Source organism: Diceros bicornis, chromosome 25 (assembly GCF_020826845.1).
Source record: "Diceros bicornis minor isolate mBicDic1 chromosome 25, mDicBic1.mat.cur, whole genome shotgun sequence".
NCBI classification, from domain to species: Eukaryota; Metazoa; Chordata; class Mammalia; order Perissodactyla; family Rhinocerotidae; genus Diceros; species Diceros bicornis.
The window spans coordinates 13078999-13206269 of NC_080764.1; the positions used below are offsets into that span (position 1 = coordinate 13078999).

Genomic DNA, 127271 nt, shown 5'->3' on the forward strand with positions numbered 1-127271 from the left:
GAGGGAGGATAGCAACAAAATCTTCCCGAGACACTCGGCCGCCCCCTAGCGGTGAGGACCGAACCACACGATTGGGTGAAGAAGGCAAGAGCCCCGGGTCATTGTGGGATACAGAGGGGCCGGAGAGCCCCGTGAAGCATTGTGGGACACAGAGGGGCTGGCAGCCGCTCCCTGCCTCCAGCTTGGATTGCACGGCCGCCACGTTTCAACAATCCTGAACGCCCTCTCGGGGCGTCGCCGGATGCCCCGTGACGTAACTGTAAACACTCTTCTTGCGTCTTGGCGCCTCAGAGGCTAACGAGGACACCTCTCACAGAGCAGTGACGAATTTCCGGGTGCGTCTTCGCTTTACGACTCGTGTGTCCCGCCGTCGAACCCGGAGGAAGCTGGAGCGCAGTTTACGACAGCGCCGGTCGTGTTTACGGCGCCGGCCTCTGCGCGCGCACTTTTTCTCTTTTCCTGGTACATCGAGCTGTAGCCGGTGGCGAAGTCCCCGGCCCGAACCATCCCTCGCCATCTGGGCCGCCCGAGGCTGTTGCAGGTGAGCGGCGGGTTCTGTAAAGTTCCGCGGACCTCCAGGGCCGGCTTGGGCTGGGCCCGGCCTTCGGGGGCCCCCGGAAGAGACCTGCTGTACGTCCCCTTTTGCCAGTGCCTTCCCTCCGCTGGGCGGGGCAGGAATCCACTTTCGGGGGCCCCAAGCCCGGCGCGCAGCGGGATGCAGGGCACGGCCCTGGGGGTGAGGGCCCTGGCCCTAGGCTCCGCTTCTTGGCCACGGGCTGGGGGAATCTGATAATCTCATTTAAGCCCGCTGGCTCTCAGGGGCTTTTTAAAGTGGCCAAAGCGTTTCTGAGTTTCCGAGTGAGGTACTGGGGGTGCCAGGCTGAGCGATATTCGACCCTGCTCTGAGGAGTTCACTGTCCGAGGCTTCCTTCCCTTTTCTGTGAGATAGAAGGCTAGAAGGGAGTCGATTGATCTCCGATCTGAAACGCCCTCCCCCTAGGGATCGATGGTGTACGATCTGCAGTGGCCTTGACGATCTACACAATACGGTGGCCTGCTAGACCCAGGGCTCCTTCTCACTGCCCTGTCGGTGCCGCCCCATCCCGCCCCTGTAGCCGGTACAGCTGTCACTCCGATTTAACTGAACGGCTCCGTTTGTCCTGCTGGTTCCATTTCTCTCACTCTGTTTCCCATGTGCTGAAGCCAGGGGACTTACTCCCACTCCCTGGAGAAGTGCATGTCAAGCCTTGGGCCTCTTTCCTTCTTGAGCTGTGACAGAACAACTGAATGTTCAAAACAGCGTGTTTCGAGACTTCGTTGCTGTGTTATTAGGTGTGGTCTAGAACCCCAGGTATTTCAGGCTGCTGTCCAGCCATAATACGATGGGAAGAATGCTGGATTGATGGCAGACAACCCTGGAGATTAAATTACGTTTAAACGATGGGCAGATCAGCTGCTTGATTTGGCTGAGCTGCAAATTTTTGTCTCTAAAGTGGAGGTATGGGGGAGTTAGCGCTGTTAACACATCTAGTGTGGTGCCTGACACATAGCAGGAACTCAGTAAATACTTATTTAACGTGAACCGTTTTGAGATCACCACCCCTTCTCTCAGTCCTCTTCCTATAGTGTAACTTAGGTTCAGAGTGGGAGGATGATGCTCCCAGATTTGCTCCCTGTTGCTGTCACCCAAGTGTCACCTCTGTGGGAAGCCTTAGTCTCCCCATCATGGGACAATGAGGAGAGTTTACTAAGTTCAGTATACCTGAGCTCTTTGATGGCTCTCCAGCCTCCAGAAACATTCGTGTAATGAATTTTCCTCTGGGACCTCCCCTTCTGAGCATTTTCAGAGAGTTACGGTGGATGATAAATGCATAGGTTTTGCTAGGAACTGTCAGGCAAACATCTGTCTGGAGCCCCTGGTTTTTACTTTCCGGAGAGAAACTGTAGCATCATGCAGAGTGTGGACTCTGGGGCCAGATGGCTGGGTTCAAATTTTTCATCAGCTAGCACTTCAGTTCGACTTTGGGCAATTTCTTATCTTGTCTGTGCCTCAATTTTCTTATCTGGAAAGTAGGGATAATACTGGCCCCTGCCTCAGGATTGTTGGGAGGCTTTAATGAATTTATGCGTGGTGAGCACTAGGAACAATGCTTGGTACTCGTGGTATTTATGAACATTGGATGCATGGCCACTTTTGTGACCTAAGGTTTCTGGTGACCTCCTCAGCCTTCTGGCAGACCTTTTGCTTGGCTCTGTGTCCACGTGTTCTGCATAAGGATTTGCATTGATACAGAAAATTGGAAGAATAAGAAAAGTAAGTTGAATTTCAAGATAATATTTACAGATTCTATTTTTCTTAGCACTCTTGTGTGTAAATGTGTTTTTGCAAGTCTGAATAGTAATTGTGTGGCGTTTTACAGTGAAAGCATTTACCTGTGTGTTAACTAATAAGAGTTTCACAATGATTCTGTGATATATATAAAACAAGGATCGTATTTATTTTACAGATGAGGAGACTGAGGCTTAGGGAAGTTGGGTATTGTATGCCTTGGTGAAGGTGTTTCTGAGAACCAGAACGTGGTGATTACACTTGAAAAAAAGTTACTGCGTTTCATCAAATCTGTGAGGGCCGGCCCCATGGCTTAGCGGTTAAGTGCGTGCACTCCGCTGCTGGCGACCCGGGTTCGAATCCCGGGCGCGCACCGACGCACTGCTTCTCCAGCCATGCTGAGGCTGCGTCCCACATACAGCAACTAGAAGGATGTGCAACTATGACATACAACTATCTACTGGGGCTTTGGGGGAAAAAATAAATAAAAAAAAAAATTATAAAATCTGTGAGAGACCACCGAATTTAAGAATCACGTTATTTTATCTAACACTAAGAAAGAAACTGCCAGTTAAGATATGACACCCCATCAAACATAAGGTGCAGCCTCGTCTCAAAGATGTTACAGTGAAAAAAGTGGGTGTCATAGAGTTTATGAAATCTGGTAAGGCAGTTTTGTTTGCAGTCTTCTTCTTTTTTTTTTTTTTTTTTGAGGAAGATCGGCCCTGAGCTAACATCTGCCAATCCTCCTCTTTTTGCTGAGGAAGACTGGCCCTGGGCTAACATCCGTGCCCATCTTCCTCCACTTCATATGGGACGCCACCACAGCACCACAGCATTGTTTGCCAAGCGGTGCATTGGTGCGTGCCCGGGATCCAAACCGGCGAACCCCGGGCCACCATAGCAGAGCACGCGCACTTAACCACTTGTGCCACCAGGCTGGCCCCAGCAGTCTTCTAAATTTTAAGTATTCACAATATTATCTGCAAGAAAATATTGTTAGCGGTAGCACAACAGTTGAAGGCTCCATTTTGCGTGTTGCTTTTTGAGTTTTATCACTTATGTCTTCGCTTACCTCAAACAGAAACCCTTTTGTGCTTTAAGACCTTTCTTCATACAGCTACTCGGATTATCTGTATCTTTAAGGTTTGAGAAGATGGCAAAGTTCATGACACCTGTGATCCAGGACAACCCCTCGGGCTGGGGTCCCTGTGCAGTCCCCGAGCAGTTCCGGGATATGCCCTACCAGCCGTTCAGCAAAGGAGACCGGCTAGGAAAGGTACTTGCCTGCCAGCAGGGGTCGGAATTTTTTAAGCTGTGGCTGCTGCTCTCCACAAGTTCGTTTCAGTTTTATTCTCTCAAAAGCATAACTCCTGTGTTCCTTATAGGGACACCAGCTGAGAAGGGTTGTCACCTCTGGGTACTTCCAGTAGCCGTAGGAGAGCTGGGCACGTACAAAGGGCTGTGAGCCAGTCCTGATACTTTCTCACACTGTCCTCACTTTTGGGGGTTTCTGGGTCAACAGAAACTTGCCTGGTTGACCTGTGTGCTCTGTCTCCCTTGTTCTTACTAGGTTGCAGACTGGACGGGTGCCACATACCAAGATAAGAGGTACACAAGTAAGTGTTCTCCAACTGACTGCCTGCCTGGGTCAGGGCCTAGCGAGGATTGTTACTTTTTCTAGTAACCTCCATCTGAAAGCGTTCTAGAATGGGAACGAGGTGCTGATAATCATAGTTTTTAGGGGCTTATTCTAGAGTGTGGATTTAGTATCCATATGTTTTTGGAAATAGCCCCAAACTCTCACTGTTCATTAAAGAGGTTGACCTGTTATAGTGGGATTTTTCCTCCACTTTTGGGGAGCCATAGACCCTTTTAAAAATCTGTTGAACACATTCCCATTTGGCATTCCATTGTGTGGAATTTGCTGGACCTGTGAAGCCAGTCAATGGACCCCAGGTTTACAACTCCTGATTTTAAGATCCTGATACAGTAAATGGGTTGTTGTTTTTTTCTCTGTGCCAGTTGAGATCGTTGGAAGTGGCTACCTGGAATACTAAGTTAAGATCATTTGAGGTTGAGGTCGGCAAGAAAGTACCCATTAGATATGTCTGTCTTGGGTACCAGATGATGTAAATGGTGGTACGCATGCCCCATATTTGCCTCACCTGCAAGAGTAAATCTTAACTTGTATTCCTACAGAATAAGGCAGAGAGTGAAATGGGCTTGTCTTGAGTTCCTCAGACTCTGTCTTGACTTAGAAAGTTTTTTAGGCCAGAGCTTTTCAGACTTGAATGTGCCTATGAGTCACCTGGAGATCTTGTTCGAATGCTGATTGATTCAGTGGTCTAAGGTGAGTGTGTCAGTGCACGTCTTGAGAAGCCCTAGCCACTGCTGAGGGTCCTGAGGCCACACTGTAAACAGCAAGGCTTTAGACTAGTGTGTGTTCGTAAAGTCTGTGGATAGTCGTTATTACACACGTCACCTTTGCCTCCAGATAAGTACTCCTCTCAGTTTGGTGGTGGAAGTCAATATGCTTATTTCCACGAGGAGGATGAAACGAGTTTCCAGCTGGTGGATACAGCGCGCACGCAGAAGACCGCCTACCAGCGGAATCGGATGCGGTTTGCACAGGTAGGCCAAGAGCCAGCAGTCTGACTATCTTGGGGCTATTACTGTTGACTGTCACATGCTAAAAATGCTACTCTCTGAGAACGAATGAGAAGAAAGCATGTTATCGTAGGTTTTCTAGTGAATCCCAAGTGTTCAGTGACAAGTTGTGCCAGAGTAAACTTGTACTAGGGCCAGGGTTGCATTTAAATAATTTAGGTTTCTGTTGACCAGGGGTTAGGACATCATACCCCGGCGCTGAGAAGGCATGTTTGTGCTGCTTAAGAAGGTGTCTGTTGCCTCACTTAATTGTGGTGTGCAGGCTTTATTAAGTAGATGGTCCAGTCGGGCCTCATCTTATTACATAAAGAGGCAAATTCTGCAACTCTGTAATAAGAGCTAGTAAACCTACTTCAATAAAAAAGAGGTTGTGTGACTATTCATCTAGGATAATTCCAAGTACTTACTCCACTGAAGCCCCCAGACTTGCTTCTGCAGTCAAATGTGCAACTTGGGGTTTTGCATCCTGCATTTACTCTCCTGTTAAAACACTGCCTGCTGTAAGTCAGATCTCCAAAACTTTAATGTGGATTTTTTTTCCTAATTCCCAGCGGAACCTCCGCAGAGACAAAGACCGACGGAACATGTTGCAATTCAACCTGCAGACCCTTCCTAAGAGCGCCAAGCAGAAGGAGAGGTGAGATTCCCATCTTGCCGGAACACGTTATTCTTCCAGAACTGACCATACTCTGAAATCACTAGGCCAGAGCAGGAGAATGGCCATCTTCCCCACGTCACAAAAAACAAACCTTCCTAAAGCTGGTTAAGCCACTCTTTCAACCCTGGCGGCACTCGCCAAGAAGGGCCAGTTTGCAGCAGGTAGCGTGAGCGGAAAATGGCCCATGGTGGACATGGGCACTGAAGGGCAACAAAGGCAGATAAGAGCTGTGGAGCTCCCCTAGGCTCAGCTCTGTTGCGGTACAACCCCAGGGGGCCCTGTGCACACTGGGTCCTGGGAGCCCCCTGGAGCCGTGTGGTACAGCAGCCCCACCCAGGCCCGGGCTGCCCGTGGACGGCCTCTGCGGATGGAGTAAGACAGCTGGTCAGTACTGGGGCACTGTGCCTCTTCTTGCATCTCCAGCGTGCACCCTTTTGGTCTGTTCTTTCTTACTAAACCCCCGTTTTTCACAGTTCAGAGAAGTCAGTGATGATGTTGAGGTTTAGCTGAAGAGAATGGCAGCTTCTGCCTTTTGAAAAAGCCACTGACTTAAAGGGCTACGGTGAAAGCATGGTTTTCCTATCTTTCTAGAGAACGTATACGACTACAGAAAAAATTCCAGAAACAGTTTGGAGTGAGGCAGAAATGGGACCAAAAATCACAGGTAGTGTATCCATACCAGAATTCTGTCTAGGCATTCAATTTTGTTTGTTTTATAACAGCTTTATTGAGATGTAATTCACATACTGTACAATTCACCCATTTAAAGTGTACAGTTCCGTGTATGTTTTTAGTATATTCACAGAATTCTACAACCATTACTACACTCAGTTTCAGAACATTTTCATCATTCAAAAAAGAAACCCTGAACCCTTTAGCAGTTAGCCCCTATTCTCCCTATTCCTGGGCTACTACTAATGTGTTTCCTCTCTCTGGATTTGCCTGTGCTGGACATTTCATCTAAGTGGAATCATACGATACATGATCTTATGTGGCTGGCGTCTATACTGAGCGTAGTGTTTTCAGGGCTCGTCCACGGTGTAGCATGTGTCAGTACTGCATTCCTATCTATTGCCACCTTCGTTGTATGGATACACCACCTTTTGTTTATCAGTTCACCAGCTGGCGGACATTTGAGTTGGTTCTCCTTTTTTGCTACTATGAACAGTGCTGCTGTGAACATTCCTGTACAAGTGTTTGTGGACATTGTGAGACTAGAGGACACGTGTAAGCAAGAGGGAAGTTATATTTGCTGGATGGGATGCTTCCTGTATCAAGAATAAATAGCTAATGCCCTGAGAAGGCTCAAGGAGCTGCTACAGCTCTTTTATAAAAGATATGAAACAGACGATGATCCCTGGGTGACATCGTTAGTGGGGAGTAAAATTCTCATTTGTTTTGAACTTTTGATCCCTTCTGTCCTCTTCTATATTGTCGACTCCTAAGAGGCAGAGGTTCTGTCTTATGAAACAGCCGGCACATAGTAAATGTTCCAGATGTATTTATGGAATAAAAGCCCTTCATACTGTTAACCTGCCTTTTGCTTATGTTTTGCACTGGCTGTAATTCTTTTCCCTCTGGTGGTTTTCTGCTACAGAAACCCCGAGACTCTTCAGTTGAAGTCCGCAGTGACTGGGAGGTGAAGGAGGAAATGGACTTTCCTCAGTTGATGAAGATGCGTTACCTGGAAGTGTCGGAGCCGCAGGACATGTAAGTGGCATCATTCGCTGTCTTCCACCACGCTCTCGTGTGGGGACCAGCTGGGGGTGAATATTTGCCCAAATATTTGCCAAATCCAAAAAGGATTTGAAGCTACTTACTCAAAAGATGTTGCATAAGATTAACAGGTGTGTTTTACAAAATCAAGGCCAAGGGGGGAATGGCAGAAACAAGTTTACTGATACTGAACCTCAGATCTCTTTCAACTTCCTAGCATTGCGAGCCAAAGAGAAATAAAATTAAACTATACAACTCTTTCTGGCAGAAAGAGGAAGGGAAGAGAGCAGAAATTTGCTGATATTAAACTCTGGAGTCGTTGCAGCTTCCTGAAATCCTGAGAAAAGAGAAAATTAAGTTACATAGCTCTTTTGGCAGAAAGAAAAAAATAGCAGTTCTTTAGGAGGAGCAGAGCTTCTCCTGACGTCTCCTGATCTCAAAAGTCAAGTACACGGGCCGGCCCCGTGGCTTAGCAGTTGGGTGCGCGCGCTCCGCTGCTGGCGGCCCGGGTTCAGATCCTGGGCGCGCACCAACGCACCGCTTCTCCGGCCATGTTGGGGCCGTGTCCCACATGCAGCAACTGGAGGGATGTGCAGCTGTGACATACAACTATCTACTGGGGCTTTGGGGGGAAAAAAATAAATAAATAAAATCTTTAAAAAAAAAAAGTCAAGTACACGGAAATAACTTAGTAGGGAGCTAGAGTGCCAGGCCAGAAGTCAGTGCCCTCGGAAGCCTCTGTAACCACTTATCTCCCTGTCTTTAAAATGGGAGGGTGAGCTGAATCAGTTGTGTTCACACTGGTCTGTGGAGCCGTATCAGGAGCTTAGGGGACAGGGACCTGAGCTAGCACTGAGTTCATCTCCTGTTCTAGTCAGAGACTGTTTTCGTCTCTCGTATATACTAGACTTGTGGATAAGACCTCAGGTTCCATAGCTTAAGAGAAAGAAGTGGGTGATCTTCCCCTTCACTTAGCGTGTCTCATGCACTCTCCCCTCAGCGAGTGTTGTGGGGCCCTGGAATACTACGATAAAGCTTTTGATCGCATCACGACGAGGAGCGAGAAGCCACTGCGGAGCATCAAGCGCATCTTCCACACTGTCACCACCACAGACGACCCTGTCATCCGGAAGGTGTGTGCCCCCTTCTGTCGCTGGCGCGCCTGTTAGAAATGCTGCCAGCTTCTACAGCTGAGGCCTCAGAACAGAGGACATGAGAATATATATGAATTGTTTGGGCCTTGGAAACCTCTTTAGATAAGATTCTTCTGAGCCGGATTGAGGATTAGATGAAAATAAAGGCACTTTGCTGGCTAGACCATAAATGTTGGTGTTGAGCAGAGCTGGACTCGAACCCCAGCTCTACCGTGCTTCCCAGCTTCGCCTCTGGGGCCTTTGTTTTCCTCTCTCTAATGTGGGGTCACTGTGCTTACAGTGCCACTGGGGCGAGGATGGAAGCATGTGAAATGCTTTCCTGGGGTATCATGAGTGCTCAGTGAGCTGCAGTGCCACGTACCCCAGGATGCTGACTGCCAGCAGAGGCTGGTGTGATGCAGCCGCACTCAATGACTGAGGCACGCGTGCGTGTGGGCGTGAAGGAGCGTTTACAGAGGGATCCTCCCCCCGGCACATGGGCAGTTAGACGAAAGGCTGTCCTCACAGCTCTCTTTTGTCCTCTTGGCAGCTGGCAAAGACTCAGGGGAATGTGTTTGCCACTGATGCCATCCTGGCCACTCTGATGAGCTGCACCCGCTCCGTGTATTCCTGGGACATTGTCGTCCAGAGAGTCGGCTCCAAGCTCTTCTTTGACAAGAGGGACAACTCTGACTTCGGTAGGAAGCCTGTCTGGGAACAACACAAAGGCACTGGGTTTTTCTTTTGGTTCAGAGCAGTTCCTTGGTACTAGAGAAAGGGTAGAGAGTTGTCTGTCTCCCCGTGGTGTTGACAGCCGTGCCTGAATCCCTCCCGGCCTCCTCGGTGACACGGAGGAGGGACTGGCATGCGGGCCCTCCTCAGGACGTCCACCCTGCGTCCCCACAGCACCTCAGTACTAGGCTTCCACCTGTCACTCATTTGACTAGCAGTCTCCTGACCTCTGCCGTCTCTCCATACCATCTGTAGTATTTACTGAATATTTTTCTTTAAATTGATGCCTTTTTTTTTCTTACTTCAATGAAAACTACATGCACGTATATTTTATACCATACATATATGTATATACGCACATGGCCATGAATGAAAACCAGGTCGCTGAAAAATAACAGCAATGAAATAAAACCGTATAATTACAGTCGGCACCTGAGACCTAAGGCCTTCGCTTGGTTAAAAAGCTGACAAGATCAGACATTCTCTTGAGGAATGTAAAAAGATTAAAAAGGGGTAGTTGTCTTACACCATGATTGAATTTAGTGTTGGAGCATATCGAAAGTTACCCGGGAGCACTCCCCCTCCTCCCATACGTGTCCACACGTGGGAGACCCACGTTAGTAGATGGCTGTTCTTTGAAAGAAGGGCCTGTGGGGGCCGGCCCCGTGGCTTAGCGGTTGAGTGCGAGCACTCCACTACTGGCGGCCCGGGTTTGGATCCCGGGCGCGCACCGACACACCGCTTCTCCGGCCATGCTGAGGCCGCGTCCCACATGCAGCAACTGGAAGGATGTGCAGCTATGACAGACAACTATCTACTGGGGCTTTGGGGGGAAAAAAGGAAAAAAAAAAAAGAGGGGGATTGGCAATAGATGTTAGCTCAGGGCCGGTCTTCCTCAGCAAAAGGGAGGATTGCCATGGATGTTAACTCAGGGCTGATCTTCCTCACGAAGAAAAAAAAGAAAATTTCAAAGAAAGAAGGGCCTGTGTCATTTGGATCGCCGCATCTCCCTGCGGTGCCATGCGCGTCATTGATGACTTTATCTCGTGGGTGAGTGACCCTGCTGCCGCTTTTGCAGACCTCCTGACAGTGAGTGAAACAGCCAACGAGCCCCCTCAGGATGAAGGTAATTCCTTCAACTCGCCCCGCAACCTGGCCATGGAAGCAACCTACATCAACCACAACTTCTCCCAGCAGTGCTTGAGGATGGTGAGGACGCGAGAGCACTTGGGCACTCGTTTTTATTTTGTCGGCTACTGTCCATTGAGCAGCTGCTTGGTGGTGGGCTCTGGGCTTGTGGGATTGAGCGGGACAGATGGGCCCCGTTTTGTCGCAGAGGCCTTCTGAGTGGGGCCAGGCGGCCTGGCTTGACGCCTAGATCCACGGCGTCACAGCTTTGTTGTGTCGGGCACGTCTTTCCCTGTGAAGTTGGGATACTAATAATACTTGTCTCACATAGACAGGTTGTGAAGATTCCCTCAATTATTTGACAAATACACCATTTAGGTGCTGGAGATACAGCAGTGAGCAAAACAGAGTTCCTGCCCTTAGGAAGCCTCATTATACGGAGGAGAAAAGACAATAAGCCCTCAGTACATGGATGTGTGCTAGGGAGAAAAGGGAAACAGGAGGGGCGGGGTTGCTCTAAATGAGATGCGTGAAGCACGCAGTGCACACATGTAAGCTCGGTACACGCTAGCTGTTGTGTCGTGATTCATGGGGTGTTTGCTTGCAGTCAGGAGGGGGAATAGGCACACGACACACAGTGAACCCAGAGCCTCCTCAAGGGCTCCAGGGACCCAGCCGGAGCTGTAACTAAGCAGAGGTTCAGGGGTCAGGCTGCTTGGCTAGGCGACAAGTTGGCGCTGTCTCATGACGCCTTTGCCATTTTTGCAGGGGAAAGAAAGATACAACTTCCCCAACCCAAACCCGTTTGTGGAGGACGACATGGATAAGAACGAAATAGCCTCTGTTGCATACCGGTACGTCAGCGTTCTGGTGGGGTGTGCGGCCCCTGCCCCGTGTGGCATCTGAAACTCAGGATCCCGGGTCACCACGTGAGTTCCTCCTTTATTGCAGCTATCGCAGGTGGAAGCTCGGAGACGACATCGACCTTATCGTCCGCTGTGAGCACGACGGCGTTATGACTGGCGCCAACGGCGAGGTGTCCTTCATCAACATCAAGACCCTCAACGAGTGGGATTCCAGGGTGAGGTGCCCCTCCGCCACCCTCAGCGGGGCGCTTCCTGGAGGGCGCGTTGCACAGGCCCTCGTTTGTGAGCCTGGTTTCTTTTCCCCTTGCGTTACTCAGAGAGCTTCCGAGATTTTCTGTTTTTTTTGTCTTCTGAGTTCTTTCTCCCCTCTGTTCCTCATTGAGAAAGAGCATGTGTGTGGGTGAGGGTAACTTCTTCTTCCAGTACTTTCTCCCTCTCTGCTCCGTTCTGACCTCCCATTGGCGTCTGCTCTCCGCAAGCGTCTTGTTGTGATTTCCTTATTGTCTGGGTTGGCAGGTTTCCTGTGAGCCTGGCAGCTCTTTTTGACATGTCATTTCACTTGCTGCAGCCTCTACTTTCTCTTCAACCTTCTGATTCTTTTTCTAACTCCTTCACTTATTGACTCAGAGGTTCTGAGATTAGCTTGGCTTTGACTCCTCAGGAGGCACCTGAATGAAACGTGCTTCCTGTTTTTCCTCCTCTTTCCCTTCTCTCTCGCTGGTGCTCCGTGATTGTTGGGCTGTTACATCCTTTCTGGAGCTGCCCAGGATTATGTGCCTGAATTTGAAGTAGGTGGCAGTGCTCCTGCGTGCTGCTATACAGAATAAAGGGTCCTCGGGGGGAAGGCTAGCTCCGAGGCCAAACCTGTGTGGAACGAGTCTAACGAGTCGGCACGCTGCAGGCCATTGCAGTCTGCCTTCATCAGAGCCAAGGGATTCGTATTAACGCTGCTGAGTCTCCCCTCCCACGTGTTCCTTAGCCCCCATCCCCTGCTGGAAGAGCACACTGGGAGGTTTGCTGCAAACTTAGCTGTGGGGCCAGTGGCCTTTTCTTAGACTGTCCACCGTGGCCTCCCTGTGGCATTCCGCATTGCTGTGTCTGTGTGGCTCTGCCCTCAGTGCCGCAGCATTACTCTAGTTGCCCACATTTCTCGGCTCCCTTCACATGTTTTCTTTGCTGGCTCCCCGCCTTGTGGCCCCCAGGAGAGCCTTTTCCTGGAGTCAGTCCTCTCCACAGCTCTTTTTGCTATAATTCTTTATACAGCCTTGTATTAGTTTTCTTTTCCATCCATAACAAGTTAACACATTTAGAGGCTAAAGCGACATCCGTTAGCTCCTAGTCTGGTAGGTCAGAAGTCCAGCATAGTGTGGCTTGGTTCTCTGCTCAGAGTATCAGAAAGTTGAAATGAAGGTGTCAGCAGAACTGAGTTTTCATCTGGAGGCTCTGGAAGGAAATCTGCTTCCAAGTTCATTCAAGTTGTTGGCAGAATTCAGTTCCTTGCAATTGTAGGACTGAGGTCCCCCCGTTCTCTTGCCAGCTGTTAGCTGGGACCTCTCAGCTCCTAGAGGCCACCAACATTCCTTGCCACGTGGCCCCCTCCATCTTCAAACCAGCAATAGCACATCAAATCTTTCTCGTGTTTCGAATCTCTATCCTTCTGTCTCTGGTCTCTGCACCCAGATTTAAAAGATTCCTGTGGTTAGGTGAGGCCATCCAGATAGTCTCCCTATTTTAAGTGACCTTAATTACATCTACAAAATCCTTTTAACATGTAAGGTGACATAATTGTGGGAGTGATGTTTCCTCATAGTCACAGGTTCCCTCCACACTCAAGAGTAGGGGATTCTGCGAGGGCAAGGGTCTTTGGGGTCATCTTAGAATTCTACCTACCCTGAGCCTCAACCTGGAACTCTAAAAATGACTCTTCGAATCTATCTTTGACTCCCCCTCATTGTTTTTCTGCTAAAATGCCCTGCCCTTCTATATCCCGTTTCCGTTGTTGCCTCTGGCTTGGCTGTCCCATCACTGTGTCTTTCTCCTGCTCACTTGGCTCAGAGCCGCAGATATCCCCCACTCCTCCTCTGCATGCTTCTGTTTTGCTGTCCGGTGTGGTCTGTCTGCTCGCTAACATCATCACCCACGTTAGGACCCTGTTTATTATGCCTCGTATTTTGCATTTGTCTCCTAGACTGCCCTAATTCTCCCCCGACCCCGTTCAATTTATCTCTGCCAATTAATCCTCCAAAACACTACTTCCATCAGGCAGCACAGATTTGTGGAAAGACTTTTAAAATGCCACAGCAAACTGACAAGGGTACTGCAGGGTGTTTTTATCTTTTGAAGGAAACACAGAAGTGTCTGTCAGAATACTATTCCTAAGTGCTTTGGACCAAACTACTTAATAAAAGGAACTCTTTGGTATTTCTTTTGGCCTAGGGTCGCCATGAACCAAGACAGTTTGGGAATCTCTGCCATGTGACCTTCAGCTAGTCACTTCACTAGTCCAAGATCCCACATCTATAAAAGAGGTGGTCAGAGAAGATGATCTCTGGGGTCTCTTTCTGCTTTGTCTGTATGTATATGTACATATACAAGGGCCAACTCTGACCTCACCCTCTGCAGGCTTCCACCCCGCCCCCTCCCCACGACTAACCCAGCCTGTCTTTTCCTCCGTGCCTCTCAGATCAGTCCACCTCCAGCCTCTGCCACTGTTCTCTGTCTGGTTAGCTATTGCCCTTCCTTTGTGAAATCCTTCCTTATCACACAACACATAGTAAACACTTGCCTCTGCCATTTGTGTGGCACTTGTTTTTAACTTGTGTGCATGTGTCCTTGTCTAGATAAGCTGTTACGAAGAGAGGAATTACAGTTTGTTGAGTGCCTGCTGTGTCGCAGGCTGTGCAAGGGAGGGATCGAGTGTTTGCCTCTTAAATGATGACAGTCTTACCTCTGGTTTACTGCGGACTCGCCCACTTCCTAGTCACACCCACTTGGGAGTTCCTTCTCGGCCAGGGGAGGTACCAGACCTGGGACAGTAGGAGCCCGCCTCTGCTCCTATGACCAGGGCTTGCTTTCTGCAGCACTGTAATGGTGTTGACTGGCGTCAGAAGCTGGACTCTCAGCGAGGGGCTGTCATTGCCACCGAGCTGAAGAACAACAGCTACAAGTTGGCCCGATGGACCTGCTGTGCTTTGCTGGCCGGATCAGAGTACCTCAAGCTTGGGTGAGACTCCTGTCTAGGGTTGTGAACTCATCTTCTGGAAGGAGGGGTCTGCGGGTGGGGAGACGAGGGCTTGCCTTCTTCCTTTTCCCTTGGGAAAAGCATCAGACCAGGTGTCACCATTAACTGACATTCGACCCCACGTGTTGCATCTCTGTGCTGGCCTGCCCCCACCACTAATACCCCTTTCCCCCCACTAGTTACGTGTCCCGGTACCATGTGAAAGACTCCTCACGCCACGTCATCCTGGGCACCCAGCAGTTCAAACCCAATGAGTTTGCCAGCCAGATCAACCTGAGCGTGGAGAATGCCTGGGGCATCCTGCGCTGCGTCATCGACATCTGCATGAAGCTGGAGGAGGGCAAGTACCTCATCCTCAAGGACCCCAACAAGCAGGTCATCCGCGTCTACAGCCTGCCCGACGGCACTTTCAGCTCCGACGAGGACGAGGAGGACGAGGAGGAGGAGGAGGAGGAAGAGGAAGGTTGGTAACCAGCCCTTTCTGAAGTCGAGCGTGAGCTGCAGGCGGGCTGGGGACCAAGGTCTGGAGCCACGGTTGAGGAGGAACTTTTTGCGAGTTCCCTGAGACTTGACTCGGGAGTAGCATTCTCTCTGGCTCCAAAAGCTGCTTCAAGAGCCTTTAGATCACATGAAGGGGTTGGGGAGGAGAGTGGTCTGTAGAGGCTAGGGTGAGGAAGAAGCATGTAGAGAAAGGCCATGGAAGTCCCTGATGTCAGCCAGTGATTTGAAGGAGAAAAGATGCTCCAGGTTAGTTACATGGGCTTAAAGCTCTTTTGTGCTTCAGCAGCTGGTGACTGAAGGAACTCTCTGTCAGCCTGTGAGGCTCTGAGAGGCTTCACCTCTGAGCGGTGGTGTGGAAAATCATAAGCAGTTCACCGGTTCAACATGGCTCATCTCTCTAACATTTTGTATCTTTCAGAGGAAGAAGCTTAAACCAGACGTTGAGGGAGCCGGAGTTTGTAATCCCACCGAGCCTACCAGGGCCTTGGCTGCCCAGTGGAATGTTTGTCTGATTCTTACTCTCTGAAGTTTGGCAGATGGAATAAAGTATAATTCTGTTTCGTCTCTTACCTTCATCACATGCCTATATTATGACTGACGGCCCTTTTTCCTTCTCCAAGTAGCCCTTGGGAGAGGGAGGGTAGGATACAGCGGTTTCTAGCTGGAGTTCATAATCTGGGTTCCATCATTTGTTCTTGAGCATTATTAGTTTTACATCCCTATAAGAGAGTGAGTGACTAGATTTTTTTGTTCTTGGAACCCTTTGAAATTATCCTTTCTCAGAGAGTTGTCAATTGTGAGCTCCCCATAAGAAGTCTGTTTCCACAAGCATGAGTGCCTGCTGGCTCTGTGCCAGACCCAGCTGCTGCCCTTAGAGCCACAAATCACTAGTAAAAGGAGACACGGGGCAGTCTCTGAAGGTTGAGGTGGGGTTACTTGCTTGTGAAGGAGAATGCCTCAGAAGATTCTGATGGATGTTCCACTGGGTGGTGATGATAATGGTTTGTAAATTGATTTCAGGCTTGGCTTGGGCTGGTGACAGAATCTCAGACTGGCACCATCAAAGCAATGTGTCATAAACAAATCAGAGCTACAAATGTTTAGGATATGTAAACTTTTTATAAGTGGATAGTGTTCTGTTCTTGACACTGAAGTAATTGCCCTGCCAAGTGTTACACTAGGCTTTCTATAAATACCTGAGCCTGACACAGCTGTAACGTGGAAGTGATACCATTGTACAGATGAGGAAGCAGGCTCAGCTTCTGAATAACATCCCTAAAGTTAGTATTTTAATCAAAATAACTGAGCCTCAGCAAGCAAAAGTTTTTGGATTTTGTTAAGAGTTACTAGGAAGATAGAGCATAAAACGTGCAGCTCGAGGAGTTCTCAGTGTAGGTGGAATATTAAAAAGTACATGTTAAAATGGTGTGACAAGTGCCGGGGGGTTTCAGGGTTGGATCGGTGCTCACCAGGCTGCCTCTTGTAGACCCACGAGGCAATGCAGCGGGGTTAGCTGGAGCAAGTAGGGAGGTGGAAGTTAGTTTTAGGCTCATTCTAAGAAAGTGTCACATCAGATTCCACATACTTCATTTCTTTGATCTATCCCCCACTTTTATCTTTCCCGCTTGGGGCCACCAGGTTGACTGCTGAAAGCAATCCTGCAGTCAGAAACCTTGGCTAGCATCGTGCCTACAATCCAGGCTCACCGGTCTCAAGGCCCTGCCAAACCTCATCAGTCCTCTCTAATTTCCTGCTACTCACCAAGTAAGACCAACTATTTTAGGTAATTATCTGCCAGCACCCATTCTCATAATCTTCACAACCACAAAGAAGTAGACTTCCCAGCTTTATTTTGGGTTAGGTATTCTGCCTGACCTTGCCTAGTTTCAGTGTTTATTAAACCACTGCTTATCGAGGGCCTCCTGTGTGCCAGATACTGAGATAGCACTGAGGTCACCAGTGAATAAGATCATTTCTGCTCTGATGGAGCTCACCTCTGATGCTGGTACAGCCTATGAAGAAAACAGATAAATGGCATTACTTAGTGGGTACTCAGAGCTCAGGGAAGATTTTTCGAGAGAGATCCCAGTGGCAATTTTTAATGACAAGCTCCAGCCAAGCCAAGCTTTTGGGAGACTGCAGAGTTCTTTCCACACTAGGTATGGCTGCCTTCCCATGCGAACACTCAGCGCCACCTCACTGGACTGCTTAATGCCCCTGAAGGTTCCCGTACTTCCCTGGTAAATGCATCTATTCTGCCCATGTGAGTCCCATGCAGGGTCCACGTTCCACCTCTGCGAAGCCAACATGGGTCATCCAGTTCACTTGAATGGCAGTTCAGGATCATCCTGCCATTCTCAGTGTCCCCTCTGTTTCAGCCACGCTGTTGCTGTGCATTAGCTGTGGATTTGTCTGTCTATATTGGCCTATCATAGGCCGCTTTGTTTACAATATTACCAAGCACACAAAACACGATTCATGAATGAATAAAAAGTGTTTTGGAAAGAGCTCATAATTGAGTGAAAAAGGGAGGTTTTAATGCCAGGTGCCACTTAACTGTGTGATCTTAAGCAAATCACCCTTAAACTCCATTTAGCCAGTGGCTACAGAACGTTGGCAACAGAATCGTTGCCTACCTCTCCTGGCTGGTGGAAGATCAAGTCAGTCATGTATATCAATTAGTAAGCAATACACTGAACCACTGTAGCAAGCACTTGTTAATTGGTTTATCCGTCCTGTCTTCACCAACCTGGTTTCCAGTCCCAAAAAAACTGGGTAGCCAACTAGTCTTTGGCTACTTTAATGGTGGAGTGTAAGAACTGGGATTATCGCCAAAAATCATCTGCTCCCGTGCCTCACTTACACGTGGAGAGGCACAGCTTTAAAACAAGAGCCCCGCGCTCCAAACCCGGTGCATCCACCAGCCCCGCCACCACCCGCCAGCGCGCGCCCTGGAGCAGCGGACTCGGCACGTGCGCCCCTCTCCCGCGCCGCCCGGAGCCCACCGCGCGCCCGTCCGTCCCGGCGTGCCGCGCGCCGCGCACGTGACCCCGCCCCCTGCCATTGGCCGGACGGGAGGGGCGGGGCCGCCGCGGTGGCGCGAGCCGGCCGAGCGCGGCCTCACTCGGCTGCGGGCTCCCTGCTGAGCGGCAGGGAGTGGGGCTCAGTGCGCGGGGTGGGCCGGCGGGCCGGGGAGACGGGAGCTGCGGCCGTGGGCACCACGCACGCGCGAGGAGCGGCTCCGGAGAGCGCGCGCCGGCGGGAGCGCGGCCTCGCGCGCGTGCTGGCAGGTGTGCTGGGGCATCCCTGTCACGTGACCGCAGAGGAAGGCGCTCCTGCACCTGGTGGGGGGTGGGGCCCTGCAGGCCACACCTCCTCCAAGCCAGAGTGTGGGGGCGGGGGCGTGGCCAAAGAGACAAGATTCTCCAGGGTCTGGCCTGGGGAGCGCCTTGGAGAGGTGTTGGGCACCCGTCACAGTAGGGGAAAATTTGGGGGAACACCCACCCTCTTATTACCATGGTAATAACAAGGGGGCTGGCGTCCCCGGGAACCGAGGCCCTAGAGGAGTTCGGGATTCCTGGTGGGAGCCCCAGATCCGAGCTTGAAACGATGGAGTCTGGGCAAATGAGCCCAGAGGTTCTTGGATGCTGATTCTGGCTGCGCCCCAAGTCGCAGTGAGCGCTCAGGCAAGCCCCTGCCTCTTTCTGGGCCCCATTCCTCACGCATCTCCCCGGGCCTCGAGGGGACCCTCCGTGGTCCAAGGCCTCACCCCTCTGGTCTGCCGCAGGATGGGCCTCTCTGCCGCGGCCCCGCTGTGGGGCCCCCCGGGGCTGCTCCTGACCATCGCCCTGCACCCGGCTCTCTCCTTGCGCCCCGCCAAGGCCTCAGCACCCCCGCACCGGGACTACTGCGTCCTGGGCGCCGGGCCCGCGGGCCTGCAGATGGCCTACTTCCTGCAGCGGGCCGGGAGGGACTACGTGGTGTTCGAACGCGCCCCGGGGCCCGGCAGCTTCTTCACGCGCTACCCCCGGCACCGCAAGCTCATCAGCATCAACAAGCGGTACACGGGCAAGGTCAACGCTGAGTTCAACCTCCGCCACGACTGGAACTCACTGCTCAGCCACGACCCCCGGCTGCTCTTCAGACACTACTCCCACGCCTACTTCCCCGATGCCGGCGACATGGTGCGCTACCTGCGCGACTTCGCCGACAGGCTGCAGCTCCACGTGCTGTACAACACGACCATTGCCCACGTCACTCTGCTCAAGGATCGGCTGGCCTGGAATGGCCATTACTTCATCCTGACCGACCAGAAGGGCCAGGCATACCAGTGCAGGTAAGGAACCAGGTCCCAGAGAGGAACTGACACCCCTTCGTTGGCCGTCTGTGTGGGAGGAATGGGAGAATAGAGGCATTTCTGCCACTCCTTGCTCCCACTGAAATTCACTGGTAAGAGGTTCAGCTGAGCCATCATCTCCCAAATATGTCCTAAAAACATTTGTGATCTAATATGTCCAGAAAATACTAATCAATTCTTTCCTCCAGAATTTGTCAGTCTTAATATCTGCAGATTCACTGTGACACTCCACCCTGGGGTATTCAGCATTGTCTAAGCTTATGTGCCCACAAAACCCTTTTCATAGAGCATCTCCTGGAACTAGTGTTCCCTAAAATACTTTCTGGGAAATGCTGGATCAGATGTCCAGCAAGTGTTAGACAGGCTCAGCGGGATTTCAGAACTAAACAAGAGTGGAGGCCCAGCAGGCAGTGCCAACAGCGTTCAGTTTTAGCTTGGGAGAAAGCTTAATATCCTGCAGACAACCCAAACTCGGAGTCACACGCTATACTGCACTCGTTTAATCCTCACAAGGACACTGTGGGGGAGGTTCGCTGATCCCCATTTCACAGATGAAGAATTGAGGCCCAGAGAAGTTGAGTAACCGGGGCTGTAAGAGGTACAGGTGCCGTCTGAGCTCATATCTTCCTGACCGCAAAGCCTGTGTTGTTTCCCCCGCACCAGACCACCTCTCCCTTCCTGGCTGTGGGCCTAGCCCCCGGCTCCAGCCGGCTGCTCAAGCAGCTTCATCTCCTCCTGCCTTTTGCCAGAGGCCCGGTCTCGCTCCTTGCTTGCTGGAGCCCAGGGAAAGAAGGGTTGTGCGGTTTGGACCCTCACATTTGAGGCAGCAGTGCTACGTTGCAGGGGAGTCAGATGTGAGCAGAGTGGACAAAGGTCAGGAAACAAGGAGCCATAGGGGCTGCACCTGCCCCTCCTCCGGGCCGTCCAGTTCTGGTTTTGAAACCACCCTGTGATCAAACCATCCTTCTGCAGGCCGCAGGACCCCGCTCCCCGGCTGCCCGCTGCGGGGCTGGAATGCCCGTCAATATGAGGAGCAGGATTTGAGAATCAGGCTGGTCTGTGGTCACATTCCGGCTCTGCCGTCCTAGAGCTTCGGAGGCTGTGGGCCCGCGGGGCCTGTCTCCTCTCCTGGAAAGCAGGCCAAATATCAGCAGCTCAGCGTTGCTCTGAGCAGCGGGATGATGCGTACACCGCTTAGTACGGGCTCTGGTACAGCATTACTGCTCAGCAGATACTGCACATGCCGGGCTCGTCAGAGAGAGGAAGCAGAATGCCAAGTTTCGTTTTCATCATGGACGGTGACACTTGGTCTGACTGCTGTGTTCAAAATTAGGTGAATTATTCCATTTCTCATGGTGCTCCCCTCTCCTCAGTCAGAGAGTAAAATTCATTCTCATGTTTGGTATAATGCCAGGCAGGCGAAAAGGAAACTGTATCCACGGGAGTGAGTTCAGTGAGGGGCAAAGGTCAGGTCTCAGAGATACTGGAGTAGGTCAGGAAACGGATGAATGAAGGAAGGAAGGTCCTGTTTTCTTTTAGGAGCCAGCAGTCTGGGTGAGGCGGACAAGCCAGGAAGGCAAGTCCAGAGAGTGATTTTTCCTCGGTGGTCTTATAGCTAACAGACTAAGCCAGTCCTCCTCTGTCCCCCACCTGCAGCGTCCTTCTTGTAGCCACCGGTTTGTCAGTCCCCAACCAGGTCGACTTCCCTGGCTCCGAATATGCGGAGGGTTACGAGTCTGTGTCCGTGGACCCCAAGGACTTTGTGGGTCAGAATGTGCTGATCCTGGGCCGTGGGAACTCAGCCTTTGAGACGGCAGAGAACATCTTGGGTGTCACCAACTTTATCCACATGCTGAGCCGCTCCCGGGTCCGGCTCTCCTGGGCCACCCACTACGTTGGAGACCTAAGGTATGCCACTCAGCTGCTTGTGTATTCTGTACTACCAGCTTCCTCTAAAGCCTTTCCTGACCCCCACTGGACCAACCACCCCTACGTCTGAGTCTCCTTGTACCCTGTACAGACTCCTTTCTCTCCCCTGGCATTTCCTTGGGCCCCAGGGCCATCAACAATGGCCTGCTGGACACCTACCAGCTGAAGTCCCTGGACGGGTTGCTCGAGTCTGACCTGACAAATCTGGCCATCGTGAAGGACCGTGAAGGCAGGTTCCACGTCACCCTGAAGTTCTTCCTGGAGGAAGCCAACCAGAGTGCCGACGCCATCACCCTCCCCCAGGACAACAATGACAACTTTGCCATGCGCGAGGCCTACGACCGGGTCATCCGCTGCCTGGGCTGGAACTTCGACTTCTCCATTTTCAACAAGTAAGTCCAGATGGGGAAGGAGCTGGGATCTCTTAGCAAACCCCATCTGACGCCTCCCCGTGGGAACAGAGTCGCTGTCCAGCAGGGCCAGCGACAGGGCTTTCAGGAATGCAGCCTCAGAACACATGTGGGTGCTGCCTGGTCTCCCGCCCAGGACATGAGCGCTCTGTCCACTGGGGGTTCCAAGTGGCCCTGTGGCCCTCCGTCCTCAAACAGTGACAGCAGCGGGTCTTCATCTGTGTTGTGTTCCTCCACCACACATGGGAAAAGAAGCTCAGAAGGGATAAAAAGGTGAATTTTCTGGAAGGCAGTATAGCATAGTAGCTAAGAACATGGGCTCTAGGGTCAGTTTGAGATCCTCTACGTACCAAACCTGTGAGCTCTGGGAAAGTGACTTAACCACACTGTGCCCATTTCTTCCTCACTAAAATGGGGATCATAGTTTCTTTCTCATAGGGCTGTTGTGAAGACTAATTTAGGAAAGTGCCTGGCAGATACTATATGCTCAATAAAACGTTAGCTGCTAAAATTATTTACAATTGTATTTTGAGAACTGCTTTGGGGATCCTCGTCTTTAGACCTTGCTGCCCCAGTACCTTGGCAAGGCTTAGTCTCAAAGAATCCGTCCAGTCTCTCACTTTTCTTCTGTCCAAGGCACAGGCAGACAAGGAGAAGCTGGAGGCCTGTCCCAGCCCCTCCTTTCCCATAGGGTCCCACAGGGCCCGGTCTTAGCCCAGAGCCCAGCCCTGTGTCAGGCTTGAACCCTGGCTCTGTCCCTGGCCCACTGCATCTTTAACCTGAGCCTCAGTTCCTCCCTCTGTTAAATGGAGATGATTACCCCTGCCCCCTGGGGTCGTGGTGTGGTTTCAATGCCATAAGGACCGTAAGGTGCTTAGCCCAGTGACAGGCCTGGAATCAGTGTTTCATACACGGCAGCGATTTTACTAACAACCCTTTCCACTCACAGGTCTCTCAGACTCTCTTCGGGGGGTGAGTTCAGCAAGAAGTACCCACTGGTCAGAGCCAGCTATGAGTCCAAAGGAAGCCGGGGCCTCTTTGTCCTGGGCACTGCCAGCCACTCCGTGGATTACCGCAAATCTGCAGGGGGCTTCATCCATGGATTCCGGTACACAGGTGAGCCGGGCCGAGAGGGCCGCTGTTCCCAGACAGAGCCACCACCCAGAGTCTATAAACACACTCCTGACTTCCAGCAGCATTAAAGGGATTGCTTATCAGTAATCGATTGTCATAAATTCCTTGTCTGGGGCAGATGGTAACAGGTTATGGTCTGAGGATGTATCTAGAAAAGTAGCAGGTAAAGTGTAAGAGGACGTACATCTGGGGAGGCATGTTATGTGCGTAAGCCCTGTGTGCTGAAGCAGGATGCATTGGCAAGAACACGGAGCTTGATCACTGCTAACCTGAGTCCTCCCCAGCGGCGCGGTCTCAGAGGTGAGGCTTCATAAAGTCTCTAAGCCTCTGTTGGCCATCGCTGACATCAGAGATATAAACGAAGTGAACTCTCCGCCCTCGGGGGGCCGTGGTGAGAACTAAAGAAAACAATACCTGGGGACCATGCAGCTTGGAATCATCACACACACACAGACTCTTTGGATACCAACAAATTTCAATAAAAATTGCAATTGGATTATATCAGTTCTTTTTCAAAACTCTGGGTACTGTGGGTATAAATTTTCTGGACTCTGGGTAGCTCATTAGGTGTCAGATGGGTGCTTGACTGCATAGCAGGTGTTACATGGGCCAATCAGTTTTGCCATAAACACCATAAGGGTCCTGCATCCTGCATCCTCACATTTCTGTATTTAATTTGATACCTCATGTTGCTTTAACACTAGTTTTTGCATTTCACTATCCTTCCAGTTTGACAGGGGAAGAGAATCATATTTTGCTGTTCATTTCCAGATGATATTTTTTTTTTTCCATAGAGAATTCTTTTTTTTTTTTTTATTGATGTTTTAATGGTTTCTAACATTGTGAAATTTTGGGTTGTACATTTTTGTTTGTCCATCACCACATATATGACTCCCTTCACCCCTTGTGCCCACCCCCCACCGCCCTGGTAACCACAGTCCAGTTTCCAGATGATATATTTTATACCCCATGCGTGTTGTCAGGGAAGGAACTCAGGGAGAGAATGTTAGCTGTCTGTAAACCAAAGTATTTGCAAATAGGATACACGCATACACACACACGCATGGAATGAGACGAGTCTGTCTCTTCAGCTGTGTCCCCCCATGAGCAACCCTCATCATCACTCCCTGCATGTGACCCTCCCTGCACCCCGCCTCCTGGCAGATACTGCCCCATCTCCCTTGATTCCTTCTATCCTCTGATCTTTCCCAGCTAACATACTTAATCCTCACACAGCCCCATGAGACAGATCTCATTAGTTCAACTCTGTGTTCCAGATAAGGAGACTGGGGCACAGAGAATTAAGTAACTTGCCCAAAGTCACCCAGCCAGTGGATGGCAGGGGGGGAATTTGAATCCACACCTGTCTGACTAGTGCTCACAGTTAACCACTGAGCTTCAGGCAAACCAGAAACAATCCTGGGTATACAGGCCACCAATTGCTGTGGTCACTGAGTAGCTGAGGACCCTACAGGGGAGAGGTACACAGTCCATCCTGCCTAGACCGTTCTCATCACTTAGCTGAGACACAGGTCCCAAGGGAGACGAGAAAACAGTAAGGCAGAGTAAAGGAACAGGAGAGCAAAGATGGGCAGCACAGGCCGTAACTGCGTGGAAGTTAGGACATGCAGGAAGCCCTGTCCATCCTCCTCTGCATCTCTCTCCAGCCGTCCCTGCCTCGCTTTCCTAACTAGTCTTTCTGCCTCCAGTCTCCCTGGCTTCCCATCCAGCTGCCATGGTGCCTGCCAAAGCAACCTTTCTTTAAACAAAATCTTACCCTTCCTCTGCTTCCAGATCTTCAGTGGCTCTCCATGTCTCCAGGGAGAGTTCCAGCTCCTGGGCATGGCATTCAGAGCTGTGCACAGGCCGGCACTAGCTCACCTTTCTAGCCTGGTCCCTCACCTGTTTTTCAAAACATGCCAGGCTCTCTCAAGATTTTATTTCTTCGAGTATGTGCTCCCTTTGTCGGGGCACCTTCCCCAAACTTCTCTAGCTGTGTAACTCCTCAGTCTTTTGCAAAAGTCACCTTAACCCTTGTTTCCTCTGAGAGCCAGATGTCTTGTGAGGCTGCACCTTTTCCTGTGACTGTTGGCCACCTGAGTCTCCTGCCATGTGAATTGTCTGTGTCCTTGCCTGTATTGGACTTGGGTGTTTTGTTGATTCATTTTGGAAGAGCAGGCATCTGTGTGTGGTGCCCCAATTCCACATCTGTATCCAGCAGCCCCAGGTATACAGAAAAATGTTTCCCTGTTGTTTTAGATAGCTGTTGTGTTTCTGTCCTTACATAAATACACAAAGCATCTCAAAATAGAGCTTAGTGGCAGATTGGATTTAGGCTGTGAAGGAGAGGAAGCAGTCAAAGGTTTCCCATATGGGAGTCTCTGACAGAAATCGGGACTGTGAGACGGGGAGGGGTTTCAGAGGGAGGCTCTGTGTCTGGTTTTGACATACCACATGTGGGGTGATAGTAGTGGGACTTCCCTATGCAGATGGCCCAAAGCAGGGGTGGGCAGACTGGCCTGGGGACCAAATCCAGCCACACCCAATCATTTAGCAATCATCATGACAGCTTTCACACCTAGAGGCAGAACTGAGTAGTGCGACAGAGACTGTATGGTCTGCCAAGCCAAAAATACTTCCCATCTGGACCTTTAAAAAAAATATTTGCTGGTGCCAGCCTGGTGGCGTAGTAGTTAAGCTTGCGCGCTCCACTTTGGTGGCCCAGGGTTCACAGGTTCGGATCCTGGGCGTGGACCTACGCACCGCTCATCAAGGCATGCTATGGCGGCATCCCACATACAAAACAGAGGAAGATTGGCATGGGTGTTAGCTCAGCAACAATCTTCCTCAAGCAAAAAGAGGAAGATTGGCAACAGATGTTAGCTCAGGGCCAATCTTCCTCACCAAAAAAAAAAAAAAAATTGCTGACCCTGCTCTAAAGACATCTTGGAGCCACACATACAAGTGCATATTGAGTTCAGAGAAGTTGATGAGGACTGCACGTCCTTCCTGGTGATGAAAGATAAAATCTAAAGTGCAGCACGCCGTTCCTCCCTCTGGCCATTTCAGTGCGTGCTGTTCACCGGCTCCTGGAGCATCGTCACCACGGCATCACCTGGCCCGCCACCGAGCACCCCATCACACAGCTGACCAGCTCTATCGTCCGGCGCGTGAACGAGGCTTCCGGGCTCTACCAGATGTTCAGTGTGCTGGCCGATGTCGTCCTGTTGAAGGAGTGAGTAGCCCACCCCCCACTCTCCCCTCTGCCCAGCCTCACCACTCACCCTGCCGGAGCTCTTCTCTTCCTATTCCGGGTGTGGGATAGCCCAGTGGTTCCTTCCTAAAGTGGAGCCCGCAGGGGGCGGGGGCATCTACTCTGGGGAAAAGTCAGTGGAATCAACATGACAAGCTCTGCAGACAGACAGACAGACAGACCGAGGTGTGGATGTCAGCTTTGGCACTTTCTATCTGTGTGACCTGGGGCGAGTCAGTCAGTTAGCCTCTCTGAGCCTTTCTCTCGTGCATAATGGGGATAAGAACACCTACCTGGCAGGACTGTAGGAAAGAGTGAAGGTAACTGGAGGAAAGCACTTGGCACCACGTAGATGAGCAGTAAACCGCGGGGGGGGGGGGGGGCGGGGGGGGCGGGGGGGGGGTACCACCAGTGTGGGTGGAAGAGGGCCCTCGGGCCAGGACCATGCTGGCTCCTTATCAGTCAAGTGATAAAAGTGATAAGCGGCAGATCACAGAGGACACGTCCAGAGAAGGAACCGGTGCAGGGGAGTGGGGGCTGGAGGGGGAGGGCCTCAAAGGACAGGTGGCCGGTAAGAAGCAGGGAAAGAACCCTCAGTTGGAGGGAACAGCCTGATCCAAGCCACGGCGTGCAGCAGCACACGCAGTTCAGGACATGCAGGAGATTCAGTGGTGCTCAGCACAGACCCTCCCGTCGTCCTTGCCTCCTGGCTCTTTCACACGCATTCGCCACATTCAGACTATCCCTAAATCCCATCAGCTCTACCCTCAAATTATGTCTGGAATCTGTCCACCTTTCACCAGCTCCACCGCTGCCCTTGGTCCGGACCCCCAGCGTCTCTCCCTGCACTGGTACAGTAGCCTGCTACCTTTCCCCCATGGTCTGCTCTCAACACGGCAGGAGTGGTCCTTTTAAAACTTGAGTCACACGACGTCATCTCTACTCAGTACTCCCCAGGGGTCGGTGCTTCCCTTCTCAGTCCAGAGGAACCCAAGTTCCCATCATGGCACACACAAGCTCCCCTGGACCTGCCCCCGAGGACCTCCGACCCCCTCCTGCCCCTCCCCCTCGGCTCCACTCCAGCCACACTGGCCTTCTTCCCGTCCCTTGAAGACACCAAGGCGTTCTCCCCTCCTGGGGCTTTTCCATTATGTTCTCTCAGCCTGCTCACCCTTTCCCCAGATATCCATTTCAGATGACTCAAAGTGTTCTGGAAGCTATCCCACATGTAAGTCAGGCCTCAGCTGCAACAGTAATATTAAAGCGAGATGTGTGGGGCTGCTCAGAGTCTGTACGCTGTTTGATTGTCACTTCTTGGAGGGAGCGACACGTGCACACACACAGGCACTCACCTCTCACCTCTGCTGCAGCACTGAGGATCTTGCATCCCCCCACCTGCCATGTTGCCGTTATCCCCAGGAACGCCGCAGCATTTGAGTACCTGGAGGAGTTCCCCATGCAGATGCTGGCCCAGCTGGAGACGATCACAGGGAGGAACGCCAGGCACGGGCTCTTCATCATCAACATGGAGTACGGCAGAAATTTCTCTGGACCCGACAAGGACGTCTTCTTTTATGACCGGTCTGTGGGGCACACGGAAGACGCCTGGCGGTCTAACTTCCTCCATCCTGTCATCTACTACTACAGGCACCTCCCCACTGGTGAGCTGGGTCTCTGCTGTCCCCTGAGCCTGGGCTTTCTTGAGGTGGGCACTCCTCGGACCCCACTGTCTATCGCCTTGTCACCGTTAAGCCCTCACACAGCACTCTCAGCTGATGGAGGAGGACCACTGGGGGACTCTGCCCAGAGACCAAATGGGGCAGAAGGTCCAAGAATGATAAACGATATTCCCTGACTCTGGCGCATACCATGACCTGGGCAGGCCACACATGGAGCATCATGATCCCCTCCAGGCACCACTTAGTAAGAAGCACACTGTAATGCTGTAGTGTCTCCAAAGGAGGCTGACCACGGAGGGGGGAGGGAGGACCTGGAGGCTGACTATTAGAAGGAACTGGAAGTGGTTAACACAGAAGTGTAGCAATAAAGAGTACAGAAAAGCTGGATGGTGCTCCCAGCCTGTCCTTTCCTCACCATGTGACCTGAGTGACCTTGGACCGTTACCTCTCTTGCCTCAGCTTCCTCATCTGTAAAATGGGGATGACACAGTACCTTCCTTGTAGGACTGTAGGAGGATAAATGAGGTGATGTATATAGAATGCTAGCACGGTGCCTGGCACAGAGTAGCCACCACTAGATGAACCACCTGGGGAGCACGACTCCTGCTTCAGAACTTGAAGGCTGTCACTGGAGAGAGGATGATCTAGAAAAGGGCAGAGGTACTGTCAACAGGAAGTGACAGGAATGCAGGTTTATATTCCATCTAAGGAGCAACTAATAGTGAAAGCTGCCCGACAGTGGGATGGGCCGAGTTTCCCAGTACAGGGATGGTCAAGCCATGGCTTGATGGCCATCTGACGGTGACACCACAAAGGGAGCCCACACCAGGTGGGAAGCTGAACTACATGGGTTCTAAGACCCATTTCGATGTAGGAAGTCTCCTCACAGAAAGACCAGTTTTGAAGCAGCCACAATAGACCTTAGTCCACGAGTCTTAGAAAAATACCAAGTTCGAGTGATTAGTCTTAGTTCTGCCCTCTGATACCACAAGGGACAGGTCTAGTCTAGTCTAGTCCCTCCTCCTCATGCCAGCCTTCCAAACATTTGGAGATGGCTGTTGAACACGCTGACCCCAGCCCAGCGCAGAGGTGTATCAGGCAAGTCGAGTGAGGCATTTGGGGTGTAAGGGAGGCATTTGGGATGTGCAAGAACCAATCGGCTCTGACACGGCTCCCCTCTCCTCCCCACAGAGCAGGAGGTGAGGTTCCGCCCCGCAGACTGGCCCCTGCCTCGGCCCACAGCCATCCACCACATCGTGGAAGATTTCTTGACGGACTGGACCGCCCCAGTGGGACACATTCTACCTCTGAGGCGCTTCCTGGAGAACTGTTTAGACACCGATTTGCGAAGCTTCTATGCAGGTAACTTAAGTTCCCAGAAGGACAGAGAGGTTGAAAAAAGGCCAGCTAGATCCATGCCCTGCAGAGTTTCCTGGACTCACATCTAGAAACCCAAACCTAAGACTTCTGTTTCCTACCATGTGGTAGGCTAGATATTCACAGAAACCCTTCCCAGTACAGCACACCAGACAACGCTGAATAAAGTGTCTTTTTTAAAGAACTGGCAGGAAAATAAGGGAACTCCCCAGAGGCCAAATACGAAGAGAAGCACAAACCCGCTGGATGAGGGCTATCTGCTGATCATCAGTAGCCTAGAGCCTGGGTAACTGACCGGCACTTGGGGATGGGAAGGTGAGGGTGGAGCAGATAGGACATCTGTTTAGAGACCTGCAAATAAGCTTGGACTTCAGTGGGGAAAATAGGCAGCAAAAAACACTCCCAAGAGGGAGATGGTGGAGATGCATGCTTTTTGGCTCTGGGTAGAGTGGGGGAAAATCTCCCCTGAGAATTTCCATCCACTAGGCCTCACTCATGTGAGTTTGGGGCCAAACTTCACACTATCGTGGTGGTGCAAAAAGTCACAGAAGTAAATGCAAATCTTCTGTGAAGAAGCACACTGTAAAACTAGGACTCAAAGAATTCCCACAGATAAAATTTTAAGTAATATGAACTCCCAAGCAAAAATCACTTAACATGTAAGGACACTAACCTCCATGAGGGAATGTCAGCAGAAACAACAGGCTGGGATCAAACCAAAAAGACTGTGGGAATTAGAATGGTCAGATAGAGGACATAAAGTCTGTCTAAAATACATATATTGAAAATATAATTGACTGGGCAATTTTGAGAAAGATCCAAATAAAACTTCAGGAAATGAAAAAATACATTTTTAATTAGAAACTTAACATAAAGATATTGTAGCACATTAGACAGAGGTGAAGAGAGAATTGGTGAACTGGAAGATAGCTCTGACAGCCAAACCCAACGAGGGACTTGGGGAGAGAAGTCTAATGATCCAGAGGGAGAATTGATTGAAGCAAGCCAAATTTTTGTCTGTTTTCCTTTAACCCCCTGAATGCCTAGGACATCCACTCTTCTCTGTTCAGCAAACATCTGTTGAGCACCAGTTGTCTATTAGGCACTATTCATATCAGATCAGGTTAGAGACAGTCAGTCCCTGGCCTGCAGCTCGGAGAGCAGGTGTCTTTGCTTCATCCCCAGGTGACATCCTCAGTCCACTTTCAAAAAAAATGTATATATTAAGGACTCGGCTTAAAACAATACTTTAAATTAATAGCCTGTATGTAGTTGCTCAAACAGAGGTAATTTGTAGAGCAGAGCTAAGCAGCTTTGAAGTACTAGCATTCTACACACTCTCAACCTTGACCATACACTTACACATGAAGTTACATCTTATAGGTCTAGGGACCTCAGCTGCAGAGTCACTGCCTGTTTCTGGAGGTTTCAGGAGTACACGAAGATGCCCGTGCCTGTTAGGGAGCATGTTCCCACCCTGAGTTATGGCCCCCGCCAGTGCATCGTCACAGGCCCTTTAGCCTCCTGGCTCCCGCTCCCTGGATACTGCTCAACAGTACAAGCCACTGAGTGTTGCTGCCTTGAACTGGGAAGAATCCTTCCGGCAAAGGGCCAGCTGGCAGAGGGTGGGCTTTCCCTCCACCCCCTTAGCTGATGTGCAGCTGCTAGTTCTGGCCCCAGATTCTGCTGGGCTTCTCTGCCCCCCGGCCCCTGCAGAAGGGGTGATGTCATCAGAGGTGGTGCTTGCCCAAAGGCCACCTAACTGCCCCTCTGCTGTCCTCCCTCCGCATCTGCTGTCTTCCTGCTCGGAGGATTGTCATGGCCTCTTCTGCCAGGGGCGCTCCATGCAGTGAGTCAGAAATAGAGTAGGAAATAATGCTGTGCGGCACCTTACAGCCTGTCACAACATCCTCTGTAATATGCCCAGTTTTTCCCTGATGTAAAGGACTCAAGACGGTTTTCTGACGCTCACTCCATCTTCCCATCCTCTCTCAATCCCTCAGAAGGTTGAGCCCATGTCTGTTTCATCTTCTCTGTTTTTTAAATCAAAATTATATAAGTACTTGGCTAGAAGACGTTTTCCCCACGTCCGTTCTCACTCCCCAGGAGGAACTATTTCTAGCTCTTACTGTTGTTTCTTCCTATTTCTGCATAATAAGTATCCACACTGCTTCCTGATTGATCAGATCTGTCCCAGCACCCACTTTCTGCTGTGGCAGAGGTGAGGATTTTCCAGTTTTATCTTGAAATCCCCCACAGGCTTAGACCAATGCCTTACACACAGTATTTGCAACTCAGGTATTGTTGAGGGAATCGATCTTTGCAGGCAGCTCTGAGGTCAAAATGGGGCTGACCACTGAGTTTCTGCTCCCCCTGCCCTGGGCCGGCTTCCAGAGAGAAGGCTGAGGGCTGTTCCTGAGCTGCTGAGCTCCTACCCGGGGCTGGCTCCATGCAGAGCATCGTGCTGGGCCTCGATCTCTGGGGGCTGAGTCATGTCTGTGGTTTGATTTCGTTTCGGAGCCTTGTACTTCCAAACCGTCAGGGCAGCCTCCTATTCACGGAACCTCGGGGAGGCATGAGATCCATGGCTACTCGGGTCAAACGTGAGATACCTAGAAAAGTCAGCTTCCAGGCTCAAGGGATGGAGGCCGCTGGGGCATCAGCAGCAACTCCTGCACCTCTCCCCAAACCTCTCAGCCCGGCTCATTCATCTCCTTCTGCTTTTGTGTAGAGTCCTGTTTCCTGTTCGCCCTAACACGCCAGAAGCAGCCGCCCTTTTGCCAGCAGGGGTACCTGAGAATGCAGGGGCTTGTGGGCACCGAGAATCTTCGACAGCATGGAGTGGAGAGCGGGCTTCTGCGGGACTATGCTGCCGTGGGCAAGCGCCAGGAGGACAGCGGCCGGCGGCCTGGAGACCATGAGCCAGCAGGTCACCCCCTGGCTCCAGAGCCTCCGGTCCAGCCCCCCGACAGCAACAAGGAGGAGCTCTGATGGCCAGGCTTCTCCCACCCAGGACCACAGTCAACCCTCCTCTTTGCCCACAGCCCCGTGCTCCCACCGATGTGTGATTGCCAAAGACCACTCATATCATCGCAACGACCACACCAAAGCCACAGGGAGGGCACATAAGGGCTGAAGGGTGGCCATGCAGTGATCTCCTCCCATCCTGTTCGGTCTGTGGGTGCCGGGGAGGTGGGTCCAGAGAAGGGCATCCTCTGCCAGGTGGGAGCTGCCTTCCACAGCCAGGCTTGTCTGCAGTGACCTGTCACTGAGCCCCAGGCTGGCCTCACTTGTCTCCCCATCAAGTGCCCAGTGGTTCCTTTTCCTTCTGGTCTGCTCTTCAGGTGGGCCTTGATCCCACCCACCAGTGGAGTGTTTCACAGGTGAAATCCATCCTCATCTTTATAAGGGTTTGGGCAGGCACTTGAGAACAAAAGGTCTAGTACCCTCAACCATAGAGGGCTGGTGGGGCTGTTGCTCCCGGATGAAGACACCAGCTCAGAGAGGTTGGGTGACTCCCACGGTCCCAGCCGGGAGTCCCTGTCTGGGTAGCCCTAAAGTCTATTAGACCTCACCACACTGCCTCTGCCTGCCCCCCATCTCTGTTTTCAGAACCTAGGGGCCCAGCCTGGCTTATCGTCATAGGCCCAGTGGGCTGTCATCGGGCAGAGATAGGACAGCTCCCCACAAAGCCATCCTATCTAAGCAGTTTTCTCCCTGAGCAGCAGAACTCAGAGCCGCTCTCCCCAAAACTGCACACCCTGACTTATCTTCAGCCTCTGTGTTTTCCTCTTCCATCCTCTCCCCTGCCCTCTGGCATCATGAACAACGCCTTGCCTCTGGCCTGCCCCATCAAGTTTTGTAAACTCACCGTGCTGTCTTTCAGCGGGGATTCTTTCACAGGTGATTCACCCCGTTGCTTGCACAGAGCCCGGCTCAGCGTGTGCAAGGAGACATTTGTAAATGCATTTGTATGATAACGATGATGCATTTAGTTTCCGGTTCCCTTAGCTGTTCTGGCTCTTCTTTGTTGTCCTTCCTTACCAGGAATCTGCTCCCTTCCTACTCTCCCATCAGGCATTGTGGTCCCATTTATTAGTAAGCCATGGGAAAGCATTTGTACATAAAATAATCATGGTGATTTTTCAAAGCCCAGGACCATAGGTGATTGCTTTCTCACTGGCTCTTACTCGTCCTTCACGTATCCACTCAGAATTCGAGGGACACAGGTTTTCTGGATCCGCAGCCCTTTTCTGGGAACATCCTCTTCCTCTCTTGGCTAGATCCAAAATCCCTTAACCACCTGGCCCTGTTGTCCGTCTGCAGATGCCTCTCCCCCCAGTCATTTGCAGAGTTACAACAATGAAACTCCAGCAGCCTTAGCCTATCGGGGAGGAGGTCTTTACCCCATGGCGATACTTGGCACAGTTTGCACAGGGCTGAAACTTCTAAATTAAGGGACTCTCCCCAGTCCCAGGGTGTCAGGTTCACCATATTTCATACAGATTACAGGTAAACCATAATTGGTTTACCCGTCAGTTCACCCTTCCTTTTCCAAAACCTTTTTGAAAATAAATCTTTTAATAGGACTGTACCCATAATATCAAATCCTGTTACACACGTCTCGCCTATCCAATTCCTGAAGGCTGGCTGAGCCCCTTGTCCCTTCAAGGTGCTGTAACAAATACTTTACTGACGCCTAAATATGTGGCATCTGCTGCTTTTCCTGTCATCTGCCAAATTGTTCATTCCATCAAAATATCAGCCAGCCTTATTTGTGTCTAACAAGACGCGATCCCGGTCTTGCTCAGCTCACTAGAGATGTCTTCCCTGCTATTCTTCCTGTAAATCAGTAGTTGGCTTCGAGCAGAAAACTCCTTTTTTTGCTGTGAAGATGGCTGATGCATTTGCTGGAGTCCCATCTAGACCTTCCCTCCTCCTAGCAATGTTCCCTCTCCCCGCCTCTTTTTTAAATCCTGGCCCCGAGTGCCTGTCGCTTTACATGTGCCACCTCTGGATGCCTGCTGTGCTCCTGCCGTGTCGTATGAATTCACGGTTTCTACTTCACTGTCTCAGTTCCTTCTTGGTCAAGTGTGGACATCCCGTTAGCACATCCCTTCATTTCCAGCTGGACCAAGTTCCTCTTCTAGCCAAGGCCTGACTTCACTAATTCCTCCTTTTTTTAATATTATAGCATTGCTGGCTCAAAATAGACAAATCAGTGAAACAGTAGGCAGAAGCAGACCGTATTCTAAGTAAGAAGGAGATGATTTTAAAAAGGAATCACAGGGGCCGGCCCCGTGGCTTAGCGGTTAAGTGCTTGCGCTCCGCTGCTGGCGGCCCGGGTTTGGATCCCGGGTGTGCACCGACGCACCACTTCTCCGGCCATGCTGAGGCCGCGTCCCACATACAGCAACTAGGAGGATGTGCAGCTGTGACATACAACTATCTACTGGGGCTTTGGGGGGAAAAATAAATAAATAAATAAAATTAAAAAGGAATCACAAACCATTGGAAGAGGTTGTGCAGGACCATGCAATAAATAATGTTGGACCAACTGGTTAGTAATTTGAAGAAGAAAATAAGTCTCATTGTAGACCTCTATTTCATACTATACTTCAAAATTAATTTCAGAGGAATTTGTCAAAGCCATCTAGAAACGAGGTGAAGAGGGGGTATTTTAATAAAAAGACTTTCCAATTTCAGAAGCAACAGTAATTCCCCAGAGGAAAAGGTTTAACATTTCCAGGTACACCTATCTCGCCTGTACCTAAGTAATGTGACTATTTTAAAGAAAATGGTAAAAATTAAAAGACAAAACGGCATGGGCAACAGTAGGATACAATACACATAAAAATAAATAATAAATGTCTTTATTGTTATATAAAGAACTGATTGAAATAAATGAGAAAAACAAAGAATAGTTAAGTAAACTATGGTATATTCACCCAATGGAATATTACCCAGTTCTCAAAAACTCTAAGTGGTGAAAGACCATGTAACACGAATACATGTGTAATAAAAAGTGAAAAGCAGGATATGAAATTGAAGTTGCAACTTCTTGTAACTATAAAAATAGAAAACTATGCAGGGAAAACTATGGAAAGGAAATATCACAAAATGTCATCAGTGACTGCATTAAGTTTGTGGAGGTCATTTTTTTAATTTTCCTTTTTCTTTTGTCCAAATTTGTGGTTACACTGTGTAGTGAAATAAATACATTTATTTTTTAAAAATCATCTCTGTTTTTGGAATTTAAAATTGCTAGGGGGCGAGTGGAGCTGGGAGGCCTTCCCAGAGGATAACTCTGCCCCCTTGGTCCAGGTGGTGCCCACGGCATCATGCCTTCTCCCCACTTGGGAAGACACTGCATCACGTGGCGGGGGAGAAAACGTGCTCAGTCAGGAGAAGTGAGTTTAAGTGGCGTGTGCTCCTCTCCTAGAGTCTTTGGACTGGCTGACCCAGCACAACAGAGGAAGCCTCTGCAAGACTCTTCCCTCCCAGGTGATAGAAATTGAAAGATAAAAATCCTCATTTTGTGGAGGTGTCATCCCCAATCCATAGTAGAGCCCCAAATTCCTTTTACCTGATAAACGTGGGGGTGTACCTAAAGTCTGCCTGGAAATCGACTCACCAAGAGGTGAATTTGTCTGCTAAGCTAATCATAACTTCAAATCATTTATTGAGTGCCTACTGCATGCCCAGGACTGTGCTGTGGTGGTTTTAAAGATATGTCCACAAATTCTTTGATACTTCTCCCCCAAAGAGGTGGAGATTAATTCCCCTCCTGTTGGGTGTGGGCTGGACTTAGTGATTCACTTCTAGGAAATAAAGTACAGCAAAAGCAAGATGTCATTAGGTTATAAAAGACTATGGCATTCATCCACTAAGAGACCGTGCTTTTTCCCTCTCTGGAGTCCCTCACTCGAAGAGGCCACCTGTCATGTTGAAAGGACATCCAGTAGGGAGAGGCCCATGTGGTAAGGAACGAAGACCTGCCAACAGCCATGTGAGGGAGCCTGGAAGCAGATCCTGCCCCAGTCCAGACTTCAGATGATGCAGCCTTGGCCACTGCCTTGAACACAGCCTCATGAGAGACCCTGAGCCAGAACCACCCCGCTAAGAGCTCCCTGACTCCTGATCCACAGAAGCTTTGAGACAATGTTTGCTGTGTTAAGCTGCTAAATTTGGGGGGTTATTTGTTACACAGCAATAGATAACTAAATAGCTTACCTACATTAATTTAATTCTCACCACAACCCTAAGAGGTAGATATTGCTATAATCATTTTACAGACGGGGAACCTGAGTCCGAGACAAGTCAGTGGTGTGGAGCTTCGAAAATCCACCTCCTTCGAGCCATCCTCTAAATATTAAATCATTAAAGCAACCATTTTCTCATCACCGTCCCTATGTGTTTCCTTCATGTGAACACTGGGTGACAAGAAATTAAAAGACCAAACAATTCTCAAACCTAGGAAAGTGCATGGTTCCCACAGGAGGGCAGAGAAGTGTTGAAATGCTGATTATCCAAAAGGTACCCTTGAAAAGAGTATTAATCCATTCCATCAAACCAGACATCCTGTGATACAGGCAGGGCGGGGTGACGCAAGATGGGAAGGGGAAACCTCAAGCGTCTGGAGTATCAGCCCTCACCAGCCTTCAGCCTCAGTTAGGCTCCTCAGTTCTCTGACCAATTACAACATCATCCCCAAAAGCCAAATTGGATTCTTCCCTAGAAAAGAAACCATGGGCTGCCTCATTTCACTGCAGATGCTTATTTTTTAAATATAATTAAAAAACGCTGACTAGGGAAAGGTTTTTGTCAGACTACGGGCTTTAAAAAAGCATTTAATTCCATCTGGCATCGCAGACGGAGTGTAAATCTGCTACAAAGTGAAGCTGATGGGCAAATATACGAGATGCTTTAGCCCAAGTATTTAATCCAATTACATCACACGACCAATCCATCAACGCTGAAATACAAAATAGCACGCAACAGATGTATTTAAGAAGGGAAGAAAGCACCAACAGAATGTCTCGCTCCTTTCTCAGCTCTGCATACATGAGACTGATTTGCCCGTTCTTCTGGAGAAAGCCCCACGCTTAATGCGAATTGCAAAATCTCTCCAAAGTCTGTCACCTGCTTTTTCATTCTCTCTGAGATGTTACCATCTCAGAGCAGTCTCTCAAGTCATTCCAAATAATAAGGTAATTAGATGCAGACAAGTCCCCCCAATGGAGAAAAAATGACAACTCAGTATCTCAGAATGTTCCCAGTGTGTTATAAGCTGTCACTGTAGTTTAGAAATAAAGCAACTACCAAAATGTGTGAGATGAGCCCCTTAGCACCAGCCATGTTTAAGTTTTGAATAAGTCAGTCTTGGGCCAGCCCCGTGGCTTAGCGGTTAAGTGCGTGCGCTCCGCTGCTGGCGGCCCGGGTTCGGATCCCAGGCGCGCACCAACGCACCGCTTCTCCGGCCATGCTGAGGCCACGTCCCACATTCAGCAAATAGAAGGATGTGCAACTGTGACATACAACTATCTACTGGGGCTTTGGAGAAAAAAAGGAGGAGGATTGGCAATAGATGTTAGCTCAGAGCCGGTCTTCCTCACAAAAAAATAAATAAATAAGATTGATTTAAAAAATAATAATAAATAAACAAAAAGTCAGTCTATCAGGAAAAGAAGTGCCCAGAAGTCTCCACCGTGAGGCACTGTGGTAAATTAAAGATGGTCAAAAATCCTGTGACAACTCCTATCCAGATGTGAGGACTCTGTCCCCTCCCCTTGAATCAGGGCGGCCTCTGGGACCGTTTTGACCAAAAGAACATGGTGGCAGTGATGCCACACCAGTTTCTGGGTACAGGCCTAGGAGATTGGCAACTTCCACGGCCTCTCTGGGAGCCTAGCCATCATACTGTGAGGAAGCCCCAGGGAGAGAGGCCCATGTGGAGAGGAATTGAGGTGCCTGGCTGAGATTCCAGCTGACAGCCAGCACCAACCTGCAGCCACGAGTATGCGCCATCTTGGAAATGGATGGTCCGGGTCCAGTGGGCCCTCCCCTGTTGACCTCCCCACATGCAGCAGAGATGAGCTGTCACTGCCAAGCCCCACCCAAATTTCATATTTGTGAGCAAAACAATTGTTATTGTCCTAGCCCACTAATTTGGTGGTTTGTTTCACAGCAATAGATAAGAGGGATAGGCACCATGGGGCAAAATATAAAGGTGGCTTAGTGAAGGCAGACTTGTAAGAACAGGTATAATCTCTGTATTAGCAATTGTTACTAAGCATATTACAAGGATAATTGCAGGACACACTCATCAAGGAACTCTGAGTAAAATATAGCTATGGTATTGCAGCATTTAGTGTACCTACACTGAGGGATCAATTAAAAAGAAAAGGAAAAGCACGAGCAGGTTAAATAAAGGAAGAGAGCCCTGGAGACTGAGTTGGCACATGTTACGTGGTTGCCTGAAATCAACTGGCAGAAACTCAGGAATTCGATGTCTGTCTTTCCTTCGGTAAAACCACAAGTAGCCTGATAACTATCATACTCATGTGCAAGTTGGCAAGACAAACAGGTATCTCCCCGAGATCAAATGCTCTGCACTTGAAAGGGATTTTCACCTAGGCAAATCTAAATGGGCCCAGCACAACTTTTACTGATCAAAGGACCCTCCTTCAACATCAAAGACTTCCAACTTTGCCAGACATCAATTGATCAAGAAGTTATGTGACAAACGGAAAGATTATTGGACTTGAATAAAAGAGCCCTTATTACATGCATGTTTACGATTGGCATGCCTCCCTTTGGAGAACCCACTCAACTTCTACTCAACTCTGTGGGGGCCACCCTACCAGGCAGACACATAATGCAAGCTGGCCAATCGGTGATTGAGCCAGGGTTGTACACGTGACCCAAACAGGGCCAATCGGAGTCTTGCTGAGACTTGATACAAGCCCAAAGTGTGTCTTCTTTTGACAAGTAGTAGCCATCTTTCCCACCACATGGAGAATGAAACCAACATGCTGAGGAAAATAAAACAAGGGATGGAAAGCCCCACAGAGCTCTGCAACGTTATCTGAGCCCTTGATACCATCACGCCTAAGCTAGCTGCCCCCTTGAACATGCCAGTCATATGAGCTAATAAGTCCCTTTTCATGAGCTGGTTTGAATTTGTTCCTGACACTTACTATGGAAGAGTCCTGACTTATACAAGCCTCAAGGGGGACATTGTTGGGGGCAGAGTTAAGGGGCTTCCATTTACACACCACCAAAACTGAAGCCACTTCTCACTTCATTCTTTTTTTACTCTCTCATTCAACAAACTTTCGCCGAGTGTCTACTATACCCAGGCATAGGGCTAGATCCTACATGAATGGATAACGCAGCTCCATAATAGGTTAAAAGTAACAGAACATTGTCTGTGCTGGGCATCTGGAGGCTAAAATGGAGAGAAAAGAATCAGAATCCCTTTCCTCACTGAGCTTACAGTCCAGTAGAGAAGACAGACTTTGGACAAGCAGTAAGTCCTCAGGATAAAGAAAGGAGAGGCTGCTGAGGGGTCACATAAATGCCACATCCTGGTCTACTTCCCTCTATTCCCACCTGTGAGACTGTGATTATAATAAGAAATATATATTTGGTTTTCATCCTCACTTCTGGCACAGAGCTCCTAAAACCCTTGGAATTTCCTAAGCGACAAGGGCAATAAAGGTAACTGTATTAAGAAAAAAAAAGTTTTCTTTCCTCCTGTGAGTCTCCTTTTACTCTCACACAGAACACTTCACTTCTGACGCTTCTGATCTCCAAATGTGTGGAGGTTTTCCCCCACCAAGCAATTCTCCATGACACCACCTGGGTGTCCTACAATTTAACTCAATTCTGACACTATCTACCCATAGGTAACGTAAGATACCACAGGTTAAGGGCTCAGTCCCACAAGACTGTTCCCACCCCACTTCAGATGTCAATCGCAAGACCAGGTTATCACCTGTGCTTCTGACCAATTGGCTATAAATCAGAGGTTCTCATGGCTTCTCCTCAGGTTCCATTAATTTGCTACAGTGGGGCCGGCCCCGTGGCTTAGCAGTTAAGTGCGCGCGCTCCACTACTGGCGGCCCGGGTTTGGATCCCGGGCGCGCACCGACGCACTGCTTCTCCGGCCACGCTGAGGCCTCGTCCCACATACAGCAACTAGAAGGATGTGCAGCTATGACATACAACTATCTACTGGGGCTTTGGGCTAAAAAAAAAAAAAGGAGGAGGATTGGCAATAGATGTTAGCTCAGAGCTGGTCTTCCTCAGCAAAAAGAGGAGGATTGGCATGGATGTTAGCTCAGGGCTGATCTTCCTCAAAAAAAAAAAAAAATTGCTACAGTGGCCCACAGAACTTTGGAAAATAGTTACTTATGTTGACCAGTTGGTTAAAGGATCTGATAAAGGATACAGATGAACAGCCAGATGAAGAGATCACAGGACGAGCTATGTGGGAAGGGGTGCAGAGCTTCCATGCTCTCTCTGGGTGCACCACTCTCCCAGCATCTCCATGTGTTCACCAGCCCAGAAGATGAATACATAGAAGAATTCACTAGTATTTTCTTTTTTATCTATGTACAAGGCATATATATTGCATTTTATCTAAATAAATCAGAAAGAGTTCTTTCAATAAGCATAAAATAAAAATTATGTGTTAAGAAAAACTGTATCACAGTGTAATAATTGACAGTTTTATTATTCTGAGTTCAATCAGAAAAAGAGAAACCACACAACATATTTCAAATGAGGAAATTTAATATAAAGAATTTGTGGGCCCGTCCCAGTGGCCTATGGTTAAGTTCAGCACACTCCACTTCAGTGGCCTGGGTTTGGTTCCTGGGTGTGGACCTACACCACTCATCTATCAGTGGCCATGCTGTGGTGGCAGCTCACATACAAAAAAAAAAAAAAAGAGGAAGATTGGCAACAGATGTTAGCTCAGGGCAAATCTTCCTCAGCCAAAAAAAAAAAAAAAGAATTTGTTATACAGGTATTGGAGGACTAAAAAGGCAAAGTAGAAACTGAGGTGACTCAAAGATAATAAATGCAAAAACCAGCAGCACCCCTAGGGCTGTGCTAAATGTTGGGAGTAGCAGGGACCCAGAAATCTGAGAAGGAGGCATTGCTTGGCTGGTGCTGGTGTCTCTTGAGGGGTATGATGAATCTGGTTCTGAGGTCTTGAAAAGCTGAAGGCTGGAATCAACAGCTGCTGCCTGGGTGAGGAGCCATTGCTTCTGGACAGCGATAAAACTAGGAAGCAAACAGGAAACAGCAAGTCCCTTCTCCCCCCTCCTGCCTACTAGTCTCCCTCGAACGACCCTTATTGGCAGAAACCAACAGAGAGCCAGGAGGCAAAGGCCAAGTGTAGTTCACAGATGTCTAGCCCTGTTATCACAAGGCTGAACATAGAAGAGTGGATCTGGAACTGAGAAACAATAGCTTAATAATTGGCACAGCAGTGTTTTTATTTCTTAATGATACATCGAGTAATGGTGCAATTTATATTTGATGGCCTCTTAGGTTCTATGAAATAAGATAGTTAAGCTGTTAAAAGGCTGCCATTACACGGCCCAAAATACTAGTGACCAATACAAGATATAAGTTTAGTCCTCTCCCACGTAACAGTCTGGGCATGAGCAGTCCAGGGGGGTATGGTGGCTCCACAGTGTCAGAGACTCAAAAGCCTACCTTGTTGCTTCCCTGCACTCATAATAATGGCAAGCATTTCTAAGCACTTATGCTTCCTCTTCTGATAATGGTGGAGTATTTCCTCTCAGACCAAATCCTCTCACAGATAACAATTCTGGAGAAAATATGTATATTTTAAAAATTAGCTGAAGACACTAAAGAGCAACCAAAGTAGGCAGAAACTAGAGGAGAGTTGACACATTGAAGAAGGGAATGGCATTAAGTGATCTTCCCATTTCTTAAAGCTTTTCACCTGAGGACAGACTCCAGATAGCACTATGCAGGACAGCTAAAATTCCAATAGAAACCCACAATCTTGCTGGCTCAAAGAAATGGAGGAAAGAGTTAAAGTATACAACAGAGGTGGAAAGTGACGGTGGGAAAATCCCAAAAAGAGAAAGCCACAGAGAAGGAGCCCCAAATTCTGCATATAAACTCTGCACAGATCTCTGGCAGACCCCTGAACTACCCATGTGTGGGGTGGACTACAAGCAGCTCAGCTAAGGCTAAAAAAAATGAACTAAGGTTCAGCGGCTGCACACCGCAAAGGAGACAGAGCTTGGAGTTTGAATTTAGCCAAGTTAACTGTCCACTAAAACAAAAAAAATCAACATTCTTTGGAGGAATATACAGAATCCAGAGTATTTACAATGTATCAATCACAATGTCCAGGATATAATCTAAAATTATTAGATGTATAAAGAAATATGACCCATACTCAAGAGAAAAAACAATTAATAAAGATTGACATAAAGTTGACCCAAATACTGGATACATCAGACAGATTTTTAAGGCAGCTATTATAAATATGTTCAAGGACATAAAGGAAAATATGCTCACAATAAGTAAATAAATAGAAAATCTCAATAGAGAAATAGAAACTATTAAAAAGAACCAAATGGAAATTCTAGAACTGAAAAAATGCAATATCTGAAATTAAAAGTTCACTACATGAGTTTAACATTAGTGGAGATGACAGAAGAAAATATTAATGAATTTAAAAATAGATCAAGAGAAATCATCCAATCTGAAGAACACAGAGTAAAAGAACTAGGAAATCAAAAAGCCTCAGTGATCCGTGGGACACTATAAAAAGCTCCAATATATGTGTAATTGGAGTCTCAGAAGGAGAGAAAAGAGACAATGGAACAGAAAAAAAAATTTTTTTTGAGGAAATGACATCCTGAATTTTCCCGAATTTGGTAAAAGACATAAATTTAGATGCTAGAATCTCAGTGAATTCCAAGCAAGATAAATAGAAAGAGAACCACACCCTGGCAAATCATACAAAATGCTGAAAACTGAAGATAAAGAACAAATTCTTGAAAACAACTAGAGGAAAACAACACGTGTAACAAGACAGATAACTGCCATCGTCTCACTGGAAAAAATAGAGGGCAGAAAACAACGAAATGATGCCTTTAAGGTGCTAACAGGAAAGGAAAAAAACTATCAGCTCAGAATTCCATATCCAATGAAAATATTCTTCAAGAATTAAGGCAAATAAAGACATTGTCAGATGAACTAAAATGAACAGAACTGACTTCCAGCAGACCTGAACCATAAGGAACGCTAAAGTAAGTTCTTCAGGCTGAAAGGAAATGATATCAGATGGAAACGTGGATCTCTTCAAGAACTGACAAGCACTGGAAAGGACAAATATGTGGGTCAATATTAAAGACTGTATTTTCCTCTTAATTTCTTTAAAATATATATGTGACAGCTTAAAGCAAAACTATCAACATTATACTGTACGGTTCTTAACCTATAGACGTAGCACATACGACAACACAGCAGAAAAGACAGGAAGGGGCGGTAAATGAACCTATCTAGTTATAAGGTCCTTACATCGTTTTATATGTAAAATATGAACTCTAAGTTGACTGTGGAAAGCTAATGATGCATATTGTAATCCCTAGAGTAGCCACTAAAAAGATAATGCAAAGACGTGTAGCTAAAAAGCCAATAGACAAAGTAAAATTGAATTATAAAAAAATATATTCAATTAACCCAAAAGAAATCTGGAAAAGTAGAACAGAAGAGCACAAGACATACGGGAGAAAAGGAAAACAGTGAAATAGCAGACTCAAATCAAAACCTATCAATAATTATGTTAATTGTAACAAACTAAACACTCCAATTAAAAGGCAAAGAGGGGCCGGCCCAGTGGTGTAGCAGTTAAGTTCTCACACTGCGCTGCAGTGGCCCGGGGTTCGCAGGTTCGGATCCCGGCACGGACCAACGCACCGCTCATCAAGCCAAGCTGTGGCGGCGTCCCATATAAAGTAGAGGAAGATGGGCACAGATGTTAGCCCAGGGCCAATCTTCCTCAGCAAAAAGAGGAGGATTGGCATGGATGTTAGCTCAGGGCTAATCTTCCTCACAAAAAAAGAAAAGGCAAAGATTGTTAAAATGTATAAAAAAAAGAAAGACCCAACTATACGTTATCTATAAAAGAAGCACTTACATATAAAGTCCCAGATAGGCTGACAGTGAAAGGAATGAAAAAGATATATCAGACAAACGGTAAGCATAAGAAGGTTGGAATGGTTCTATAAATATCAGAAAAAGTAAACTTCAAGACAGAGCATGGCCAGAGTTAAAGAGAAACATTTCATAATGACAAAAAGGTCCATACATCAAGAAGACATAACAATCATAAATGTGCAGGAGGCTAATAACAAAGTTTCAAAATAGATGAAGCCAAAATTGACAGACTTACAGGGAGAAATGGATAAATTCACAATCATACTTGATTTTAACATCCTTCTCTGAACAACTGACAGAACGGCTAGACAGAAAAATCAGTGAAGACGTAGAAAATCTACACAACACTCTATCAAGCACCTTGGACTAACTGACATTTACAGCACACGCCACTGTAGAACAGAAATTCTTCTCCACTGCACACGGTGCACTCAAAAAGACAGACTGTAGGCTGGGCTGGAAAGCAAGCCTCAGTAAATTTCAAGATTGAAATCGAGGAGCACTCGCTATGAGCCCTTTACTTGCATTATCCCATTTAATCCTTCACAATAACCCTAGGATATTGGTAAGTATTATTATTAGTCCTATTTTATACGTAAAGCAAAGGTTCATCACTTTTATTCTCTGGACCTCATTGTAACTTTTGCCAGTGACGCTTTCACAAACTCTTTAGTTTGTGAAATATACTTATCCTCAGACCCCACCCCACCACATCCTTGCAGGTCAGTGGGGAAAAACCCAAGACCTGTGGTCAGAAGATCTGGATGCAAGCCTGCCCCTGCCTCTAACTAGCTGTGTGCCCTTGGTGAGTCACATGACCTCTCTAAGACTTGAGCTGCATATCCGTAAACGGTATTTGAGGTGCATACTGACAGCCCCATTTTACAGATGAGGAAACCAAGCCTCAGATGGGTTACATCATATTGCAGAGCCAGGATTCAAATCCAGGTCCATCTGACTCCAAAGCCCAAGTGTTCACCAACCTGGGCTCCACAGATCTACCGCGAGCGCATCTGACTCCCGCCTTCCTAGCACAGGACTGTGATTTGCACCTCCAAGCAAAGCCTACAAATAAGACAATATTTACATTAAAGGAAATCTTTTCAAAGAATTTTTACTCATTAACTCTTATTTATAGATAATATTAAAGACACAGTAGAGCTAAGTTGTTAAGCATACACCTTCTGGGGCCAGTCGGCTGGGTTTGAGTCCCAGCCCTGTTATTTGCTTGACTCATGATCTAGGGTAAGCTATCTATCCTTTCAGGACCTCAGTTTCTCTCATCTGTACAATACAACTAAAAACAGTATTTTGCTTACTGTGAGGACAAAATGAGTTGAAATATGAAACATACTAGAAGAGTTGTGAGGCATGTGGTAAGGACCACAGATGTGCTGGCCATTACTTCATTATTAAGAAAGTCTCTAACCTTTCTGAAGAGTAAGCAGGGTTAGAGCCTCACATAGATAAGGAACAATGCTGGAAAGGTTGACCAATGTGCCCAAGGTCACTCAGTGGGTTAGGGGCAGAACCTGGTGAAGAAGCAGTTCCAATGCTGGGCCCAAGGCTCATTTTTCCACCCCACAGCTGCCTCCTGTTCAAGGACGGGGAGCAGGAGCATGCCAAAGGGCAAGGGAGGTAAAGAGAGTTGGCGAAGGGGACAGGTTCTTCTCAGCCTCCCTTCCCCAGCCTCTAGCAGCTGCAGGCTTTGCCCCGCCCAGCAGAATCTGAGCCACCAGACCTGACCAGGCAGGAACACATGAGGAGCCTCACCTCAAAAGCAGGAAGGATCCAGAATGTGCCCTGGTACACTGGTGCCCCAGCCTGCACATGCCTACTGAGGGCAGTGGCCTCACACTGGGGTGGGCAAGTGAGGGAGACAGCATATGCCCACCTACATCACAGCCATGACACTCTGGATCTACCATCCCAGGAGGCAGCAGTCACCAGTCTATGAGCTAAGGGCTACATTGAGGTTCCAGTGTCAAGTCTTTATGTTCAGAAAGGGCTGAGGGGACATTGTGTAATTGCTGGAAACACGACAGAACATGAATCACAACAGAACACGAAACCAGCTTCTTGAATTGCAAAACATAAGTCACAGTTCCAACTGTTCTGTAACAGCATTTAAAAAAACAAAAAACAAAAATTACCATCAAGATGGAAACTGAAAACAAAGATACTCTAGGAGCAACGCATCTCAGAGAGGAACTCACTAGCAGCTTACACTGTAGCCCACCACCTCTCTGCCTGTGTATTTTTTAAGGTGCCTTTCTCCAGCCATAAAATCCTAGAACACGCAGTCACTGAGATGCACCTGTCCCACAGCCCTGTCCCCTGTGATCGGCCCTGCAGACCTGAGGAAGCCTGTATCCCAAGGCCATGCTCAGCTTGCCTGGCCTGCCATGGAAGAGGTTGCAAGAACCACACTGCCACCATGTGGGCACCTCTGCTTACAGCCGCTGCTGAGAACCACTGCTGCCCGCCCTGTCACCAGCTGCAATCCCCCGGGGTTTGAGCCCACATTGCCCTCTGATGGCCTAGATTGGCTGGCTGGTAGTCAAATCAGGCCCTTGCTAGGGGCGGGTTAGGACCTTTACGCTTCCACCTCCTACTACCTGGGTGACCCTGGACAAGCTACTTAACCTCTATGTGCCTCAGTTTTCCCATCTATAAGATGGCGGCTATAACAGCACCCACCACATAGGGTTGTAGGATTAAATGAGTTAATACATGTAGGGTAGTCAGAACAGTGTCAGGTATTTGGTAACTCTTCATCATATCAGTAGCTTTTAAACTCTTGACCATGACCCACAGTAAAAAATACATTCTACATCACAATCTAGGACATACAGCCATATAGGCATGACACCAAGAAACGTTTCACCAAATGATACTTATAACATGCGACATACTCTGATATTTTCAATTCTGTTTTTTTAAAAGCTGCTGACCACAACCCACTAAATGGATTTCACAAACCCACTGATGGCTCACATCCCACAGCCTGAAAAACACTGCAATAAATGTCGGTAAGGGGTGGCACTAGAAGCTTTACCCTTAGCTCCTTCCCTTCCCTCACACCTGTGCCCTGAGCCTGCCTGTGACTGAGCCAGACCCAGGCCAGGTCAGCTCTGGCTGGGCAGATGAGCCACCATATAGCTTGTAGCCTATTGTGTGAGCAGCCTTCCCTATCCATCTCACAGGCTCCCTCCCTGCAGAAGGGAAGGAGACTCCTTCATTCCTCAGGCACTGCCAGTGTGCCAGGCCCTGTCCTCCATCCTTCCTCTGAGGAAGGCATCATTCTTCCCACTTGTCAGCTGAGAAGCCTGAGGCCAAGAGAGGTGAAGTGACTACGGAACAAGGACAAACAGCACTGGTCCTCCTTTGGAATTCAGAATGTGAATTAAGCAGGGAAATTGGCCTTCCAGAAAACGCTGTGGAAATGCTGAATAGGATTTAGGGGCAGTATAGCCTCTAGGAGGCTTTGGAAGAGAAAGTGCTGGAGACACAGAAAAACAGAAATGAAAATGGACAGGGTAGGAATGCCCCTGCCAGATGGCATCCGGCATTAGCAGGAATAGCTGCACCAAGGGGTGCTGACCTCAGGAGAGCCAGGGGCACTGAGAGTCCCACGTGGATCACCACTGTTGGCTCCAGTCCTAGGTGGGGACAGAGGCAAAAGTAAGAGATCAGACAGGGCAGAGAAGGCCAGGCCTGCCCATGCCCTCACCTAGTCTCTGCCTGCAATGGACAAGGGACTCTATTAAGTGGAAGGCTGACCTGGCTGCTGGTGGCCAGAGGACGTGGACCTATTCCAAGGATTCCCTCACCTCATCCCAGAAGAAGGTCCTCGCACAGCTATGGCTGTGGCCCTGCCTGCCCAGGGAGTGAGGGAGTGAACCTGCCAACTGGACAAACAACAGCGTGATGTGTCCAAGACCAACTGGAAAAAAAACATGGCAGTGATTTTGGAAGGGAACAATGGGACCATGCACTGTGGTGGGGAAAATGGGATTTGGGGTGAGAAGCTTTGATGTGAGTCCCTGCTCTCTGTTCATGGAACAAATAATCCCTGAGCACCTACTGTCATGCACCAAGGCTTGAGGTAAGCAGTGGAGAGACAGACAGAGCCCCAGGAGCTGACAGTATAGTGAGGAGTGAGGAATAAAGAAACAGGGACAGTACGGAGTCTTGAGTGTGGTGACTGATAGATGCACAGGGGCTGTGGAAGCTCAGAGGAGGGCATCCACTCGGGCTCCAGGAGGCTCAGGGAAGGGTCTCTTCCCTGCGAGGATGCCTAATCTGGTATCTGCTGGCATCTTCTCAGATGGAGAGAGGAGGAAAAGCCTTCCAGTCATAGGGAGTAGCAACTGCCAAATGCAGGGATGGGAGAGACACTTAAGCAAACTCTGGAACTATAAGTGATTCCCCCCTGCTGGGGTGTAGACTGAAACGGACGTGTGAGATGGGACTCTGCCAATCTCCTGCTGATCTCTCTGACTGTAAACCACTCCCTGAGATACCCAAAGACATTCATTTAACAAGCATCCATTGAACATCCTCTGTGAGCCAGGCTCTGTATCAGGTTGGTGCTGGGCACGTGGAGTCAGAGAAAAGTCACAAATCCCCACTCTCAGGAAGCATGGGTCTAGTGGAGGAGACAGACACTGTGCAATGCGTTATGTAAGAGTTAGGAATGAAGCACTAGAAAGAAGGAAGTAATTAATGCGGCTCAAGGAAGAGGTGATGAGTGGGTGTTCTACCAAGGGGAGAAAGAAAAAAGTATTTCAAATTAAGGGAAGGCAAGGAGGAAGGAGAAGGCACTGATGTATTCACAGAACCCCAAGAGGCCAGAGTGGTTGTCATGTAAGGTACAGGGTGCAGGGGAGGCGAGGTGGCTGTGACACCAGCCTGGGATGCACAGGTCCTAGACCCCTGTTGTCCGTGACAGTGACAAAGGGTGTGAAAGGAAGGCCCAGGCCCAGGCAGGCTCACAGGTCACCACACTCAAGGCAGGCCCTCCAGGGTCACCACCCTCTGGCGCCTGGCCCAGTTCCCCAGCAACTCCAAGGAGACAAGCTTGAGGGGCCTGGGTCACGACAAGCCCGGCCCCTGGTGTCACATCCTGGGAAACTGAAGCCCCCAGGGGCACGGTGACGCGCCAGAACTTCGAGGTCACAGAGCTGTGTGTGATAGACGAGGGCCACACGGCGGCTTCCTGACTCCCAGTCAGGGTCTACTATGCCTCGGAGGGGCTTAGCTTCCTCATTCGTAGGATGGAAGGAAAGAACCTTCCAGCACCTCTACGAGTTTTTGGAAGACAATGCGACAGACGGGCGGGCAGTGCAGGTTGACCAATAAGGCGGCAGGAGTTTGCAAAATCCGGAACCACACCTCCCTCCCGCCCTCTTCTCCCTCTCGTACCTCCCCCGTGCTCCCGCCTCCCTCCACCTTCTCTTCCGGACCCTCCCCTGGGGCCCGCCCGCCTCTTCCGGTCCCTCCCCCGAGGGCCGTCCCTACTTCCGGTTCCTCCCCCCGGGGGCCGCCCCCCGTCTTCCGGTCTCTCCCCCGAGAGCCCCTGTCTTCCGGTCCCTAACTGAGGCTCCGCCCCTTTAGCTGGGCCTTCCCCCGCCGTTCTCATTGGCGGAAAATCGGAGCCGCCCCTCAGGTTGCGGAGAGACGTGCTCCAGAGTGCCTGTCCCCGGAAGTGGCCGTGGAACGGCCCTCCTCTGAGGAAGTGACGGCAGCAGTGCCCTTGACAGGCGCGGAGGGCCGGGCCGTGCACCTTCCGCTGGCGCTGCAGGGAGGTAGGAAGCCGTGGGGGCGGCTCTCGGTGCTGTAGCGGCTGAGGCGCGCTGCGGGCGCCTTCCTGCGCGGCGGGCGGCCGAGCGGGCGGAGGCCCGGGGCGAGGGAACCTGCTCTCCGGAGAGCCGGGGTCCCCCGTGGCGTCCGTTCCCCAGTTCCCTCCACACACACGTCCCTCCTTTTTGCGTCCCCCCCACACTCCTGTTCTGTGCCTGTTAGTTCCTCCTTAAATTGTTGCGGTTCCTCCTTCCTGATGCTTTCACAACCCCCTTTTCCTTAATTTCCCATTAAAACACTTCTTAATAGAGTGATCGATAGCGTAAGGACTTTGCAGACGGCCTTTGGTTCCAGTATTGACTCGTTTAACTAGTTGGGTTACTTTGGGCACCAGCTTACCCGAGCCCCGGATTCTTTCTCTGTAATGTGAGCGATACTATGGAAACGTCCTCAAAGTAGATCTGGGAGGACTAGGGTGGATGCAGGGCACTTGGCCCTTGGCAGGTGCTCTGTAAATGTTGGTTCTTTCCTCCCTTTCTTCTTGTAATTCAACCAGTATCCTAATTTCTTTACTATTTCCTGGCATTTTGCTTCCAGCCCTGCATCTTGAGCCCCCCAGTTCTCCCAAATACCTTTCTTTTTCTGGTGTGTTGACTGCATGTTGTCTGCCCCAGCTCTTCCTGCCTTTTCCCCTCACAGATGGCTCAGCGACTTCTCCTGAGAAGGTTCCTGGCCTCCATCATCTCCAGGAAGCCCACTCAGGGTCGGTGGGCACCACTCACCCCCTGGGCCCTGCAGACCCCACAGTGCAGTCCTGGTAACCAGACAGTGACACCCAGCCAAGCCCGGTCAATATACACCACCAGAGTCTGTACGACCACCTTTAACATCCAGGACGGACCTGACTTTCAAGACCGAGTTGTCAACAGTGAGACACCAGTGGTTGTGGATTTCCATGCACAGTGAGTCCTGGGGTCAGCAGAAGACTGGGGTGTCGCTTGTTCAGGTATTGATTGAGTGCCTGCTCTGTCTCAGTACCACGTTTGATGCTTCTCGTGCACAGACTCATTGCAAAGACTCGTAAGACCCAATCCCTGCTCTCAGAGATTGAGTGCAGTCTGGTAGGAGACAAACTGATAAACAGGCCTCAAAGCTCGCTGTGATTAGTGCTGAGAAACTCTTGACGCTCTGTGTCTCTGCCTGAATGGGTCAGTCACCTTCAGCCTGGACAAAAGTGGGAAAAATATGACTATCACATTCTCTGGTTGTTGGTGTGTACCAGTTCCTGGCCCTGCAGATAAGTTGATTTTATTTCAGCATCTTGCCACCAAAACCGGGAAAGGCTGGCAAAAAGTTACCAGTGCCACCACAGTGGTGCCCGAGCATGCAGGGACGGGCAGGCGTTTCTTTTCAGTGCTGTATGAGTTTGTGTTAGGGATATTTAAAGGGCTGTAGCCTTCTGATTGTTAGCCTGGTCTTCATTTCCAGACCCTTGTGGCCTGGCTACAAAAAACTGGACAAACCCCTTAAAATTAGACATTCTAGAAGGAGCCAATGTAGCCTGAGTTAGAAGTTGGGAGGCCTTCTGAACAAATCTCTGACAGGCTCTTTTGCTTTCTACCCCATTCTTCCTCTGACTCACCATGTCGCCTTGGGCAGGCCATTTGATGTCCTTGTCCCTCCCTTTCTTTCCTTGTAGTAGGAGATGAGGGCTTGCAGACTGGGCTGTTAGGTGTTGTGAGTTCGTGCATTGAAATCTCTGAATGGAAAGGGTTTTAATGGCTGAGGATAAAATAGGCGTCATCGACCAGGGGTTCATGGGATCAGAGCTGTTCTGCCCTCCTGGTATGGTGAGCACTCCAGAGAGCACTTCCAAAAGGAATGATAAATGGAGTGATGCCTCATTTTCTTCTCCAACAAGGAAGCAAGGTGCGAGTTTGTTCATTTAGTGCCAGGCACTGCCCTTAGTGCCACACACCTAGAGATGACAGCCTATTCTCAAAGAGCTCCCCACCCGGAGGGGACACCTCCCTGGTAGCAGTTGACACAGGGGCTGACACCGAATTGTCTGGGGCTGAAAGAGGACACTTGGAACACGACCTGGGTTGCAACCCCAGCTGTGCTTCTTACTAGCTCTGTGACCTTACACAAGTTTCCTAACTTGTATGGGACTCAGTTTCTTAGGAAGATGTTTTCTTTCCCTTTGCAGGGTTGAGGGTTCTGTGCAGTAGAAGCTGAGAAGGTTCCTGGCGCAGTGACTGGCGTGTCGTAGACACTCACTAGCCATTGGTTTCCCCTCCCTTTAGTTCCCAGTCCATGAGGTGTCGGAAGTCCCTACAGCTCACAGACCATGTTTATCCACGTTGCCTTAGTTGCTTTCTCATCACAGCTTTGAGAGGCAGAGTCTCTCTTTTGCAACTGAGGAAACTGAGGCCCCAGAACAATCAGCTGGTTGGTGAAGAGCCTTTCTTTGAACCCAAACCTTTTAACTTCAAGTCCCATATTCTTCTATATGACCATATTTTTTTTAGATATATTGAAATAAATGAAATAACCTTTATAAGAGTGTTATGATGAGGCCTGTGCTTTAATAGTCCGGGACCTGTGCAGATTCCTCTGTTGCAGAGTCTCCTGGCGTTACCCTTTGGCATGTCAGCATTACAGGTTAATAGTCAAACACTGTAAACAGAGGTAATAAGGGCAAAAGGTCCCTCAGGAAGATGTGCGTCAAGGGAAGGTTCTGGGGAGACCACAGATGGATTGTCAAGTGCTCTTGTGACAGGATGCTTCCTTTCTCCCCTCCCGAGGTGGTGTGGTCCCTGCAAGATCCTGGGGCCGAGGTTAGAGAAGGTGGTGGCCAAGCAGCATGGAAAGGTGGTGATGGCCAAGGTGGATATTGACGACCACACAGACCTCGCCATAGAGTATGAGGTATGGACTGGCAGGGGATTGCCACAGGGCAGCCGGTGTGGGGGGTGCTCGGGGCCAGAGAAGCTGGTGCAGGAGATGTCTTGGGGACCACCAGGTAGTAAGTAAGGTGGGGGTCTTGGTTTTTTCTTGTGGTCTCAGGAGTTCAGAGCACTTTGCAGATGTGCCTACATTGATCCTCTGAGCCACTTGTCTCTCTTCTCCACCAGCTTTAGGATGTGGAATGTATGACCCAAAACACAGGTCCTTCTCTGAGTCTCAGGACATTGGTGCATCCTTCGCTCGTGTGTGTCCACTCACATGTCCAGTTACCAGTCATTTGTGAGCCCTGCAGTGCACCAGGCACTTGTGGTTCTGGACAAATAAGATGAACTCCTTGTCCCCAAGCAGCTCTCAGTCTAGCGAGAGATGGGGAGACATCTCATTTCACTGTAGGGTGAGAAGTGTTGAGAAAAGAGATGCACAGGGGAAGAAGGGACTGATTGTCACAGGGCGGGGGACAGGGAATATTTCCCCTTAGAGGGAGCCTCTGAGTGGAGCCGTGAAGGACGCACAGAGAAGACGGGGGGGCACAGCATACACAGAGACATGAGGTAGCCTGGTGTGTTTGATTGGCTTGTCCATCCATCCAACACATGTTTTCTCAGGGTCCCTTACATGCCAGTGCTGTTACTTGTTGCCAAGGACATGACAGTGACCAAAGCTGACAGAACCCCTGCCTTCGTGGGGCCCGTGTTCTAGTATTTTAGGTCGGGGCTCAGCAGACTTTCTCTGAAGGACCAGGTGGTACATATTTGAGGTTTTGCAGGGCATTGACCTTTGTTGCAAATAGTTAACTGTCATTATAGCACTAAAGCAGCCATAGACAATGTATAAACAAATAGGTGTGGCTGTGTGTCAATAAAACTTTATTTACAAGGGCCAGCCGTGTGGCGTAGTGGTTAAGTTCTCGTGCTCCACTCCGGCATCCCAGGGTTCGCAGATTCAGATCCCGGGTGTAGACCTATGCACGGCTATCAGGCCATGCTGCAGTGGCATCCCACATATAAAGTAGAGGAAGATGGCCACAGATGTTTTCCCAGGGCCAGTCTTCCTCAGCAAAAAAAGAGGAGGATTGGCCTGGATGCTAGCTCAGGGCTGATCTTCCTTAGCAAAAAGAGGAGGATTGGCAACAGATGTTAGCTCAGGGACAGTCTTCTTCACCAAAAAAAAAAACAACTTTATTTATGAAAACGGGCAGCAGGCTGGGTTTGGGCTGTAGGCTCTAGTTCACTGGTCCCTGTTTATATAGTAAGTGCTATGGAGAAAAATAGGAAGAGGAGGTGGGAGTGCTGAGCACGGGCTGGGGAGGGTTTTATTTTTAGGAGGGTGGGCCAGGGAAGGCCTCGCTGAGAAGCTGACCTCTGAGCAAAGACCTGGAGGGAGTAAGGAGTGAACCCTGCAGCTCTGCGGAAGAGCGATCCAGGCAGAGCAGACATTGCATGCAAAGGCCCTGAGGTCAGAGTCTCACAAGTTTGCTCACAGAGTAGCAGAGCCTGTGTGGCTGGCGCAGAGCATGCCGGAGGAAGAGGAGCAGGAGATGGGTGGGGTTTAGCGGCCTCCTCTGGGCCTTGGAGACCACTGTAGTTGCAGAGAGGGGAGAGGTCCATTGTGGCTGGATGGCTAGAGTGAAGGGTTGAGCAAGGAGTAAGAGGACGGGCAGCTGAGAAAGCCAGTTGCTGCCAGATTGGAAAGGTCTGGATAGCCCTGCTGAGGATAGCGTTATTACAGGGCCAAGGTCGCGGTTGGTGGCCAGAGCCAACCCTGGCTCACGGACATGTTTGATCTGGCCTTCAAAGTGTTTTTTTAAAATACCAAACCAGATGCTGATATTTAAAACTCAGAAGATTTCACGTGAAAATCCAGATTTGTGGTTCTCTTGAAATATCTAGATCTGGCTGGAGTGAACCTTCACCCCTTCCTCCTTCCGGGTAACAGTGTCTGAAAGAGGGGGCCTCTTTCTTTCTCAGGGTTTGGAAGTGCAGGCTTGACTCTCACTAGATCAGGTCAAGTAGAGATGCCCATCCTCCAGCCAGTCCATGTGGCAGGCAATGGGTGGGGGCGGGGTGAGAATAGGCTGGCTGCCCGTTGAGCCGGGGCTGAGAGTGATCACCCAAAGGAAAGTCAGCCTGCCCTGACTAGAGGCAAAGGAAATAGATGCTGAGCAGGCAGAGCCACCGATGGCTACTGCAGATGGTGGGGGGATATTCTCAAAGTAAGACCATCCGTAGCACTGAGACCGAGGGCTGCTTACAGGGGCTTGTGGGGAGGGATGACTCATGTTTTCTTCCAAAGCTCTCCCACTGATCGCTCAGTCAAGGGGGCACTCATCTGACCATTTAGATGCCCCTAGCTTTCCCTACGTGTCCATCCCTCCCCCAGAGGCCTGCAGCAGCTGTGGGAGTGAAGGTGTGGCCTTCTGGTGTGAGCTGAGGGCTGGAGCTCCTCTTGGGCATCCCCAGGGTGATGGCAGGCTTAAGATGTCTTAGGCTCCCTCATGGCACTGCCCAACACCACAGCTTCAGCCTCAGCCAGTGCAACTTTAGCAGACACACCCCAAGTGCCAACCATGTTCCAGGAACTGTGATAAATGGTACGGATGCAAAGAAGAATAACCCAGTTCCTGCCAACAGTGGTCACGTGGGTGGTGAGAATTTCCAAGACCGTCCCCACCTGCATTCCAGGGAGCCTGGTGATGTAGGGCTGGGCACCAAAGTCCTGTGGTTAAGCCTGGCGAGTGTGTGTTTGAGAAGAGGGTCCTCTTGTAGGATCTTCTCTCTCCTCCCTCTGTCTACTGTCCAAATAGTGTGCAGGTCACACACAAAGACCTCAAGGCTGCTGGGCCCAGTCACCCGGTCCCAGCTTCCTTGTTTTGCCAAGCCTTGGGCTGAGGCCACTGCAGGCTTAGGAAGCTCCAGTAGAGTTGCTTCCTGACCCCTCCCCAGCCCCTTCCTTCCTTCCTTCACACCTGTTCTTTTGGAGGAGAGCCTGAGGAGAAGGTTTCAGCTAAGAGATCCATAGTACCTCCTGGGACAGCTTCCTCCTTTTCCAAATGCTGGATGAACTGGTTGGAGAAACTGCTTTAACTTATATTCAGGGGGGCTGCCTCGTGGCCTAGCGGTTGAGTACACGCGCTCCACTGCTGGCAGCCCCGGGTTCACGGGTTCGGATCCCGGGCGCGGACCGACGCACCGCTTGGCAAGCCGTGCTATGGCAGCATCCCATATAAAGTGGAGGAAGATGGGTGCAGATGTTTGCCCAGAGCCAGCCTTCCTCAGTGAAAAGAGGAGGATTGGCATGGATGTTAGCTCAGGGCTGATCTTTCTCACTACATACATACATACATACCTAACTAACTGACTAACTAACATTCAGGGAATTAGGCACCTCTCCCTGAGCCCTCCTGACACCCCTACACCCAGCACACACCCTCAGGGTGAGTCTCCTTCCTCGCACCAGTTCCTCTCCCCTCGCACCACACTTTATGCTTCAGTCAACTGCCCGCCTGAGAATTGCAGTGTCTCCCACAGGGGAGGGAAGGGACAGTCGTCCAGGGCCTTGAGGTTTCAGTGTCCGTCCCCCCAGACTCCACGCTGCCCTGGCTTGCTGGAGTGAGCAGCTCTCTGCTCTCCTATCTCCTCACGTTCCCACTGAAGGGCTGGGCATTTCCTGATGCTTCAGAGCTGGCCACCTGCTCGGGGGAAAGAGTGGATCAGGACGTGGACCCTTGAGCCTTGATGCTTTCCTCTGGGGCTTCTGCGTCTGACCTCGCACTTGTAGTTGCTAGCGTTTTATTTTCTCATCTCATAGAAGAATGCCCTTTAAAAAGCATTAGGAAAACAGCCAAGTAACTATCGGGGAAAAGTCATCTGTGAGCTTACCATCCACATGCCGCCACTGTCCGCATTTGGGGGCACTCATTTGGGTTTTTCATTTCAGTTTTCTTCTGTTTAATGTTCCATATAACCTCACAGACGGTTCATTGACTAACATCTCATAGCTGGAATGCACCGTCCTCCAATCATTCCCACATCTCCCTGTTTTGAAAGTATTCTAAGTCAGTGCGTCTCAAACAGGAATAGGACCTGAGATAGTGTTAAACAGCACACCGTGATTCCGTAGGTCCAGGAAGGGTCCCAGATTCTGCATTTCTAACAAGCTTCCGGGTGATGCACTGCTGGGAGTCTGGGACCAAACATCCAGAAGCACAAGTTCTGAGGCCCCAGGCGGGCTTTCTGGGAGCTGCTGCCAGCTGCCTGTCAGTGGGAGGCTCACTGGGTGTACGTTTCATGGGTTTGGACAAATGCAGAATGACATGTATCTGCCATTACAGTATCACACAGAACAGTCTCACCATCCTAAAGATCCCCTGTGCTCCACCTTTTCCTGCCTCCTCCCCCTGAACCCCTGGCAAACGCTGATCTTTTTACTGCCTCCATAGTTTTGCCTTTTCCAGAATGTCATAGACTTGGATTTGATTTTTTCAATAATAGTTTTTCCAAGAACCCTCCTATATCCAAAAGCTTTTATAAAGCATTTGGTATTTCTCATTTGAAACGTGAAATCCTTTTAACGCTTCCCCACATGTTCTTCCTCGCCCTGCGGGGCCTCAGTGTTTGTTTCTGATTCCCTCCTCTTAGGCTGAGGTACAGCAGTGCGATGTCACGGACAGCGAAGTTGAACAGATCTGGTGTCAGATCCCAGCTCTACCTCCTACTCCCTCAGCCTTCGAGCCTCAGTCTTCCCATCTCTAAAATGATCCCACCAGGAGGCAGGACTTTATGAGATAGCATACGCACATGGTTGGCATTGTCCCTGACACTTAAAAAGCACTCAGTATGTGGCAGCTGGGGTGACAATGATTTTTTTCCTTTGCGTTCTGCAATTAGCTGAGGAGGAGGTTGCCAGTCTCCTGCGACATCTAGCGCTCTGCCTGTCCCTTGACAGGGACATCAAGCTCAGTGGCTGTGCAGGCGGGTGAGCTGCAGCTTAGTGGGAAGAGACCACACACACAAACACTCCCTGCCCCGAGTTCCCAGGGTCTTTAGCCAAGCATGGGAGGCTCCAGGTGGCTTCCTGGAGCAGGAGGAGATACAGCCCAGCCTAGCGCATCTTTTCATCTTCTCTCCAGCCCCTCAGTTCCCTCCGTGCCGCCAGAATTGAGAGGGCAGCTGAATTCTCGCTCCACCGCTGCCCCTCTTACACTTATATCGCCATTCCAGAAGAATGTGCCGAGGACCTGTGTGCACTTCCATTTAAGGCAGTGTTTACGAGCACCAGCCCCTCCTGATTTGTGAGCCAAACTCAGAACCAGCAAAGCCACATCCTCTTCCTTGGGGGTGAGGGAAGTCCAATCACAGCCCAGGTATCCCTGCAATGTCCTGGAAAGTCCAGCTTCTGGCAAGCCTGTGGCTGTGTGTGTGGGGATGGGGGGTGGTGTGTGTGTGAGGGAGAGAGAGCGCGTTTAGACTCAAAAGTCAAAGAACGCCCTGGATCAGCAATGACTCGACGTTGGTTGTCATGAAAATACAGTTGTGGCGTGTCTGCTGTGCTCCCGGCTGCGGCATGGTCTGTGCGTGTGCGAGCACATGTGAATTTACACAGTGTGATCATGACGGGACTCATCTGGAGTTCTTGAGGAAAACCAGGTCCACTCCATGCCACCTCGGTGAGCGTAGAGTCCTGCTTAGAGGACACGTAAAAACAGACCACTTCTCATACAGCATTTATTTCAGTTAGAGACAGAGGACGGGGTGGGGTCCAGTAAGTGCAAAGTTGAACAGTCAGCGCTTGATCTTTGTGCCTCTGATGAGAGCTGCCCCATTTGAGGCCGCTGCTGTCACAGACCGCTAGAGGGCGCGAAAGAACAGCACGCGCAGGCCCCGCTGCGCCTCAAGTGACTCGCGCATCCTGGAGCAGGCTTTTCTGGGCCCTGCGTGCCTGGAGACAGGGCGAGCCACGTGCTGGACCCTTGCGCTTTGTGCCACCCCCGTGCCGGAGTCAAGAATGACGAGGACAGGAGCCAGTTGTGGGGCCATGAGCAGTGACACGCGTGGTCAGCCCACCAGATAGGTCTGCCTGCACATTCCCTGGGAATTGTGTCAGATGCCACCCACATCAGCCCAGGGCAGTCCTTGAAGGGGCCTGAAGGCCCTAACAGTGACAGGGACTATGTCGTCTTACCTGCCCATTAGGAGAGGGGTGCAAGGCCTGCCCTGTAAAGCCAGTGAGTGAGTGATGGCCCACCGAGAGGTGAGATGGGGCTGGGCTGGCCGGCGGGTCTTTGTTTTGTAACTGACATGTGAAGTGTGAACATTCTGAATCTTAAGTTGGGCTTCCCAAGATGACTCATGTGCAGGAAGGCACTTGGGAGATGTGAAGACCTGGTATGTTTGTGTAAATCGCTCTTGTTACTTTGTAGTTAACTCGTGTGTAAGAGAAGTCTGTGTTTATCTTGTTCTGTTTATACGGTTTTTCAAATGCCCACGAATGCCAGGCAGGGAGCCCAGGCAGCAGAAAATGTGTGGTGCCAGAACAGCCATGGGCCTCGTTTCCAAACCATGAAATCTATACAGGTCCCCTGAGAGAGTGAGAAAACGCTTCATAGGCCAAGAATGTCCAGACCCCCCCCCCCCAGTAAATAAACGTCAGATCACATATGGCTCCTCCCACACTGTCCAGTACAAGTCAGTGAATTTCTGGGCTCTGCTGACCGTCACGGCAGCAAGCTGAAGTAGCTCGCGGGGTCCCTGCGTTAGGCTTTCTGACACGCGCGCTGTGTACCAGGCACCGTGCCAGTTCTGACACTGCTGACGGGCCTGCCGGGTGCAGGGCGCTGTGTCGAGACTGCGTGCGTTATCTCATTCAGCCCCCGTCCCCTCTAATCTAAGTAGCTCTGGTGTCTCCATTTTGCTGCTGAGATCCCTGAGCCCTAGGGGGATGAAGAGGTGTGCCCAGAGTGGCCAAGATTGGGTGAGCCGGCTCCAGATCCAGAGCTCCTACCCACCAGCTTTATGCACGGTTCTTCAATCCCTGTCCTAAACCCTCACGCTAGATACCATCTCCCCCATTTTACAGAAGAGGGCACTGGGGCTCCAAAGGTGGTGTGAGCTAGCCAAGGACCCCAGCTAGTGACTGGCAAGGCCAGGATTCAGACTCGCATCTCCTCGCCCCACTGTGCCCCTCGGGGTGCCCCTCAGGGACGGTCTCTTAGCCCCTCAGCCTCTCCCTCCCCCAGCCCTGGCCTGCAGCTGCATGGGTTATTTTAATCTCTCCTGTCACCGCAGCCAAACCACTGGGACATGAGTCAGTCAGCGGTTGGGGGAGGAAGGGTGCTGCTGGGAGCCCACATGGAGGAGTTTCTCCAGTGGCTGGACCTCCAGGCCCTGCAGCGCCCCTGCATCAAGGGAAGGGCCCACCCATGGCTCTGGGCAGCCACTGCCCTGCAGGAGCCCCCAGTCTTCCCCACAGAGGCTTGGGAACAGCGGGTGAGAAGAGTTCACCTCTAAGTGATGTGGCCTCCCTTGTCCCCTCCACCTAGGTGTCAGCTGTGCCCACTGTGCTGGCCATGAAGAATGGGGACGTGGTGGACAAGTTTGTGGGCATCAAGGATGAAGACCAGCTGGAGGCCTTCCTGAAGAAGCTGATTGGCTGACAAGCAGGGAAGAGTCCTGCCCACCTGGGCCCCTGTGGTCCAGGGAGGGACCCTAATAGAACTCGAAGCCCTTCTGTGCCGGCCCTTCCCGCCTCCTCCCTTCTGTCTGTGGCCCTTGCTTTAGAGACCAGGCCTCAAACCTGGAGCCTTGAGTGCTTCCAGCCCGGCGGACTGCCAGGCTGGCCACCAGAGGAGTGGTGCCGCTGCGGACCTGGGGACAGCCGCCTTCGCACCCACTCTCTCTGTCTGCTCCCTCTAGGGCTTGTGGCGGTTCTCCCGAGATGCCTGGAGAGGGCCCCGGGGCCTGCAGTAGCAGCCTGGTCCTCATCTCCCTGGTCCCTTCTGAGCCGAACCCCGGTGCCTGGCTCATCTGCCTCCTGCCTTTTTCTTTCCTGCTGCTGTTTTGTAAAAGGAAAAAGAAGGAAAAAAAGAAACCCAAACAAGTGAGAGTAATATATAATTCTCTCATTTTTTGTAGGTCTGTAATAAAGAACTTTATGTGATCCCTTCTCCCTCCTGCTGTGAAGAACAGACCCTGGCCCTGCACTAAATTACCCCGTAGCCACCACCCCACAGAGCCACCTCCCTTCCTTCCCCCCGGGCACGAGGCAGCCAGCACACGTTGGGCTGGGGGAGTCCTGCAGACCCTTGACTCTGGAAGTCTCGAGACGCCGCCATCCCTCACCATTAGCAGGCTCTTTGGTTCTCTGAGCAGGAGCCCTCATTGTGAACACACCGGACCAATAAATCCAGGGTTTGCTCTGCCGACAGCTTCTGTTCTGTGCGCTCTGGGAGCACTGGTGACCCCCTGCCAGCCTGGGCTGCTGTCCCTGTTTCCGCCTCCGACTCCACCGCCCTCTTGCCCTTGACCAGCCCCCGTTACTGTTGTCAGTGGCGCCTGCTGTTCTGGGGACACCTTCACCTGCAAGTAAGGGAAGAGGGTGCTTGTCCGCATTGTGCAGATGAGGACACTGAGGATTACAGGGCACAGAGCTGGGATTTCTGCCCAGACGTGGTTGCCTCTGCAGCCAGGGCTCTTAGAGCTGACGCCTTGGGTCCTTGCGGGGCTGCCCCCTCTGCTGACTGCCATGCAGCTGCTCCAAGGGAGCCGGGTTATCCTCGCTGTGTCTGCTGTAGGGACTCCTCCGTCTCGGGGCCGGGCTCTCTGCCCTTTCTTGTTCCCCACTGCCCTGGGCCATGGAGGAGGGTACCAGGCAGACCAGGCCCGCCAGCCAAGAAAGCCTGCCCTCTCCCCCTCCTACGGCCCAGCTGCCCTCTGGCTTGGTTGCCCAGCTTCCTGGAGGCTGTGGGTGCTCGACCGCAGGGTGTCCTGTCACCCTTCCCCTTGGCCCTGGGTGCTGTGTCCAGCCCTGTGTGCGTTGTTCTCAGTGGCGCTCCTGTTCCTGTTGGAACAGCCTGAGTTACTCTGGGGCCTTTGAGAGGTCCACCCAAGGGCTGCCTTGGGAAAGCTGCTGTGACTGATGCAGGAGAGCGGGGTTGCTCAGAAGCAGGACCTGTGGCCTCTGAACGACCACAGCTGGCATTAGTGGAGAAAGGCCGAGAGCTAGGCATGCAATGAATACTGGCAGCCAGTGCTCAGAGGGCACACCAGGCACTGTCCTAAGCGCCTCAGCCCACAGCAGCCCCACGAGGTCCATGGTAGCATCATCACTCCCTTTTACACATGAGACTCACTGGAGAGGTGAGGACCCCATCCAAGATCATGACGCCCACAGGCACCTGGACTGGGGTTCAAGGCCAGGCAGGCTGGCCCTCCTACACCTCCCCCCTCATCGTATAAAATGTGGGCTATGATCTTAATCCCACAACCAGCCGACAAGGCAAGAGTGTCAGCTCACTTTACAGAAGAGGCCCTGATGCAGAGGTTGAGTAACTTTCAAGGACACCCAGCAAGTAAGGGCTGGGGCTGGCATTCAGAGCCGGGGCGCCCTGCCTCGAGCCCAGGTCCTTTCCACTGTACCCCACTGCACTCCTTAAAAGGTGCCCTTTGCCAAGCACTTTGTCTACACGTTACCTCATTTCATTCCTCTTTGATGAGACAAGGCTTATTTCCCTATTACAAGTAAAGAAACCGGTTCAGAGAAATTGACTTGCCCAAGGTCATGTCTAAAAAATGACAATGCCAGATTTGAACCCGGGTGGGGGGCTGGCCTCTCTGCCCCGAGCAGATGTGGAGAAGGGCTGGCAGAGGCCTTGGGTCAGGGCACGGCCTCTGTGCCGCCCCGAGCTCCCTCTCCTTAAAAGGTGTGCCCCGGTGCGCGGCAATCCCGTGGCCTCTGCCGGCCCAGGTTGGCAGTCTCTACCCCTGAGGCTGTTCGTGGCGTGAGTCACTGGCTGAGCAGAGTCCTCAGGGTGATCCCGTGTGACTAATTCCATGGCGCTGACCTCACCAGGACGCTGCTGGCTCTGCATCGTCGGCCCCACTGTTGCCCTCCGTGGGCTCCCGGGCCTGAGGAAGAGGGGTTGGCAGTCCTGCTGGGGGCCAGACAGACCAGTGCCAGCCCCTCTGAAACGAAGACACCTGCTGAAAGCCTAGGAAAGGGGACACAGCCACAGGCTCCCCCTCAGCCCCAAGACACCCTGGGGTGTGGCTTCTGTACATTTCTTCTCTGACACCAAGTTTACCCAGTCAGCCTGGAGGCAGGAGCCAGGGATGGAAGCTTGAGTTTGCTGTGCTGGCTCCTGGACTTGTGTCTCCACTGTAATCCCCACCCCTCCCCTGCCAGGCACAATTGTCCCCATTTCACAGATGAGATGGGCGCAGAGTGAGGTCAGCAGAATGGCTGAGACGCCACTCCGAATAGGAGTGCTCACCATCCAAGAGCGTTAGCGGGTCTTAGAAGCATTTGGATGAATGAATGGTGGTCACTGACGTGGGTTCTTTCTAAACATACGGAACACGGGAGGGAAATGGACCATCCCCTCAAGGAGTTTGTGCTCTAAGACAGCAGAGCGAGGGGCCGCGGTCATTCCTGAACTAACGTCCGGGGACATCAGGTTTCTTCCAGGCCCCCTCATAAGGGCGCGGGGAGGGGGTAACTTGCCCAGGTCACAGAGTGTTTGTGATAGGGACTTGAAGCCCGGTCCCCTGACTTCAGCCAGCCCTGAAATGAAATGAAAATGAGTCACAGCCGTTTCTTCCCTCGGCTTCAGGAGAGGCGAGTGAGGAGGGCGCTGTCTCTGAGAAGGGCCGTCTCTGGGGCCAGGACCTGTCTGGTCAAGGGGATGTGAATGGTGCTGTCGCCAGCGTGCTTCCCAGCAGTCCGTGCCTGGGGCGAGGGCCGGGTCCAGCTCAGCCCCAACCCCAGCCGCCTGGGGAAAGCTTCTCAGGAAAGTGAAGGGAGTTCTGGCCAGGCTGCCGGAAATCCCTAATGTGGGGGCCCTGGGCCGGGAGGGTCCAGAGAACAATGTCGGCCGCCGGCAGGATGCTGTGCAACAAGCAAGGCTTCCAGTTCCTCCCTGCCTGGAACCCCAGCTGCAGGCGTGACCCTGACCTGGTCCCCGGGGGCCGGCTTCCATGGCTCCGCAGGAAATCTGGGCCAGTGGTTGTTCCAAGGAACCTCACCTCTGCAGCCACCTCCTGACAGCCTTGTGGAAGCTGGGGGCTACCACCGGCCCCTCCACAGTGGTGTAGGCAGGGCAGAAAGAATCAGATCTGGGTTCACGCCCTGGACTTGCCACCGACTAGTTGTGTGGCCTTGGGCAAGTTGCCTCACCATTCTGAGGCTTGGTTGTGACATCAGTAAAATGGGGACGTCGATGGCTAGCGCTCGCTGAGTACATGTTACATGAACCATGTCGTCGAGTCTTCACAACAACCCCAAGAAGTAGGAACTATCATTACTGTCATTTTACAGACGAGGAAACTGAGGCCCAGAGAGTTGAAGTAACTTGGCATTCACAGTGTCAAAGCTCAGATCTGAACTCAGGTGTGTCTGATTCCAAAGTCTCTGTGTTCTGACCCATTACTACACTGCTTTCCCTGTGGAGCAAGGTTTGTCACCATTTTGAGCCTCACTTGCACCATCTGCAAACTGGGGCTAATAACCATCACTACCGAATGAGGTCAACACCCGGATTAAACTGGGAAGGGTGTAGAAGCATTCTGGTACCTAGTGGGAGCTCAAGAAGCATCCCTTGCATTGCTCTCCCCTGTCCCTCAGCTTCCCCTGGACTAAACTGCATCTTAAACGGGAAACACCAGTCTTCCCGAGATAAGGACCCCAGCACCTCACCATGGGACGGGCCTGTCATTGTACCAGGCTGTGGGCCTTACATTGGCTCTATGCCCTGGCCCTGGTCCCTGCCACCACCCCCTCCTGCTCCAGAGCTGGCTCAGTGGTGCCTGGGGCTTGGGCAGCCCCAGGGGAGCTAGAGGTGGTGACCTCACCCTTGGAGAATGCCCACTGGAATTCACCCCAAGTCCTCTGTTCTCCGTGCCTCCCGGCCACATCTGACTGCCCTCTCACTCAGCCTCTAAGCCAGCGTCCACACACTGCGCCAATGGGAGCATGTCTTGGGAGCTAGGACACCCCTGCTACACAGCCACTAATTATTAATTGGGGGTGAGCTGCTTCCCCACCTTCAGCCAGCCTAGTGGGTGACCACAGGCAAGCAGGTGTCTCTCTGGTCTGCTGTCTTCCTCAACGTCCCAGCAAAGAGGCAATCCAGCATTGATCCCTTTATGCCCCACACTGTAGATGCTCCACCCACATCTAACCCTCCTAACACCCACCTGAGGTAGTGATTGTTCCCATTTCACATACAAGGAAACTGAGGCCCAGAGAGGTGGCATGATGTGCCCAAGACACACCCCGGGACATGGGTCCAGGGTGGCCTGACCCAGTCCCCTCTCCCTCCCGCTTTGCCGCACTGCTGCCCCCAGGAAGTCAAAGGACCCCTCTTCTTGTGCCAAGAGTGCGGACTCTGAGCCTCTCTCTCTTATCTGCCTCCCCCACTCTGACCCCTGGCAGGAGACAGAAGGTTCCCTTCGCTCAGGATCTACTCCTGAGGCTGGGATAGTCTCTCCAGCCGAAGATGGCGGCCTCACCCCTCACCTCAGCCCCCTGGTGTTTGCGAGTGCCTCTCTGGGGCTGCCAGTCCTAAACATTAGGAATTCAAAGCAGAGGAGGACAGAGCCCCAGCCCTCAAGGAGCTCACGGCAACCACATCGATACAATCTCAAGTGTATGGGCCGGCCCGGTGGCTTAGCGGTTAAGTGCGTGCGCTCCACTGCTGGCAGCCTGGGTTCGGATCCCGGGCGCGCACCGACGCGCTGCTTCTCTGGCCATGCTGAGGCCACGTCCCACATACAGCAACTAGAAGGATGTGCAACTATGACATACAACTATCTACTGGGGTTTTGGGGGAAAAAAAAGGAGGAAAATTGGCAATAGATGTTAGCTCAGAGCTGGTCTTCCTCAGCAAAAAGAGGAGGATTAGCACTGATGTTAGCTCAGGGCTGATCTTCCTCACACACACACACACACACACACACACACACACACACAAATAAAGTATAAATGCCACAGCGGAACCTAGTAACGTTTACCATCATGGTGATAAAGCACAGAATGATTGGAAGCCCTGAAGAGGAGGAAATCAGCCAGGGCTGTCCGATGAACCATGGAGAGGAGGTGATGCTCAAGAAGGGGTTTGTTTTGAAGAAGGGGTTTGTTTTGAAGAATTGAATAGGAGTTAGCCTGAGAGGCAAGCAGTGGGAAGAGCATTCCAGGCAGAGGGAACAGCATGTGCAGAGGCACAGAGGTAGGAAAATATGTACATGATCTGTCCAAAGAGGGAGGCTGGGATGCAGGGGGCTGAGTGGGGCCCCACCGAGGGAGCTGGAGGCAGGTTTTGAATGGGCCCTTGGAGTCACAAAGACTTGATTCTAATCCTAGCCCTCCCTCACTAGCCAAGCCTCAATTTTCTTCATCTCTGAAATGGGAGGATAGTATCCTTCTCCTGGTTGAGAGATTGACATGAGATAATAAACTCTAATGTTAGAGCATAGAGCTGTTATGTGGTGAGCGTCCTATTAAAGTTTCTAGGCGTGCACATTAGTTTGGTAAGACTGCCATAGCAAAGTACCACAGACGGGTGGATTAATCAACAGAAATTTATTTCTCACGGTTCCGGAGGCTAGAAGTCCAAGATCAAGGTGTCGGCAGGTTTGGTTTCTCTTTGGCTTGTAGACGGCCACCTTCTCACTGTGTCCTCACAGGATCTATCCTCTGTGCACGCACAGCCTTCACGTCTCTCTGTGTTTCCAAATTTCCTTTTCTTATAAGGACACCAGTCATATTGGGTTGGGGCCCACACTAATGGCCTCATTTTAGTCTAATCACCTCTGTAAAGGCCCTATCTCCAAATATAGTCATATTCTGAGGTCCTGGGGGTTAGGGCTTCAGCATAGGAATTGGTGGGGGGACACAACTCAGCCCACAACAGCCTGGTACATAGTTTAATAATAGTGGCCAACACCCAGAGGTTCCAGGTGCTGTGCTAAACACTATATATTAACTCCTTCAGTGCTTGTATGACCCCAGGAGGTAGGTCCTCTTATCAGCTCTCATTTACGGTGAGGAAACTGAGGCACAGAGGGCTTTAGTTATGGCCTCCGGTCACACAGCTAGAAAGGGGCAGAGCCAGGCCGTAAACTCTGACAGTCTGACTCCGGGGCCCTGCCCTCTCCCTTACGGCCTGACCACCCCATGGCAGCTCCTGCATCCTCACAACCACCCTCTGGTCTATCCCAGCCCAGGGGAAGTAAGCTAGGGTCACACCGGTACCCTTTCCCCACCGCCCAATATCTAGGTGTTTCTCAGTTACTATTTTGTCCATTATAGATGAAGCCGGAATGAACATGTTTGGACATAGAGCTTATTCCTTCTTTTGGATTTTATAGACGTGGGATTCCCCGGGGAAAGGGAGCACTTTATTGTCGCTGAGAGCAGGGAAGGAGTGTCCGGGCCTGAAACCCGAGCTGGGTTCCCTCCGAGCGCCTGCACCTTCCACTTGCTGGTTTACTTTGGGGGAGGGGAGGCTGGCTGCAGGAATGTCATCAGACCTGCCCCACCTCCAGCCACCTTTTGTCCCAGCCACTTCTTCCTTAGAAAGTTCCAGGCCCCAAATTCTGGCGTTTCTGAGACCCCAGGTCCAAAGCAACCACTCATACAAGGATCTGATCATGGGCGTGGGTCTGGGGTGGGACCTGGGAACGTGCATTTTTAAAGCCTTAGTGAGGGGCCGGGCCTGTGGCATAGCGGTTAAGTGCACATGCTCTGCTGCTGGTGGCCCGGGTTTGGATCCCGGGCGCGCACCGAAGCACCGCTTGTCAGGCCATGCTGTGGCCGCATCCCATATAAAGTGGAGGAAGATCGGGATGGATGTTAGCTCAGGGCCAGTCTTCCTTAGCAAAAAGAGGAGGATCAGCATGGACGTTAGCTCAGGGCTGATCTTCCTTACAAAAAAAAATAAATAAATAAAGTCCTAGTGATTCGGACTCAGAGAATCCTGGATTACACTTTTAGTAAACGCAGCGCCTGAGACCACAGCCCTCTCCAAGCCCATCCTGTTGCAGCTCTTCCCTGAGCACCTTCCACGTACTACCCTTCCCATGGGGCTGGGCACAAAGGAGGAGCGCAGGAATCCGCAAGATGAATGAATGAATGAATGAATGAAGTGTGTACCCTTACCAAAGAGTTGTTCTACGCCAGGCCCCCTGCCTGGTCTGGTCCCCATCCTTATCCCATGGCCCAGACCCCATCACAAAGGACCCTCTCTCCTCACCCCGTTACAAAGGAGGCCTGGCTGGGCCCAGCATCTCTAACACCTCCCCTGTGACTTTGGGTACCACTCTGTCCCTGAGCCACAGAGTACTCCCTCCCCTGGAAACGGGCATATTGGTCATTCCCATCTTCTTTTCTGTGTTCATCGTTCCATCTCACAGGGTCCCGAGGACCTTGAGATAAGGGAAGGAAGCTACTAAGTCTGGATGAGGAGAGGGAAGTGGAAGCCCAGAGAGGGTAGGGCATTGCTTGGGGTCAACCAGCACGCAAGAGGAGAGAATCCAGAGGCGGCTCTGGGCTCCCCCTGCCGGTCTTGGGGTTGCTCTTGATTGAGGCTGCCAGGGAGGTTGATAAGGAGATAGTATTTCTAAAGGAGGGGAGGGGAGCAGGAACCAGCCCCTTGGGGGTCCCTTCTCCCTGCCAAGTCCCTGGACCCAGGAGAGGCCCTCCCTTCCGTACCTACAATGGTTTGCCCTGCTGAGTACCCCACGTGGCCCGGGAATGACTTTACAGTGGCCACAGGTGGGGGACGGGCTGCCCAGTGGGCCTGGTGTTTGCTCAGCATGTGGCCCTGACCACTGAGCCACAGCCAGGCCCACTCAGAGCTGCAGCACTCAGGCCACAACAATGAGAGTCTCCTCCATGGCAAAGGGAAGGAGGACAGGCTCTGCAGGGCTGGGCCCAGGCCCTCCCTGTCTCAGTGCTGGCCCCCATGGGCTCTGGGGACCAGGCAGAGACGCCGGCTTCCCTGGACAGTGGCCCAGGAGGCTGAGGGAGGCGGGGCGGGAGCTGGGTCTGCTCGGCCAGGCAGCCTGGGAAGATGAGTCCGTGTGCGCACGTGAGGCCCAGGCTGCTCACTCGGCGTGCTTGGCCTCTGATGCCTCCTCTCTGGAGGCCCCATTTCCCAGAACTCTGCTCTCCCCAAGTCAGGAACCTCAGGGCAGGAAGGCCCTCAGTGACCCGCTCCCACTCCCGGGTTTACAGAGGAAACCAGGCCCAGCGAGGGGAGGGGAGGGGAGAGGAGACGAGGGGAGGGGGGAGCCTGTGGCCAGTTGGGGAGCAGCCAAGTCCGGAGGTGGCTCTTCAGAGACGCCCCCGGAGGCACGCTCCCTTCCCCGGCTGTCCATCAACCAGACCATTGCCACGTGTCCAAATGTCCATCTCCCCCAGCAGACCCAGAGCCCTAGTGGACGGGGCTGGCCTTCTCCTCCAGGCACAGCAGTGGCCGGTGAGTCTGTGTCGAAGTGAGCTGACCTCCTAGCCTCAGGCCTGCACCCTTCTTGTCCCCACCCCGTCGTGCCGAGTTGGCTTTTGGGGGCAGTAAGAGAGAGAGTGATTTTTTAGCTGCCCAGCCCCTCTGGGCTGGAGAGCACTGTCTCTTCAGGAAACTCCCTAAAAAGCTTGGGGACAACGCATAGGCCCAGAGGAGGGCAGAGGGGTGGTCCTCAGAGACTAGGGTTCAGAACTCTATCTAGGGCGACCAACCATCCTGGGTTGCCTGAGACTTAAGAGGCTTTCCAGGACACGGGACTTTGAGTGCTAAAAGCAGGACAAGTCGTGACTCTGCCAGTCACTGTGTGATCGTGGGTGAGTCGCTTCAGCTCTGCACGCCTCAGAGGTTCACCTGGAAAGTGGGGTCAATAGCTATCCTTTGTCCCTCCTGGGTTGCCGTTAAGCTCCCAGGGAGACTGTGGAGGGAAAGTCAGAAGTGCTACATCCCAGCCCATGGGAGGTTTATTTTCCTGCTGTTAGTGGCGGCCATCCTGTTGAGGGACCTCCTCCTTCTCCCCTCCCCTCCCCTGCCTGAAATTCACTCAGTCACTGACAAACGGGCTAGCGCCAGGCACAGGGTATGCACAGGCAGGGAAGAAAGAGCCCAGCCCTCATGGAACTCAGAGCGCGCGCATGAGTAATTAGAGCACAGGAAGATGAGTTTGTTCAACAAATTTTCATGAGCATCTACTATGTGCCAAGCACTGTCTTGAGCATTTTACGAACATTAACTCATTGGACCCTCACAATAACACGGTGAGGTGGGGATTATTTTATCCCCATTTTGCAGATGAAGAAATGGAGGCTCAGAAAGGTTAAATCATCAGTGGAGAAGTCAGGCAGAGCACACTAAGAAGTATCTTTTTGAAGAATGAGCATACATCTTGAGTGTGCACAAGGGAAGGGCTTTCCAAGAGGGAGCACTAGGTGCAAAGGTTGGGAAGCATGGAACAGCATGATGCCTCCAGGCAACTGCAAGTTCACAGAGGTCTGTGTCCTGAGCTGAGAGTTGCCACTTATCCTGTAGGTGAGTGGAGACTGTGAACAGCTTTAAGGAGTGGGGTGGAGGTCAAAGAGCATTTGCACAGATGAGGGTTTTTAAAAGATCTGGGCTGTGAGGTGAACTTGGAGGGAGAAGACTGGAGGCCAGGTGACCAGTGGGTTGACAAGCTGGACACTTCCTCTTAGGTTTAAAATTTTGTCCCACCAAGAAGGGTTCAGTCAACCAACCACTTTGGAGGGATCACTGGCTAATATTTAGCCAGGCCCTGGGGTGACAGAGACTTCCTTAGTGCCAGTTAGAAAAAGGCGCCCACCTGGGGCAGACTGGCCCTGGAAGGCTCACCATCTGACCTCAGACTGGGAGCCTTGGGCAGGAGACAGGAGCTGGGTCAACTGGTGGGTGAGTGCGCCAAGGCGCGGTCACTGAAGACCCCCTCCCCCAGCTACCTGGTGAGGACTCGCGCCCTGGTGAGCGATGGAAGCAACCTGCCCACAAAACAAGGCGAGCCAGTCAAGTTCAGCCCCTGTAGGGCGGGGCCTGGTGCGGGTCTCAGCCTGGAAAGGGGCGCGGAGGGCTCCCCGAAAGGGCCTCGGGGTACCTGGGGACGTCGCTGGAGAGGTCCTGTCCTTGCAGAGAAAGTCTCCCCCAGAGCTTTGTCAGGCCCCTGGGCGGGGCCAGCAAGGTGGGACGCCCCGCCCCTCCCGCCGTGCCTGCCCTTATAAGGTGAGCGCGCCGAGCGCCCTGGTGGAGTGGCTGTCGTCACCTGCGTCCGCCCGCCCTCGCCGCAGCCCGCCCGCCGGGGGCGCCCCGCCAAGGCCGCGCCCCCCAGCGCCTTCCTGCCGGGAAGCGCCGCCTCGCCTCGCCTCGCCCCGCTGCCCCTGGAGGCTGCTCAGGACGCAGGCTCCGGTCTGGGCGGCACGACCCCCGCCCCGGCCCGGGTCCCGCACCTGCGCCCCCTCCCATCCCCCTGCGCGGAGCCTGGGACCCGCCCAGCGAGCGGCGGGGGTCGTTGGGCCAGAAAGCGGGCTGCGGAGAATCAACCTCGTCCTGGACGGCCCAGCCCACCCGGCGCCTGCTCAGTCCCTGGCATGGATCTCAACTTTTAAAAAATTAATCTGCTTTCTCCAGTTTGCGAGGTCTCACTTAGTTAGAGCCATCACTCTACAACCACGTGACCTGGGTTCGAGTCTAACCAGGTTGCTTACTTACTGGCTTTGTGAGCTGTGGGCAGGTCGCGCAGTTTTTCTGTGCCTCGGTTTGCTCATCTGTAAAATGGGAATAGAATGGCTCATTCCTCAGGGTTGTGGTGAGATGAAATGTGTTAATATAAGTTAGCACTTTTCCGGAAGTTTTCGGTAGAGTTGTTTGCGGGTCCTCAATAAATGCTTGATCCCTGAAGGGCTGCATCCCCAATGGTCAGAGGTGAGACCTGAACCCCCTATATCTGCGACTCTGAGTTCGGCCTTAGTCCCTGGTCGTCTTTGCCAGTGTTAAGGGGCATAGGTGCAGTTTTTAAAAACACGTTCACGGTTCAGTAATTTCTGGTTAAGGTCAAGGAGAAGATCTTTTGCTAGAATGTCTCTAATGCCTCCTTAGCGATCTTTCCCTTTAGCAAAGGAAAGACAGGTCTCAGACTGGGAGCCTTGGGCAGGAGACAGAGCGAGGTACATTTAATAACATAACTTTGTGATGATTTTAGAGTTTCCATCGAGAGATTAGAATTACTATTTATGGCACTTGGCTTTCCATACATGGTAGTGACATAACATTCACTTAATGTTTTTAGTCTGAAAATGTTCAGATATGCACACAAGGGCATAGAGAATAATAGTACAATGATCCTTCATATATTCATCTAACGTTCGCTTTTCAAATATATAAATAAATGTGTTAAAATGTGAGCTGATTTTTAAAAGAGGAGAATAAGAAAATGTACAAGAGTTCAAGGTCCTGAGCGTGCACACGGAGCCCAGGTTCGGCACGGACCGCCTGGGCTGCGCGGTGGGTGCCGGAGGAGTGACTGAGGGCCCTCTCCTCCCCTCCTCCCACCTGCGGCGGGAGGAGGGGCGACCTGAGCAGCTGGCGCCCCGCAGCCCCTCTGGCCTCAGTCGCGCGCACCTGCTCTGCGCAAATTCCTCCGCGCCAGAGCGCGCCCCTCGGCTGCCTCTAGACTCAAGTCTCCTCGCCTGGGTTATTTCTGCATTCGCTTTCTCGGCTGCGCACCTGGGCCCCGGGCACCCACCCCCCACATTAGAGCCAGAGGAATTTTCTACACCACGAATCGTACTACCTCTTTCCCATTTAAACCCTTCCACGGCCCCCCCAGTGCCTGCAGGAAAAAGACCCAGTCCTTAGCAGGGCCTATGAGCCTTCCGTGGTCGGGGGCCCAAACAGCTCTCAGCTTCCGTTCCTACCACTTCTTCGTTACACTTTATTCTCAGGGCACCCTGAAATATTTGCAGTTTCCTGAATATTCATTCAGTAAATATTTAACGCGTTAGAATGAGGCACCAGAAACAGTGCTCAGCAGCGGCGAGCAGCACAGCAGCATGGTCCATGCCCTCTCTCCTGGAGTTACCAGCTAGTGGGGGACTTAAATAAATATGTGTAAACAAATTTTTTTCAGTGTCACGTGCTATAAAGGACCTACACAGTACCAAGAGAGTTTTTGCCTTTTGCCCGGAAGTCCCGGCCCCACCCTGCCCTGCTTTAGCCCTTGGCCTGGTGCCTCTGGCCATCCTCTTAGAGGCAGGTGCAGTCTTATCAGCTCCATAGGGTCCCCATGCATATGCCTTTCTTGGGGCTCTTATCACACTGGGGGGTGATTTACATGCCTGTCTCTCACACTGGGCCGGAATCCCTCAAGGAACTCTGATTGGTCTAGTGTCCCCAGGAGCTCCTGGGGTGCACAGCAATTGTTGGATGACTATTAAAGCAGCAAGCCGCTGCACCAGGACCCCCACCTCCAGAGCAATTCAACCTTCAGTCACTCACTTACTCATTTTAAATGTGCATTAAATCAGAATGTGCTAAGCACTGCTGATATGGACCAGTTAATTTACAGACTGAGTGCTGCGCTGTGGCAAATGGTGGGACTGCCAACAATGAAGGGTCATCCGCCCTCTGGGGGATGATTGCCAGACAATGTCATTCGAACAGGGCCTTCTTGGGTGAAGGCAGGGTTGGGTGTCAGGCTGAGAGAAGGGGAAATTTGAAGGAAGCACAGAGGTGTCCAAGTGTGCAGCTGCTGGGGTGGGGCCCCCGCTGGGTGTGGCCAAGGAGCTGAGGCAGGCAGCTTGGGCCCCGATGGGAAGGGCCATGCATGCCAGCTCACTTTCCACTGCTGGTGACCAAAGCGGTTGACGCATCATCTAAGGCAGTGGCTTTTCAAGGTTTTTTGTCTGTGACCAGGAATAAGAAATACATTACATCACAACCTGGCACGACACTCAATTTGAAACAAGAGTTTCATTTTAGAAGAAACAGTTTACTCTTACAACCCAAGATACACTGTGATATTTTCTCTTCTGTTTTGTTATCATCATCATTATTACTAAATTCTGATTGTGACTCACTAAATTAGTTTCAAGATCCACCGGTGAGTCACGACCTGCAGTTCAAAACATTGATCCAAGAGTCCTTCCAGCCTCAAGCCGAAGGGTCTAGTGGTGGCTGCGAGGCCCCTTCTGGTCCAGAGAGTGTTTTAACTTTTAGGATCCCGAGAGGCGGCCTTCACTGCACAGCTACGTTAACTTGTAAAGGAGCCTAAGAAGGTGGGGCAGGTCCACCAGCCTCCCCTGCACCCGTGTGCCCACCCCCCATCCTCAGAAGACCCCATGGCTGCAGGGTGCTTCCAGGGGGAGCCCTCCAGTGGGTCTGAGATCCAAACAAGGGGGATGAGAGCAGCGCCAGGACATTCCCCCCATCCTCTACCCTAGCTCTGAGAAGTCTCCCCTTGGCATCCAGTTTCCTTGCCAGCCTGGCCCTGGACACCAGTGGCCCCGGGAGTGGGGTGGGGCAGGATAGAGAGGAGGCGGGTGGTTGAGGCCCCAGCCAGGACCTGGCCTCTGGCCATCACCAGTTCTCCCCTCTGGTCTCTTACCACCTTGCCCGCAGGCTGGCACTCGGGCTGAGCAGAGTGTGGATACAGGGGCCAGAGCCTCTGCCCCCGCCCAACCTCTGTCCAAATTCTTCTTCCATGTGGGACCTCTGAGGCCTCTGGAGAGATGGGGGAACCTAGGGTAGGGGGATGGCTACAACTTGTAATCCTTGGCTCTCAGAACATTGGAGCCAGAGAGGACCTTGGAAATAGAGTCCAACCCCCTCATTTTATTGATGTGGCAACTGAGGCCCGGAGAGGGGAGGAAACTCACCCGAGATTACAGGAGAGTTAGTCCTGAGTGAGTACTGGAGACTCAGGTCTCCTGCTCCAAATCCAGCGCTCTTTCTTTAATTGTGCCATGTTGGGGATCTGCAGAAGGGGAAGGGGCTGGGGAAGGGGCTTGGAGAAATGTCCGGTCTGGGAAAAGCTGTCGTGTGCTTGCCAGGACCCCAGGCTTCGAGACCTGCATCCTGGCTGTCCTTCCGCCACCCTCTTTCTGTGGACCCTGCCTGAGTGCCTGCCCTCTCTGGGCTGTAAAATGAGGGGTGGGAGCAGTGAGTCCTGGATCCCATGTGGCTCTGGGCCTGCGCCGCCCTGCCCTCTCCTTGTGTTCGGAGAGCCCTCCCTCCCCTACCCCAGGATCAGAAGAGACTCCCCTGCCCCTTTCCCGGGCCTGAGTGGCCTGGAGGAGTGACCGGGGAGAATAAAGCGTGTGGGAACCTGTTTTCTCCCAGGAACTTGCTGCTTCCCTTGGAGCCTCAGGATTAGGGTGGTGGCTTCTAGTCCTTTCTTTCTGGAGACACTGGATATGGCCTGAAATCCAGGCAGAGGGGCCTCCCTCCTCCCCAGAGTCTTCCTGGCTCCTTGGGCCCTAGCCGCCCACTTCGCCTTCTCAGTTCACTTTCCTTTTCCATGTGGGCTTCTTGTTCCCACGGGACCCACAGCTTCTTGGGGCGGGTTTGAGACCCTATGCCTGCACTCAGGGGCTCTTACAGAGAGGAGGGATTTGGGACTCTCCCCAGGGGAGGCAGTGCAAGTCCTGGTTAAGATCTGAGGCTCTCTATGGACAGTGCCTGGGTCCCAGCCCCTGCTGGCCCGCTGGGTGGCCTCGAGGATAGTTTATGTAACCTCTCTGTGCCTCAGGGCCCTCATCTGTGGGTTGAGGATAGCGAAGACCAAGTGAAGGAATCTAGGTGACGCTCTCAGTGCTGTGGCTGGCGCACGGCAGGCCCTCGCTAATTACGCTCGTGGGGACATGAATCTAGTGTCACTCCACGTGGGGAGGCACCTGGAGAGGAGGAGAGAGGAGCCCTGAACCGTGCTAGGGTTCACCTACATTATCCCCTGTGCCCTGCAGGGACCCTGCGAGATAAATGTGCTCATCGCCTCTGTTCACAGACACTGAGGCTCAGAGAGCAGATGGACTTGCCCAGGTCCACAGCTAGAAAGGAGGGAATCTAACCCACGGCTCACTGGCTACAGGGCTCTTGACCCTCCCGATCCCCAACTGACTTGACACCATTCCCACCAGATGGACCCCCAGGCCCTGTGTCTTAGTCTGCGTGGGCTGCTGTAACCGAATACCACAGGCTGGGGGGGCTGAAACAGCAGACATTTGTTCCTCACAGTTCTGGAGGCTGGAAGCCCGCGATCAGGGTGCCGGCACAGTGGACGTCTCAGTGAGGGGCCTCTTCCTGGTTTACAGACAGCTATCTTCTCGTCGTGTCCTCACAAGGTGGAGAGAGAGAGAGAAGTCTGGCTCTCTCCCTCTGCTTCGAAGGGCACTAATCCCATCCTGGGGGTGTACCTCCCAAAGGCCCAACACCACATACCACCCATTAGGGCTTCACCCTAGGAATCTGGGGGGATATGAACATTCAGTCTGTAGCACCCTCTTTTCTCAAGTCCCGGACTAAAGAGGTTTTCCGAAGTTGAAGAGTTCTGACTGTTGGTGGCTCCTCCTTCTAGAAAGACTGTATAATATCCATTGGGGTTCTTTGGTTTCAAGCCACAGAAACTGACTCTGAATAATTGAGCAGAAGAAAAATGGGGGTGGAGGTGTTTGTTGGAACACAACAGGCAGCACTGCTGGAATACAGGAGGGGCCAGATGCCTGGACAACCCCAGGATGCTTCTTTCCCCAGTGGTTTCTGTGCCTTTGGCTGTTGGTCCTGAAAGAGATGACTTTAAAGTTAGGAGTCTCTGAGCTCCATCTCAGGAGCCCCGTGGACCTGGGCTCTGGCTCTAGCTCCACCACTTCCTCTTCGGTGGCTGAGTCTGTCTGGAACACCTCTCCAGGATGTGGCCACCAGACACTCTCTCTTTGAGTGTCTCTCTTCGAGTTTCAGATTCTGGGAAATAGAGTCGGTTACCTGGCTTGAGTCGCAGGCCTGCCCCTGGATAGGAGGGCAGGACCTTGTGGTTGGCAGTCCTGCCACAACCAAATGGAAGGGGGAGGGGTGGGTGAAGAGATCGCTATGATCAGAACAAGGAGGTGAGTGATGCCGGGGAGGCAAATCAGAAGCTTTCCACCCTGGGATTCTTCTTCCTGAAAATAAATCTCTCTTTCCTTCCCTCAAACATTTATTGAGTGCTTGCTCTGTTTCAGGAACAATACTGGGCCCTGGGAATAAAAGGATGAGTCAGACTCGGGCAAGCCATGGGGAATTTATCTAATCCAGATCAGCATACACTGCTGTTCAGCCATGGCAGGGCCAAGGCAGACATAGCCAATCGACTGTAGCACACTTTCCCTGGGAGCCTGGGCTCAGCTTCAGCATCCCGCTCTGCACAGAGCTCCAGGCAGCCAGCTCTCGTCAACTGGAGTTGGTCCAAAATATAGAAACTCTTCTCTGTGCCTAGCCAAAAACATTCCTCTTTCCCATGACAATTCTTCTAACATTGAAAAACAGCAGAATTCCCCTATGCTCACCCCAGGTCATTTCTTCTCCTTGGGGAAAATGGCTTTGATGCCTTTAACTCCTGACCCTGCTTGGCTCCTGAGTCATCGCTGTGGTTAGGAGCAGGAGCACAGTTCCTGCAGACAGAAAGACGACACGTGAGTCCCAGCCCATCTAATCAAATTAGATGAATTTTCTACGGCTGCTGTAACAAATTACCACCAATTTAGTGGCTTAAAATAAGACAAATTTATTCTCCTACAATTCGGGAGGTCAGAAATCCAAAATGAATCTTAGAGAGCTAAAATCAAGGGGTCAGCAGGGTTGTGTTCTTTCTGAAGGCTCCAGGTGCAAATCCGTTTACTTGCCTTTTCTGACTTCTGGAGGCTGTCCACACTCCTTGGCTGGGGGCCCCACCCTCCATCTTCAAAGCACATCACTCCAATCCCTGCTCCCATCATCACATCTCCTCTCTGACTGCTGTGGTCTGAATGTCTGTGTCCCCCCAAAGATCATAGGTTGAAATCCTAAGCCCCAAAGATGAAGGTATTAGGAGGTGTGGCCTTTGGGAAGTGCTTATGTTATGAGGGTAGAGCCCTCATGATGGGATGAGTGCCTTATAAAAGATCCTCCAGAGAGCTCCTTTGCCCCTTCCACCGTGTGAGGACACAGTGAGATGGTGTCAGCTGTGAACCAGGAACAGGACCCTCAGTAGAAAGTGACCAGGCTGGCACCTTGATCTCAGACTTCCAGCCTCCAGAACTGTGAGAAGTAAATTTGTGTTGTTTATAAGCCACCCCATCCGTATTTTGTTATAGCAGCCTGAACAGACTAAGACAGTGACCCTCTGCCTCCCTGTCATTAGGGGCTTTGTCATTACATCAGCCTCCCTTGGATAACCCAGAATAATCTCCCCATCTGAAGATCCTTTTCAAATTCATATCTGCAAAGTCCTTTTTTTTTTTTCTTGCTGAGGGAGGTTGGCCCTGAGCTAACATCTGTGCCAGTCTTCCTCTATTTTTTATGTGGGACGCCTCCACAGCATGGCTGACGAGTGGTGTAGGTCCAGGCCCAGGATCCAAACCCACGAACCTGGGCCACCGAAGCGGAGCATGCCAAACTCAGCTACTATGCCACGGGGCCAGTCCCTGCAAAGTCCTTTTTGCCACGTAAGGTAACATTCACAATTCCAGGGATTGGAACATGACATTTTGGGGCACTGTTATTCTGTCTGCCACGGGTCCCTTCCCTGTAAATGGGGGTATTGATAACCTTCTTCATAGGCTGGTGGGGAAGATTACGTGAGACAGTTCACGTGAAGCTCTGAACAGAGTGGCTGGAGTGTGAAGAAGCACTCACCACCACGCATCTAGCCGGAGATTTCCACATTCACGGGACCGGTCATTGGAGACAGCTCAGAGCCCTGAGCCCCGACCTTGCCCCTGGATGCCAACTCTTCTCTTCCTTCTGGGCACCCTCTGTCCAACCCAGGGGTGGAGCATCTTCTCAAGCACCCCACTTGCAAGGAAGATACAGTAGAAGCATCCTCACTGCACAGGTGTGGTGCGAGGCTCAGGGAGGGGAGTGGCTTGCCTAAGGCCACGCAGGTAAGAGGGGGTGGGGCTCGGGTTGGAACCCAAGCAATCAGTGCTCTTTCCACATCACCGTGCGCCTCCACCCTTGGCACCTCCCATCACAGTGCCGCCTGGACACTGGGCCCAGGGCCTTCAGGGGAAGCTCCAACCAGCTGCTCCCAGGGCACAGCCCCTGCCCATGACTCTCCCTGCTTACCGGTCATGCATCATTTGGAGCAGGGCCCTGCCTTCAGCTCCAGTCTCAGGGTCTGATAACTAATTTACACTCAAGTGTAAATGACTGATAGTGTCTTTAGGGGTTACCTGCTCCTTTTAAGGGCATGTTTGGGGTAACCAGGAAGAAAGAGAGTTCAAGGCGGGGTTTCAGGCACCTGTCAGGAATGTCTGGAGGACATCTGTTTGTGTGTTGGCGGGAGGGCTGAGGACTTCCCAAGTGCAGGCAGAAGGTTCTCGTGGAGACAGCACAGTGCGCTGCTATGGCTGGGTCGTCACTGCCTGGGCACCTTGGGCAAGTCACTTCATTTCCCTTAGCCTTCATTTGCTTACCTGTAAACCAGCATGATTCCCGCCTCTGGTTCCACTGGGAAGATGACATGAGATAAACTTTATCAGGTGGCCTCTCCTCCCCAAACTGCCCTGTGGGCTGCTGCGAGCTGAGCCCAACCAGGGTGAAGTCACCCCAGTGACAAAGTACTCAGGTCCCTTCCAGGGACAGCACCTTGTGCCAACTGTCTGCCACCTGCCAGGACTGCCTGAGGTCAGAGTGCCTGGCAATCCCTGCTTCTGGAAACTTTCCTTGATGCCAGCCTGAGCTCCCAGCCCTGGGGGAGGCAGTGGGGGCTGTGTAGAGAGCAGTGGGCTGGGAGTCAGGGGCGGGGGTCTGGTCCTGGCTTTGCCACTGACTCGCTGTGTGACCTGGATAATTCTCTGACCCTCTCTGGGCCTGAAGCCTTGCCTGAAAAAAGAGAGTGAGCTGTAAGGATGTGTAAGGGCCCTTCCCACACTACCCTGATAACCATCCTCTGGACCCCTTAGCAGCCCTGCCTGTCCCCCGGATATGGTCATGAGGCACATCCTGCTGGACTTGTTCCCACAGCCTTCTGTGAGACGTGCTATTTTCCCCCTGCATGACTATGTTCTTTAAGGGAAGACCTCTGTGTTTGCGCCTTCTTGTTCTGCCTTCGGCCCTGAGCCCTACACATCATTTTGCTCAATAAAGACCCACTGATAAATTCCCAAAGACCCTGGCTTTGCTCAGAAGAGCACTTTTTTCAAGGTGCCACCTCCTCCAGGAAGCCTTCCCAGGTGCCACCTCCCTGTAGACTGACATATAGAATTCCTCCGCACCCCCACACTTCTCCCCTTGCTCTAGTAAGCCTTCCCTTTCAGATTTGTCGGGAGGTTTTCACTGTCCTAGCACGGTGCCTGGCAGCCCCAATAAATGGGGGTTGAATTACAGTCTAAGGGGAGAGACGGGAAAGAGATGAAAGGGGCACCGGAGTCTGCAGAGATGGGGCCACAGCTGGAATCGGCTCTTCCCCAGGGAGGCCTGCAGATGGCAAACAGCTGGTCGGGGGTGGCTGTGACTCACCCCACCCCTGCAGGCCAGAGGATGCTGCAGAGAGGCTGAGACAGGAGTCAGAGGCCTAAAGGAATTTCGATAGGGATAACACAAGCCCTGGAGTATTTCTAGAATGCAGGAGGTTAAGGGTGCAGGAGCTGGGTCAGGGCAGAACTGCCTGATTATGTTCCTCATTTACTTATTTTTTTGCCTGGATAAAACAATCACACAGTACAAAATTCAGAAGGTACAAAGGAGGCACAGTCAAAGTTGGGCGCCCCCTCCTCCACCGGTGCCTGTCCCCCAGACCCCTCCCTGGCAGCGGCCTGAGTTTCCAGTTGGTTCCACATACATCCTTCCTGTGTTCTTTTCTCCTTTTTGATACAGGGAAGCACATCATCCACACTGTTCTTCACTTTGCTTTTTCCCTTAACACCTTTGAGAGCGTTTCGTATTAGCGCATAAAGAACTTCCTCGTGGTTTTTTCTTTGGCTGCATTTAAGGTTGTCAGATAAAATACAGGACGCCCAGTTAAATTCGAATTATTTGAGCTTCAGATAAAGAACAAATAATTTTTTAGTATAAGTTTGTCCCGTACAATATTTGGGACATACTTATACTAAAAAAACTGTTTGTTCTTGATCAGAAATTCAAACTTAACCAAGCGTCCCTAAATCTGGCCCCCCTCACTGTATTACGTGGGAACGCCTTATAATTAAATCTTTGGGGGCCTCAGGAATCGGGTGCCTGGACCTGGTGGGTATCCGTTCCCTGGCCTTATTCTGAATAGGACCCTGCATGTGCCAGGGTTTGGATTTCCCATGCTGGATTTCCATCTCCAGGCCTCAGTTACTGAGATAAGAAATGAAAGGCTCTTAAGAGTCATCCTGCCTTGTTTGAGGCCCAGAGAGGGGAATGACTCACGCAAGATCACACAGCAAGTCAGAGCAGAGCTGGGGCTAGGCCCTGGGTCTCCTGTCTCCCAGTCAGTTTTTTCTCATGCTCCTCAGTATGATGTACTCCTGGGGGTCAACAGCAGCTGTTCTGAGCCTAAGCTTTTGGAACACACACAGACACTCGGGAAACCAGAAACAAAGGGCCCCGAGTTCTCCTGTAGGGAGATGCTGGCCCACAGGACACCTGGGGCCCTGCTCCCTGGCCAGGGGGTATTCAGTGCTGGGCCTGACCCCCAGAAGGCCCAGCTAATAGTAATAATAATAATATAACAAGAATAATAATAGCGGCTACTGCTGTCAGGCGCGTATATGTGCTGGGTGTTATGTAATGTGTCCCTCGTGAGCCTCCCGGGGGCCCTGCAAGGTGAGCGTGACAAGTCCCATTCCCCCAGCCGGACACCGAGGCCCAGGAAAGGTAAATAATGTCATCATTTGCCAAGATCCCCCAACCGCACAGTGGCAGCGCTGGGATTTTAACCCAGATATGTTTGACCCCAAGGCTCAACTCTTTCCACCGGGATTATCACACTTAGCAATATGTTTGTGCCGTTGTTCAGGTGAGAAAACCGTGCTTGTGACAAGCCCTCTCCCTGAGGACACTTTAGTTTACAAGATCCCAAAGCAGGGGTAAACTCCCCATCCCTCTGGCCCACGGGATGAAGGCCAAACCCTCACTGGTCCCTTGGCTTGACCTTTGATGCACATCATGACCCTGCCCCAGCCCATTTCTCCCAGCCCAACTCCTGCTGTTCTGGCTGCCTCCCCAATAGGCCACCCCCTTTCCTCGCCTCCACACCTCCACACTTCGACGCTTCTGGTTAAGTGGAAAAAGTCAGGTGGAAGAACTAGGTCCAAATATTGGCTCAGTCAGTTACCTGCTGTGTGACCTTGGGCAAGTCACTTAACCTCTCTGAGTCTCCCTTCCTCAGCTGTAAAGTGAAGAAAGGTATGCCTAAATCTCAGCCTAGTACCTGCCCACCACCTTGTAGACTGATTAACATATGCTGTGTGAAGAAAGAAAGGAAGGAAGGAAGGAGGGTATTGATTGTGCTCCCACCACATGCCAGACCCTGTGGGAGACACTGGGGACACTGTTGTAAACAGGCAGATAGTCGCTGCTTTCCTGGAGATTTTTCTCGAAGGGCTGCGGATGTGGTTAATTGCAACAGGAGATTAAGTAACTGGGGCTTTGTAACTGTGGGCAGGATTTCTCCTGAGCCGATGGCTGTCAGCCAGGAAGGAGGGGAGAGGCTTACCCTAACTTGACAGAGGAGGAAAGGAGACTTGCCCTCGTTCACTCGGCTTTAAGTGTTTGGAGGCTGGATTCGAACCCAGGGTCTGCTTTCACAGGCCACCCGGGTCCTCTCTGGTGTCCCCAGCACTTAGCAGCTGGAGGAAGCTCGTGAAAGCAAGGCTGGTGGGAGGGAAGGCCTTTATAGGCCCCACCCACGCGGCCCTTGGCAGCGCCCCACCCTTGGGTGTGCCCCTGGACAGGCACAACCTGGCTGGGCCTCTCTGCCACCGTCTGCGGGGTGAATAACTGAGCAGACGCACGCCAGTCTTGCTAGTCCAGCCTGAACCTCCGCCCACCAGCACTTCTCAAAGCCACCCCAGCGCCTACCTGTAAAAGGAGCTTGTGGAACCCAGAGCTGGCTGGGCTGGAGGCAGAGGGCGGGTCCAGGAACCGAAGCAGAGGCCCACTCAACGGTTCCTTCAGGTCATCCTTGCTTTCCTGAGAAACCTTGTGAATTATGCCTCCCACTCCCTAGTAGATCTGTGTTTGTTTTAATATCACACGCTTCCCTCTCCTCCTGCTGTAAAGGGGCAGAGTAATCTGACTGCAGAGAGGGCACCACATCTACTTGTGGCTTCCCTCACGCCCTGGCACAGCACCTGTCTCCACAGACCCCGGGGGAAGGGTCCCCAGGATGAGAGGCTCCACGAGACGCCCTCCCCCCTCCACACAAGGCAGCCTTCCCTTCCTCCCTTCTCGGATCTCACCGCCCACCACGTCACCCAAGTCCTTTGAACCTTGACCTCCATCATGTCACTTGTCTCTGTATCACAATCGTCTGTTTCTGTGTGGTGGCCTCCCTCGAGGGCAGGGTATCAGGCTACCTCACGTTGTGCCCCAGCCCTTAGGACAGGCCTAGCCCGTAGGTGGATCATGCATGGAAAAATGAGAGAATGAATGAATGGAAAGATGGTGGCCCCTCGGGGTCTGTGGTTGGCAGAATAACGGTCTCCTAAAGATATCCACAACCTAATCCCTGAAATCTGTGAATATGTTACTTTATATGGCAAAAGGAACTTTGCAGGTGTGATGAAGTGAAGGATCTGGAGATGGGAGGAAATTCCGCCTGCGGACAGCAGCTTCAGCCTGCGCCTGCGAGTTCCGCCTGCCCCTCCAGGGGGCCTGCCTTGCAGATTTCAGACTGGCTTAGCCAGCTCCCACAGTTGCATAAGCCAATTCCTTACAATCAATCAATCATTCAGTATATACGTACCCTACTGGTTCTGTTTCTCTGGTTGAACCTGAATGATACAGGAGCCAAGGGAAATTGGCCTCCCGGGTCTGTATTTGGGAGGCCACTCAGAATGGGGTTGTGGCAGGCAGAGGAGAGCCAGCCCAGGAATAGTCTAGAAGGTCAGATGCCCCTCAGCTGGGGTCTGTGTCAGCCCAGGTCTGCAGGGAGGCTGGTCCGCTGACCTTGGCTGTGGGCGGGGTGGAGGGGCAGTGCTGGCCCTGCAGGCAGCTGGGCAAACACAGGCGAGAGGGATGGGAGGCAGCAGAGCTGGGGACTGGCCAGCGGGGAGGGGGTAGAGTCTGGAGCTGGGATGCAGGGAGGTCTCTGGGGGACAGAGAGGGCCTGGAGCGACTGGAAAAGCCAGGCCAAGCTGTGACAAATCCTGCCCATCTGACCAGCTGTGTGGCCAGGCTGGGCCCTGGAGACACGGCAGAAGATAAGGAGCAGCCCCTGCCCTCATGGGGCATACTGTCCCTCTCGCCGGCTTGCCTAGTAAGTGCAGAGCCTGGCGCATAATAGTTACTGAAAGAATTATCTGAGACTAGGCCCGGCCAATGGAGGCCCTACAATGAGGCATTTGACAGATAAGGTCCGGGAAGAGAGGAAAGGATGGGTTAGTGGAGGCAAGGGAATAGGCAGCTGGGATGAGAAGGGGCCTGGGCTGGGAGGTGAGGAGGCTAGAGGGGGAGGACCAGCCGGCCCACATCCTTCACCCACACCCCTCGGGGTCTGAGAGCCAGCACTGTGCCGTGGGAGGGAGAGTTCTGTTCCTGCCTCCCCTCCATCCGTCCCCCCCCCCCCGGGGATAACTTTCCTTTTTAAGGGCAGGCTCCTCCTCCCCCACGGGGTAATCAGAGCCAGGATCTCTGCCCCCAGCCCGCCCCAGACCTCCATTTCCCCTCAGACCTCTCCTGGGCTGTGGTTTTAGCAAACAATTTGGATCCTTCTGGGGCTTGGGAGAGGAGGCCTGGCCCCTTCCTTCTTAGTGGTGGTAAGAAATGCTCTGCATTCCTGCGTTAAGAGGCCAGGGGCCATGCTTCTTGCTCAGCACAGGGGCAGCCCCAGAGGAGCAAAATGAAGTCTGAACCCAGACACCCTTCCCAGGCTCCCCAGTGCCTTCGGCTGCCAGTCCCACCGAGTGTGCTGTCAGTAGGCCCCTCAAGTCTGCACAGGGCCACCTGGGGGTTGGTGGGCTGAGGCCTGACCCCTTCAGGCTCCGAGGCAGGAGGCCCCAGCAAACCCTAGAATGTTAGGGAGCAAGTTCCTGGGACTTCCTGCCCAGAGGCTGGGCTTCTGTCTCAGAGCTGCCCAGAGGAGGGCCCTGCCTGGTTCCTGTGAGTCTCTCCATGACGCCCAGCCCAGCTCAGCCTGGCACTGAGGAGGGTCTCCATTCAAGTTTAGTGAGTGGGTGAGCGAGGGCAGGGCAGGGGAGTGAGCTGTGGGGTAGGTCTCTGTGAGGGCCCACACCTGGGTGTGTCCCTCGGCATGTGTGAAGTAAATAGTGAGCTTGGAGAGTGTGTCCTGGGGACCAGGGGCTGCCATAGGCCAGCTCAGTGGACTCCTATTCACTTCTCACACAACCCTGCAATTGAGCTATCATCACATACTCGTAGCACAGATCAGAGGACTGAATCCCAGAGAGGGTAAGTAACCGGTCTAAGGGCACACAGCAGATAAGTGCAGGGGCCAGTATTGGACTCCAGAGTCCCTGCTTTTCAGCACGAGGCACACCGCCTCAGGGGAGGGAGGAGAAGAACTAGAGACCTGGAACGGGCTGAGGGAGACAAGCTCCGCCTCCCAAGGCTGAGGGGCTGCGGGTGGTGGGCATGGGGTGGGGGGGCCCAGCACAACATGGAGCTGGATAGGTCGGAGGGCCTTGGAGGCCACGGTGAGGAGTTTCCATTTTCCGGTGTCCTGTCTATTGGGCTTTCAGGTAGCGTGTTCTCTGGAGAAACAGTCTGCTACTAATAGATAAGTTGAAAAACCCCTCAAGCCCTGCGGGCAAGAAGGTTCGAGGATAACTTGCATCAGGCCGGGGTGAGCGGGCTCAGGCCTGCTCTGAGACGGAGGACGGCTTGCTCAGTTGACCCTGAAGTGGAATGGGGCAGGTGGACGAGCAGCAGATGTGCTGGCCTGCGGGCAGGGAGTCCTGGTCCCGGAACCCCACTCTGCAGCATGTCACCGAGGTCCCTGCGCCTCAGATAGCCATACCCCTGGACACCTGGACTGTTGCCGGGTCAGGATGACAGGGACTTGAGTGCATTTCCTCAGTGACTCATCCGGAGACCACTGGTCGCCCCATTCTGCGTTCTGCTCTGGGCGATGATGAAGCCGAGCTCTTACACCTGAATGGCTCTTTACACCCCACAAAGGCACCTGTCTACCTAATCTGATTTGAGCCTCACGCAAACCCAGAAGCCGCAGGCTTCGTCATCCCGTTTAAAGCCGAAGAAACCAAGGCACTGAGTACAGAAGCTCCTGGCTCAAGATTCCCGGGTCAGCGGAGCAACCTCGACCTCCATCCTTGGTCTTTCCCGGTTCAGTGCTCTTTGTTCTTCCCTCTCAAAAGAGCACATTTGCAAGCATCCGCCGCCATTCATCTTGCTGTCTTATCCCTGAATCCTGATAATAATAATAATGGCACCAGCTGTTTTTATTGAGTTCTAACTGTGTGCCAGGCATCTGCTTCATGTTTTACAAACATTATCTAACTTGTTCCTCACAACAACTCTAGGTAGGACGTTGTTATTCCCATTTTATAGATGAGAAAGCAGAGGCTCACTTCGCTCCAAGACACCCACCTAGGGAGCAGTGGAGCTGCTCCTTGAGCCTGAAACCAGCCCTCTCACCGGGGTCCTAATCAGCCACCAAGAGGCCATTTCTCCCGTCTGCTCACCCTGTCTCTCCCGCGTTCTCCTCGCTGCATTGGGGTCTTTCGTGTCCCCATCCCCCCCAACAGATGATAGATTCCTCTGGAGGAGGAGCCCACATCTTTTTTTTTCTTCCACTGATTTATTTCATGTTCTATTGAGGTGGGCACTTATATTTTTCCATCAATAGTATATAATCTTTTAGAAAATTAATATGAATAATATCTGCTTCTAAAAGCACTGAATCTAAAAATGTTTTATTCCAGATTAGATATACATTAGTGAATACACACATACATTAATGAAAACTGAAATTGAGTTGGATTTCCCGTATCTTCTATTTCCCAAACAAAAGCCAACTGTAGACATAATATTTTATTGCATTATTATTATAAATTGTATAATAGTTATTTAGATTCTTAAAAAAATATTTTTTGTTACAAATATAAATCGTCCTGACTAATATATATCTATGCACGTATATAAAAGTGTTACATTGTTTCTAGTAGAATGAATGAAATTTCATGAAGATAATTTCTAGAAAATGTGTTGAAATGAAAAACAAATGTTATTAAAGTTGACTACATACAATCAGAATGACAAAGTAAGAAATTACCTTTTCATAGGGCCGGCCTGGTGGCGCAAGCAGTTAAGTGCACGCGCTCCGCTGCAGTAGCCCAGAGTTTGACAGTTTAGATCCCGGGTGCACACTGACGCACCGCTTGTTAAGCCATGCTGTGGCAGCGTCCCATATAAGGTAGAGGAAGGTGGGTCAGGGCTGTTAGCCCAGGGCCAGTCTTCCTCAGCAAAAAAGAGGAAGATTGGCATGGGAGGTTAGCTCAGGGCTGGTCCTCCTCACAAAAAAAAAAAAAAAGAAATTACCCTTTTTTTTGGTGAGAAAGATTGGCCCTGAGCTATCATCTGTTGCCAATCTTCCTCTTTTTTCTTTTTTCTCCCCAAAGCCCTGGTACATAGTTGTGTATCATAGTTGTAGAGTTGTAGCTCTTCTGTGTGTGAAGCTGCCTCAGCATGGCTTGATGAGTGGTGAGTAGGTCCCTGGCCAGGATCTGAACCAGTGAACCCTGGGCTGCAGAAACGGAATGAGTGAACTTAACCGCTACGCCACTGGGCCGGACCTAATCCTCCTCTTTTTGCTTGAGGGAGATTGTCCCTGAGCTAACATCTGTGCCAATCTTCCTTTATTTTTTATATGTGGGATGCTGCCACAGCACAGCTTGATGAGCAGTACATAAGTCCGCGCCCAGGATCCAAACCCGTGTACCCAGGGCCGCCGAAGCGGAGCACCCAAACTTAACCACTACACCACTGGGCTGGCCCCGAAATTACCCTTTTTTTAATGTGGAGGGAGACAAAAATAAATATACTAAAAGCATACGGATTAACTATATATTACATAAATTGTTATAAATCTTAAGATACTTCTTTTAGAGTATTTTTAGTATATTTCAATTTTCTAAAACATTTAAAAATGTTAGATAAGTCAGTTACTAAGAAATTTAAAGCAAGCGTTATTGCAAGGATAATATTTAAGACCAATTAAAATCATGTTCAGCAATGTGTGGGATATAACATTCAGAAAAATAGTAATAGTAAGTCATCTAGCTCTGCCACCTCTATCCTTCTTTATTTTTTGCCCTACCAGCCTTATCATTCTCTTTTATTTTAAAAGCCTTTGGACCATAGAAGTCTAATATTCCCTCCCAAGATATGCCATCACCCTAGGTGACTTGAATATCTAAACTGGTGAACCAACACTTCTTTGGATTTCTCAATTCCAGTGATTGCCCCCTCCTATCCATATTAAGCCATCAACTCGCATGACCATATAAGAGATATTAATATTAGAAACATTAGAAAAATTATGCCCCTTCAGTGGACATCCAATGTTTACTTCCCTAACATCCAATTTGTATTCTTCTAGCTACAATCCTCTATTTCATTTCATTCATTCCTCCCCTGGGGATTCAAGGCCATTTGTCTTGACGGTTCTCTGCCTGGAGAGCCCCATGGAAGCCAATCAAAGTATTGCTGTCTCCTCTGTATAGTAATTGGGTTAGCCTAACCCAAGCTGGTCCAATCACTTTCAATCACAGAGTATTGGTGGAAGACTGGGGAAGACCCTTGGTGTTTCTGGTTGGATGTGACAAAAAGGACATGAGGCTGAGGTTTCTGTGGCCATCTTCTCTGAAGGAAACAGTGTGACCTGCCTGTTGAACCTGGGAATGAAACTAAAAAAATCATAATTTGTACCCAAGAAAGGGGATATACTGAGTCCCGACATTTGAATCCTGGGTATTACAATACATTGCCTTTTCCCTTCAATCACTTTTGTTTCTGATACTTACATCAGCCATTCCTAATTGATTATATGTGTAACCTTAATATCAAATCTCAGTTTCAGACCATAACTTCAGCTTATCTTTCCAGCTCATCTTTCCAGCTTTCTGTCAGATTTTTTCCACTTCACTTATTCTTTAACCTCACTGAAATCGCTAGTTTCTTGACTCTTTCATACCAAGAATGGATCTTGGGAGAAGGCCACATCTTAATCCTCTGCACATCCCTCCAGAGCACTCAGAATTTTGCTTGGCATGTTGTGAGGTCTCCACAAGTGTGTTAATGAATGAAATAGCTTCTCACTCTCTGCAGCATCTTGGGGTTTTCAAAGGATTGTGATGAGGTGGGAAGAGGTGGGCTGTGAGGTCAGATGGACCTGGGCTCAAATTTCAGCTCCACGATTTAATGTCAGTGTGATCTTGACCTCAATCTCATCTTTAAAATGGGGTTAACAACACAAACCCCCAGGTTGTTGAGAAGATTAAAATGGGATGGGGCTGTAAAACCTTCTCCCTTCACTGGATATGTTAGTCAGAAAAATGCCCCCCCAAAGCTGGCCACGTCCTAATCCCCGGAACCTGGGAATAGTTACATTACATGGCAAAGAGGAATTCAAGTTGCAGATGGAATTAAGGTTGCTAATCAGTTGACCTTAAAATAGAGAGATTAGTACAGCATGGTGACTATAGTTAACAAAACTGTATTGTATATTGCTAAGAGAGTAGATCTTAAAAGTTCTCATCACAAGAAAAAAATTATGTAACTATGTGAGGTGATGGATGGTAACTAGACATATTGTGGCCATCATTTTGCAATGTATACATTTCTCAAATCATTATGTTATACACCTGAAACTAATACAATGTTATATGTCAATTATATCTCAATAAAAAAAATAAGGAGATTATCCTGGATTACCTAGGTGGGCCCAGTGTAATCACCAAAGTCCTGAAACAGGGAAGAGTGAGGCAGATGTCAGGGGGAGATGTGACTGTGGGAGAAGGGTCAGAGAGACGCCAAGCCACCAGCTTTGAAGATGGAGGAAGGACCAGGAGCCAATGAATGTGGGCAGCCTCCAGAATCTGGAAAAGGGCAAAGAAAGGGGTTTGCCCCAGAGCTTCCAGAAGGAACACAGCCCTGCTGACACCTTGATTTGACCGTGTTGGACTTCTGACCTCCAGAACTATAAGATAATAAGTGTGTGTGGTTTTAAGAGAGGTTCATGGTTATTTCTTGCAGCAGCAAAAGATCAGCAAATGTTGGTTCCCTTTCCTATCTCTAGCTCCGTTAGTCCCCCCATCGCCTCCGTAACACTACTATGAGCAGGTCTTTTACACCAACTTCATACGTGAAGAGACAGGCTGGGAGAGGTTATGGGATATGTCCGAGGTCATGCACACAAGGTGGAAATGAAGGTGGAACGCAGACCTCTGACGTTGGCCCCTGGATGCTTTCTAACACACCACACTGCCTCTCCTAATGGTCATCCAGTGGATGTAAAAATATCCAAGAGCTGTGCTAATTGGTGGGGGTGGTTCTTATCCTCCCCGGCTGGCCCGGAAGCCCCTGCCTCTGCAGAGACCTCTCTTTCCCTCCAAGCTTCAGTTCTTGCCACCCCCACCCCCCAGCTCCTTGCCCTTGTATGTCCTTCTATCTTCCAGGAAAGGGACTGTGGCCTTTGACACTCTCCCCGGCCCCCCAGGACTTGGTGCAGTGCCAACACCTAGGAGGGGCTCAGTGAACACGGGGTTCTCCTCCCCTGCACACTGGCCACAGCCCACCCCCTACGCTCCACCCTCCTGGTAAAGGCTGTCCTTAGAGCCCCTCAAAAGTGAGAGCTGTATCCTGAGCCCCAGGGAGCCTGCACAGCCTGCGGGGGTGGAAAAGGTGGGAGGGAAGCTCATCCCCATGGCCAGCTGACAGGGTCAAGGGGGAAACTGCTTTTCCTGCTGGGCCCCTGGGGAGCCTCCTCTCTCAGAGAGGCCAGCTGGGTCTCTGTGCTTGAGCTCCAGGGGGCCAGAGGGCAGGGCAAGGGGGAGGGAGGAGAGAAGGAGTGGGGGTGGACAAAGGGGAGAGAGAGGAAGGGGGGCAGGGAGAAGAGGAAGGACAGGGCAAAGGAGAAGGGAGGCAGAGGGAGTTGGAAGAGAGAGAGAGAGAGGAGAGAACCAGAGGCAGAAGGTAACAGAAGAATAGAGAGGATCAGACGCACAGAGGAAGAGGCAAGAGAAGAGTCAGAGAAACAGGAGAGGGAAAGCAAGTCAGACACACAGAGACAAAATGGTAAGAGAGTGCAAGAAAAAGAGAGAGACCTAGACAAAGGGAAAGACAGGCAGACACCTCGAGAGAACAGAGAACAGGCAGGTGAGGCCCAGAGAAAACCCCTGAGCTTCTGCACCTCTCAGATTTTCTCTCAGATTTTCTATGTGTCCGTGCTGTGACGCCTGCTGGCCTGGGGTCAGCACCACGTCAAACTGGCCATTAAATACTGCTGTCACAGCCACCAATGACCTGGTTGTTATCAGCCTGGCCACTTGGGCCTGGAGGAAGCTGTCTGGGCCCAGGGTGGGAGTGGTCAGCTCCTCGAAGCCATGGGGACAGGTCCCTTGGGGGGCCTTGACTTGTAACAGATTCTTGGGAAAGCCCCTGCCTACCCTCCTCCAAGCACATCCAGAATTTCTTAAATTCCCTGCCTGTGGGACAGGGAAATTTCTCAAAGGGCATGGAAGACCTTAAATAAACCATTCAGGCTTTATCATGGAAAGAATCTGGGCTTTGGCAACCCACTCTGAGTTTAAATCCAGACTCTGCTATCTACTTGCTGGGTGACCTTAGGCAAATGACCTCCCCTCTTTGGGCTTTGTATCTCCCAAATGTGACTGAGGTCCCTGAAATAGCTGTTGTTCTCATCCCTTTAGTGAGCAATGAGATTTTACTGAAGGTTTCATGGGGCCATGAGGGAGAGTGACATCACAGAGAATGCAGGAAAATTGAACAGAAGTCCCGCTAGCCCTCTTGATTCTCCCTACACGTTCCTCTCTGCCAGCAGCAGCTCTGACTCTCTGTCACCACCGTTTCTTCAGGCAGCCGCTCCAGTCTCCCCGCCTCTGACATTTTTCAGTCTTCTCATTGCTTTTCTTTCTCTTATGCAGAACAATTTAGGTCTCTCATTTCTTGGAATCTTTTAGCCTTTTTACCCCAGGAAGGAGTCGAGCATCATTGCTAAGAACAAAATCTCCAGAGCCAGACAAGTTGGGTTCACATTTCAGCTCTGCTTCCGATTAGCAGTGAGGCCTTGGGTGACTGGCCTCCCCTCCACGTGCCTCGATTTCTTCATCCATAAAATGAGTTGATAAGACAATGCCTCCTGGGAAGAGCTGTTGTGAGCATTAAATGAGTTAATATAAAATGTTAGTGTAAAGCATTTAACAACGTTGCCCAGCACAGGATAAACACCAAATAAATGTTGGCGATTATTATTATCACTTCCTAAGTCGACAAAGGACCCTCCTTAAGATCTACCTTTTTTGATGGCAGTGAGGAGCTTTAAATAACAATTTTCCCTTCCACAAACAATTTTTCCCATCCCATGTCAAATAGACAGACTATATCGACGTTTATCATGCTCTGCGGCCACCTGACATTTTTTGAAACCGCTTTCTATGTTTGGGAAAATTTCCACATGATGATTCTCACCTCCTTTTTCTAGCCTCTTCTGCAGCTAGGAAGCAGGCATGAGACTCACGCTTTGCCAATCAGAAGTGACAACATCCAGGAGACTTGTGTTGCAGACATGGGGCAGGGGTGGGGAGCATGCCAAATCCATTTTCTAGCAAGAGCGATGAATGTTGGAGTGGTAGGTGCCCAGAAGCTGGGGTCAGTGGTGGCTACCTTAGGGCGGGTCATCCTCCCTGGACCTGCGCTATAGTGTGGTTTGGGGTTGCTTCTTGCTCTGCAGCCCCCGCGCCTGACTCTCAGTTTCGCTCGCTGGTTCTGCAATCTTCTTAATAGCATTTAGTCCAGTGGTTCTCAAAGTGTGGTCCCAGGACCTGCAGTTAGAAACTTGTAAGCTATACTGGGAACTTGTTAGAAATACATATTCTTGGGCCCACTTCAGACCTACTGAATCAGAAACTGTGGGGTGTGGGGCTCTGTTATCTGTGTTTAACAAGCCCTCCAGGGGATTCTGACGCTGGCTCAAGAACCACTGTTCTAGTAAATTCCTTTCTAGTTTCAAGACAGCATGGATTCCACTGTTTGCACCCGAGTTCCCTAAGTGAATTGCTCCCTCTTAAGCTCTGGGGAATTATTAGGACAGCCTATTTGAAAGTTCCTGACACACTCTAGTGCCCAGTGCAGGGCCGTGGACTTCCTTTCTTCTAGCCATCTCTTTACAGCATTGCATTTTGATTTAAAAGTTATTTTTTGGTTTGGTTTGGTTTTAGTACATACTATGTGCCTGGCACGAGAGAAAGGTTTTTTAAAAAGTGCTTCAGATCTTGTTGGAGTGTCACAACCTGCACTCACGATGCTGAACAACAGGAGAGGATAAAACAAAAGCTGAGTGGGGAGAGTGCTGTAGCAGGGAGGAGCCACTGGGGAGTTCAGGGCAGGCTTGCTCAAGGAGGGAGTTATTGAAATGTATCTGTAGAGGTGAGTGTATTAATCAGGACTTTTTCTTCTTCAAGTGACAGAAACCTGACTCAATTGGCTTAAAGAAACAATGGAATTTATTGATTCACATCAGTGTAATGGTCAGGAGTAGATCTCTAGATTCAGGCATGGCTGGATCCAGGTGCTCAAGTAAGTAATACCATGAAGACTTTGTCTCCATCCATATCTAACTCTGTTTTCCTCCTATTCACCCCACTCTGGAGTGGATCCTCTCTGAACAGTGGCACAAATGGCCCCCAGAGCTATGGTATTATATTCCAACAGTTTAGCAAACTCAGAGAAAGTCCAGAGTTAACTCTGAATACACCAGCTTGGGCCACCTGCTCATCCTGGAACCTATTGCCAATGGCCAGATGAATGGAGAGTTCTGATTGACTGAATCCAGGGTCACATGTCAACCCCTGGAGGCAAAGGATGGAGTCAGCCCCATAGAAACAAAATGGACCAACAGTGGGAGGGAGGTGCTGCCCCACATGGAAACTAGGAAGAAGAATGAGATGCTGGGAAGGGAAAAAACAACATGACCCATCAAAGAAGACTGACCAGGTGGTAAATAGGGAAGAGGGCATTTCAGGAGGAAGGAAGGATGTATTAGTTATCTATTGCTGCGTAGCAAATTACCATAAACTCAGTGGCTTAAAACAACACACATTTGTGATCTCACAGTTTCTGTGGGTCAGGAATATGGGCACGGCTTAACTGAGTCCTCTTCTCAGGGTCTCACGAAGTGACAAAATATTGGCAGGGGCTGCAGTCTCATCTGAGGCTCGACTGGGGAAGGATCTACTTCCAGGCTCACACAGTGGTTTGCAGAATTCAGTTCCTCGCTGTTGTTGGAGCAAGGGCCTCAGTTTCTTGCTGGTTGTCAGCAGGGGGCCTCCCTCAGTTCCTTGCCCCATGGGTTCCCCAGCATGGCTGCCTGCCTCACTAAAGCCAGCGAGGGAGACAGAGCCTCCTCAGGAGAAGAGTGTTACAACTCACGTAATGGAGTTATAGTCAAGTGATCATGTACACCCCATCACCTTTGCCACATTCGGTTGGTTAGAAGCAAATCATGGCCCCACCCACACTCAAGAGGAGGGGATTACACAAGAGCATGAACTCTAGGAGGCAGGATCATGGGGGCACCCTAGAGTTCAGTCACCACACACAGCCTGAGCAGTAACCTGGAGTTGAGATTCAAATCAGATGGGCAGAGGATACTCAGGAGGAGGCACATGGGCCTCGAAAAGAGGTTGTTCCTCTCTTATGCCATAAGCTCTCAAGGGTAAGAAATCTTGTCTGGTTATTTGTGAATTTCATCAGTGCCCTGGCACGTAGTGGGCCCTTAGCAATACTTTGTTGGACTGAACCATTGAACTAGATGACATACCCAAACTCCCATTCATTAATTCAGCAAGCATTTGCTGAGCCCCTCCCATGCCTCAGGCCCTGGGCCAGGCACTGAGACACCATGTGGAATAAGGACAGGGTTTTGCCGTCAAGAACTCACTGGAATAACTCACAGCTGAACAGTCCGACTGTTTATGGCTTGTTGTTTATGAAGCCCTTTCACATATCCTGTCCCATGACCTGGTGTGTGGATGCTGTTGAAGAATCGAAGTTCAGACGGATGAAGACTCTACAAGTAGACAGCTGGACTCCCACCCCACTGCTCTCTCCTAGGACCGCGCTGCCTGGCATGCACTGAGCCCTAAACCCAAGACACTGCCTGGGCCTCCTTCCCTTGTCTGGCTCAGAGTTTGGGAAGAACCCTGCGGTGGCCCTCTGTGGGGCTGGGGTGTCCTCCTCGGAGAAGTCGCTTGGGGCTGTGGAAACTGGGAAAGGGCCTGACATGTGTCCTATGCCTCCACCACAGGCCTGATAAGAAAGTGACCACAGTCCTTTTTGGATCACTTTCTTGGTCAAAAGAGGAACATGGTCTTGGGTGAAAAGGGAAGATACGGAGAGAACAGCCACCGAGTGACTTGGTCAGCGTGGAGGATGGGACGGCCAATTATCATCTCAGGGTCCCGCCTCCTGGTGTCTTGGTTCATGAGGTTCCCTCTCCAGGTGTGCTTCCTATTTACTCCCTTCCTTTTCAAAACGTACCTATTGCTCAAGGTCCGTGTGCAGGCCCACCCCTCCAGGAAGGTCCCTGCAGGGCACAGCTCTCACTGCCTCCTGCCTCCTGGGACACAGCTGCTGTTTGTTTTGCGTTTGGGATTCTAACTTGGTTGGAGGCAGGAGCAGATCCCGAGACAAGGATTTGAATACAAGTCGTTTATTTGGATTGTATTCCCAGGCAACTTGGGTAAGGGAGAGGGCAGGTGAGACAGAGAAGGGAGGAAGACTAATACAGTGTGTGCTGTCAAGCCAGCTTCCATTGCAGGGAACTGCGGACCTCTGTAGCCAGCGCAGGACACGCACCTTCCAGTCATCTCACCCCGGGATGAGGACCCTGGGATATTTAACTACCCACTCCCTTCAGAGGGCATCCACTCCTCAGCACTCCCAGCCTTCCCCTGAGTTCAGCAGAGCCCTCCAGCAAAGTGTGACAGGGGCCGGCAGACATAAGTTCACCAGGGTTCACAATATTGGGGTGCTAACAGTGTCTGCATCAGGGTAAGATTTTTTGTAACAAAGGGTTTCCCTGTTAAACATAAAACTTTGAAAACCTGTGACGTAAGTCAAAACCCCCATTTCACAGGTGGGCTGGTAGAGTCCCGGAGATGACAATGAATTTTCTCGGGTTGACCAGCAAGTTAAGGAAAGAACCAGGACTAGAACCCAGAAACCAGGTCTCCAGTCTGGGAGTCCAGCACTCCTTTTTTTTCGTTCTTAGTTTCTTTCAGTTTTGAAATAATTGTAGCCTAGCCTTTCTTTTTTAAAGATTTTTATTTATTTTTTTCCCCCCAAAGCCCCAGTAGATAGTTGTATGCCATAGCTGCACATCCTCCCAGTTGCTGTATGTGGGACGCGGCCTCAGCATGGCCAGAGAAGCTGTGCGTCCGTGCGCGCCTGGGATCCGAACCCCGGCCGCCAGCAGCGGAGCACGTGCACTTAACCGATAAGCCACGGGGCCGGCCCTAATTGTAGCCCAGCCTTTCTAAACGTTAACATCTTGTATAACTACAATACAATATAAAAACCAGGAAATTGGTATTAGTACAATCCACAGGGTTTATTCAGATTTTACCTGTTATACATGCATTCCTCTGTGTGTGTGTGTGTGTGTGTGTGTGTGTGTGTGTAGCCCTATGCAATTTTAGATGCTCCTTTATAACCACCCCCCGCCAGCCATTCCTAACCCTGGCCATCTCTATGATGATGTCCATTGACGGGTGTTGTATAAATGGAGTCATACAGCACGTACCCTCTTGCGAGAGGCGTTTTTCACTCAAAATAATTTTCTTGAGGTTCATCCATGTTGTGTATATCAATAGTTCATTTCTTTTTACTGCTGAGTAGTATTCTATGATACAGATGTCCCACAGTTTGTTTAACCATTCATCCGTTGAAGGACATTTGGCTGGTTTTTGGCTATTAGGAATAAAGCTGCTATGAACATTTATGTACAAGTTCCTGCATTGTGGCAGGCAGAATAATGGCCCCCAAAGATGTCCATGTCCTAATACCCTGAACCTGTGAATATGTTACCTTACATAGCAAAAGGGACTTTGCAGGTATGATTAAGTTAAGGACCTGAGTCATTGAAGTTTTAGCTGATCACATAGCTGCCCAACTAAAGTCTACATGTCCCAGCTCCCTCACTGCTATACGTGGCCATGTGGCTAGGTCAAGGCCAACAGATGTGAGTGAAAATGATGAGTGCACCTTCCAGGTGGTGACCTGTATTAGTTATATATTACTAAGTAACAAATTTTCCCAAAACTTAGCAACTTAAAACAATAATAGACATTTATTGTCTTACTGTTCCAGTGGGTCAGGAATTTAGGAGTGGCTTTGGGCCAGCCCCGTGGCTTAGCGGTTAAGTGCACGCGCTCCACTGCTGGCGGCCCAGGTTCGGATCCCAGGCGCACACCGACGCACCGCTTCTCCAGCCGTGCTGAGGCCGCGTCCCACATACAGCAACTAGAAGGATGTGCAGCTATGATATACAACTATCTACTGGGGCTTTGGGGAAAATAAATAAATAAATAAAATTATAGGAGTGGCTTTGCTGAGTGGTTCTGGCTCAGCATCTCTTATGAAGTTGTCATCAAGATGTCAGCTGGGTCTGCAGTTATCTGCAGGCTGAACTGGGGCTGAAGAGTCCACTTCCAAGGAGACTCCCTCACCTGGTGGGCAGGTGCATGCTGGCTGTTGGCAGAGGCCCAATTTCCTCACCACATGGGCCTCTCCACAAGGCTGCTTGAGTGTCCTTGCATCATGGCGGCTGGCTTCCCCTGAGCAAGTGATCCAAGAGAGCAAGGTGGAAGCTGCAGTGTCTTTATGAAATCCCTAAGCTTGGAAGTCACATTCTGTCTTTTCTGAAATAGCCTATTGGTGACACAGGTCATCCCTATTCAGTGTGGGAGGAGACTTACAAGGCCGTGAAGACCAGGAGGCAGGGATCATTGGGGACATTCTTGGAGGCTGGCTGCTTCATGCCCTTAATAGGAAAGGAATGTGCCAGCCCCCCTCTCTCTCTTCCCTCTGTCTGGAATGACAAGTGAATTGCAGTTTTGTGGCTTGAGGGCATGGGAATACGGGCAACCCCCTAGGGATAGCTGAGCAACAAAATAGAAGGAGCCTGGGTGCCCAGCCCTGGTGAGCTGCCAGGCGAGCCCCGGACCACCTCCCTGGACTGTTGCATGAGAAAGAAATACCTCTCTGTCTTATTGAAACAACGATGCTTTCCACACTGTTACAGCAGCCTAGTCTGTCCTCTAACTAATATTGTCCCTTTTGTGATGCAGTGAGCTTGTGTCTCCACTCCCTCAGCTCCTTGACCTCTGGGAGGTTAGGCAACAGGAAGATGGTGATTGGATTCCATCAGCTTCTGCTCTGGACTCTCCCATCACTCAGACAGTTCCCAGCAGTCTAGAAAACAGGACAAGCAATCAAATTTCAGCCCCATTCCTCCCCTCCCAGCTGCTCCCATCCCTTTCACTGCTCAAAGGATGGGCTAAGAGCATCATTCTCTTGCTTGAAAGCTTCTTAAAACCATAAGATTGTAAATTGCCCTGGAGCAGGAGCCCACTAACCATTAGCATCACTCTGTAAGTAGGTCTCTGCTTTCCTAATACAGTCCTGGTCATCTGCTTTGATGCACTTGGCAGTCTAGAAAGTTCTTTCCCACCAATCTATTTTCTCACTTGACCCTGTGAGTCCCATTTTGCAGGTGAGAGAAGCGAGGCTCAGACAGAGCTGGAAGGGACAGAGAGAGGAGGAAGCATGAGGTGGGTGCCCCTCTGCTCCTTGGCTGTCTGTGTTTTCCTTCATCACAGCCTCACCCTCTGCCCAATGTCTGCAGGCCCCTCGAGGGCAGGGGCGCGGTCTACTTTGTCATTGTGTGCTCAGTGCTCTTTTAGGAGTTTGCTGACTGAATGAATGAGGGTATTGAGGATGTTAAGTCATGAGGGTCCTACGGAAGCCAGAAAAGGGAGGCCACAGGAAGGCCAGGCTACCTGCCCCTCACCATGCAGCTGGCCCTCTTTAGAGCCAAGCCTGTGAGAAAGTCTTTCAAAGCCAGTATTTGCCGAGTGCTTCCTCCACACTGGGCGATGAGGTGGGCACCGTTATTGTCCCCACTTTACAGATGAGGAAACTGAGGCTTCCAGCAGAAAAGCATCTCCCAGACCCTTGACAGGCAGTGGTTCTGTGGGAACCACTGTCCCCACTGGGAGACTTTTGGTCAGAATAGTTCAGAGGCATGTGGCTTTCATTTTATCCCAAATTTTTAAAAAAATAATATTAACACGTGAACAAGGTCTGTTTGGCCCAACCATCTGGCAGCTGCTATTCTGCTCCCTTTTGATAGTCAAGTCTGTCTGTGGGGATTCTGCCAGCATCTTCGCTGGTCTCAGCAGAGCCCATGTTTTCTAGATGAACGCAGACACCAGTCTCCACGACCTGATGGCTTTTCTTCAGCTCTGTGGGAACATCCACTCCTTTACATTCCCTCCAGCTGTGCCTGGGAGTCCCTAGGGAATTTCCTCCTGGCCAGTGGTTTTCTGAGAATTTACTGGAACAGCTCTTCCTGTTTTGCTCACTCATGACTGCCTCTCTCCTCCCCAGGAGTCGAGCTTGAGCTCAGGAGGGCTGCTGGCGGGATTAATTCATTCATCCGTTCAAAGGTATACTACGTTTTTTTTTTTTCCCCCAAAGCCCCAGTAGATAGTTGTACGTCATAGCTGAACATCCTTCTAGTTGCTGTATGTGGGACGTGGCCTCAGCATGGCCGGAGAGGCGGTGCGTCAGTGCGCGCCCAGGATCCGAACCAGGGCCGCCAGCAGCAGAGCACGCGTACTTAACCGCTAAGCCACGGGGCCGGCCCCGTTCGAAGGTATAAATTGAAGCACCTAGTATGTGGCAGGCACTGAGCAGAATGGTAAGGACACAGGTGGACCTTCCGTGTGGGCCTGCCATCCTCAGACTTACAATCCAGCAGGGAAGACAGACATGAAGTTAACAATGATTGAAATGGTGAGATACCACTTCACACCCATCAGGAATTAGAAACGTCAATACTCTCAAGTATTGGTGATGACATGGGGAGAAGGGAGGCCCCAAGCACTGCTGTGAACATGTGAATTGGTACAGCCATTCTAGAAAGCAACTGGGCAGTATTTGGCAAAATTAAATCTAGGCATGCCTTGTGACCCAGAAATCCCACTTCTGGGGAATCATCCTACAGACACTCTCATACGCGTCCCTGAGAGAACTTAGGCGGGGACGCTCATTGCAGAGTTGTTAGTGGCAGAAGGTGGCAGATCCATGACAGGGAAGTTAGAATGACATCAGAAACAACAAACTAGATGTACATACAGCAACGTGGACAGAGAGATCTCCAAGTCGTGAATAGGGCGAGATTTAACTTTTGAAAATTAAAACACATAAGAAATCCTTCAAAATGGGGCCGGCCCCGTGGCTTAGCGGTTAAGTGCGTGCGCTCCGATGCAGGCTGCCCGGGTTCGGATCCCGGGCGCGCACAGACGCACTGCTTCTCCAGCCATGCTGGGGCCGCGTCCCACATACAGCAACTAGAAGAATGTGCAACTATGACATATAACTATCGCCTGGGGCTTTAGGGGAAAAATAAATAAATAAAAAATTAAAAAAAAAAAAAAAGAAATCCTTAAAAGAAAATTTACAAGATTCGTGCATGTTTGGGGAAGGTGAATGGGAGGGGAGATCAAGGAAGAAGGAAACAAAATAAATAAGAAAGAGGTCTTCGCATAAACTACCGAATAGGGATTCCCACAGCCTGCAAGTGTGACAACTCAGCTCTGTGTATCTGGAGGTCCTTAGAAGCTAAATAAAAACAAATAACTACACTCACGAATGAACAACTAAGCCTCATGGAGATCATCTGAGGGTCACAGCCCAGGCTGCTCTGCTCTCTGTTCATAATTCTCCCTTCTGGCCTTGGCCCAATAGCCTCAAACTAACCTTCCATATTTAGACTCTCTTTTACCTTCCAGTAAGTTCTTGCCCAGAAGCCTCCTGGACCACACACAGATAAGCCATGTTGGATGCCCCAGAACCTCCAGTCTTACCTGAATCACAGGTGAATACTGCTTATGCCTCCAGAGGAGCCTCCAGGTGTGCCTGGATCATGGAGCCATTCCTTCTCCTGTTTTGTCATCACGGATGGAGTACCTGCTGGCTGTCAGGCACTGGGAGCGCAGAGGGGAAGGACAATGATACAGAGCACTGCTATCTTGCTTACAGTGTGGCACGCACTATTCTAGTGCTTTTCTTTTTATCAATGCACTTATATCCACTTTAACCCACAGAGACTTACAGCATTGACTGGACGATCATGGAGTCCCTACAAAAGACATGGATGGGCAATCTACTAAATTCTTCCTGGATCTGTGTAAATGGAAGAATTCTAGGTCAAGTGAACAGACTCTGACTTGAGTCACCAAAACAGCCACAACCCTCAATTAATTCCCACACGTGAGCCAGGTTACAGATCCAGACGCCTTGAGTGAAGGAGAGGCTGGCTCCCAGTGAGCAGAGACCCTGCTATACTGCTAAAAAGTTATACTCTTGGTCTTTGTCCCAGCCTACCCCAAAAGGACTTCCAGTCATTTACCAGGGTGATGGCATTAGGGGAGGGAGAAAAGCAGACTTTGCTACCTCTGAACTGACACTAATTCCAGGAGACCCGCCTGTCACTGTGGTCCACCAGTCAGAGTAAGGGCGTATGGAGGTCAGGTGATCAATGGAGTTTTAGCTCAGGTCTGTCTCACACTTGGCCCAATGGGTCCCCAAAACCATCCTGTGGTTATTTCCCCCAGTTGTAGAATGTGTGATTGGACCAGATGTCCTCAGCGACTGGCAGAATCCCCATAAGGCAGATACTGTTAAGATCATCCCCATTTTGCAGAGAGAGATACTGAGGAATAGGAGGTTAATTAACTTACCCAAGGTCACACAACTGGGAAGCTTGGCTCCAAAATCCGCATCCTTAACTGTTAAACTGTACTGCACATAAGTGCTTGCAGCTTAGTAGGGGAGAGAAGCAAGCACACAAGTAATAAATGCATTGTAGCGTTGCAGCGACGGAGATGAATGCAGCGGTTATGGGAGTCCGGGTGGTGGGGTGGGGTCAGCGGAGGGTTACCAGCAGGGGCGGTGTCTAAACTCAGTGTTCAAGGATGAGTTGGAGTTAGTGAGACTAAGGTGGGTGCTCCAGGTGGGCAGAGGAGCCCCACAGAGGAGAGGGGCAGAGGCAGGACCATCGAGTGGGCAGGGGCCCAGGCAACGTGGAGCGGCTGTGTGGACGGCTCAGGCTGTGTGAGGTCAGCGTGAGTGATCACGGACTCCTGGACGTGAACGTGCCAGGACGCCTGAGAGGCTGCCACGGGCAGAGTCCTGGCCCTGCCCCTGGGTCCCAGGAGCCTTTCTCAACACTGCAGTTTGTGACATTCCAGAGCGTCCTTGACATGTGGTTTCTGTACATGAGTCCCTGTGGTTAGTGTTTAGCAATGTGCTTTCATCTCAGAGTAAACACTTTTTTGGTTTTATTTTTGCTCCTTCTTTATTTATCGCCCTGGGCATCTCCCTGACCCCCTTTGAGGCCCTGGAAGGAAAGCAAAGCCTCTTCCGCAAACCTCGGAGTGCGTGTGGCCTTTTGTGAACGACGCTCATCCTGGTCACGGGGACTGAGGCAGCTGTCCTTGGAGACATTTCTCTCTTCCTTTGCAAACCAGCAACAGCCTGGGAAGTGAGAGAACACACTGCCCCGGGCCCTGGCCACGGAAGCAGAGAGGGACAGAGGGGCGTGGATGCCTCTGCGGGCCAGGGCCTCGCACTCGTGTTGTATCTCTTCACCTTCACTTCCACGTGGTGTAGCAATGGCTGTGAGACAGGCGGTAGTTTACCCATTTCATAGATAAGGACCATCTGGCCCAGAGAGGTAAATGAACTGACCCAAAGTCACACAGCAGCACGAGGAAGGGCAGGGCTGAAGCCCCCTGCTGGCTGGCTGTGACACTTATCTTTTCCACTAGTCCACGCTGTGGCTTGACTCATGGACAATCCAGGGTCTTTAGGTTGGTGGAATTTGGGGAAAGAGACCAAGAACCTCGAGAAGAAAGAATCATTATTTTCCTTCTCTCATCCAGTCTCGCTCCAAAGCGACTAGTATGAAAATAGTAGCTAACTTTATGGAGTGCTTACTTAGTTCCAGGGACTGTTCTGAATACTTTATTGGTATGAAGTCATTTAAACCTCACCACCATTCTGTTGAACGAGGTGCTTTATTATCTTCATTTTATAAGTGAGGAAACTAAGGCACAGAGAGGGAAAGCAACTTGCCCAAGGTCACACAGCTCATGAGTGGCAGAGCTAGGATCTGAGAGCAGGCTGTCTCTGGAGACCACTGTTTTTTTTTTAATTAACTAATTAATTAATTTTTAATTGTGGTAAAATACACATAACATAAAATTTATCATTTTAACCCACTTTGTGTCTAGTTCTGTGGCATTAAGTACATTCACATTGTTGTGCAAACATCACCACCACCCATCTCCAGAACTTTTTTCCACTTGCAAAATGGAAACTCTGTACCCATTGAACAATAACTCCCCATTCTCCCTTCCCCCACCTCCTGGCAAGCAGCATTTTACTTTCCGTCTCTATGAATTTGAATATTCTAGGTGCCTCCTGTAAGTGGAATCAGAGAGTTATCCTTTTGTGTCTGGCTTGTTTCACTAAGTAGAATGTCTTCAAGTTTCATCCTGTTGTAGCACGTCTCAGAGCTTCCTTCCTCCTCAAAGCAGAATATTTCATTGTATGTACATACCACGTCTTGTTTATCCACTCATCTCTTGGTGGACACTGGGTTGCTTCCACCTTCTGGCTCTTGTGAACAATGCTGCTATAAATGTTGGTGTGCAAATGTCTCTTTGAGACACTGCTTTCAACTCTTTTTGGTGTATGGAAGTCCAGAGACCACTCTTCACCGCACACTTCCTGCCTCTTAGCAGAAACCCCCAGAGCTTTTTGCGAGGCCTCCCTGCAGTGACTCGGGGCGGGGGTCACTTCGAGGAAGTCCATGGGATCAGAGAAGGTGCCCTTGTCCATCGTCCCCCACCCCACACACACACAGATTGGTTTCTAGTCAGTCACTCTCATCAAGACAACAAGAAGCTGGGACTCCCATCCGCCGTGATGTGGTGTAGCAAGGAGTGTGAGTGGACTTCCGGCGACAGAGGGCTCCGGAGCCAGACTCCCTGGGCCCGAATCCGCCCTTGATGCTGCCTGGCCTTGTGATTTCGGCTAAGCTCCTGAGCCCCCCGTGCCTTATTTGTTCAACTGTACGGTGAGGTCGTCGTCATCACCACACCCACCAGTATCTTGTCATGTGGAACAGAGTAGCAAAACATGGAAGGTGCTCACGACAGTGCCTGGCCTATGGCAGGCACTCAACAAGCGTTGGCTGTGATTCCAGGCGGAGCAGAGCCCGAGGGAGCACCGAGGACTGGCAGAAACTGAAACACCTGGGCTAAGTCTCAGCCACTTCCTGTGTGACCTTGGGCAAGTGACCTCATCTCTCTGAGCTTAGGTCTCCTTATCATTCGGAGATGATTCTGCTTCTCCTGCTTAACCCCTGGCGGGGAGAGCAACTGAGACCTGGATATCTACGATGCTGAGCTAGATCACTGTCCTGTGTTGGTCCTGTGTCCCTGGCATGTCAGGGGAAGGATCAACGTCTCACAATGGACACTTCCCCAAGGTCCCTCCATAGACACTCGTCATCGGACCAGTGGGGCTATGGGACCCCAGTGCTCTGTCCCCAGCATTTGCAGCTGCAAGGGCAGAACCACAGCCTTGGGGAACTGAAAGGGAATTTATTGGCTCACACAGGGAAAAGTCCCGGCAGAGCAGGTGCAGGCACTGGACGATGATATCAGGACACTCTCTCTGTCCCTTAGCTCTGCTTTCCTCCGTGCAGGGCTTATTTCCAGGCAGGCTCTCCCTATGTGACAGCAAAGACAGCCACCAGCTGCTCCAGGCTCTCCTCAAACCCATTAGCAGCCTCGTGGAAAGAGAGCTTCCTTCTCTAAATAGTTCCAGCAAACCTCCTGGGGCTGCCTCCCACCTCCTGGACTTGATCTCAAGACCATCTCAGAACATATCCTGGGATTCTGATTGGTTGGGTCTGCATCGTGTGCCCACTCCAGACTTGGAAAGGGGATCAGCCCAAGTTGAGCCATGGGGACTGAGAATGGGGGACTGGTGGCTCCCCAAAGGAGAACTGAGGCACTGTTATGAAGCCAGGGCAGGCAGGGGCAATAGGTAATGACTACAGGTGTTGAGAGCCTTGGCCAGGAAGCCTAGATTCTGGTGGAGCTCTATCACTCACTTCCTGTGTGGCCCTGAGAAAGTTACTGTCCCTTTCTGAGCTTCAGGTTCCTCATCTGGAAAAACGGGTTTGACTCCATCCGTGGGTCCCAAACCTGGCTGCTGCTGGAATCTCCTGGCGAGCTTTTAAAAACATCCCTTCCCTAGCCCCATCCTAGACTGTTCTAATTCAGTAGGTCTGGGGTAGGACCAAAGACTCGGCATTTTTGACAACCTCAGGGGATTCCGATGTGTTTTTACTTCTGGAATTCAGGGTCCCTCCCCCTCTGATTCTAGAGTCAATTAATGTTGGCCGAAAAGCCGAACAGAAAGATGTGGCAGAGACAGCAATGCACACCAAATATTCCACTCACTCCCCAACACTGGCCCGCACCTGTTCACTTGGGCGGGACCCGTGACTTGCTCTGGCCGATGAGATGTGCGTGAAAGTAACGCGTGTCACTTCCAGGACGAGGCAGTTAAAAGCTCAGCCCCCAAACTCAGTCTCTCTCTTGCCTGCCTTGATGTACGATTTGTGAAGCAGAACCGGACCTGCAGGGTCACTGCCACACACAGCAAACTTGTGACAGCGGCCACAGGAAACACAGCGGGCTTGGGCCTTGATGTTCTTCCTTCCCTCCTTTCTCCAACTGAATGGGGGCCTCCCGTGTCGAGTGGTGATGGTCGCTTCAGGCTGTGGACCCCACAGAACAGGAAGGCTGTCCAAGGCCAGAGGCATCCTCGCACAATTGGAGATGTCTGGGCGTGGACGGGCTGGACGGCCCTGGGCTCGTTGATACCCATGTAAGGATTAGGGTTGGGGGAGAGCTCTTGTTCCATTTGAGGTATTCTTCCTTATCCGGGCTACAGGGCGAGCCCAGTGGGGAGGAGTGACTCACCCAGAGTCCCTGAATACCTCTGATGCGGAGGGAACTCCATCCCAAGAGGGCTCCAAATCGAGGTCATTTCCTTCCATAGAATATGACTTCAGAGTGGCTTTGACAATGTTTACACCAATGGATGGTCACTCCTTTCAGAGGTGACCCCTTGTTGCGGTTTGGAAATTTTCCCATTTGATCTTAGGAAAAACATGCCTCTGGCTTTCCATGGTAAATTCCAGCACACGCAGACACCAGGCTATACTTTGCATTTGGGCTTCTTCTTACCCTAGACAAGACCCTTATTCATGAGATTAAAAATTAGTTTTAAATTTTAATTTATTATATTTTGATTATTATTTATTATATTTACATAATTTATTATATTTCCATTTTAAATTTAAATTTTATTTATTAAAAAAATAATACATTCCCTTAGTACAAGTAATGGTTCTGGTCACCAATTACAATGTGTGTGTGTGGTTTTCCCCCACACATCAACAATTCTTGGACACCAGCAGTGTGTCCTACAATTCAACTCAGTTCTGACACTATCTACCCAGAGATAACATCAGATTCCATGGTAAGGGTTTGTTGGGGAAGAGAGAGAATCCCCTTCTGCCCTTTCCCTTAAGGTTCTTTTGGCTGGCCAAATAATTAACAAGACAGGTTAGCAGGAGAAAATAATACCAAGTTTAATAACATGTATACATGGGAGAAACCAGGGATACTGAGTTTCTCAAAACAATAGCAGAGATTCTCGTCTTAAATACCGTCTTCAGCCAAAGACAAAGGAGGATGTTGGGGGTGGGGAGAGTCAGTTACAGGAGATTACCACTAAAGCACAGTAAACAAGAGTAAGGTTATTATGCAGATTTAAGGACTCACCTTCCACACTGATAAGTTTCTAGAAATGAGGTCAGCCCCCCTCTTCCCAATACAGAGAGGGAGATACCTTTACAAATGGAGATTTCCCTTATAAATGTAAATGTTTGTCTGGCAACTCCTTGCAGGGCCATCTAGAGAATGTGGCCAGAGACAGAATTTTTGATAAGATGGGCTTGTTGGTGCCTTTCCTATTGTAACATCTATTTTACATTATATTAAAGCCATCAGATAGTAACTCCTTCCTGGAACAGATCTTCTATGTCAAATTCTTTAGGCAGTTAGTGGGAGAGGTCAAATGAGAAAACAATCAAGGTAAAGAGATATATTTCAGGGTGGCCAAATCTTGATCTCCCACAGGTTCAATCCCACAAGACTGTCCTCAGATGTCAATCACAAGCCTCCAGCTACCTGTGCTTCTGATCAACTGGCTATTAATCAGAGGTTCCCACGAGCCCCTCCTTGGGTTCAACTAGTTGGCTAGAGTGGCTCATAGAACTCAGGAAACGCGTTTACTCACTAGATTACCGATTTATTACAAAGGATATTAAAGGATGTAAATCAACAGCCAGATGCAGAGATATGTAAGGGCGAGGTCCTAAACAAAGGAGCTTCTGTCCTCATGAAGTTTAGGGCCCTGCACGGTGGCATGTGGAAGCGTTCTGTTTCCCCAACTTAGAAACTCTCCGAACCCCCTCCTCTTTGGGTTTTTATGGAGGCTACATTACACAGGCACAATTGATTGAATCATTGGCCATTGGTGATTGATTCAACCTCCAACCCCTCTCCCTTCCCCAGAAACCAGGACGTAGGACTGAAATTTCCACCCCTCTATTCAAGGTTTGTTCCCCTGGCAACAACCAGCTCCCATCCTTGGGTGATTTCCAAAAGTCACCTTCATTAACATGAATCCGGTAGCGGTGGAAAGGGGCTTGTTATGAATAACAAGACACCCGTTTCACCTTAATGGCTCCAAAGCAATGTCAGGAACTGAGGACAATACATAATAATTATATTATAATATATCATAATATAAATATAATAAAAGATGCTCCCACTGCTCTTCTCACTCCAGAAATTCCAAGGGTTTGGAGCTGTAAGCCAGGAACTGTGGACGAAGACCAAATATATACGAGAAAGATAACTCACAATATCTTATAAATCACAATATCGCAACAAATCCGAAGATACAGAAGGATGTACAGTGAGAAGCAAGTCTTGTTCTCACACTTTCTCCAGCCTCTCAGTTCCTCTCCCAGAGTTAACTGTTGCAAATTTCTCATATATCTTGCCAAAGATATCTTTACCAGGGGTTAGCAAACTTTTTCTGTAAAGGTCAGAGGGTAAATATTTTAGGCTTTGCAGGTCATACTGTTTCTGTTGAAAGTACTCATTTCTGCCATTGTAGCTTCACAGACAATACATAAACTAATGTGCATGGCTGTGTTCCAATGAAACTTTATTCATGGACACTGAAATTTGAATTTCATATCATTTTCTTCTTTTGATCTTTTCAACCATTTAAAAATATAAGTAATTTTAATTCACTTTGAGTAAAATTTGTGCATTGCCCATTCATGTCCTTAACCATTTTTAAAATTGTTTTTTTTTCTTATTGATTTGGAAGAACTCTTTCTATATTAATGATACCAACCTTTCAGTTAATTTCTAGCTTGTATTTTCCCCCAGTTTCCAAATGCCTTTAGAACTTGACAAAATGATTCTGAAGTTTATTGGCAAGAAAGAAAATTCTGAAAGGAAAAACTAAAGAGGGGGGAAATTTCCTCTCAGGTATTCAACTGTGTTGTAAAGTTACAGTCATGAAAACACTTTTTCTTTTTCTTTCCGAAAAAAATGTATCCTGCTAGCCTCTGGGGTACCGTGCCTGGCACATAGTGGGTACTCAATGAATATTTCTAGTTGAATGAACACTAGGTGAAGGTTTTGCTGAATCATCTCAGCTTCTAAATGTGAGCTGAAGTAGAATCTTAACACCAATGGGTAGGAATTACAAGAAAATAGAATCCAGGGCAATTTAAAGAAAAACTTGCTGGTAATGACAAGTACCATTTATTAAAATCTGCTGTGTGCTGGATGTACAGTAGGCACTTTCCATACACCACCATACCAATATCGGCAATGGCCCTATAAAGGTGGTATGTTACAGGGGAGGAAACCGACCCTTCAACAGGTGAAATAACTTGTCCAAGGTCACATAGCAAATAAAAGGCAGAGCCAGAGCCAACGTCATGCTTTTTCCAGTGCACTGGCTGCCTTGCAATATCACTAATTAACATTGGTGTGATGTTTTTCTATTTATAAACTGTGTCATAAGACATTTAAGACTCACGACGATCCTGGGAGGCAGGCAAGGAAGACATTATTGTTGCATCCAGAAGACAGATGATGAAACTGAGGTTCCAGGAGGTCCCATGGTTCTAGCCACCACATGTTACTTGGCCCTGTGCCAAGTGCCTTAAAAGCCTTAACTCCTTTAATCCTAACAGCAGCCCACGGCATTTTTTACTTTAGAGTTGAATAAAGTGAGAATCAGAAAGGTAAAGTGACTTGCCTAAGGTGATACCACAAGTAACTGGGAAAATCAGGATTAGAACGCTAGTCTGTCTAACTTCAAAGTGATACTCTTCTTAATTTATCAAGCACTGCGGCTTGCAGAGGTGGAAATCACTTTCGGTTTCCATTTGACTAGTCCATCGGATGCCCACATCGGAGCCCCCTTTGTTATTACTCCCATTTTCCAGTTGAGGAAACTGAGGCTTAGAAAGGTGAGGCAGATTGTCCAAAGTCACACAGCTAACAAGCGGTAGAGGCAGGCTTGAGCCTGCTTCTGCTTATCTGTGGAGTTTTCCCCCACACCCACTAGCCACACCTTGGACCTGCTCCTTCTGATGAAGCCGCATCCTGTTTCCATGTCAGCTGAGCCACGTCTTCAGGCAGCGATTTCGCCCAAGACTGTGAGCACCTGGCAGGAATGACGCGGAGGGTGGGAGAGGGTCAGCCCCGAGGTCAGCGAAGTGACCTCCAGCAATCCTTCGAGCCTCAGTTTCTGGGATTCAGCGCCGTCGGTGTGACTTCAGCACTCCATTCGTGCCCCCGTCCTGGCTTTTCCAGCTCCCGCAGTTTCCAAGTTTTTTTTGCCCGTGGCAGAAATTTTGCAGACTTCTCGGAGCTCAGTCAGACCGGGAACCTGGCTGACCTGTTGCACCTCCGCAGCCATTGGTTGTCGTAGGGGGCGGGAAATTGGACTAATTTGCATAACGCGCTCGATTGGTTCATAAGACAGGAGTGGGCGGGCTCAATCAAATTCACCTGTCAGAGAGTGGGGCGCGCAGGACTTCCGGGCAAGAGGGGTGGAAGGGCCACCTGGCAGTGGTGAGTGAGGCCAGGCCTCCTGCTCGTGGGTCAGAGCCACGAACCGCCTACACCCCACTCACAGCGGCTCCGCCAGTGTGGCCTCGCCGTAAGTGTCAATCTGCTGGAACAAGACGCAAAACAGTAACACTGGTTACTTACAGGGAAGGGCAAATTTCTGGCGGGGGTGCGGGGCAGGGAGAGCAGGAGTGGGAAGGAGATATTCATCGTAAAACCTTTTATACCCAAATTGCGAACCATGGGAGATTATTAAAACAAATTTTTAAAATATGTATTTTTTAATTTTGCATTTAATTTGTATTTTAAATGTATATTTTAATAGGCTTCCGTGATGTGTGTGTATATGTGTTCCGCATATGTGTGTGTAGATAGATAGATAGATATAGATATGAATAGATGGGTAGATCTTAGATCCCCATCAGAGACTTACAACTCCAAACTTCCTAGCCTGGCATTCAAAACCCTCTGCAGCCTGCCCCAGCCTCCTTCCCATCTGCCCGTCAATCCTGAACCCAAAGCTACAGCCCCATGGATTGGTGTCTGTGCCCACCCCACCTTTGTGCCCTGCACCTTTGCCCTTGCCTTTCACTCCACACGGGATGCTCTCTCTCCTTACAGCTCCGTCTTTGAAGTTCCACCAGCCTCAGGGATCCCTCAGAGGCCTCCTCCTCCCTGACCCGCAGTCAGGGCTGGTCTCTGCTCCTCTGTGTTTCCAGGATACTTGGTTTGTATTTGTCTGAGTGTACTTGTCAGAAGGTCCACCAACACGATCCCCATTGGCATCAGCCCAACTCCACAGCCTTGGCCCAGCGTCATTTATTGATTCAATAAACATTTATTGAGTACTTATTCTGTGCCAGCCACTGTTCTAGGCACTGGGGATACGGCAGGGAACCAACCCTATAAGTTCCTATTGTCTTGGAGTTTATGTTTTAGTGAGGATGAGGAGTAAGTGGATAAATCAGCACAGTGTACAATTTGCCAGGCAGTGACAAACGCGTGAAGAAAAATAAAGCAGGGGAAAGGAGCTTCCTAGAGAGGGATGTTGGTCCTCATTTGGATTAGGAGTTTAGGGATGTTTATGTGGAGGTGACATTTTAGGAGTGACCTGAATGAAGTAAGGGAGGGCACCATGCAATATATGGAGTATTCCAGGCTGAGGGAGAGGGAGCAGGAACAGCCATGTGTCCAGTCAGTGCCCAGCAAATGGACGTTGAATTAAATTGGACAATGGAGAGGGGAAGAGAAAACTGTCACTGGTCCAGAAGAGAGTGAGGGCAGCGTCTTGCATTCTCCAGGAGTGGCAAACCTGGCCTCTGTCCAGGTGACTGAGCTGGAACCAGTAGCATGACCTTTGGAAGCCACACCCAATAAGTTATGCTTCTGTAGGGAGGCAGCACAGAATTTCAGGAAAGAGAACCTGATTCTGGGTTCAGTTCTGGTTTTGGCCCTTGTCTGGGTGACTTTAGAAGTCGCTTCATCTCCTCGAGCCTCAGTTTCTACCCTATCAGTGAGGTAATGCTCACCTTCCTGGGTATTATATGGATCATAACGTTAAGCCACTATTTCTCTCTCATTTTTTTTTCCGCCCCAGAGCCCCAGTGCATGGTTGTATATCCTAGTTGTAAGTCGTTCTAGTTCTTCTATGTGAGCCGCTGCCACAGCATGGCAATTGACAGACAAGACTGGAAGTGAATCTGGGCTGCCGAAGTGGTGAGGGCACCAAACTTTAACCACTAGGCCATCACGGCTGGCTGAAGCCACCGTGTCTTATCTCTGTCAACTAGATCCTGCGTTCACATACCTTATCTCACTTACTACTCAAAACAACATTTTGAGGCATAGTTGGTGGCTTCTAGAGGCTCAGAAACTTCCTGTAAGCTGTAGAGTCAATAGAAGTCCGTTAATGTGCCATGAAGTCAATGTCACAACCAACATTTAAAAAAATGAAATAGATTAGAAGATATCGGAGTATTTGGGGGAAACCTGTTTCATTTAGTTGAGAGTGTTTGTATTATAAAATACATTTCTCACAGTGGATTGGGGGTAAAAAACAAAAGCTCTAAAAACGCTGTTTTGGACACTGCTGCGGGTAAAGTGCGTCTGGTGTGTAGCAGCCTGCACTGAGGATTGCTATTGGAATGTAATTAATCAGGTAACATGCCTGGAATTGCTCAGTGACCCTGGGCCCTCAGACCTCCGTGCTGGACTGATGCTATCAACAACGACTACTGGATTAATAGTTCTTATTACTGTGATGATGATGACGATGATTAAGGTCCTAGAAGACCACATGCAGCACTTATCCCTCTGCTACGTGGCTCTCAGGCCAACCTCCAACCAACCATCTCCATCTCCAGACTAAAAAGCAGTGAAAACTTATGTCCGTACAAAAACCTCCACACAGATGTTTACAGCAGCTTTATTCGTAATTGCCAAAACTTGGAAGCAACCAAGATGTCCTTCAGTAGGTGAATGGATAAATAAACTGTGGTACATCCAGATAACGGAATATTATTCAGCGCCGAAAAGATATGAGCTATCAAGCCGTGAAAAGATGTGGAGGAAACTTAAATGCATGTTACTAAGGGAAAGAAGCCAGTCTGAAAAGGCTACATTCTGTATATTTCCAACCATATGACATTCTGGAAAAGGCAAAACTATGGAGACAATAAAAAGATCAGTGGTTGCCAGGGGATGGGGGAGAGAGGAATAGTTGGAGCACAGAGGATATTTAGGGCAATGAAACTACTCTGTATGATGCTATAAAGATGGATACATATCATTATACATTTGTCCAAACCCATAGAATGCACGACACCAAGAGTGAACCCCAAATCACCCAATTACGTTGGGTGATTATGATGTGTCAATGTCGATTCAACATATGTACCACTCAGGTGGGGATATTGATAATGCGGGAGGCTATACACGTGTGGCGTTATTTGGGAAATCTCTGTACCTTCCCCCCTCAATTTTCTGTGAACCTGAAACTGCTCTAAAAAAAATAAAGTCTTAATGAAAAAAAAAGAAAAGCAGGAGAGGAGCTGCTAACAAGGGGGCCCTAGAGCCAGATGCCCTGGGCTTCCACCACTTGTTAGCTCTGTGATAGTGAGCAAGTCACGCAAGCTCTCTATGCTTCAATGGCCCCATTTGTAATATGGGGAATCTAGAGAGGCCTCACAGGGCTGTTGCGGGGCTTACAGGAGTCAATATCTGGAAATGTTCTTGGCAAATGTCTGACATGTCCTAAATGCTGTATAAACATCAGCTGCTACTGTCCTAAAGGCCGTGGGAAGCCCCTGGCGGAGGGACTGTAACCAGAGGAGGAATTTCCAGCCCCCTCGAGACCATCTTAAATCCGGATATTGGCGTTTACAGGAGGGCCGCCTCTGTCCCATGCACTCTAGCTTCCAGCAGCTTGATGCCTGTGCCTTCTGCTCACAAGGAGGCCCCCAGCTGTGACCTTCCACCTCGCCTGTGCTGCCACCTCCCTATCTTGCCCAATGGCACTTGTGGTTTTGTCTCCACTTCGAGGTGGAGAGGCTTCTCTTGGGCAAGAGCAGAGCTTCCTCAGTCACTCTTCTCTGCTTGCAGGGCCTCTGCCCCTCTGTCTGATGCCTCCGCGTTGCTCCGAACCTTCTCTTATCTCCAGAATCTCACAAGTCACTCTTTCTCCTCGCTGGCCAAGATAACCGTGTACACACGTAAGCCTCTGAGTTTGTAAAGCACTTTCCCACACATTTTATCAGATGAGCCTATCAAACTGATCTTATTAGACAGACGGGGCATGGAAACACTGAGGCCCGGAACGGGCAAGTGACTAACTTAAGCTCACACAGGAAGGAAGGGGCAGAGCTGGGACCCCAGAGCAGCCCCTTTTCTCTGTAACAATAAAATGTCCTGATAGCCATGTGTGTGGCACCTATTGTGCATCTGTGAGTCCCCTGGGCATGATGTTAAGATGCAGATTCTGATTCAGCAGGTCAGGGATGGGGCCTTAGACTCTGCATTTCTAACAAGCTCCCAGGGGATGCTGAAGCTGCTGGGTTCAGTGGACTAGAGCTTGAATAGCCAGGATCCTCTCCGTGTCCTCCGAGGTAGGAATCATCTCCATTATTTTTTCAGGTGAGCAAATGGAGGCTCCAGGTGGTTAAAAGACTGCCAAAGGGGCTGGCTTGGTGGCATAGTGGTTAAGTTCGTGTGCTCTGCTTTGGCCGCCCAGAGTTTGCAGGTTCAGATCCTGGGCGCGGACCTGCACCATTCATCAAGCCATGCTGTGGCAGTGACCCACATACAAAATAGAGGAAGAGTGCCATGGATGTTAGCTCAGGGCCAATCTTTCTCAAGCAAAAAGAGGAGGATTGGCAACAGACGTTAGCTCAGGGCCAATCTTCGTCACCAAAAAAAAAAAAAAAAAGCAGACTGCCCAAGACCACCCAGCTAGTAGGTGATGGAGCTGAGACTCAAACCCAGGTGTTTGGGTGCCAGATCCAGGGTACTTGCCTTTGTATCCCAGCTGCTTTGCACTGGGGGTCAAGTTGCATTTGCTCCAAATCGCTGAAATCCTGTGATGCCACCCTGATTCCATCGCCACGTAGCTGGACATGGCTGCTAAGATGGCTTCCCCCATCTTGAAATGGACTTCAAAACATGTGGCCTGACCTCCTGGCAAGGGATACCTTATGAGCATAACGTCCTTTGCCACACGTAAGTAATATGAGGCCAAATGTTAAAAATGCACCCATGAAGGGAAGAGGGACCGAGAGACATTCCCACACCACCTCAAACATGACAGACATGGCTGCAGGTGCTGTGCTGGGCACACTGGGAGGTGGCCATGCTCTTTGTCACAGTGCAGGCATGGGCCAGGTGCACTGGCTGGTGGTTCTTACCTGCAAATACCTGCTTTCACGGAACTGGAAAAGGCAAAGGTCATTCCATTTTTACTCTTTTTATAGCAGCTTTATTGATATATAATTCAAATACCATAAAATTCACCCTTTTAAAGTATACAATTCAGTGGTTTTTTAGTATAGTCACAGAATTGTGCAACCATCACCACTATCTAATTCCAGAACATTTTCATCATCCCAAAAAGAAACCCCATACCCATTAGCAATCACTCTCCATTCCCTCCTCCCCTCAGCCCCTGGCAACCACAATTTACTTTCTGTCTCCGTAGATTTGCCTATTCTGGACATTTCATGTAAATGGAATCATACAATATGTGGCCTTTTGTGTCTGGTTTCTTTCACTTAGCATGATGTTTTCAAGGTTCATCCATGTTGTAACATGGATCAGAACTTCATTGCTTTTTATTGTCAAATAACCTCCCATTGTATGGCTAGGCCACATTTTCTTTATCCATTTATCAGTTCATGGACATTTGAGTTGTTTTCTTTTTTTGGCTATTATGAATATTGCTGCTATGAACATTTGTGTACATTTGTGTATGAGTTTTTATGTGGAAATATGTTTTCATTTCATTTCAAATTCCACCTAGGAGTGGAATTTCTAGATCAGATGGTAACTCTATGTTTAGTACTTTGAGGAACTGCCACATTGTTTTCCAAAGTGGCTGCACCTTTTTATAATCCCACTAGCAACGTATGAGGGTTCCAATTTCTCCACTATGTGGATTTATTCATTTCCTTTTAAGGAAGCTTCTGAGTGGAAACCGAGACTTACACTCGAGCAATGCAAAGTGAAGTAAGTACACAGTGACTGTGGTGGGCTGAAGCAAGCCTACCCTTGTGAGACAGCAGGCCTGGTCTTGAGGGCTAGTCCTCCCACTGAGCTGTGTGTTTTTGGTAGTCATTTAACCTCTCTGAGCTGGTTTTCTCTCTTCAGACCTGAAATGTAATCTAATAATAGAGATCACAGGCGAGTAGAGTGTAAGGAGCTTTGGGCAACCTTGTTTTTTTTAAGTCATCCACCCTCACGGGCCTGATTCTAAATTCACACTTGCCCTAAGAGGGGCCTACTGGTGGTAAAGAGCAGCGTATCGAGAGACAAATAGGTCTAGAGTTCAGTCCCAGCTCTGTCTCTTACTGTCTATGAGGCCTTAGGCTTGGAAACTTTACATTTCTGAGTCTCTGGTTCTTCTTCTGTAAAAAGGAGATTAGACCCCATATCACAGGGTTGTTGTCAGGATAAAAAGTCTTGTGGTAAGCACACAGTCGGTGGTAGGCACTGCTATCAAAACACGAGAAGATCCATTCATTCCACCAATACTAATTGAGCTCCTATGAAGTGTCAGGTCCTGTGATACAAAGACAATTAAGACCCTTCACATCTGCGGCTTACAGGTTTAGGGGAGTAGACATAAACAAATAATTGTGTCCCAGTGTGACAAGTGCTATAAAAGAGGTGTGTTTAAAGCTCTCTGTGGTTTGAGAGGAAGGGGCGCGGCAAGCAGAAGGAAGTGGGGATGGTAAGGTCTGGGTGGCACCGGGGCAGGTGGCAGAGGCTCCTTCTCTGGGGGGTGGCTGGTGGCTACATCCAGGATGCAGAAATGGCCGGTCTGCACTGAGGCTGGAAGGAGGGCAGAATTTTGGCTTATAAATCCAGATCAGGTTAAGGCTTACTACCCTTCCTGGGCACACACCCAAAGCTCTGTGTACGCAAGGCCCGGTGGCACTGTGGACGCCATGAAGAGTGAGTTTATGAGGGGAAAAGAGACATGTGACATGACCTGGATGGGGGAGGGAGGCAGAGTGGCTCAGAGGAAAGGGCTTCGAGTTACGACTCTGCCGTTTAATAGCCTGTGATCACTGACAAATCACAACTGCTCTTTCTAGCCTCAGTTTACTCATCTGCCAATAGGGATAAACACAACCCTCCTCAAACAGTAGGCACCAAGGTGAAATGAGGTGGCATGAAAATGCTGCTGCTAAAGGTGAATGCTATCTACCTGCGTGAAGGTTGGTTATTGTCAGCTGATGAAGGGATAACAAAATGTGGCATATCCACATAATGGAAATCATTCAGCAATAGAAAGGAATGAAGCACTGATACATGCTACAATGTAGATGAGCCTTGAAAACTCATGCTAAGTGAAAGAAGCCGGACACAATAGACCACATATTGTATAATTCCTTTTATACGAAATGTCCAAAACAGGCAAATCTATAGAGACAGACAACAAATTAGTGGTTGCCTGGGGCTGGAGGAGGAGGTTGGGTGAAATGGGGAGTGACTGCTAATAGATATGGGGTTTCTTTGGAGTGATGAAAATGTTCTGGAATTAAATAGCGGTGATGGTTGCACAACTCTGTGAATATACTAAAAAGTACTGAATTGTACACTTTAAACGGGTGAATTGTATCTTACGTGAATTATATCTCAATAAAGCTCTAAAAAAAAAAAACAGAAGAAAGGCTGGCCCCATGGTGCAGTGGTTAAGTTCTGCACACTCTGCTTAGGAGGCCAGGTTTGCAGGTTTGAATCCCAGGCGCAGACCTACATACATCACTTGTCAGCCATGCTGTGACAGTGACCCACATACAAAACAGAGTAAGATGATTGGCAACAGGCGTTATCTCAGGGCAAATCTTCCTCAAAAAAAAAAAAAAAACCAGAAGAAAGTTATTTATTCTCCAGCCATCTGTGGTTGAAGCAAACACAAATAAATATTGTATTATCTAGCATTCATGTAATTCTTTCTCATATATTCTTATTATAATTTTTATTAGCTTATTTATTTGTTCATTCACTCTACAAACATTGAACCGTGCCAGGTCCTGGGAATACAAGCACAAACAAAGCCCTGACCTGCCCTTAGGAAGCTGCTGGCTCCTTGTCTGGAGGCAGACAAGCTGACAGCATGAGGGTGATATGGGAGCAGAGGAGGACATCCACACCAGCTGGAAGGATCCAAGAGGCCTCCTGAAGGAGTTACCACCGTCAAAGACTCGAGAAGAGGGGGGAGGTATGGATCTTCGAGTGATGGCATAGAGAGCAGGGTGGGCCCTAGGCAGAAGATGTTGCAAATTGGGCCCAGGAGCCATTGCACTAGATTCGTGGAATAATGTTTGAGTGCAGACTGATGAAAGAGAGGCCCTGAGTGCCATTGCAGGGAAGGAGAAGGCGTGGTGCCTTGTGCTCAGTAATCATTTGCTGAGTGAATAACAAATAAAATCTGAGTGCTCAGGACTCGACGCCTGAGATACTGATTTAATGAAACTCTCCCCAGGGATTCTAATGTCCAATGGAGTGGAAACTCCTTCTTAGCAGGAGGACGGGACACCTGATTAAGCCCAATGTTTGTCACACTTTACGATGCTGTGAACCACCTGGGGGGCTTGTTAACAGGCAGATTGGGGTTCAGTGGGTCTGGGCTGGGTCCTGAGACTCTGCATTTCTAACAAGCTCCCAGGTGAGGCTGCTGGTCCTAGGACCTCAGTTTCTGCAGCAAGCCCTTGCCCCTTCCTACCCTTCCTTGACACTTCCCATCCTGACAGTGAGCTGCTCCAAGTCCTGTACAGTCTGTGTCTTTTCCCCGCTGGGCGTTGCACTCAGTTTTTCTTGCCTGGAGTGAGTTCTCCTTCCCCTGCACCTAGATGCCCCCCTTCTGCCCCTTCAGCATCCTATGTTGCTTATGACTTTGCAACACTTACCAGACTGTCCTGTTTGTACCTGTGTGAATGTCTTCAGAGCAGAGACTGCAGATTGTTAATCACCGAATCCCAGCACCTGGCACAGGGTCTGGCAAAGAATAAGTCCTCAGGAAGTATTTGGAGAATGAAAACAGAACCTCCTAGAGGAGGGAAGATAGGAGGATGCATAATCACCACCATAATAGCAAACACTTTCGGCACTTACACTGTGCTAATTGTTGTCGATGCCTGATGTATATTAAGTCATTTCACCCCCACAACAACCCAATTTTGCAAGAACTATCATCATCCTCATTTTACAAATGAGGACACTGAGGCACAGACAGGGACAGTAGGTGGCAGAGTCTGGATTGTGACCCAGGCAGCACAAGACAGACATACGACAGGGGGAGAGGAGTGTTGTCAGAGAGATGCACACACGCCGTAGGTCAGCGGAGGGAGAAGTCACTTTCTAATGAGGGATCAGGGTCTTGAAGGACCGGTAGGGGTCCAGGGGGCAGAATCGTCAGAAAAGGTATGAAAGCAGTGGTGTGAGAGTGGCCAGTTCCTGGAATGGGCAGGTTCAGAGCACAGTGAGCTCCTGCTGCTTGGGGTAAAGGTCCCTGCAGAGGACCAGGGAGAGACAGGGCTTACTACGAGGTCAGAGGCAATTGTGTGGGGCTCAGGAAGCCAGGCTAGTAGTTTGGGCTTTACACAGAAAGCACTGGAAGGGTTCTTGGGCCAGAAAAAGGCAGGATGTACTCCAGCCTCTTTGAGGGCCAGGACTGAGTCTACTGGGATAGTCTAGGGGTTCTGGATTTTGTGCAACCACCATATCTGGGTTCAAACCCCTACCACGCCACCTATTAGCCCAATGACCTTGATCAAGTTACTTACCATTCTGTGCTTCAGTTTTCTCCTCTGTAAAAGGAGGAGAAAAAAGTCATGATAAAAATTAGGTTGTCGAGAGTCATGAACAAATAATAATCATAATGTTGTTGTTATTAGAACCTGAGAGATGTAGTATGGTCTTGGGCAAATTATTTAACTCCTCCGAGCCTCAGTTTCCTCATCTGTGAAATGGGGGAGAAAAATAGTACCCACATCAAAGGACTGAGATAAGGATGTAACAAGGCAAAGTGTGTGCGAAGTGCTTAGAACCATCCTGGCACATGACAAGAGCTCAATAAGTCTGTGCTGAGCTTGTGCTTGTAGCTGGCTTCGGGAAGATCCGTCTTGGGCTGCAGAAAATACAGGTGGAAGTGGGAAGAGGCAGTGTGGGAGGAGGACTGGAGGGGAGGAGGGGAGGTCAAGTGCCAGTGTGTGATGAGAGTGCTGGAGAGAAGGAAAGGAAGGCTGAGTGGAATGATGGCAAGAGGAGTGAGGCTCCCAGAGCCAGGGAAGAGGGCAGACAAGGGATGCCTGTGGGTTTGAGCCTGGTTGGTGTGGAGAGGCTGGAAATGTGAGCAGAGCTGCAAGTCAGGCATGCAGACAGGTTTGGCAAGAACCAGGATGGTGGGAGTTCATCATTAGATACTGAACAATAGGGAAACACACTGAGAATCTGGGTAATAGAACTATAGGTCATTTAGATATTTTCCTTTATGCTTTTTTATATTTTCTACCTTAAAAAATGAGTATTATTTTATATCTATATTTTAAATTGTAGCATATGTTTTCATATTGAAATTTGATTTATTTAAACAGATATTACATTCACATGAGTCTAAATTTAAGCGATATAGGGCCGGCCCGGTGGCTTAGCAGTTAAGTGCGTGCGCTCCGCTACTGGTGGCCCGGGTTCGGATCCCGGGCGCGCACCGACGCACCACTTCTCCGGCCATGCTGAGGCCACGTCCCACATACAGCAACTAGAAGGATGTGCAGCTATGACATACAACTATCTACTGGGGCTTTGGGGGAAAAAAAAGGGAGGAGGATTGGCAATAGATGTTAGCTCAGAGGCAGTCTTCCTCAGCAAAAAGAGGAGAATTAGCACGGATGTTAGCTCAGGGCTGATCTTCCTCACACACACACACACACACACACACACACACAAAATAAATAAATAAATAAATTTAAGAGGTATAAAAGGTGTTTTCAGTGAAAATTCTCCTACTCCTATTTCTTAGCTACTCAGTTCTTCTAGAACAACCAGTGTTACTCACTCGGTGTATATCCTTCCAAAGATAGTCTATGTCTAGTCTAGGATGTATTATTTTAGCATAACAAAATTATGTGGATTAAAAAAAAAGACTGTAAAGCACATGCAACAAAAGGAAAAATAAGCAAATTGGACTTCATAAAAATTAAAAACTTTTGTGCGTCAGAATACGCTATCAATAGAGTAAAAAGGCAACTCACGGAATGGGAGAAAATAACCATTGCACAAAACAATTGCAAATTGTTTATCTGATAAGGGATTAACATCCAGAATATATAAAGGACTCATAAAACTCAACAACAACAAAAAACAACCTGATTCAAAATGGGCAAAGGCTTGAATAGATATACAAATGGCTACTAAGCACATGAAAAGGTGCTCGATGTCACTAATCAGTAGGAAAATGCAAATCAAAACCACAACGAGGGCCGGCCCCGTGGCTTAGCGGTTAAGCGTGCGCGCTCCGCTGCTGGCGGCCTGGGTTCGGATCCTGGGCGCGCACCCAGGATGTAATGTAAAGGTATGTAAATAAATACATAAATAAATAAAAGATTTTATTTATTTATTTTCCCCCCAAAGCCCCAGTAGATAATTGTATGTCATAGCTGCACATCCTTCTAGTTGCTGTATGTGGGACGTGGCTTCAGCATGGCCAGACCAAATAAAATCTTTTAAAAAAAAAAAAACAAAACCACAATGAGATACCACCTCACACCCATTAAGATGGCTACTATCGAAAAATCAAAAAATTTTCACCTGTTTTCGTGTTGCATACATCTCCTTTGTTGACAACAAATTTTTTTTTTATTAAGAAAAAGAACCACAGAAAATAACAAGCATTGGTGAGGATGTGGAGAAATTGGAACCCTTGTGCACTGTTGGTGGGAACATAAAATGGTACAGCCTCTGTGGAAAACAGTATGGCAATTCCTAAAAAAACTAAACATATAATTACCATGCAATCCAGCAATTCTACTCCTGTGTTTGTACCTAAAAGAATTAAAAACAGAAGAGATATTTGTACACCCATATTCATAGCAGTATTAGTCACAATAGCTAAAATGTGGAAACAACCCAAGCGTCCATCAATGGATGAACGGATAAGGAAAATATGGTATATAGATACAATGGAATATTATTCAGCATTAAAGAAGAAAGAAATTCTGACATATGCTACAACATGGATGAAACTTGAGGACGTTATGCTAAGGGAAACAAGCCAGTGACAAAGAGACAATTACTGTATGATTCCACTTAAATGAATGAGGGACCTAGAGTAGTCAAAATCACAGAGACAGAGAGTGGAATGGAGCTGGGGCTGGGTGGGAGGAGGGGATGGGGAGTTATTGTTTAATGGGTACAGAGTTTCAGTTTTGCAAGATGAAAAGAGTTTTGCAGTTGGATAGTGGTGATGGTTGCACAACAATATGAATGTTCTTAATGTCACTGAACAGTACATTTTAAAATAGTTAAGATGGTACATTTTATGTTATGTATGTGTTTTACCACAATAAAAATAAATTGGAAAAAAAGACTGAATGTCAGGATGAGGCTGGAGTTGGAGATATGGATTTGGAAGTCACTCATGTGGATATGAAGTTGAAAGCGGGGAGTGGTTTAGAAGCCCAAGAAAGAAGGTAGAGACCTAGAAGGGAGGAGAAGAGAAGAGAGCTGCAAACAGTGGGCACCATGGTGTAGCGGCTGGCACATGGGCTCTGAAGTTCCGTAAACCTGGGCCTAACTCTGGCTTCACCACTTAGCAGATGTGTGAACTTGTCGAGTCACTTAATTTCTCTGAGCCTCAGTTCCTCAGCTGTAAAATGGGGATATATATATTGGACCTCACAGTGTCCTTGTGAGGTTGAAATGAGATAATGCTTACACAAAGCACGCAGCACAGTGCCTGCCACATTTTCAATCACTCAATAAATGTGAGCCTCTGGTACAGGTGCTATTAAAAATTTTTAACAACAGATATAACACAGGCACCAACCAATTGGAAGAAACACCACCTTTAATAAACAGATGCAGCCCAAACCTGTGTGTTGCAGCTGAATGTCCACCCTGGCCATGGGGCTGGGGAGCAATCGTCGAAGGGAGAACAAGGAAGGCGACCAGGCCCTCTGGGGAGTTTCTAGAAAGTCTGTGTTTGGTGGAGGGGATGTTGAACAGTTTAAAATGCTGTCTAGGAAGGCAAGACCCGAGTGAGGCCTTCAGCTTGCTGACCGCTGAGGAGCAGTTTCAGAGACAGGTAGGGGCCGAAGGCGAGCGAGAGCAAGGTGAAGGATCAGGGCCAGATGCAGACCCCTCACTCCCTGGAGAAACCTGGTGATGAGAGGGAGGGGAGAATGTGGAATGTATCCACGTTCTGGTATCATACAGAGTATTTTCACTGCCCTAAAAATCCTGTGTTCTGCCTATTCAGCCCTCCCTCCCACAACCCCTGGCAACCACTGATCTTTCTACTGTCTCTGTAGTTGTGCCTTTTGCAGAATGTCATATAGTTGGAATCATACAGTATGCAGCCTTTTCAGATTGCCTTCTTTTACTTAGTAATATGCATTTAAGCTTCCTCCATGTCTTTTCTTGGCTTGATAGCTTACTTCTTTTGTGAAAGATGACGTGAGTGGAGCCATATTAAAACAGAGCTGGAGCAGCCATTTCAGAGGAATTGCCTTGCTCATCTTGTTTTGTTTATCTTCCAAACTGGACCCAACTGCTATCATTCCAAGAAGTTAGTAAGGGCAGGAATAGCCTGTTTGTAAGGACTGATAAAACTGGACTTTGCTGATGACCGAATTGCTAACCCATCAATGAACTACAAGGCTAGCCTTACCTCATCTAGCACCAATGAACTCTTCTTTAACACAACTCACTTCATCCTCCCTTTTTCCCATAAAAATCATAAGCCCCTCTCCTGTAATGGGAACATGTTTTGGGTTTCTATCTGAATTTGTGTCTCCCGAATTGCAATTCTAATTGCCTAAATAAATATCTGCTATATAAATTGTAGTGATTTTTCCTTGGTTGACACTGTTTAGCACTAATATTTCACTGTCTGGCTACCACAGTTTATTTATCCATTCACCTACTGAAGGACATCTTGGTGGCTTCCAAGTTTGGGCACTTGTGAATAAAGCTGCTGTAACATCTGTGTGCAGGTTTTTGTGTAGGCATGTTTTCCTTTGGATAAATACCAAGGAGTGCAGTTGCTGGATCCTATGGTAAGAGGATGTTTAGTTTTGCAAGACACTGCCAAACTGTCTTCCAAAGTGGCTTTGCATTCCCTCTAGCAATCAATGAGAGTTCCTGTTACTCCACATCCTCATCAGCATTTGCTGTTGTCAGTGTTCTGGATTTTGGCCATTCTAATAGGTGTGTAATGATGCCTCATTGCTGTTTATTTATTTATTTATTAATTTTTTCTTTATTGCAGTAACATTGGTTTATAATCATTGCTGTTTTAATTTGCATTTCTCTGATGACATACCATGTGGAGCATCTTTTCCTGGGCCTATTTGTCATCCGTATATCTTCTATGGTGAGGTGTCTGTTAAGGTCTTCGGCCTATTTTTTAACCATGTTGTTTGTTTTCCTAATGTAGAGTTTTAAAAGTTCTTTGTATATTTTGGATAACAGTCCTTTTTCTGGTTTGTTTTTAAGACAGGAAAATCCAAAGTATGTTAATACGCAGATGAGCTGCCAAGATGTTGAAGAGAGAAATAATTAGCAGGAATACAAAACCGTCTTTCTTCATGTTATTTATAACTTTTAATTTTATATAATTATCAACTTATAGAAAATTGCAAGAATAGTACAAAGGACTCCCATATACCCTTTACCCATCACCGCCAATTGTTTACATTCTGCTCCAATTTTATTTTATTATTTTCCTTTGCTATTGAAGTATAATTTACAGTCAGTACAGCAGACAAACCTCAAGTGTACAGATCAATGCATTTTACACGTGTAAACCCATTGTAACCACAAACCAGATCAAGATATAGAAGATTCCAGTATCCAGATGGCTCCCTTGGGCCCCCTCCCATTCACTAACTCTCTTCAAAGGGAACCTACATTCTGGCGTTTGTCAATTGCCTGTTTTAGAACTCCACATAAATGGAATCATACAGTATCTACTTTTTTTTATATCTAAACTCTTTCATTCAATAGTATGTCTGTGAGAGCCATTCATTAAAAACAAAAAATAACAGCTTAATTGAAATATAAGTCACAGGCAATACAGTTTATCCTTTTAAAGTATACAACTAAGTGGTTTTTTAGTATATTCACAGAGTTGTGCAACCATCCCCACTAGCTAATTTCAGAACATTTTCATTGCCTCAAAAAAAGACCCCTCATACCCATTAGCAGTAACTTCCCATTCTTTCCTCTCCCCAGCCTCTGGCAACCATTGATCTATTTTCTCTCTATAGATTTGCCTATTCTGGACATTTCATATACATGAAATTGTACAATACATGGTCTTTTGTGACTGGCTCCTTTTACTTAGCATAATGTCTTTAAGGGTCATCCATGTTGTAGCCTGTATTATGTAGCATGTATGTTATAGCATTTCTTTTTATTGCTGAATAATATGCCATTGTAGGAATATGCCACATTTTGTTTATCCATTCATCAGTTCATGGACGTTGGAGTCATTGTGTTTTCTACATGTAGCATTTGTTTGTTCTTGTTTTATTTCTGTATAGTAGTCCATTGTATGAACACACTCAATTTATCTATTTCACCACTGCTAAACTTTTCTCCTCCTACTTTGGCTATGTTAAGCTGCTATGATCATTTTTGTACATGTCTTTGTTGGGTTTAAGCACTCATTTCTGTTGCGGATATACTTAAGAATGGAATTGCTGGATCATAGGGTATACATGTATATTCAACTGTAGTAGATACAGGCAAACACTTTCCCAAAGTGGTTGTAGAAACTTATACTCCCACAAGC

The 127271-nt window shown here is 49.8% G+C and overlaps 3 protein-coding genes across 5 annotated transcripts; all 3 read left to right on the plus strand.

Moving 5' to 3' along the window:
* Nucleotides 1-432: 432 nt before the first annotated feature.
* Nucleotides 433-15549, plus strand: EIF3D (eukaryotic translation initiation factor 3 subunit D). 3 transcript variants are annotated; one of them, XM_058568435.1, is made up of 16 exons: nt 433-541; nt 2227-2314; nt 3476-3608; nt 3903-3948; nt 4827-4963; nt 5551-5636; nt 6249-6321; nt 7255-7367; nt 8374-8506; nt 9057-9204; nt 10317-10447; nt 11135-11220; nt 11318-11447; nt 14313-14455; nt 14653-14936; nt 15393-15549. In XM_058568435.1, exons 3-16 carry the CDS (start codon nt 3486-3488, stop codon nt 15404-15406), a joined length of 1647 nt encoding a protein of 548 aa, XP_058424418.1. In that variant the 5' UTR covers nt 433-541; nt 2227-2314; nt 3476-3485; the 3' UTR covers nt 15407-15549. The 3 variants fall into 3 exon arrangements, with proteins under 3 accessions (XP_058424418.1, XP_058424420.1, XP_058424419.1); XM_058568436.1 differs by lacking the exon at nt 433-541 and adding an exon at nt 609-630; XM_058568437.1 differs by lacking the exon at nt 2227-2314 and having other exon boundaries at nt 434-541.
* A 2578-nt stretch (nt 15550-18127) lies between these two features.
* On the plus strand, nt 18128-34893 carry FOXRED2 (FAD dependent oxidoreductase domain containing 2). Its single transcript, XM_058568438.1, has 8 exons — nt 18128-19310; nt 20988-21239; nt 21389-21652; nt 22620-22786; nt 25874-26039; nt 27477-27718; nt 28928-29098; nt 31845-34893. Exons 1-8 carry the CDS (start codon nt 18619-18621, stop codon nt 32102-32104), a joined length of 2214 nt encoding a protein of 737 aa, XP_058424421.1. The 5' UTR covers nt 18128-18618; the 3' UTR covers nt 32105-34893.
* A 15147-nt stretch (nt 34894-50040) lies between these two features.
* TXN2 (thioredoxin 2) lies at nt 50041-61261 on the plus strand. The gene is made up of 4 exons (XM_058568439.1): nt 50041-50142; nt 50837-51099; nt 52945-53068; nt 60645-61261. The coding sequence occupies exons 2-4, from the start codon at nt 50837-50839 to the stop codon at nt 60756-60758; spliced, it is 501 nt and encodes a 166-aa protein (XP_058424422.1). The 5' UTR covers nt 50041-50142; the 3' UTR covers nt 60759-61261.
* Nucleotides 61262-127271: the final 66010 nt, after the last annotated feature.

Bases quoted from the DNA above. Each gene is read 5' to 3' on its own strand.
- TXN2 (XM_058568439.1), top strand. From the start codon at position 50,837: ATGGCTCAGCGACTTCTCCTGAGAAGGTTCCTGGCCTCCATCATCTCC. The intron at 51,100-52,944 runs GTGAGTCCTGGG...TCCCCTCCCGAG, and splicing joins GTTGTGGATTTCCATGCACA to GTGGTGTGGTCCCTGCAAGA. The intron at 53,069-60,644 runs GTATGGACTGGC...CCCTCCACCTAG, and splicing joins ACCTCGCCATAGAGTATGAG to GTGTCAGCTGTGCCCACTGT.
- EIF3D (XM_058568435.1), top strand. From the start codon at position 3,486: ATGGCAAAGTTCATGACACCTGTGATCCAGGACAACCCCTCGGGCTGG. The intron at 5,637-6,248 runs GTGAGATTCCCA...CTATCTTTCTAG, and splicing joins AGCGCCAAGCAGAAGGAGAG to AGAACGTATACGACTACAGA. The intron at 11,448-14,312 runs GTGAGGTGCCCC...TGCTTTCTGCAG, and splicing joins TCAACGAGTGGGATTCCAGG to CACTGTAATGGTGTTGACTG.
- FOXRED2 (XM_058568438.1), top strand. From the start codon at position 18,619: ATGCTGATTCTGGCTGCGCCCCAAGTCGCAGTGAGCGCTCAGGCAAGC. The intron at 21,240-21,388 runs GTATGCCACTCA...CTTGGGCCCCAG, and splicing joins CACTACGTTGGAGACCTAAG to GGCCATCAACAATGGCCTGC. The intron at 26,040-27,476 runs GTGAGTAGCCCA...CGTTATCCCCAG, and splicing joins GATGTCGTCCTGTTGAAGGA to GAACGCCGCAGCATTTGAGT.